The 121,896-nt window shown below is 36.9% G+C and overlaps 1 protein-coding gene across 1 annotated transcript; it reads right to left on the bottom strand.

The window, feature by feature from the left end:
• Positions 1 to 203: 203 nt before the first annotated feature.
• On the bottom strand, positions 204 to 113,766 carry TTC29 (tetratricopeptide repeat domain 29). The gene is made up of 12 exons (XM_066548953.1): positions 113,674 to 113,766; positions 110,432 to 110,528; positions 108,033 to 108,116; positions 94,485 to 94,708; positions 84,771 to 84,956; positions 68,721 to 68,933; positions 67,638 to 67,723; positions 52,406 to 52,497; positions 46,913 to 47,036; positions 43,694 to 43,928; positions 767 to 839; positions 204 to 386 (listed from the first exon to the last, which is right to left on the bottom strand). Exons 1-11 carry the CDS (start codon positions 113,681 to 113,683, stop codon positions 802 to 804), a joined length of 1,389 nt encoding a protein of 462 aa, XP_066405050.1. The 5' UTR covers positions 113,684 to 113,766; the 3' UTR covers positions 204 to 386; positions 767 to 801.
• Between the last annotated feature and the right edge of the window lie 8,130 nt (positions 113,767 to 121,896).

Raw genomic sequence — 121,896 nt, 5'->3', positions numbered from 1 at the left:
ATTACACACATGCTAAAATCACTGGTAGCTCTATGAGTAAGTTTTTCTGGGAGGGACCACAATCTGGGACTTACAGAAAACTCTCCAGACACATTTGGAGCCTGATCTTACAAGGCATCGAGCATCTTGGATTCCCACTCATGTTTAATACCTTAACAGGAGGATCTTGACACTTTGGAAGATATTAAGAAATGGGGGCACAAAGTACTTTCTATTCTACTACTCTTTGTCTTTTAAAACAATTTATTTAAATGACAGATGCTTTTTTTGATAATAGCATTTTAATGACAAAACCTTTGCTGAAATTCCTCCTTTGTTGCACCACTCTTCAAGGATTTTCTTGTACTCATTATACATCAGCTTCTCTGTCAATAAGTAGGCATCCTCTAGAACAAAAAACAGCAAATAGAAAAATACTAAAATGTCAGAAGTTTATGTATATACATCGATATCTACATGTTTTATATTTGGGGTTGGCATCTAATTAATCAGATTTGTTTCTGTCTCAAAGGCTTATTTCTGTAAATTAAAAGTAATTACACGATCAAAGGCAATTAAATTCTAAAACTGGGAATATGTGTAAAAAAACTGAGGGAAGCATGAATTCATTCATTTATGAGCAGGAAAAATATAATTATTTAGACATAGTAATACAGAGATTATGTGTAATTGCCTGTCAAAATCAGGTTAAGTATTGATAGCAATGACATTTTGTAAAAATCAGCAGATTGGTATAAAGTCTACGGATGAAGAGCAAATACTGTACCAGAAAGATCTTGAACTGGTGTCTTGGACAGAGGCTCACAGAGGCTTTGAGGCACTTCTTTCTTTATCAGGTTCTGTTATTAAAAAAAAAAAAAGTGCATGAATGTTTTAGACTTACAACACTTTTAATGGTTAAAAGGCCTAAATGGATCAATTGAAAAACATGACCTACGGAAAAAAGTCACAAGAAAAGGAAATCTAAAAAACACAGAGGTGAGTCACATAAGATATAATTCTAGAAACACAGAACTGACAGGGGTTTCTGGTCCCATTTCTTGCACTCCTGTGCAGCAGTTCTCCAACAGGACAGGTCTGGGTGGGAGCAGCTGGGGAGCCAACAAGGGAGATACATTTGGGAGAAGACGATGGCCAAGACAGCACTGAAAGATGGCAGGCAGGGGAGGAATTGAGCACCATTCAGGGGAGGAATTGAGCAGGGCAGGAAGCAAGAGAAGCAAGAGACCTCTCAGTGGGGTCTTCCTCATGGGATGTGATCAGGGAACAGGTGGCTGGGAGGCCATGGCTTGACTCTGCAGTTCTTGACAGCCACAGAGTTCATTTGCTCCAGTGATGCTGTCTCACTCTGTTCCCACACCCAACTTCCGCCTCCTGGCTGCACTTTCTGCTCTGTTCCTAGGGACTCTCCAGCAACACATTTCCCTCTGCCTCATTCCACCTACAACATCCCAGGGGCACTGTTCCTTATTTTGGGAACCACTGATCTGCTTCACCTCCTCAAATGAAGAAAGATCCAGTCCATCCCCGACATCTATTCTCCAAGGCTTCTGATGAAGGCTGTTTCCCAACATCCCTAATCTCTCTGTTTCAGTGCTTCACAGCCTTATTGCTCCATTTCTTCCCTAATACTTAAGATAAATATTTATTGCAAATTAAACTGATTTTTCTCTTGTTCTACCTTTTGCAGACACAAAGAACAATGGAACAGCCCTCTTTCAGAATAACTCCTTTTAGCTTGAGAGACTATTTTCCTTTCTGTAATCTTCTCTTTTGGAGGCTAAGCAAACACAGTCTCTTCAATATTTGAAAGGAACTTATGTTTCTTAACTGGATCCTCCTCAATTTGTCACTACCTCTTTGTACTATGATGCCTAAAACTGGACTTTAGCTTTCAGTAACAGCAATACCAACGGCGTTTGTTTGGCATCATAATTTAACTCATGGCCAAAATAAATAATCCAGTTCTGGTGGGGGTTAAAAATAATGTTTGAAGCAGTGTCTCTGCTGGTACAATGTCTGGAACAGATTGAAACTACTGCACTCCACATGACTCAATAAAATTTCTGTTTTGTCATTGCACAGGCTTTTATTAAGTATAGTTGCTAACTAGGACTTTATCCATAGTTGTATATAAGTAAGAACAGGATAGGTAAATCTATGAAAAATATCTGAGAATTGGCATTCCCCTATGGAGTCTCATTTTGTATGAGGGCAGTGTGTGTGTAAGTGGTTTACTCTGTATTTAACAATGTAGTTATTCCAGGTGACATGTTCTGAAACCAGGCCTAAAGTAAATGAATTCCTTTCCTAGCAGACCAAGTCTTAAATGAAAAGAATCTAATAAAAGCTGCATGGCTCAGTTTGGTTTAGAAACTCAGCCTGTGGCAAGCAGCCCAGAAGTGCTCACAGGGGTCAGAACTGCACTGTCCCACCCCAGCTTCACACCAGCGCAGTGTTGCTGCTCTTTCCAGTGGATGCATTTTGGTGGAAAGGTGGTGCAAAGTGTGGCTGGGTACAGCAACATCTGTATTTCCAGGCAAACACACAGAAAAGTGTGTCTCTGACAGCTACAGACACTGACACGTGCAAGAGACAGTGGGGATGTGCACATGACAGATGAGGAGTTACAGCAGAAATTGCTTTTGTCGTGCACCTTTCGGCCTTTTGCCTTCACACTTGGGCACCAAGCTATTATTGGCTGATTAACAGCTCTGCCCTCCCAGCACATATTAAGCATATCAAGGATAACTGATGGAATACTGAGCCATAAATGTTTTCTTGGCATTTGTTTGGCCTATGCTATTTGGAAACAATAAAAGCATCTCATATTCATAATGATAATACATATATACCACCACAGATCACACCATCAAGCATTCTCCTTCTATCTTATTGTGCAAAATGTGGAGATAACATTAATATGTATTAATAGAATGTAAATATAATTAATCATAATAGGATGTCCCTGACAGATTACCACTGCTGTTGATAAAATATAATTAAAATTGTCTGGTTGGATTTTCAGTGCAGCTAGAATTGGCATCTCTGTTCCTTCTGCTTCCATGTGTGTATCTACAGAACGCTACACTTCTAAAAATCTCATTATTTCATAATGTTTTTGGGAGAAAACAATGAAGGGCTGCAGCTCCTTTACATTATATGATTAATGAAAAGCCATACAAAAGAAAGAAGGCCACACCCACAAAGACTGAATCTACAACTAACTCCAGAGAGGACAGGAATTTTAGGCACCATTCTCTCAAAAGATTATAAAGAAAATGAAACAGACAACACCTGAGACTGCATGCCCGTGTGATGGGAATCCATTCAAATGCAAAGTTTGCATTATTCAAAGACTGCTGGACTTTATTAAACAAGAATTCCACTGAAAGCTCCATGAAGTGATGAAGTCATAAGAGGATTATTGTTTCAGGTATATAGCTTCAGCTGAAACTAGTTTGAAAAAAATTTTTTTTTTGAGAAGATGACAAAAGTAAGAGTGAGCATAGCAAGCACAAGGTGACCCAGAAACCATTTTTCACTGTGTTTTCCAAATAAAAAAAAAATGAGGTAGGGTCTACTGAAAGTGGGAGGTGGTGGGTTTGGATACAAAGCAAGGGCTTTTTTGTGCACTGCCAGCTCATCACTGGAATTCCCTGCTGCAGGATGCTGAGGATGCAGTTGTTTCCCGTGGGCTCAAGAAGTGCCATGGCAAACAAATAGAGGCAAAGCCCACAGGCTCTCCTACTCCTCCACTACAGCTCACCTGCTTAAGCAGAATCCTCCAACACATCACCTCAAACAAGACATGGTTATATGCTGTTATGTTCTCACATGGATTCAGGTGTCTGTACACAAACAAGGCCCTCCTTGCAACTCCTGCTGATGAGACTGAGCTCTGACTATGGTGTACATACAAAAGTTGTAATATAAAGCAACACAGCATTTTCATGACATCTACTTTCCTTTAACAGAATTACTTCCACATATTCAGATCCACCTCTAGCCAATACTGCATGTTTTGTTACAAAAGGGAGAGAAAGCAAGACTATCTCTATGTATTACCATGTTGGTGATACACAGCTGATGAGATAGAACCCATTATTGTATTTTAAAATTTACTTGCATTTCTAATGGTCACACAGCTGCTTTGAGTTATATAATCTGAAGAATGATGTAATGGTGTAGGAATAGAGATAGAGCAGAAAATAATATGACTGCAAACAATATGCTCATCCCATACTTGTAGATGATCTTCTGATGTATTTTTCTGTCTTGATAAATGAAAATTGATGCAATGCCTTCTAGAAGCATGTTGGGCCTACCTGTTTAACAATGTTTCCTGACTTGTTTCATGTGGAATGAAGGGAGTTGTACTTGGAGATTTCATTAATATAAAGATTAATGAATTTGTACAATTTGGGCATGCAAACCATTTCTATCAGGAACATTCCATTTAGAATAAGCAGTAAACCATATATAAGGGTTGTGTCAAAGTTTACTGAATAGGGCCCTTGGTAGCTAATGTAACATTTCTCCAACAAATCAAAGGTATTGTTCTATGCTCACATGAATATACAGTAGCCATTACCTTAAATTTAAAACTCACTGTGAGCAGCAAACACACTGTGGGGATATGAAGGCCATATTGTATCAGTGGAGTCTGCAGAGATTTTCTTCATATGGCTTTGCCTGGTTGAAATATATGTTGCAGTTGAAAGCTAAAGGGATTACTTTTGAATAGTCATCACAAAGGTTGATTATATTCGTATATCATTTAGCTGGACCCTGCAGGCTATTATTCCATTAGCTGTGCTGGCCCTGCACTGTCAAAAAGTTGATCGTATAATGTAAAAAGGGTCCATGCTATGTTAAGGTATGTGGAGCAACTTGAAGCAGCAATCTTTTAAGAGCAGCACAGCTCTGTACTTGAAGGTAGATTGCATTTAAAATAAATACCCACAAAATGGAATAAGTACAATAAACCTACCTCTGTTTCCCATTTTTCCTTCTTCAAATAAGCTGCATATAATTTGAGTAAGTTAATTGCACCAGGTAAGATATTGGCTATGGAGTATTTTTTCATGCTCACAGCTGAAGAACTACACCTCAAAATAGCTGCATCTTTACGTGAAACCCTCGCAGAAACGACGCTTCTGGTGAAATAGGTTTGCTGATTACACTTCCCTGGCACATGCAAACACACACACACACATTTTCTTCCAGTGCTTAATAAAATGGATCTTCAGACGGTTCCATTATGTGGATGCCTTAATGTTATTTTATGCTAAAACATGGTCAGCACATTAGATTGAAAGCATCTTACTGTTCCAGGAGGCAGAGCAATCATGGACTATCCCTAGATAGCAAATGCTCCCATTGGGGAAACATTGCCAACAACACAGGCTAATGAATCACAGCAGTTATTAATCATGGGCATTTGGAAAAGCCACACATAATAGAGATGGACTCTCAAGATGAGGAAGGTTAGAAGGTGGGACTGAGAAAAAGACAGAAGATCATCCAATTGCATTTTAGAATAAGTTTATGGATGAGTATTTGCTTCAGTACAGTTGTGCCCATGCTAGCCTCTGTCTTTCTAAGCAGGCAGAGAAAAGAAACAATGTAAGTGGCTCAGTTCTCTCAGCTTTCAGATCCTTGAAGGACAATTTGGCAAAAAGGAAATAAATAATAAACACACAAATACAAGACCCTTAGGGCTTATGGCCTAGTGGAAGTGAGACAGTGCTTCTTTTATTAGACAAAGTTGTTTAATTTAGCTTGTAAAAGCAAGAGTTGGTTCTCTTTCAGCGTGCCATATATATTATTCAGGGCAATGAATGAGTCTCTATGAGTATGAATGGGAGTCTTTAATGAACTACAGCAAGCACTTGAGCAGGTAGATTTCTCTGAATAAAGGCTTCAGAGATGGGCAAGTTTATGAATGAGAAGCAGAATTTATTTTATAAGCTTTTGAAGAGTCTACTCAGACTGTGGCACTAAAATGAAAGGGGAAGGTTTTTCCGGTTTGGGTGAGAAAACCTAACAGGAATATGAATTTTTCCCTGACTAATAACTTCCATTGTTTACTTACTCATATTCAACAGTTCTCATACAAAATAATCTTCCTCTCTTACATAGTTGGGGCATGTTCCAGACATTTGTACAACAATGGAAATCTCTCTTGATCTTACCTTTTTCAGTTCTGTGCATTGTTATACATTCATCTGTGACATCTTTTGCTCAAACCATTTGTTGAATATCAATTTTAAATAACAGTTCTATCAAGCCAAATTGTTGACTGTAGATAGAAACCAGGGATTTTTCTCAAGGCCAAAATATGACACCGTGTCTTTTGTGTATCTGGAACTTAGAGATCACAAAAATTCTACACAAATATTGGTGACACAGAAAAATCAGCTTTGGAAAACAATCATCAAGAAGATCACTTCAAACATGAAGAAACCTGAACAAAATTGCTGCCAGTTTTTAGCTCATAGTTTTACCTTTACTGTCAACAAATTCTACATTAAATCCAAACTATTAGCCTAAAATTTCAGTACAGCATCTTGTCTCTGGCTCAACTTTGTATTTGCCATTTAGGGTCTTGAATATTGTCAGTCAAAGGCAAAGTTTTCCAGCAGCACAAAGCAGGTGAGCATCTGCCCAGCTGGTTAATCAAAGTTTCCACAGTCAAAGCAGAATTCCCAAATGGCCTAGAGAAGGGTTTCTTTTCTTTCAGTCCCCATCCAGATGCAGAATGATCATGACTGCAACCTACTTGCTGTCTCCTAAAGGCAGGACAAGTCCTGGGGGAACCTGCTGAGCAAACTTCTGAGCAAAGGATGTCTTCTTACTCTTGTGGTAGAAGCCAAACCTGCTCTTGGTTACCCTGAGGAGCTGGTGAGAACACACAAGCAGTATAAAAACACTTCTATTAATTCTACCTTTGCCTATCACTAAAGACTGAGCCTGAAATCTACTCAGAAATCCATATGAAAGGAAACCCTTACCTTGCTCACAGAAGAGGCAGTTTATTGTCTCAAAGAACACCTACCAGTATTTTAGAGGCATTCCTATAGTCTTTTACAGAAATGTGTCTATCTCAATGATATTGCATCAAAGTTTTAACACACATCGTTAGAGTTATGAATGAAATCTACTCTCAAAGAAGCAGTAAATGGCTGATGTTTCTGACAACATATTGATCATAACAGAAACAGCATATTTGTTCCTAACTTGTGTGCAGAATTATCATGGCTACTTCACTTTAAAAAAAAAAAGCAAAGCCAGGTATATTGGGTGCTCAGTAAATAAATATAGTATAGTAGGTGTGAAAGCACAGATTTCAGGCACAGTGAAAATTCTGATGCCAATTCATAACAAAGTCACGACACTGAAAAATTCTTGCTGTCTTCCCCCAATTTACTACAGTCTTTGTACTGTAAATTTAAATACTCTGCTGGAGAATTTACTGTTTGCATTTACTGTGCAACTTTTGTGTATGACTACATATAAAACCTCATCCTTTTTCCTTTACTCAGACATAGTGCATTTTGTCTGTTAAATATTTTGTATAAAAACACAATGAAACCTACAAGACAGCATAGGAGGACAGTTAATGTGCCTGCCTTTTGTGAACACCATCTTCTACCCACTGAGCAAAACACTGAGCAGAAGAGCTGCTCATTGGCAGTGTGTAATATTTATTTCTGAATAGGCAGCTTGATGTGTCTTCAAAGGACCTGGCTGTCACAGAGTGGTTAGCACTCCTTTCTCTGAAATTCAGGTTCCTTAAAGGTGTCCCAGGGGAGGAAAGCTGGGAAACACAGATTACTTAAACACGTCCTCTTGCTTAACTGCATGCCGTCATCATACCGAGGCTCAAATACAGTATCAGACTGCTCTGACTTAAAATATCTCTGATTTTAGTTCTTTCTGCTTTACCTCTGCATTTTGACATGAGCATCCTGTGTAATTTTGTTGAGAGTTTCTTGTTCTACAGCTCTCATTCTTTATGTTTTGGTTTGGCTCTGCTGTTTTCTGGTCTCTAAAAGTTTACCTGCCCTTCGAGAATTACACTTTTAAGAGCACTTTTTCATGGCTGAGACTTTCAGCATCTCCAGTCATCTCCATCTCCATCTCTCTGCCTGGTGGCTTGCAAACTGTTTATCATCTAAGGTCTCTACAATGTAGGGTTTTTTGCCTGGGAAACTGTCTTCCATGAGCTTAGCCAAAGGTATCATCTGGGTACAGAACCAGAAGCCAGCCAAGCAGAGAAATCTCAGCAATGCATCTGCTACAAGAATAAAAAGGAATGCCATGGAGATTTTTTTTCTCCTTACCTGACTTTAGCTTTACATATTCTAAGGCACCCCAGGCATGAGTGCATCCTCCCCGCCTGAGGAGATGTAGGGAAGTGTCTGGAAGATCATGTTCTTTAAAAAGAAGGTATGGAATCCCTTATGGAAGTATCAATTTTCTTGTGACTGAGCTTGTCTGGGGAGAATATTGCTCTCCTCTAAGATTGAAGAAAAGTGCTCCTACTTATCTTTTAAAAATAACCAACAAAAATAGCTGCTGGAAACGAAGGTCCTGGTTTATGCAGGGTCCTTGTAGTGACCATGCTGACACTGGTGTGCTATAGGACATACCTCTCCCATGGGCACTTGGGAGGATCCTCTTTGTCTCAGCTTTTGTTGCTGATTTTACCAACAGATTGAGAATGTAGAATCAGAAATCAGACATAATTCTCTTCACCAGGCATTGGGAACTATACTTTTGCTGGCCACAGCAACACAGGGTGTTTAGTTTCTCCCTCCTAGTTTTTGAACTTATGGCCATGCTCTCCCAGACAACGTGTGACAACTTGAAAGACCAAGACTCGTCTTTACAGCTGAGTAGAGAGCTCCAGCTTTCACGCCAGTCACTCGCTTCTTTTGATGAGAAATAGATTCACATGAAAAAAAGATTACACTGAAAAATGGAAATGGATTTTCTGTTTTATTAGCAGTAGCACAAGACTTGTGAGCTACTTTAGAAAGTTAGAGAACTACAGAGACTTTTAAGAAAAAGCAGCAGAAGCTAGAATTTAAAAATAAATGCTCTGGCTAGTCTGGGTCCAATTCTCAACTGATGCAGCCAATGCAGGTTCACTGAAGTTAGCATGGTTATGTCAGCTTTGCCAAATTGCTTCAAAACAGATCTTTTTAGAAAACATTTGATTTCAGAAATTTTAAATTCACTTTGAATTATGCCATACCAGTCACACTGTTTTGCTCGAGTAACAGGAAAGATTAGAAGTATGCAGCAGGAAAGCAAAACGTCTTCATGAAGTAAAAAATGTCACCCTCTCATTCCACTCCTTGACCACAGTGATGAGAGTCACCAGCAGGTACTCCCAGTGGGGCAGACACTTAACAAAGCTGAGGGGACGCATGGGAAGGAGAGCAGCAATGGGTGACCTGGCTTCTTCTGGATCTTTTCCACAACCACAATGCAAAGGGAGAAAAAGGAACAGGATTATTTAGGTGTTGCTGCTCAATTCTGTCCCTCACAAAGCCACCAGTGGAAGTGCAGGCAGACACCAGCTGCTGCTGGTTTGAAGTGCTTTCCTAAGATGAGAGAAATCATAAAAAGCCACCAGCTGAGAAATAAGGAAGGAATTTTCCCCCAGGGCACAAGTCTGATAGGGATGCTGGCAGATTTTATTTTTTTTATAAACTGTTTCCACAATTGAGGAAATCCGTTATAAGATTATCTTAGGTTTGAAAAGATAATGATTTCCCCAAATTCACAAAGTGAAAAGTGAACTTGAGATGATTTCAGGTGTCTGAATCATTTACAGACTGGGGCACTTGACTGTGCCATCATGCCCCTTCATGGGAGGATGCGAGAGCACTAGGTAGAAGACTCTGAGTACCAGTAATTTGATAATTTAACATCAATCTGTACTCAGGTGAATGTTTGGTGCCTTGACACCAGGTCTTCCTTATAAAAACAGTCACTGGCTTAAAATCCATGCTAGGAGCTGTATGTTCTGATCAAAACACAATCCTAGCTCATAGCAAAGCTCACAAGGTATAATAGACAAAATCCATTGCTATAAATTGGAATAAGACAGCCCCACTTGCAGGTTTCAGAGTCTCCAGGTCACAGGTGAGCCTGCCAGGCATGGCAGTGGGGAATAGCCCTGGGAAGGTTTACTTGCCCCACTGCAAGTTTCCCTGGTGGAATGTTTGCTGTGGCTCTCTTTAATTCTTAATCTCTGCATCTCTGTTTAATTCCTAGCTGCTTTAGAGACCTGTTGTAACACAGCAGTTAAAAAAAAATATTCACATGTACTGCCAGGCCTCCCCAAAGAGTACTAACTTGACATGTAGGCCATGACAGCTGGGCTTGGACTACTAAGAAATCTAATCCAGGGTTTCCATCATCTCAGTTGTTGCCTTTCTTTCATTACAGTTTGACTCAGCCCCTAATGGATTCAGCTTTATAAAATCAGAAAAAGAGGAAAAGAAAGCAATTTATTCATGTTTCACTAGAGCTCGGAGAAGACATGAATTTTCTCTAAAAATGCAAATTATTTTGTGCCACACAAGTGAGACTGGGCAGCTAAAGCTCTTAGAGGAAGGGCCTTTCCCAGGGCTAATGTTTTTATACCCAGTGATTGAATAAATTGATCCCTTTTTTATCACATCTCTTCTGCTCTCCTTTTTCTTCAGAAGAATGTAACCAAAGGTACCAAAGCACCCTTTTTAATTCTGAGAAAACTGATTATGCGTGTTAATTTAGTTTTTAATCCCAGACATATCAAAATAAACACCATAGGCATGCGGAGCAGAAATCAATATCTCTTAAGCATCAAGTTAGTAAAAACAAGGATTTAGTAAGAATCCAAGATGTAAAAGACTAATGTACAAACTAAGCCCTTATTTATGTAATGTGTCATTATACAAGCTCAATACAAACCTGAAAGAAACTATTTCAGAAGAGCAGAAATGGTTTACTTGTACTGCATCAAAAATGACCCCATAAGACCTCCTTTACTGAGCTAGCCCAGATATTTAATGTGAACATATGTTTTTAAAGGATTTCTTGTCTTATGTCCAGTCATTCTTGTTAATTCATGGGACAGCATACTGCAGATGTGCTTTTTTCTATGTTACATAAAGCAAAAATTACATTTAACAAGTGCAAGGTTGGTCATAAAAAATAAATAAAAATAGACTCTTAAAAGCTGGGAAATCACAAAGTGAAGCTATCAGTCATTCTTATTGAGAAGGGTGAGGACAATGTGAAATAAAACTTGCACATCTATGAAGACACATCCCTAATATGCCAGCACATGCCTGTTATTTCCCATTCTCTATAGGTTGCTTTCATTGGCCCAATATTTCTTCCTTTAGGGTAAGTTGCAGTGCATGTTTGCTCTAGATTCTGTTTCTAATCATTGACTTCAATTTTAATAGTAATTCAATTAAACATTTTGAACCTATGTGCAAAGTTTGCTTACTTGAAAGAAGAGAGAAGTCAGTTTTTGTGCGTTCTACTTCTGGGAAAGAACTTCAAACTGCATGTTTGTTTACCTGTAGTGCTATTAGTTAATATAATTGATTAATATCCTAATGAAATAACTTTCAGATTAGTTTTCAAATACTAATCCAAATCTAAATGTTAATTTTTGCACTTTATCCATATGCAAACTAATCAGACCATTGTAATGAGCATTTAGTTGTATGGTGGTTTTACCCTTGTATGTATGGTTTTACCCTTCCTGAGTGCAGAGGCAAGAAGCGATACCATTTCAAAAAAATGAATATTATCCCACTTTATTGCTGATACTAAAGATCTCAATCTTGCATCCATTATTTGTACTTTTCTTTCAAGAGTTGGTATACTATGGCATTCAGAAAGAGGAATCACTCTGTCTTCTAGGACACTGTTAGTTTAGAGATCACTAAGTTCACCTACATCAAAAGTATAGACATCTCAAATACACATTTCCTTTATATATTTACATTCAAATTACTATTTGTAATGGCAAGGCAGCTTCACAATTAACAATTATGTGAAAAGGCAAGTTTACTATGACATTTGTTTTCCGAAACAACATGTAGAAACATAGAAATAGAAACATAGAAACAACATGTCACAGCTAGAAATAGTTACAACACAGCTCCCCATGAGCTTTTAAGTAATGCTTTAGCAAAACAAAATATTACTTATAACTTCATTTGAAGTTTAATCTCACACACAAATGATTTACAATTCAATACGAACAACAGCTACTGGTATCTTCAAAGTAGTTTTAGTAGAGAAGCTTAAATTATGAAACAAGAGATTTATTTTGAAGAGTTCTGGATTTGTTAATGGACAACTAAATTTAGTAAGACAATGCTAATCCATGTTTTTGTATATAATATATTTGCTAAGTATATACTTATTCACCAAAAATAAGTGTAAACAAACAACCTAATACAAGCCAAACTACTGGTTCAGGTCTGGACTAAATCCTGACTTTGTAAAGCTTCCCAAGTAATTTCATTAACCACAGGGGTATAATATCAATCAAAGTTTACACTTATACCTTTGTATTTTTATGTATTTTTTAAAAATAAATGTAGGTCATCACTACATACAGAAAGTAAATAGAAAAACCAGTAGTTTTAGGACACTGTGAAACAAAGGGTTAAAAGGTAAGCTGTTGAAAAAGGACATGATTTTTTTTTCAGACATTTAAATAAATCACGACATCTTAATTCAAGCATACATCATACACTTATGAGAAAATATGACTTGGCAAAAATGTAATATGCCAGCTTTGGAGTTAATTTTGAGAAGCTCACACAGAGCACACCACAGAGCACACATTGCATCTTCTGAAATTTCCAAAACAAGCCAGCAAGCCTAGAACCTTTCAGGACTCCTGTACAAACTGAAGACCAGGCAAAAATTACCCACAAAGGATCACAAACTGAATTTTTTTGTTTCTTTCAAATCCCAGCCCCTACTTTTTGGGCTACCAGGTAAAACTTTCAGAAGATACAACTCTTTTCTTCTGAGCACTGGAGCTTTCTACTGTCTCACCACATTTATGCATTCCAAACTATTTCTGTCTCTCCCTTTCTCTCAAGTACCCAAAGCCCTCCAGGACACTTTCAATGAACTATTCCCTCCATTTGCTTCCCCAAAGAGGTTTGAATGTTCTTCCAATACCTAATGCAGTGGTATTTGCCTGATTCTGCAGACAAGTTAAAGAAATATCCTTGAATAAACCTCTTTTTCCACTCCCATTTCAATTAGGGTGTTATCTCTAAATTCAAATAACAGCACTTCACTATCAAATCAAACTTCATCTCTCATCATTTAACCAGTATTGTTAGGAGAATAAATGAAGTCCCTATCAGGAAAGCATTGCAGGGAAAAGATGAAAGAAAACCCTGAAGACAGCAAAAATGTGAAAAAATGATGAAGGACAAGAGAGTGGAAATAGTCATTAACAATACAGATTTTTATTTTCCAAAAAAGTAACGAACAAGACAATACAGGGAAAACCAGTAAGTGACAAAAAGTTTAGTAACCACACGATGTTGTATTCTGACACTGATTGCTGGGGAAGTATCCCTTGCACTTGGAAAATACAAGAAGGAAGGTACAGGTGTCTCTAATAGATAGGTCTCAATTAAAAGCAGAATCAGGGCCTCTGTAGGTTGACACAGCTGTCAGAAATTGCCCTGGATAGCCCAGGAGGTTGCAGCTGTTTTGCAATCACCCTGTATCCTGCTCATTTGCCTCTGACACAGAAAGCTGCTCTCTGCTGTAGCACACGAAGAGCAACCCGACCCCCTCACTGCACCTAGGAGCAGCTGATGACTGCCTGGCTTTAAACTGAACTCCAGTGTGAACTTTCATGGTGCCAAGATATCAGAGAAAATTTTTTAAAATACAACAGCTGGAAGTTTTCAGGGTATGGGCATTAAAGTACAACTTAACCCAGTGGTTTACTTTATGATGACCACACAAAAATAACAGAGCATTGATATCAAGCATCACATCTCCACAGATTGCATTGTTCTCCTGTTTCTATTTGTGTCCCTAAGAACAAAATAGTGGGGAAAAGCACAATTACATTTTTCCCTCCCCAGAAAAACACACACACACACACACACACACAAGTTGAACGAGAACTCATGGAATAGAAGATAACAGCAGAAAGGTGAAATGTATTCTTGGGATGATGGTGACTAAGGAAGACCTCCAGCAGAGATCAGCATTTTTATTTTCTAGATAAGAGAGGAACAGTCTCAAACCAAAACACTGTTAGAGTAGGATTAGAACAAGCTGAGAAATCAATCAGGCAAGAAAGCAGTATTTGCTCAAGAGGTTTAAAGGACATGTACAAAGGTATTGCTTAAATCAGCCTCAGTACAAGAGTGACATGAAGTGCTAAACAAGACATTAATTAAAACCTAGAATGTGCCATGGGAGGAGAGACCAGGAAAAATCTGACTTTCATAGCAGGCAAATTAGCTACAACTCTAATAAAGGATATAATGATAGGTAAGTAAATTAAAATGTTATAATGAAGAAAAGAAATCAAGATCACTTCTGTAGAGGTCTCCTGAGGTTGTTTTCTTTTGAGGAATACAAGAGATCTGGATGACTATTACCTGGTTGATTAGATTCCCAGAATGCTTCAGATATCTTCCCTGGATTAACAACTAGTTAAAGGCAGAAAATAAAGATAAAAATAGATGGATTGATTTTCAGTATGGAGAAACATCAGTAGTGAATTCAACAGGGATATAAGGCAGAATTTGTTCTGTAAACATTTAAATAAACCAAAGAAATCAAAATGTTAGTGAACAGCAAAGTGACAAAATCTACAGCTGACAAAAAAATTGTACTGGATGATCAAAATCAAAACTTTAAAGAACTTAAGAAAGAGTTTATGACTAGGCAATAAAGCATCAGATAAAATTCAGGGTTGATAAATGCAAATTGATGCACGTATGTAAAATGTCTTTTATGCACAGGGAGATTGGAAGCTGCAGCTTGATAGAAAGATGACTGATAGCAGGATATAAAGAGATGTATCTATTTTCATGAGTGCCATGAAGAAAAAGAGTGAGAAATGATAACTTAATTTCTTACAGAGCAAAAGCTGAGGGGTAACAGATGAAGCTGCAAAAAATGGGCTAAGGGGAGATGCAAGGAAGCTGCATTTCAGCTGCCAAATTCAATGGGGTGCCTTGGCTGCCAGTTTTCTAACAGAAATGCACTGGATAAGTCCATGAACAAACACAGAAAAACCTATTAAATATAATGGGATCTAGATTCAACTCCTTCAAGAAGTCCCTGACTTCTTGCTGAAGATATGGAGAGAATACCACACAGAGGTCTTCCATCCAAATTTCCTGGTTTTATATTTTTCCCTAATCTATTAACCACTGCTGGACAGGCTAAACAGGGCTTTGATTCAGCTTACTACAGTCTTTTTTCCATATATCACGTTAGTATTAGAAAAGCATGATCTTTAATCATGGAGATTAGAGAAGGGTTAGCATAAAAAAACCTACAGAGAAACTCTTCCAATTGTTCCATGTAGGCAACAGGACTTAAATGACCTCTGCTAAACACTACCAGGGTTTTTCATCACTCTCTCAATTTCATCTTTTTGGTGACTAAAACTTATTCTATCAAACTTGACATTTTCTGAACATCAACACCTATTTGACTTTCATTCAAAAGCTACTAACAAATGATGGTTTGTGAGTGCTGATCCCTCCAAGGTACGATGACTTTTTTTTCTTGAGAGAATAACACCAAATCTGCCTGTGGTGCTAACATAAAGGCACTCAGACTGTTTTTCTATGGTTTTGGCAACAACAGAACATGTCAGCATTGCCATGGAAAGACTGGATGCTAAACTGTCACCTCCCCTCTTTACCCAAGAGCTGGATCTTGTGCTGTATAGACTGAAATTGGGAGCACACCAGTTGTTAAAAAACGCAAGGCAAGCACTGATATTCACAAATAGGAGCACCATTTCCTAGAGTGAGAGGAGTTTGCAGGCTGGTCTTCAGCTTGCAGATCATCTGCAGCCACCCTGTGGGAGGACAGTTTTTATAAATAAAATATTTGGGAACAGTGGTAGTTACAGCATTATTACAAAGTCCAAAAAAAGATATCAAAGGGCAGCATGGCATGTGTTGAACAACAAGTCTGAAGGTTTTTTCCTTTCCCTGAACAGCTGTATACTTCTGTACTGTGCCCAGAAAAACAAAATTTTTAAGGTACTTTAAAACAAAATGCAAGAAACATTTTTAAAAAACTGGTGATATTACTTTTGTGTACACATGGAATTAATTTTACCTACACAATTAGCTATGGTTGTTACCATTTTTACATACTTTGCTAACATATCTTAAGGCTTTTTCAAGGAACTCAGGAACTGCCTTGACTCCCCACTGATGTGGGAATAAGCCCAATTCCTATGTGCTTATTGCTGAGGTGGGAAGGCTTAGGTAAGTACAGGCTTCATGCTTTCTCTTCTTAGAAAAATAACTTTAGGATTTGGGTTGTAATATGGCAATGAAAAATCTTCTTCTTCTGCTATTTGTCATATTGAACAGACTCAATTTACTGTAACTTGTGTTTGAATGAAAATGCTAAACAGTTATTGGACAACAGGTTTATAATGCATTTATCATTTACATTGAAAAAAAGTGGGATAGACCAGAAACCTGCATAAATGTATGAAAAGAAGTTCATCAAAATACATCACTCAGCCTGAAGAAAATATCAGCAACACAGAGTATCTGGCAGACACAGAGGCAGGAATACAATGAGATACACAATCTCAGTTCTTTGTAAACAGAACATTGCACTGAGCTGATTGATGTGAAAGGCACAGGTGATCCCAGAGCACACTTTGGGATTAAATATTACTACCAGACCTGTAGATCATTTAGTAAAAGCTGGCAGGGGTTTTAATCCTTTAAAGTATTGTTACTGCATCACTGTCCAGATCTTCAGTGGGACAAATACAAGTATCTGGACTGATCTTGCTGTTTCTTCCTACACTATGTAATTTTCTTCAATCAGACACTCTAAAATACAGTTGAGCCTCGATTTTGCATGACTACCAAGCATAAGCATGGCAGAAAATGATGACAGAATTTTATGGCAATCCCTGAGCTTTTTTAGGATAAAAGACCATGCAAGTAGGAGTTATTGAAAGACAATAGTTTTGTAGGAAGGTTTGAACCAGACTTCTCAAACAATTTCTGGATTTCATGATACTACTAGTATTTTGAAAAAAAAAGGCTAATTCTATTCTGACATACTAATATGGAAGTGTTTGGTTCCTAACAGTTATTGTCCACAACTGACCACAATAGCATTGGTCACAGAAGACTTGGACGTTAATCTTTTAAAATGGTGTAGTTTTATTTATTCATAGGGAAATGCCTACAAAGCTCACAAAAAAAGTCTCCCACTGTTTTTGGGATGAATGTGTGTGGGACAAGGCTATTCCTGTGGTTTCAGTGGTGCATTTCTGTAAAACAGTCACTGCTCTCTCTGTCCTAGTAATTACAAATTCTTCAGAACTAACCTTTCCAAGCAAGCTTCCACTGCAAATTTTGTTTCCTGCATATATTTCAGAGCTAAAATAGGAACCATACAGAACATTCCTAGATGACACTATTTGAGCTGAGGGTCAAAGACATCTTGTATTGCTTCGGGTAGGGTGTAGGAGTTGGAGAAGACCTCAGGTAGGCACCCTCCCCACACACTGTTTTTGTTGTTGTTGTTTATTTTTTAGCAGACTTGTGTCTGTTTTTTGCCTTTTACTTATTCTATCTTTGGTGTAGTATAGTATACATAATTTAAATAACCAGGGAATCTCTCTGGGCTCAAAACCACCTGCTGGCTTATATTAGCTAATTAATGGTGATTTATCCAAGTTACTAATTTGAGTGGAGCTGATTGCCTTTAGGAATTTTGAGAACGTTGTAAGAATTTTGATTATAATTATGCTTATTTGATGGGGAGTCTACTTAAAATACTTAAAAAATTTGCCTGCCAGCTGATTTTTAACTGTGCCAAATGAATGACTGTGTTGCTTTCTGACTCAAGATCATGTATTCAGGTAGTTTGTTTACTCTGATACTCAATTTCGTCTTGGTCTGACTCCCTATGATTTTCTATTTTCTATCAGGGTTTATTTGCCTAGCTTTGAAACAATGACTGCTTGAAAAATAGTCCTGATCTTGATCCTGCAAAGCTTAATCATTTTCACAAAAACTAATATAGCAGATTCATTTTAGCCAAACTTCTTTGTCATGCTGACCTGATTCCCAGGGCCTGAAAGTGTGAATTTAATGGCGGTACAATGTCTGAGGTAAGAATATAATAGAAACCTCTCAGCAGTATATCTATTGGATCAGTGTAATTTCTTTTTTCTCTACTGGTCTCAATGTCTCTTAAGGCAATCTAGTCTGCAGACAGCAAAGGAGACCAGCCTTCTCTTTTATTGTGATCCCAATGCTACTTATACTAAACAAAGAATCAAGTCCCATGATAAGGCAGACAGTAGACATAAGCACATAATCCTAGAGGAAAATTTACTCTATTAAAAAACTTATTATTTTGCTGTGAATTCAAGAGGATGCTACTCAGAGGTCTATCCTGAAGAACAGAAGACAAAGTTATTACAGCTTAGCTGTATTACTATTGCTTTTTAACATTAGGGATAAGGATATTTTTATCTTAATCATTTTCAGGTACTAAAAATGAGAATTATACCCTACATTCTCTGGTGGTAGATACATTGCCTTCCAGTACACATTTGTAGATGGAAATTTAACAGAGCTAAAATACTTCCCAAATTGAAACAACTGTTTCCAACATAACTCCAGCATGATAAATTCTACTTCTGGTGGATTTACTGTCATGAAATTATTCTTATTGTGCAAATTCTTTCCAGACAAACTTCTATGATAAAGGAAACTTAGGATATGACCCAGCATAGCTGTGCTCTCACAGGTTCTTCTTTATACAAAGCTTTCTGTCAAAGTCTTGTCTGTTACTGAGGAGGTGCAGGAAATTGTAGACAAGTTTCCTAAAAGTCTCAATTAATTTTATATGAGAAAGTATGAAAAGCTATAATTTATGAAAAGTGTCTTTTAAACTGGATTGTTCCATTTAAGCATTTACTTCCACATCTTTGACTGAAATCCAAGAAGTTCAGGATAATAAAGAATGGTCCTGGTATAATACTGCTGTTCAGAATCAACTGTACCTGGAGCATTTTGGTCAGACAAGTTTTTAACACAGACTTTCAAAACTTTCAAAAATCACACACATTTCCTTCTCTCCCTAGGCTTCTTATAAATAAAGTGTATATTTCCATTGGGAGTTCTGGGTAATCAACATCTCAAACTGCTTTAAATATTTAGGGATGGTTTTCACTGCCTAATTATAAATAGCCAGTATTAAAGAGATATGACCTTAGGTTTCAGTGATCTCTTTCCTGAAAGATTAAGAGGAGATTTAATGAATAGCTGTGCTTTTCTGTGATTATTGAAGAAACAAAGGAAAAAGATGCATCAGAGAGAAAAGGTGAGTCAACATTTGCAAAGCAAATCAGTGGCATGGAGTGAAATAAATTTCTATCTCTTGGTGCATGCTCTCAGTGCCTTATCTTCTCCAGACATTATTCTTCATGTGCTTTTCTGGTAGTCTGAGACCTTCTTGTGGTGACAAATTTTGCCTACTATGAAAACCAGACTTTTGTCCAATTTACGCTGCTCTTTATTGTTATGCTTTTCCTCTCCAAATAGTGTTCAATGAAATAAAGCAGAGTAATTTTTTCTCTGTTCATTCATTAAAAATTACCTTACTGTTAGGTAAAATGGATACAAAGGACAGAGGTGTTACAGTTCACTTCTGCAATTGAACTTGTTCAGCCAGATCACAGTAAAAGCTACAAGGCTTTTGTTGTCTTCCACAGCAAAATAAATACAGCTACTATTAGTTTTTTCACACAAAAAACGCACCTTTTTTGGCAGAGAAGACAAAGCCAACTCTCCCTCCAGTTCCTCTACAGTCTTTGATCTCTTAATTCCCATTTCTCCTTTCCCTTGATGTTCTGGTCTCTCTGATCTCTGTTCATCACTACCATATATGTCTGTATAATCTCCCACTCGTAATAACTCTAGGACAACCAGAACCTCATCCTTCATTTCTGGCATCCTTCATTTCTCTGCAAATAAAAAACTAGGCAATCTTGCAGTTTCATTTGAGACCAGTTCATCAGTGAAGTTTTGATTACCACTGCCCAAATTCAGTGAGCAAGTCAGTGAATCATGTCTATCAACACCAGACTTCAAGATTTTATATTAATGGAAAATATGTAAAAGAAAATCCAAGGGACTCTTTGTAATGTCATATTATATTTAAAGTATTGTCTGATTTATCTCACGCAATTGCTGGTCATGAAGATTTGAGTTTTGCTTAATGTGTTGATAACACTATGCTCCATCTTAATTTTTGAGCAACTTTTTTATGTGTTTACCTAACATGTGTCCAAGAAAATAGACTAACATTTCAGTAACTAAATGAAGTAGCTAAACTTGAAAAGAACATGATATATATGAAGTGTTTGCCATAACCATGGACTAAAAAAAACAAATGCAAGTATAAATTACATACAATACCCTCAAAGTCTGCAGCATCCCACATTCTGAAAAGCAATTGATTGTAAGATACATGGCACTGTGATACCAAGCAAATGCATACCTACTATTATTCCCTATTTTTAAACAAGGAGTTCTCCCAATTCCTCCAGCACAAAAATGAATATGCTGACTAATCAAATTAAGTACTGTTTACCTAAAGAGACACTATTGAATTAAATGATCTTCATATTACTAATCCCCTTCTTCACAACTGGTGAAAACAAACAGAGCTTAAATTCAAATCTCTGAGCAAGGGATGAACCAAACTTCCCCTCTGTAGAATGTACCTTGTTCAGGCTCCATTCACACGTAAAACATCCAGGACTGCTTGGTACTTGGAACACCCTGTATTTTTCACAAAATAACTGTGCAGCTTCGGGCTTATTAATCATTATTTTAAAAAATACTTTCTTGTGAAAAAATGCCCTTTAATGCCCTTTACCTCATAGGTACTGTCTTGTGCAATGTACTTATTAAAAAGAGCACATCCCTGTAGCCCAGAGGGCTGACAGCTCCCTCCAAAGCTGTACTGCTGCTCTGAGCTAACCTCCAGGGGCTACTCGAGAGTGATGCAGCCTTCATCCCCTCCTACAGAGTCTGAACAGATCATGCCTACAACAGTCTCAACCTCAGCTATCCTGAGAAATGCTTTTCCTAAGGTGGTTACTGAGCTCCCCTTCTCATAGAGAGGCAGTTTGGCTGAGCAGAGAAGGAAAAAAATCACCTATCATTTTCAAAAAATTTCAAACAATTTAATGAAAGAATAAGAGCATGGATTCAGTGCAACTGAGGGCTTTTTTCTCCTGCTCAGACACAGGTAACATTTGTTTCCATTATATCACTCATCCGTGACTTTTTATCTCACATGATGAAAATATAACAAAGAAATAAAACTGCCAAACTCTGAGCCTTATGACTGAGACAGGGAATGCTTGCAGACAGCGCTGAAGAACAAAAAAGCACTGAACAAATCCAGTTCAAAAAGACTGATCATATCCTGAGGTACAGCTAGGGCTTTTTTGTTGTTGCCTGTTAGAAGTGGCATAAAATCTTTAGAGATTTTTTCCTCCAAAGATGGTATTTCTCTAGTTTACTAGATACACTGTTTTGCTTTGCATGAACACCCTCTTTGACATTAAGTTCAGCCTTCAGGCTACCGTCGCTTATCTCTCTTTCCAAAAATCCTCATATTTGATTGTCACATTTATTAAGTCAGACTCTGAAAAAACTTCCATCAATCTGCAGCCCTTTTCTCTTTCTCATCTTCCTCCAAAATGTAAGCAAATAATTTAAATGCTTGTAGGAAACTGCTGAAATTATAGATATAGTTTAACCATAAGGCATTTTGGTTAAAATGCCATAACACAATTCATTTTTCAAATAGTTGTCTGAATTTCAGATCTATAACTATTTGTAATTTCTAGACACCAAAAGACATGGAAAAATAATCAAATATTTAATATGTTACAATACACACCCTATGCCCCCATTTTCTATTTGCTTAGTTTCCCTTGAAAAGCCCTTTCTTGGGTTGTAGATTCCTTAATAATCAGTAGAGGAAGAAAACACTACAGACCCAATAGAATTTCTGTCAAATTCATCTTACTTGTTAGCTATCTATGGCTAACCTTGAGTTTACATGGAAACATACTTAAATTGAAAAAAAAAAAAATTAATGAACATCATGCTATATTGGAGGACTTGGCAGCAAAAGAAACAATCTTGGGAGTTTCATTTCACACCAAATGTTAAATGAGAAAATGGATCTCTTGGCTGACCCCAGGTAGGGGGAAACAGGCATTTCTCTTGCAGCATGTGCTCATCTTTGAATGCTAATTACCAGAGGTTCTAAGACTCCAACAATGGGAAGAGATGAAATGGTCCTGAGCTGGAAAGTGGAGGTGAAAAAGTTTGGTCTGTTATTTTAGCCAGAGAGAGAAGAAACAGGCAATGGAAGGAGGGAAGAGTTAAAACTGTGCAATGCTTTGCTCCAATAAGTGGATTTCACTCTCAGTCTTCATAGCCCTCCCTCACATTAAACCTGAACAGGAAACTGATTCCAGACTTCCAGATTTCCAACAACCAGCAAAAATAAATATTGTTGCCATCAGAATCAATGGGATGGAAAAATCTGATTGTTTGGTAGCCTTGGAACGATTTCTGCAGAGGAGAAGAGCATGGATAAGAATAGATTAAAGAGCTGGAAAACTTCCAGAAAGGAAAGGATGAGGGGATTAACTGAGTAGGTAAGGAATATCTTTTAATATCCTTAAGCCAAGGAGTATTTTGGAAAACTGTTTTACAAGACATATCAGCATCTTAAAGCTGACTTCACAGATGGGCAAAGTGAGACGCACAGAAATGAAATTTATTACCCATCTTTTTAGCAAATGAGTCTTTATTGCAAAATAAAATGCAGTTTTTTGTTAACAGAAAATCATTCCTTTTTATCTTTTCTAGGCCATGAGATCCTGTCATGGGCATTTCACAGGCTTATCTCCTGAATTACAGCATCTGCCTGTATTCTGATATGAATGTCAAATACATATATAAATCACTCTCATCATAATGACAACTCATAAACCACTGGAAAAAAGTTCCTACAATGTTGTCAAGGTTTTCCCAGTGGCTAATCAGAAGCATCCTGCAATTTTTCAGTCCACTACTTTTAGTTCAACCTATCATGGACAAAAAGAAAAATCATTAATTATTTTATGCTCCTCTTCAAATTCTACAAAGTTCGGACCTGCAATTTTGTTCCACCCTGAGTCTCTTCTATAGACACAGATGCTCAAATCTACCATTAAATCAATATTTTCTTTTGGTCATGATTCTTAGCTCCTTTTCATCCTTCCTGCACCATCTCCAGTTGTTCTGCATACTCCATAAAGCATTAAACCCAGCACTGCTATGATACTAAGCTGAGACCTTACTGGTGTTGAGTAGAGCGGAAGGATTACTTGAGGAGTCATCATTTTTTAATACCCCAGGAAGATGTCTGCACATTTCACAGCAGCTTAACACTGTTCATTCAGGTTCAGCTTGTGATTTGCTGCTAGTCTTGATTTTTTTCCCACCCTCTACAGAACTGGTACTTGCTCCTTGTCTGTAATTCTGCCTTTGATTACTCCTGATTATCTATACTCACACAAACACACACATAAGGTTGAAAACATTACACGTGTTTCTCAATTTGCCAAGATCCTTTAGAATTGCACCGCCATGAACAGGATGCTTATGTTCCTTCCCTAGTTTGTGTTCTCTTCCAAGGTAAAGCATACTTACTATTCCAGTCTCCAGATAAGGAATAGTACAGACTCAGATCCTTGTAAATAGCAAGCTAAACAGCTTTCCATTTCTAACAACAGGCACAGATAGTTTTTATTTGTCAGAGGTATTTTTAACAATCATTATTCACCCACTTGATAGTAGATTCATGAAATTTAGGCTTCCTTTCTTGCTTATAAATGTTGCATATAACACTGTATCAAAAGCTCCAGACAGATTATATCAGATACATTCTCCTCATTTTAACTTCTTTACCTGGCAGTCCTATTGCTTGGTAATTATTTTGGCTTGACACAATTACCATTAGCAAACCCATTTTGGCTGTTGCAGATGTCCTCTTTTTCTTCTAGATATCTATTAAACACCTGGTTGTAGATTCTGGTATTTTTCCAAGACTGGATCTTAATTTGATCTATCCGAAATTCCATGGTGGCTCCTCCTTTTCCCTTTCTAAAAACAGGCATCAGGTTTGCCTTTTTCCATTACTCTGGAACCTGACTTGAACTTCATCAGTTTTCCGAAATGGTTAATGACCTCGAGATTGTGCCAGTTCTTTAGGGTTGTAGGATCAAGTTTCTGCAGCCCATCTGATTTGAAGATCTATCTCCTCTAAGTACCCTCTAGCCTACTTTCTCCTGTTCTGGCCTAGGATCTTGCTGATTTTTTTTCTTGTTGCACACATAAATTCTGTTTGCCACATGATCCCAGCTGACCTTTTCAGTGAAGACTAAAGCCAAAAAAAGCATTAAAGCACACTGGCCTCCCCTAGGTCATCTACTAAGAGTTTCTCCGCTCTGTCATAGAGAAGACTAATACTGTCCTTGATTTTCCACTGGCTAATAACGTGCTAATAGTTTGTTATCATTGATAGTCCGTGTTAACTGTATCTCTAGCACAGCTACTCTTATTTTATATTTGATCAGGACACAAATCTTTTCTCCTCTGCCACATATTCTACTTTCTCCACCCATTCCTTCATTCTGTGTAATTAAAAACTCCCAAACATTGTTATTTTGGTATATAAAAGGAGATGTACTTCTTGAATGCACCAAAACACACATGTCTGCCTGAAAAATGTCCTGATGTTATGAATTTTTCAGTATTAGCAGGAATAGAGGTGCTATATAAACAATGCTTTAACCATTTATTGATTGGTGCTTTAACAACATCTGACTCTGCTAAAATCACAATCAGATGTCTAGAAACTCATTGTTTTATTTAAACTCGATGTTGCACCACTGCCAATATCAGAGACTTGAGCTTAGGGATAAAAATTGGTGCTGACAAACAAATTCACTGGAAAGGAAATAATATCAAAATTAAACATATCTCAGCACTGGACTTTTGGCGTGCTTCTTAGTACAGCTACTGAGAGGTGGGTATAACAGAAGCAGTTCCCCCAGGGTCTGGCAACAGTGAGGGCACCATCTGGGTTCTGTGGTCTCAGAAAGTGCAAGAGGAAGGGGAGGGAAAACTCAGGAAGGGGGATGAGAGGGAAATATTATGAAGGGAGATGACTGCCATGGCAAGTGAGAATAAGAGAGAGGGGGAGAACAAATGTTTTGCTTCCTTTGGGGGCCTAAGAACTCCTGGTATCTCTGTCTTTCAAATGTGAAATTTATTACTTAAATCCCATAAATTACTTTCTTTTCCAACTTGCACATGAAAGTAATCAACAAGCACTAATGAGCACTAATTAAAGTTAGCCTTTTAAATCTTATTTAAATCTTTTGACTGAGCTATTTCTAAAATAAGGGTCCACACCTGACCCTCACTGCAATGAAACTATATGGGCAGGGATTACTCACATGAGTAAGAATCACAAGTGTATTTCCTAATACACTTGCACAAAAAAAAAAAAAGACCATTTTTCTGCATATTTCATAGATGCAATCTGAAACAATGAAGAAAAGGCTTCAAAAGGGATCTTATTTCTGTTTATCTCAAGTTGGAAAGAAAACAAATTAATAATTTGCAAAGCAACAAGAATTCAACCTTGAAATGCCTCTGGTCATCAATTGTTGCAAGAAAGGAAAAACAAAATGCAAAAGGAACATGGGGATTACATTTAAAAACCAAGAAAAGAACAGCTTCTATACAGAAGAAATGTTTGCTTTATACTCTGCACAGATGCTGTACAAGCAAAATTCCCAGTATCTTAATAGAAACGGTCTGAAAAAATTCGACCCGATTCCATAAGACCAGCAAAAACAAAACAAAGGGAAGCATGACGTTTATGGGTTTTTCCTCCAGCACAACCATGCAAGCTGAGCTGTGAAACTGTGATGGAAATATTAGAGCTGTTGTGCCTGAAAAAACGCCGTGATCATTTCATTCTTCCTGTCTTTTAATGCTCCAGGGTTTTGGAGACGAATAGGAGCAATAAGTTCACTTTGCAGAATTAATGCTGTAATTCTTTATCATAAGAGCAGAGCATTACCTCAATCTGATTTTTCTACAAAATGGTTCAAAGTCTATTTTTAATGATGGCCCTAATTTGTTAACACCTTTTAAATTATTAATCCCCTTTATATTCAAGTAGTTATTGCATGTCATAACAATGTATCTATGCAGGGAAATTTAATAGTATTTTCTGCATGTCAAGAAAAGGCTTGTTCTGCAAAATGCTATTAAAACTGATAATGAGCTAAATATTTGCCATAGCAAACACTGAAATTACTATATCAATCAACTTTGGGTTCTCTTATTTAATAAACAAAATTTAACCTATTAACTTTGCCTAATTTTAGGCAGGAAAAAGCTTGTTTTCAGGCATATCTTGCCCTTGACTTCATATCTTTATCATCTGATAACTACATTTTCCTGGCCAATTAAGCCATTGTTTTGAATCAAATGTAGCAATATAAGCCTTTTATTCTGTCTTGAATCCAACTATATTACTGGATCCTGAATACTATTTTCTCCCAGCAAATTTAGACTACATTTTAAAGCTCACATATATCACAGGAAGATGATAAGCTACATTCCTGAAGACACCTTTCACATTAAAGAAAAAAAAAAAATTATGAGGAAGTCAAAGGGTAAAATAAAATACTGCAAATCTCTTAACTCTTCAGATCTCCCTAGATCTGTTTATGTGGCAGGATGCTTGTGTTAATATTTTCAGAAAAAACCTCCAAAATACAAAAACCCGCACACAAGCATCAATGCTGACAGGCACGCCAAGGAGAGCATCCTCTTTCATGAGCATCTGAAGCATAAATCTGAATGCTGATTGAGTATCTAACGCCCCGTTCAGTGACAAAAAAAGCGGCAGGTTCCATCTCTGCCGGGCACGCACGGGCTGCAATGGTTTATTGCATAAGCCGGGAGCTTCGCCTCGGCAGCGTGGGCTGCTGGGGGATGCTGCTGCTCATGCATAAGTGCCTGCGCTCAGCCGCTCGCTCGTCGCTTTTGTCACAGCAAATTGTTGTGTGATCAAGAGGGATCAAAGCGCACCCTCTAGAGGCTGAACACAAGCCCTGGCCCCGCACGGCCCCCACGCTCCCCTGCACCCGGGGGCTCTCTCGTCACCTCTTGCAAACAAAAACACCACAGTCAGTCATCAGGGGGTATTAAAAATATCAGCTTTGCCTTGGTGTCTCGGTGTAAAATGCTAGAAGGGAAGGAGTGCTCTTTTGGAGTGCACCCTGCATGGCATTGCTGTCCAGGACTGTAGAGGAGTGGAAATTCATTGAAGAGTGAGATTTTTTTTACTCCTGCCTAGAGTAAAAGGGTCATGCCTTGCTCAGGCTGGACTCCATCATGAAGCTCATCACAACTTCAAGGAAATGTAGAGGAAGTGAAGTGCAATCAAAAGACACATTCCTCCAATTTCATGGAAAAGGGTACTAAATTTAATAATCAGGGAGTCACACAATGGTTTGGGTTGGAGGGGACCTTTAAAGGTCATCCAGTCCAATGAGCAGGAACTTCTCCAACCAGATCAAGTTGCTCAGAGGCCCATCCAACCTGACCTTGGATGTTTCCAGGGATGGGGCATCCACCACCTCTCTGGGCAACCTGCCCCAGAGTTTCACCACTTTTATTATAACTATTAATAACTATTTCTGATTTATATCCAGTCTAAGCCTATTTTCATTTCCATTTAAAACCACTGCCACTCATTGTTGTCTTATATATCAAGAGTTCTATTATCATTATAGTGCAAGGATTCCATATTGCCAGAGTTTCGTACCTCCTCGATGTTTCTCACAGGCAGCTCCTCTAAGCACTGACTCTTCCTGGTCCTTGCAGCAGCCACCTGACTCCAGACCCCACCAATCCACTCTTTTGTAACACTGTTCTTATTGGCTACAGGTGTGGCCTGTTAACATCAGGCCTGCTCCTGATCTTTAGTAATTGGTGCAGCTGCAACTCTTTAAGGGATAAGATTACATTCTATACCACCTTCATTTACCCATACTGGATCCCCCTACAGCTCATCATAGCAGGTCCTGCTGAACAGTTTGTCCTCACCTTTCTTAGAGGTTCCCTTCAAGTGCTGAAAGACTGCAATGCGGTCTCCAGGAGCCTTCTCTTTTCCAGGCTGAACAAACCCAGTTCTCTCAGCCCTTCCTCATGAGAAGTGCTCCAGCCCTGTGGTCATGTTTGTGACCATCCTCTGGACTCCCTCTTATAGATCCATACCTTCCCTGTGCTGAGGACCCCAGACCTGAAAGCAATAATCTGTGGTCCTTACAGAAAGACAATTTCTTAATATAGAATATTTCCAATTAAATGATGGAGAGCCACTGCTGAATGGAAATTAACTGTTCTGTAAATGTCATTTAAGTAAGACAAAGCTACTTGTAAAGGCTTATGCTTGTGGACCTTTTTCTTCAGCTTACAATAAAATTATTGCTTCTTTTCTCATATTTCACATCCTCCTAAATCAAGCACCTGTGTGAAAGAATACCGATTTCATTTAATTGGGGGCAAGAACAGAATTAAGCTATTTTTCCTATATAAATTACTTCAAGAATTCACCTAAAAGCACCAAAATTCCCCTCTGAACAGTACTGTCATGTTAAATCTCTTACGCTTTGCTCTCCAACACAGAACTCTGTTCATTAAGAAACAATTTTCTATTAAAGATCTTACTTTTCACAATGATTAATAAAAATTGTGATTTCTTAAAATTATACCATTGGATGGTACATGTTAAATTGTTTCATGGTTTCCTCTGGTCATCAAAACCAACCAAATTTTTAGGTAAAAGTTTGCAATTCCACATGTGTATAACTGCATTGTTGTAAACAAGACTGAGCTTGTGTCAGGATTTTGTATGTAAATGCAGTTAAATGATAACAGCAATTATCCCCCTAGTGAGGATAATAAAGCCATGAAATTCTGAATTACCTTAAATTTAAATTGAAAAGAATCTCCCATTTACAGAGAGATTGCTGTTGAAGGTTCAGAAACACTCTCAGTTTCCTTGTAGTGACATGCAATACATAAAAAATTACCATTAGTGGCTGCAGTTTCAGTTAAAACTGATTTAAGGAAGGCGCTTTGTAGTATCAAGTATTTCTGCTTACAGTGCTGCTCATGTGACAGGAAAATGAGGATAAAGAGTGACTTTGCAACAGGGGAGTATTGCTCACTTCTGTCTCACACTGTGCCAATGCAGAGAAGCACACACTGGAGTTACACCATGCAGAGATGTGGTGTGTTATATGTATTTCCTGCAGTCAGGACGTACAGGGTAGAGCACTCCACCAAAATCAGCCAGTGGAGACAATTTTGGAATAAGGAAAGATCTAGGAAGACCTAGAATTATTAAAACAAAACAAAACAAAACAAATTGAATTTACTGGGGAGTGTGTCTGTGAATAATCCCTTTTGAAATCAAAACTATTATTTAAAATATTAAATCAAATATAAAGCAACCAAACTTAATCAGCTGCAGACACGTCAGAATCACAATTAAAACAACACTGATGGAGGAAAACTTTTTTCATCTGTTTCCAGGAAAAAAAGGTAAGAGGTGCTGCAAGAGCACAATCCTTCAGTCTTCTAAGTAATGATTACTTCAAAAGCTCTTAAGCCCTTGCTTTATCCATGGAAACTGAGATTCTCAGGCACATGGGGAACCTCCATCTAGTAAAATGAAATGCAACAGCCTCCTTAATATCTAGACCACAAACTTCTGTGTACACAGTGCTCACAAGGTCAGGGGAAAAAAAAGTTTTCCCCTTAACTGAAACTGCTTGTGTCAGACATGAGCAGGTCCCACACAAGCATCCTCAGAGACAAATACTTGAAACTGTTTACAGATAGAAAGGCATTGGAGGCGCAATGGTTATGAAAACTTGAACAAGTTTATGGAAATCAATGATGGAGAACATATATCATTTTAAGTCTGACAATTTTTTTCTTTTTTTCCATTAACACCACACGTCCCCAAACACAATATAACAACCAAACCAGTGTGTGCCTCTGCAGTGCACAGTGTACATGTAAGTAGGGGAGAGAAACATCTTTTTTCTCCAGAGAAGCTCCATTAATCAATCTGGAGATTTCAGAGCACAGTGAGACAACTGAAATTGGTAGAAGAAAATCAAACACACTTCTATTTCACACGGAGTGAAAGAACGTATGGAAGATCAGCTCAGTGCCTGGCCATAACTATTTCCACAGGATACACTTTCTGTTCAGCTATGATAAAGTCATTTTTCTGAAGCAGAGTCTCCTTGAGCAGAATGTTTGCTGGTTGCAATTTGAGTGGGTTTTATTGATCATTTGATCTAGTTGAAGATTGATGCTTTTTGTACTCTTTTCCCTTAGTTATAGCTTCTGCAAAAGACAAACACAGCCTCAGATTTTCTTTTCCATGAATGAATCCTTAGCAAACAAGAGCCTTGCCAGCTTCTAACTTAGGTTGAAGTGTCTCTGTAGGAAACTTTTACTAATGAAGGCAGCTATTGTTAGATCTTAGGACAAAAAAAGGAGCAACATTTAGAAATGAATGTGAGTTGAGAAACTGGAGCAAGGGAAGGACGGCAGATAGTTTAAAAATAGATTCCAAGATGAGAAAAAAACCCAAACTCTTAAGTTGCTATGGAATGGGAAAAAAAAGAATTAATGAAAAGGGAATAAAAGCATTTGACAAGGGCTGAGAAAGTGAGCTATCTGGCATGTAAATATTTTGATTTTTCATTGCAGAAGACTGGCAAACTGGACTTGGTATAGCTTTATGAAAATCCAAAGTTGTGAAGGCACACAGTAGTACCGTAATTTTATTTTTTGAGGCTATGGATTGAAATAGTGAACTCTGAAACTAGACAAAAATCAGCCTGAGTTTTTGAAGCATCAAAACATCCAATCTAGAATAGATAAAGAATCTGTTCAGTTCTCCTATTTGTGTTTATAGAAAAAAAAAATCCTCAATCATAAATGAAGATCTAAAGTATTTTTTTTTAAAGATCAGTTGCATCTCTAGGAGGAGTTGAAGTATGAGTGGATTAACTTGATAAAATGAATGGAGAAATCTTGCTGCTTTCCTGCTTCAGAAACTTGTGTAAGGAGAAGAGTCCTGAATTATGTAGGAGACTTTGAATAACAAAGCTTCACAGCACTTAGGGAGATCATTTAAGAATACGTAGCAACCCTTCCCCTTGCACTGGTTTACTTCTTCCTGCTCTTTTGGAGTGGATACCAACCTCCTATACTCAGCTGAGTGATATGGACTAGTCCTACTGGGCACTATAACTGGAAAATAAACAAAAAGGGAAACAGGACCCTTGCATCCGCTCTCTACCTCCTTCCATCAGTTGTGCTCATAAGGAAGAACTACATTCTGTCATATATAATTTATACTTAGACTAAGTAATCCTTATAACCATCCTCTTCAGAAATTGCTAGAAAATTTTATTGTAAAGACCAGTATGTGACAGATAATTCCTGTCTCTGATTTTACTGCAAATATGGAAGGGATGAATTTGAAGAACAGACAGAGAGTTTCAATTACAGACAGCTTTAGACAAGTGAAAAATTTCCTGGTTTATTCCTTTTTTCTGCATAATTTTATCCTTTAGAACAGATGCTTGTGGATGCTGTGGAAAATAAATTGCCAGATTTTTCTAAGAACAGACAAGACAAGCTTCTCTTGGAAATTACAAAAATACTTTGTATCATTGCTGCTGTATAGGGGCTGAAGAAGATGACTTCCTGAAGTCCTTTCCACTACTATTTTTCTATGATCTTATGCTTATTGTTCTGGCTCATTAAATTCCACAGTTTTGGAAAAGACTTGAGATGATGCTGCCAAGGTGATTTGGGCATCTTCAAATTAACCCCACAGGCTTTGGCACTGAGAAACACAAAGTTTGCCAACTGCTCTCCGCTTTTTCCCTAGCCTGCCTCTGATCCTTCTAACTGGCATCTGGTCAAAGTAAGACTGAACTTGTATACTTCTGTGTTAAAAGGAACCACAGTCCCAGAGTTTACAGAGACAAATGTTAGAACCAGGTTATTTTAAATAGCAGATTATACCTATATGGAAACTATATGTAGGTTTGATTGTTCTATCCAAGTATCTCTAAGCAAAGAAAATCTGTGTCTCCATGTTTTAACATATTCAACTTCTATCTCTGAGGCACTTGCATCTTCACAAGTGGTGAAGATCCCAAATCCCTCCATGAGAAGACTATTTCCCTTTTCCAGATTTATTAAGGACAAATCTCTTTTTAATGGTGCCATTAACATATATTAAAAGAAGCTCAGGGAGTATACCCAAATAACTGAGAGGTGCTTTACAATACTGGGAAGCAAATTAGATGAGTTAACATCGATGATTATTTAACTAATAAGCTTAAAATATTACAATACAACTGGAAAGAAACAACAAAGGAACAGTTTGTGGTTATTTGGCCTCCAATTTCAAAAGATGCAAAACATTTGTTATCGTGTCAGCCTTACTGACTTCTCTTGGCTTTCACTGTTCTTACTTGGGTATGGACAGGCTGTTAAATGGTGAGAGGCAGTAGGTTATTTCATGTACATAAAGTCTGACTTGAGGGTTCAAGGCTCAAGCCTGGCAAGATAACAGCACGTTCCATGATTTTGCAGGTAAGAAGCACTTGAGCCAACAGCATCTGAAGAAATGCCATGTTGAAAATGCCACAGTAGCACTATGACAATGAATAGCATCAATAGTGATGGCTACCTCTTTCTGCAAATATCAGATGTCACAGCATGCAATTTATCTGCATACAAAAAATGTTTTCAAACTTGCACTGTAAGGAATCTTAGTTCCTGAACTGATACTCAATTCTCTCTGGAATTTAAAGGGATCGAGAGATGTCATGTCTTGCATTGGAACCTCCTTCTAGCAGTTCCAGAAGACTGACACTGATGTCTTCAGTCCAGCCAAGGTGGGGAGTAAGTGTCCTGCTGTTTTGATTCTGTGGTAATATAACTGATATGAAGAAAGAGTTTTACAGCAGTTTGCACAGTTTACTTTATGCTGCAGATAGTGCATGGTATTACCAATTCCAGATGGCTCAGGGAACAAGGGATTTAATTTGAAAGAGACACTTTGCAAGGATCTAAATGCAGACCTTAAATACAAGGTTCTAACGATTGAAATGTAAGGCCTAGATCTACTGCACAAGGTACTATTGTGGACCAAATTGTAAAATTTAAGATGATGCCTAAAAATCATAGGGAGACCTAATTAAATGAAATTAAAAAGTAGCCTGAGAAAATGTAGCCTACAAAACTAAAAATAAATACAAATCCAGCAGCTGTAAATACAAGATGTATTGTTGCAGGCATATAATGATGTGTGTATCTACTATACATTTTGTAAGTATAACTGAAGAAGAGAGTTCAAAATGCCCTTAAAAAACTATACACCTGGGTGCAAACCCTCTAGATTTCTTATTCAAATGAGGAGAAAAATCCCACTTTGAAAATAAACTCTTATTGTCACTTCAATACAAAATTGATCTATTGCTGACTTCATCCGTTTTCCAATTGTTGACAGCTGTCAATACAGGGATTTGATTTCTTTATCCAAGCATCAAACATTACATTCATATCTTCAGAAAAAGATCTTGACTGTGAGCTGCAGTTTCACTGCCCCAACTCAATTACTGCATTCTTGAACTGCAATGTATTCATTTGTGGGCAGTGGGGCAGCCAGTGGGAGGGTATTGATTGGAGTATAATGTCATATGTAGCAGCGAGAGTAAGATGAAAAGTGTTTTCTGCTTAATGGGTTGGTATTAAGTAGGTGGGAATAGCTTCTAATTAGCCAACAATTGCTGTGTTTCTCAGTTTCCCTCCCTTCCCTCCTCCTGTCGGTCACCAGCTGCCAATCTCTCTCTCCTTTCCCTTTTTTGTTTGGAGTTCATTGCTCACTGCAGTGAAAGCCTTTGTTTAAAAAAGAGGGCTCCCAGGGTCTCATCTGCCAGGGTACAGCTTGCTGCCTGCGATGAGTAGCAACTGTCAGTTTATTTTATCTCAACCTTTTCATCATCCTGCTGAAACTGGTCGAGTGAAACCACCTGAGAGACCTGAGGATTCAGTACCTACAAGTCATTAGCCAGGACTGCTCAGTCTCTCTCCACACAGCAAGTCAACTGAACACTGCTTAAAATATAGTCCACTTTAACCCCATATTTTCCTACAACGTATTAGGACTCCTCCTGCATCTTCCACATTTTAGTTGCACGATCATTCCTTAAATGTACTACAACTATGATTAGTAATATATTTTTCAGCATTTCCCAGCAAAATTATTCTTTAGAAATACAAAATATAACGTACTAAAATCCAGCTATTAGAACAGCCTCAGTCAGAACCTCCTTCTTATTTAGGTTATGTTCTCCAGCATAAATATCATACCTAGCAACTCCCCCAATTATTTGAACCTCTGCTTGTCTTGAAGTTTTTGATAATGCAGTTCAAAGGGGCAAAATCAGTAAGTTTTAGTTACAGTTGTGCCACCCTCCTCAAAACAATAATATTTTATGAGCATAAAAAAGCAGTATTTGGTCCACAATTTTTAACAGATATGCAACACTCTCCTCTCTTTGCCACACAGTTTCTCTCTCCATAGGTACACATGTACATGTTAATGTGCTCCAAATGCACATCCATCTTCCAAATGGCAAATGGATTGTAGTACAATCATTAAAAACTTATCAAAGTATGTGAGAGAAAGAAATATTTTATTTTGAACTAAACCAAAATTAAATGTATCCACATAAATTCTGTGTCATTAGTCTGAGCTATCTGTTTTTGGTAACCACAGTTAACTTGTTGCAGTCATTACTGACAATTTAATTCAGCAACTGAAGTATTATTTTTCCTTGTATGAACAATGAGCCTTTTCAAGATCTCTAAGAGATTACAAGAACAGAAATCCAGTTATCCTTCAATATACAGTTGATTTCTTAATGCTTGAAATCGTCAATGCTTCATCTCAATTCTCTTCTTACTGCAGCATGTGTGCACTTGTATGAATATCAACAAAATGAAATTTAATTTGATTTAATACTATTCTTAGAACTGAGCTAAAGGTACCAGTGAGAACAAGCTCACTCTTGGAGAATTTCACGTTTCAAGGCACTGTTTGGCAATTTGAAAGGTTCTGAAGTCACAGAACTTGGCACTATAAAATCCTGAAGTGACATTTTCCAGCAGGAGCCTGAAGTGTGAGGTAAACAGAGGGCTGCAAGTGCTGCACCCAGGATAAGAAGTCAGTGGATTCTGTGCAGCACGTCCCTCTCCCTTCCTGGTTCCTAAGACTGGTTTTCCTTGACACCTGGGTATGGTCTGAGGTTCCTATTCATCAAATTCCTTGTGTGCCCAACATAAGCTGAGCAAGATTACTCTAGAGCACAGGCATCCTCCACTTTTCAGCTTCAGTTTCCTATCAGCAATGAGGAAAATGCATGGTGCTAGCAGATGCCCACTTGGGATGCACAGACCCAGTCAGGCAGCTCCAGTCTCTGTTCATGTGACCTATAAATACCAGAGAGTGAAACCCACCTCCACAAGAAAGACAGGGCTTGAGTATTGGCTTTCATGATATTTGCATTAGCAGATGAATAAACATAAGGTTTACTTATTGAGGGGTGTTGGGCACTTGCAGTTCCCGTTTCAAAATCTGCTGTGGAAGATTAATTCCCCACAGGACCTGACACCAGCTACATTATGTTTGACTAATATCCACAGCAGCTCAACATCCCCAAAATTAAAAATACGCCAGAATTTTAAGAAAAAGGAGCTATATTAATCCCCTGTAGCAAACATGGAAAAAGTATGAAAAAAAACTTTGAACAAGAACCATTTCAAATCATCCTCTCCATATCAATTACTCTATTGAATACTTATTAATGTTAATATTGTAGGATAGTAGCTCCATGTTCAAAATGATATTGCTGATTGACACACCATGAAAAATACTGAATAATTACTTGGCTCTATGGCAAGACCTGTATGAGGCCTTCCATGGGAATATTCTGTATTATAGATAATATTGAATGCTTAACTGACTGAGTAGGAACAAGTTGATGCGCCTGGAGGCATGGTCATCTACTTAAGCATGCATTTGGATCTTCAAGCTAATTAATCACCCAGTTGTATACTTAAACTTCATCAATCCATTCCCACAGGTGATTAAGATCTATTTAAAAGCCATTTTGATACTTCACAATCTTCTATTAACCAACTTGTCAAGATACTCAATAGGAAGTGTGATTCTTTCCACTCCATTCTCTGATCCCAATGTAATAAAAACACGGAGCATGAAGAATAGTGTGGAAACAGTAGGAAAACACTGAAAAAACTCCCAAAACCACAAATAAAAGCACAAAAGATATACCTAAGAAGATGTAAGTTGAGATGCCAGCTACTGGGTATAGAGGTAACTGACTTACACTTCTTAAACACTGGCATAAACATAGATAAAATTGGAATTCAGAATGAAGGTGTAAGGCCAAAAAAGGAGAAAGAATAATTTTCAGTATAAAGGTGAAGAACAGGAAAGACAACACAAGAGAACAGCCAAGGAATGAAGAGAAACAAAAACATAATAAATGTTTCAAAAACAGTTAAAAAAAATATCACAAAATATCTCTGGTGATTACCAGAAAAGAATAAAGAGATGTGGATTTTTGGGTGAAAGAAACACGGTTTCATAAATACATAAAACTGTGGAAGTACAACACTTCACTTTTCAAAATAGATTGGCTTATTATAAATGTAAGTCATTTAAATCTTGACTATCTTCAGACCACAGAGTCTTAATAAAACCAGCAGTTTGTTACTTATAATAGGGACATAAAAGAATGTACCTAGGCAGGGAAAAGGATCTCAGAAAAAAACCTCTCAAGGATGCAGAAAAGAAAGCTGGCTTGGGAAACCCAGGAGAAGGAAGCTGTTTGATACACTGCCTGTGACTCCTGAGATGACCTAAGGGCTCCGTTACAGAACATATGCACTGAACACAGTTTCTTTGTCTTGGCTTTGATTTTCTGTGTCCAAAGATTGTTGGGGAGCTTTGGGTAAGGATGAGTTTGCAGCAGAGAACTGTTTTCACGTTGGCCTGAGGTCTAGACTGGTTGGCATGCTTGCAGACAGCAACAATAAAAGATTCTTTATGAAGTCTAATGACAACAACCATCTCAATATTAAACAAACCCACAAAAATCTTATCTTTGGCTCTTTATGAGGATCCATTCTCCTTTTTGAGCATAATCTCACTAGATACACCTCTGCTGGTGTATGCAGCAAAGGAAAGGAAAGGATGGGCACATGGAAAGGCCCTAGGGCCACTTCAGAAGTTTTCCAACGGGCTGTTCCTACTTTGGCCCTGCCACCATCAGGGCACTGCCAGAGCACAACTCCTGCCAGTGGTTTGGTTTTGCGACTCTTCATCAATGCTGCAGTCAAAGCAAAAAATTCTAGGTGCCTCAAATCAAAGATTTCTCCAGAAGTGGCCTAACAAGGCTGGGCAAGAGATTCAATTTCTTTTGCACCATTCTATAAAATCAAGCAGTACTCAACTTCTACCCTGAGAATTTTTGCTTTTTAAACTGGAAAGGAACTCCACTTATGTAGAAGTACTGACAGTGCAGTGCACAAACTATGCTAGTTCAGTGCATAAAGCTACACTAAAGGGTCTGACAATATACTGCAGTTTGAACATCACTTCCAACTTTTTTTTTTCCACAAGAAAGAACAATTCACCTTATTTAGGAAACCATTTTCTGCTGATCTAGGGAGTTTGTCTGAGAAAACACAGCTGGATGCCAACAATATTTAGCACAGGATGTGTCTAAAGGAAACATGTGGCAAGATTTAGATGGTTCCAAATGAAACATCAGATGGCAAAAAGCCTAGATAAGATCCAAATTCTCCTCTGGGTAAAATGTTTTTATATAACTATTGATGACAAGAACACTCACAATCATAGTCAGGGTGATAGTGATTTTTTTTGAACCTATAACACCACTCAGTCATAAAATCTGCCAGCTCTTAGTAAAAACTAGGGAGAAACTTCTAACACAATAATCCCTGGTTAATCATGAAAATGTTCCATGACTTCCCTCTTAAATATGGTACAGGCAATCCACACACCTGACCTAGATCTGATCCTGTCTGGCAATTCCCAATTATTTACATTGGTATTTAAAAGAAATCACTGTAAAACCCACTGGAGACTGCATTTGTACAAAGCATGAGAACACTGAATATCACCACTCCCCTCTTTTCAGACTAACTTCAGCCATCAACAGAAAATAGAACAAGCTACTGCAACTCTGGCAAAACTGACACAGATGTTTATACCATGTTCTCAGGCTCTTCACCGAGAATCTGCTGCATCCAGCCACTGACCACAATGTGCTGAAAAACCTCCCTGTCACCCTCAGCTCTTCTCTTCACACTTGATTCTTTCTGTAGTCCAAGCAGTAATTAATCTCACTTGCTAAAAATTTCAGTGTATCTCTAGGCACATTTAACACATACTTAAAAAAACAAATCCCAACTAATAATAAATAATATAACATATATGAACCACTTAAGCTGATTTTCAGAAACACACCTGTTCTACGCCATAAACATCTATACACAAGCATGGTCTATTTCAACACTTAGTTAAGGCTGCATTAAGACTTAGTTAAGAATATTTTAAGAGTGTATCTAGCATTAATATGAAAAAAGACGGATGTTTTTAAAAGCTAAAGGTGAGACAAGTTAAAATTTAGAAAGCAATGAGTGCTAGGTGATGTGAATAAAGAAGAGGCAGCACAAGTTCACCACATTTTAAAGAAAAAAAGACAGAATCACCTCTCAACTTTTCATTTTCCTAATAATCTTCCTAAATGCATATATTTCAGATTTTTTAGCTACTGTATTTTTCCAGAAGGGAGAAAATGATTCTGTTTGAGAAACCCCATAAAAAGGTACAGAAGCTGTCCTACAGAAGCTGTGAATTTCAGTAGGGGACTGAAGCATTTGAACTACGTTTAAAATAGGCTTATTAAGAAGTGAGCCTTTGTGCCCCTGGCACAGGGACAGCCTTGGAGTCTGTACTTGGTCACACACCTCCTTTATATAATTCAAAGTCATATTTCTTATTTACCAGTGTGAGCAATAATATCTGTAATTATATACACACTATATATGATGAACAATAGTGTGCATAATTCCCTTACTTCATGTTCAGTTGCATTTTTTGAGAACCCCCAAAATCTGTCTCTAAAGTCCTTTCAGTTTCTCCCTATCTCCAGATGAGCACATAGTGCACCGACTGCTGAGAGGGAAGAGGTAACATTAGAAGTTTTCCTGGAATTAGTGTGCTTTAGGCAAAAGAGACAGTAAAAAATGCAGTTTATCACATTATGAAGCAGTCTGGTCTGCTGTTGGACACGATTACCAAAATGGCCCATAAATTACACAGCTCTGGTAGAAAAATGTTAACTGAATTTGTTTAGCATAATCCTTGATCTCACATCTCACTTCTGACTCTCTCATCCTTTATGGATAATCCTTTTATTAATGAATGACAAAGGTACACACACGTTCAATCTAAAATGCACCTGGTCAGATTGCTGTTTTCCAAAACATTAGAAATTTTGTGCTAGCCCCATCTTTTACAGAAAAATGACTATAAAACATCTTAAAGAGCTTTCAAAAATGTGAATCAGTAGAATGAAAATGTAATTTCTTACACAACACAAAAGGACACAGTCACACTATGGAATGTACCATTCCTTACATCCATGAAAGGAGGCTGGAGAAAGAATATTGAGGGACTACATATTTGGGAGTAAGAACAAAAATTCATTGGACTGTATTTTCCAAGCTATAGGCTTAGCTGGCGCATGCATTTTAAATTATATCGAAGGCTGCTTAGGTGTGGAATACTAGAAATAGTCCTGATTATGCTGAAGTTGATGGTACCAGATAATTCCATTGATCATAAGACTTCAGAATTGATGACAATATACAGTATTTAAAGGTATCATAAAAAAACTCCAACAAAATAAAGGCAGGAAATCTATGGTAAAATGCGTCAGTTTTGCCAAGTTCTCCAAAGTCAAGGAATGTAAATCTAAATTGTTGTCAAAAGCACATACTATTTCTCAAGAAAACAACTGAAGACTTTGCAGGATAGGAGAAATAATGCATTTTAAGTCTACTCTCAAAAGTGTTCAGATGATTTCAAGCATTCAAGGGCTCTTGCTGAGGCACAGCCCTGCCAGACGCAAAAACCTGGGCTGAGAGTTGCCAGTCTCACAGAAAACAATTTCTGGTCAGCATTTCATGTAATCAACATGCAAAATCTGATTCCAAAATTTCCTGCCTTCAGCACCTTTAATTATTCTTCTTTCCTCTAGAAGGCGGCAAGTCAGGTGATTATTTATTGAAAGACCTGTGAAATATTTTCTCATCAGAAAATGTTAGGCTGTAGGCTTCTTTTTAGGATTTTATGTGGAGTCACAATCCTTTTTGCTTACTGATTCTGCTGATAATGTTTTCTATCCATTTTACTAAACATAAAAAGAACAATAAAACCATATTGCTGCAGTGGCATCTCACAATGATATAAATAACTCTCCTGAAGTGAAGTCAGGTGACTGAGTCAAAGACAGCAGATAGAAACACATTCTCCTTTGCATTTTTAATCATTGTCTTCTAAAAATCCCATCCCTTTTGTCCATGAGAACTCTGGCAAAACATCTATTTTATTAATAAATGTTGAGGTAAAACAAGTAATTAATGGTTCTTCCTGCCTGGTTATTGAAATGATTGATTTATAAAATAAATTTTGGTTGAAAGACATAAGGTAATATGGCAGTACTTGAATTTAAATGTAATTGTTCCCCCACTAGCTTAAGCATTTCTTTTGCCTACGAATACAGAAACTACTCTTATTTTTTGACACAGAATTTTTTTTCAGTCAGAAGAGTTAGAAATAAAAACTTACTGCCTTTCTTCTCCCTTTCATAAAATTTCCCTGCGGATTAAGAGCTACCATTGTATCTTGTCTTTCTCTGTTCTATCCTCAAAAAGACTGAGAAAAATCTAGTAGATTATCAACACTGTGCTGTTTGAAAGACCTAGAAATACTGCTCTATTATCACAGCAGGAATTTTCTAAGTGATGAGTTCATCATAGGATGCAGAGACATTCTCCTGGAAGGTAGAATAAAGGCTGTACCTGAAACTCAAAGCCAGCAAATCCTAATCTTGAATTGGTGCCAGGTCATGTTTTGCCAGACAAAGATATTAAAAATGTAATGCCAGTACTAACGAGAGATTTGGCACACGAAACATGAGAAATGTTACAGATTGTGCTGACAGTGTGACACTATGTTTTCCTGGATGTAATCTGGGTATCATGAGAGTAAGCTTGGAGCACTAATGAGAAGAATGATATTGAACTGGAAGAGCTGCTAAATATGCAGTAGCCACAGGGTTCCTGGAGTGAACTGGAACTGAAATGAAAACTGCAATACTGAAAGTAACAGAGGGTAAACTAGGCAGAAATACAGAAGGAAGAGAATCTCAGCAGGCAAAACTTGTTTGTGGTACCATGCTTGCCAGGACATAAAGGGCTTTTCTAATCATACTCTGTTTATCCCTGAAGTACTGTTAAAGAGGAGCAGGATTCTTGAGCTTAAAGGGGCACATATAATTTCAGGATATAAATGAGTTTCACAATTGACTGGGAAAAGCCATGTATAAAAGTTGAACAGAAAACCCCTTTAGGTGCAAGAACTAAAATTCATATTGGAGATACAAAGTTTATTCTATGACTTTGAGGTTCCTGTGGGGGTTTTTTTGCTGTTGCCATTGTTGACTTTTGTATGCCTCCTATTTTTATCAGCTACAGTTAGCGATCCTTATATGAAATGTATATAAAATTCTTTTATGAATTATTTTTCCGACCATCTCTGTTGGAATTCTTGGCATTTGCACTGCATGTCTAGACAGGAGACATACACCCACATAACTCTGACAGTCAACAAAATCTGTCAGTGTGCTAGATGTTCACTTATTGAGACACAAATCACAAATATAGGTATGTACAGCCATTGAAGAAGTGTTACCATCACTAGAACTTTAAACAGAATACTATCTAATTTATCTCTTCAGCTTCCAAATGAATGCCCTTGTTCCATAATTCTCAGCAGCTCCCAGTGTTGCCTCTGGCATCCTGGCTCCTGTTAAACTGCTAATATCTTCAATTATAACTTATTTTATATACAAAATTCACCACAGAAGTTATACTTAATTTTCCACTTCTGTGAGAGGGTGAAATACACAAGAAAGCAGCAGCCAGGCAGTTCTTTGTCTTTAGGAGTAGGATAATTGAGGGAATAACAAAGTAACCCTGAAGCTCCATATTGTGACTGCCCCCCCCCCCAGTTGTCATTTATTTCCACTGCAGTCCAGATTCACACTCTTCACAGGAGTGCAGAGCAGGAAGTTTTAAGGTAGAGTAGACATATACCTCCCCCTTCCTTAGTACAATACAGTTTACTACTATCAGTACTTGGAGATAATGCATAATTCAGTTTGTCTTGTATTAATGTATTGTACGAGGGAAAAAGAGCAAAGAAAATTTAACCCATGAAGAAAGAGGGCTAATCCACACAAAGTCCTCCTCTGCTCTTTCTGAGATAGGGAAACATAGTAAAGTAAGCAGACTTGCTTTTATTTTTTCCCTTTCTCTCTAATGTGAAGTACAAGGATACCAAAAATAAAGCAGTGTGTTTTTCTGGATTCAGAACTATGTCAAGCAGAAATTACGTCTCACTTTTAGTAACAGGGATCTTATTTTTGGATGCACTTGAAAAGTGTACTGCAAATGGAGATTATTATTATTTTCTTTAAAGATTAAAACAATTATGTTTTGACTAAAACATGTAACTGTGGTGTTCTGGCAAACAGCACTGAAAAAATGCAACTTACCATCCAGAGCAACTACTACTGTCCATTTCTCCCAGTTATATTGTATTTTAACCTGTTTAATTCAGCCTCTAAAACAAGCGCACAAAGAGGTAAAGCCCAACCTCCGTTCCGTACAAGGATTAAACCTGGGAAATAATTTAATAAAACTCTACAAGAAAAATGACTTAAGTGTTGAGGACAATGCAGCACTAATGTGTTTCATAAGCACTGCCTTACCGGCTGGAAGAGGGTCATTGCACATGTCACTTCTGTTTTGCTTCCATGCCAGCAGGCACTGCAGGCTGAGCGGATCGGCTGCTGCTGCTACGTGGCTGTTGAACGGCACCATCAGCTGATGAGCCTTGGCAATGCCACAGTAGCTCTCTGTTTCAGCCACCAAGGGCAGATTGTTCAAAGCTCTCGCTGCCTCAGAGGCCTGACTGAAATATTCCAGAGCTTGGTTATAGTTCCCCTAGTAAAGAAGAGAGAAAAAAAAGAAAATAATGTTAAAAGCTACTTGTAGTCACCCATATTTTATTTTGACATCAGAGCCTTCTCCTCTGCCACCTCAGAGATGTGGCAGCCCACAGAGTGACTCATGGCAGGGCATTAAGGAAATCACTCTCCCTTGCTGCTTTCTAACCTCTAAAATCCAGATAACATGGTTCACATATTTGGATTGAATAGTTTTTTGGTTATTTCTGTAGAATTTTGAGCATACAAATTCAAGTATATCAACGCTAAGTATTAATACAGATTGCAGCCAGGCTGTTTAGAAATTATTGTTCCCCTGCATTCAACATATCTGTGGGAGAAAAGGTCCTAATTTCTGGTAGTATTAAATCTTAAAGAATAAATCCTAGAAATGGAAAAAAAGGGGATAATGAAGTGATAGACTTAAAGAACAGAAAAAAACAGAAATTTAAATTTGCTCATTTATGGGGGAAGAAAGGGGTATACAAACACTAGGGATATTCCTAATCACAAAAAAGAAAAAGTAGGAGAAATGTAGCCCAACTGTTGCTGAATTGAAAACTCAAATCATTTATCTCTCTATCCTACCATTGGCATGGCATTCTGCTGCTCTGATGGCAGAAACTTCCTGAATGAAAACCTTTTCAGAGGTGTTTTATCCTTTCACTCTCACCTTGATTTAATAAGATTGAAATTCTCTTCTGTATGGAGACTGGGAGGTGAGACTCCACCTGGTACCTGTTTCACTTGATATCACTTTTTGGGATGAAAACTCCTATAACTGCTAAAATGTGCTTATGATTAAAAAAGAAAAAAAAAAAGAGTAACAGCAATTCTGGTAGTCTTTCAGCTTTGTTTAATACAGCAGAAGAGCAGAATTAGGCCCATGAGGACACAACAATGAATAAAGAATGATAAGCTGTAATATAATAAAAAGCAGAAACACCTACTTACCATACTCATGAGAACTATAGCAGGTTAAGTGATGCAATTAGTGAGAGGAATGTAGCAAATCAGACTAAGAAACTCAGAAAAAATGAAATGAGAAATGACAGAATTATCATGCAAACTTCAGAGTGTACATATTAAGTAAGCATCCTGCTTATTGAACTGGGGGAAATGAGAGCTACTACTCCTGCATAACACAAACCCAGGCATGTTAGGAAACAAGAAACATCTGGGTAAAACAATTGTGACTAGAAAGCAAACTGTGTGTACAGCATTAAACAAAGACAGTGCTGGTGAGGGAATAGCGAAATGAGAGAACTGGGAAGATACAGCAACAGTATGGACAGAGCAAAGTGAATTTGGTCAAAGTGATTTGTGTTGGGAAGAACAGGAAGAGTTATATCCCAGGTTTACTAAAGGTCCCCATGATAAATCTGGATATAAACAGAAATATCTTTAATTTGATGGACAGTACTTCTGCAAATTTTATCACTGGGGGATGTACAGAGTTGAATAAGAAGACCCTAATAATGATTTAGAGAATACTGGCGATGACAGCTGACACCAGCAGGCAGTGATCCAAAAGAGGAAATGTTACTTCACACTCAGTTTTGATAAACACTGCTGACCTTGCAGAAAAAAATTATATAGAAAACAGGATATTGCAAACTTCAAGATTTTTAAATTTATGTTTAAACTAAATATTTTATATACATTGATATGATTAAGTTACTGCACTTGTGCCCTTCTACACCACCGCCTCAGCTCAAGGCAGAAAATTCTGAATTGAGAAAGAGAATTTGAAGAATAATAAAATAGAGATTAGTTATTAAAATACAAGTTCTATTGAATTGATTATTAGCAATGGTGGAAGAAGGAATGACATACAGAAGTAGTTAAACAGAATCTATTTAATTATTTTTCAGATTTGGAGGAGAATAATTCAGCACAGTATCATATGACCCTTCTAAGTTTCAGACCCATTTTACAGTTACTTCATCAAGTTGTCAAAGACCATAAAACTTAGTTTTCAATGGGAAATGCAGCATTTATATTAAGAACACATGTAAACAGAAAACTCTCAGGCCAATTTAGAGATTGTAGAGTAAAAAAATTTCTACTGCTTATGAAATAAAACCAGGACAAACAGGACAGCAATTTTGGTAGTGGGAGTTCTCTGTAAGAGGAACCCAAGAAACAAAAAAAGGGGTACTTAGGGATAGTGTAAGTGAAAAGGGGAAAGTACTCAGTTCAATATATTACACACAGAACTGATGACAAAAAATATGCAACAGAAGATAGAAAGGGTATTTCTAGTTCTATTTTATTTGTAGTGGAACTGTTTCCTAAGTTCCATATTAGACAGCATACAGAACAAATTCTTTTTATTACTTATTGTATCTAAATAATTTTGTGTAGCAATTCAGCTCTAAAATAGGTGTTAAAGCACGAATCTTTCACTTTTTCAGCAATGTCTTTAACCCTTTGATTTCAAAACCCAAGTGTCACTGCAGTGCAAGTGGAGACAAGAGGAAGTCCTTCCATTGCTAACAGACCTTTGACAAACTACTTGCTGCTAGAACCCATTTCATAAATTTGGCTGAGAGAATATAGAGAAGAAATGTAGCTAAGATTATAAACAGCCTATTAGTATGCAATGCAGTATACATTCACGTACAGTGCAATAAAATTTCATTTGCATTAACTGATGACTCTTTATAGGCATATATGGCTCCAATGGTGATCTGGATGTGGATTTTTCACAACATGTAAAGTTTGTCCTGATCTGAATTTGGAATTTTTTATTCATCTATTTTAGAACAAAACTCTCTGTGTTAAATATGATGTGAATTTTTCACCTTTCTCAGAAAATTAAGGCACATTTCATTTAGTCACACAGTGACTTCTCCCTGGGTAACTCCTGCAAGATGCAACACCTGGATTAAATCCTCATGTGTCATCTCCTAGGCAAAACCAGATTTTACCAAGAAGTAAATCAAGTTGTTTGAGATCATTACTACAAACAGTACTTACTCTTTCATTGTGAACTTTTCCAAGTAGGACATTTGCATCCACCAGGCTTTGGCTTAGATTAGCACTCTCAGCATCCTTCATAAACTCTCCCAAGTACTTCACAGCCTCACTTGATTTTCCCTGACTGAAGCAAAGGACAGGGACAAAATGAAATATTTACTCAGATGACTTCTTCAAATGCTGAAGATCTGCCCCCTTGTTCTGAAGAAACTTTACTTTGTGATGACTCATCCATGACTGGATTTTATTTCCAAATGGCCTCCAGCACTACCTGTGCTGAGCCCAGTGAGACTACTTCATACAGAATGTCTGAGGGCAAAACTGGATCCTTTCAGCAAAACAGAGCAAAACTTTCTTTCAGAATATTGTGCCATATTTTAAGGCCATGAATAAAAACATAGGTGGATGATTTAAGAGGGCTTTTGGACTTTCCATTATTTTATTTTTTCTTTCTACTGAGCTGCTGATAATATTTTCAATTCAGCTGGACTTCACATCCTGACAAAATAGGGGAAGGAGGTGTGAAGGTGTTTATTTCAGTCATTCAGAGCTGCTCTAGAACCTGGTGGTGCAGCAGTGGCTCCATAAAAGTGCTGTATCTCAGTTCTGGGCTGACAGCCTTTCCCTGAACACAACACTGCCCTTTGGCTGGCTGGATCAAAGGTGCCCAGGGTCACACAGGCAAACCTATAAACCATGGATTGCGGGTGCCACCCCCAAATCCCAGTGAGCTCAGAGCAACCTGAGGTCACAGCTGCATCTAACTTGAAAATTGGCTAACATACTTTGACAATAACATTTGCAGATTTCCTTTTTTTTGTTTTTTAATAAAGCCGGTCATATTAACAATATAAGACCTCAGCAGTGTGATTGCAAGACATAAGACAGACATCTGAGCTTGCTTGTGAATAAGGCTTGGTGCCCTTTTTCCCTTTAAGACTGGAGTGTTATTCCAGCTGACCTCAATATTAGCCATGAACTTGAGTCACTAATGTAGGAGTGTAGCATGCTAAATGTCAAGGCACCAAGACAGAAAATCCAGTCTTAATTAAGAGATTCACAAAAATAGGAGTTTCTGTAAGCAATAAAAAATTGTGATTTATTTTCTCACCATCTTAAACTACCTTCAAGTTATATTCCTGCAGTAAATGATGGCCTGGCATTTATTTACAGTACAGTTTTTATTATAAACTATATTAGGGATATGTGCTTTCAAAATCTGGCAGAACTCTGAACTCTCTTTTATGCTGTTGGAGTAATTATAACAGCCTACCATGAAACAGGAAACATAGCAAAGCTTAACTGCAAATTTAAAATATTGCAGTGATTATCTGTATGTGACTAAGAGGGTAAGATTACTACAAAAGGATGCTAAATCACTGCAAACTAACATTCTTGAAATGCTCAAGTATATGCTACTGTAAAGCTTAGAGGTCAATTAGCAGACTTAACTTAGGAAAGTTTAGTAAATCTAAGTATTTTATTACCATGAGAATACAAAACATACTGGACTGTAAACATTTACCAAATGTCAAAAGGCTTCTAAATTTTAGAATTAGAAACACATATTTTTTTAACCTTTTTTCTTTTTCCAAAGAAAAGAAAATCAAATGCTTCCCTAAAGAAATACAGCATATGATTTATATAAGTTAAAGGACAAGGTTAAAGTGTTAGACAAATATTAATTCCAGTTTTTCTAGTTTTCTATATGCAGTGCACAGGTGCAACTTGAAGAGCATATTATATGGTATAATCATTAAATCCATTCAACCAGACCTTTGAGAGTTAAAAACATATATTCTGAGGAAAAGGACTCCTTGGTCCAAGGAATGAGAATGAAACAGTGCAGAATATTTGTGTATCAAGGTGATTCCAGTTTCCAATTGGGAAAACAGGACTGTTAACACCCACATCCCCTGACAACTGTCCAATTATGTATATCACACTTGGCCTACTGTTTGCAGTAGAAGTAATCAATAAAGGATGTGGTTGAGTGAACATAGATTTTGGTTGAACCAATGCATGAAAACTTAATCATTTACTCAGAGTGGAGAAATCAAATAGAGCAGAGATGAAACAGCCACTAAGGGGTTTGTTGATTGTACCACCAAGTTTGTGGGCTAGAGGCTGAAAGTAATAAAGCAAATGGAATCAGTGACAGGAGAAAATGTAAAAAGGTTTTCTTAATTTCATGAATTAATAGAAATGTTTTCATGTATTTTTGGCCATTTTTTACTTTTCACATCAAAACTTCTGTTCCACATATAGAAAATATGAAAATTGCTAGGGCATATAACCTCTTTGAGGAAAACAGGAATCAATTTGATACATATCAGAAAGATATTTCTCACTGTTAGGACTTCACTTATACCAGCTAGAAATCAGTTGGAACAGTTCAACAATTTTTCAAAGGAAGTACTTTTAAAAGCACTACAGCTTGAGATATTTAAAGTATGCTAGAAGGATTACTGAAACACTTTATCCTGCACAAGACCTGATAACATGATAAACAGGTCTTTCCTACTCAAAGGGCTAATATTTTATAGTTCCTTCAAAAATCTACATGTTATTTTATACAGCCATACACTTTCTATCTCCTTAGACATCACCTTCCTAAATGCATAAAATGCAATTTCCTAAAGATATAGTCATTCATGATCCCACAGAACAGTTATGATGACTTCAGCAGAAGAGATTACACATCTACAGCAGCTCATTTTCCAGTTTCATGCTAAAATGCCCTATGAGATTTTTACCCCTATTAGACTTTTATGAAAATATGCACCTTTTATAGGATTGCTCATGTGATGGAATTGGATGTATAAATCATGTGTCCACAAGAAGTCATTACCATGGTGGACACTGGCAGAATAAGTCAAGAACATGATGCTATTATGTCAGATTCTTTCCCCTGGAAAATGACATGACTAAATGCACATGATAAAGATTTTCAGTTTCCCATAGTCTGCATCATCTGCAGCAAAGATTGCAAAAAATATTCCAAAGCCATAGACAGGTTCTGAGCCATTCAGGAGGGCTCAGACACTTTCTCCAATCTGTCACGAGGAAATAAGTGCAAATTCTCACAGACATTATGGTTGTAATGCATTATTTTTGGGAAACAGTCATCTTCCTGTGAAGATGTTATCCATCAAATTTAAAATTATTTACACAAATCTAGCCTAGATCAAGTAACAATACAAGTAAAGGAAAGTTGAACAAGCTGAATATGGGGATTCTGTTACCAGCAGTAATTATTGGTGCATTTATCCAAAGTGTTCTGTGTCCAGCTCTGGCATCCTCAACACAGGATGGATATGGACCTGTTGGAGTGGATACAGAGGAGGCCACCAAGATGCTCAGAGGGCTGGAGCACCTCTCCTATGAAGACAGGCTGAGAGAGCTGGGGTTGTACAGCCTGGGGAAGTCGCCAGGGAGACCTTACAGCTCTAATGTGAGCTTATAATAAAGACAGAGACAAATTGTTGAGCACAAGTTGGGCCTGCTGCAACGGGGCAAGGGGCAAGGGCTCTAAACTGAAGGAGGGTCGATTTAGATTAGATGTATGGAAGAAATGTTTTACAATGAGAGTGGCAAAACACTAGAACAGGTTCCCCAGAGAGGTGGTTGGTGCCCCATCCATGTAAATATTCAAGGCCAGCAAGGATGGGGCTTTGAGCAACTTGATCTAGTTGAAGATGTCCTTACTCACTGCAGGGGGTGGCCCAGCTGACCTGTAAAGATCCCTTCCAACCCAAACTATTTTATGGTTCTATCATTCTATGATTCATAGGTGCCCAGACTTTTCCACGTGTAAGTTTCTTGAACAACTGAAAGTTGCTGAGAACCATTGTGACATTTGACAGGGTTGAACAGTTAATGCCTATCACATACCCAAAGCTCTTCAGAGCAGATGTATATGGAAGGTGTTTAATTTAATTAAATGCTCTCATGGCATAACTACCAGATGGGTTTTATAAAAAGTAAAACAACAGCCATTTTTCAGAGAAAGGGTTTAGGGTTGGGTCTTCACCAAGAAGACTCAATCTATTCTCTAATCTATTCTTCAACAGATTAAATCCCTGATCCTACACATGAGATTGAACTACTCCTTCACCTAAATTAATCAGAATATTCCTCTTCCAGGAGAATGCCTTAAATACTAAACTGTGGAATCTTACTGCTCTTAGTATCTGCTCCCACTGCTCCTCATCTCCTCTTTTCCTTCTTTTTCAAATTGCAACAACTGGTAACAGTGGGACTGTCCATTTCTGGATAGTTAAAGAATGCTCCCAGAAGGAGTGGAATACAGATTTGATACGGGAGAAAATCACTAGCCACTCCGTCTTTAGGTCTGCTTTTAAGAAAAGAATTGCATTGGCATGATCTTTCAGATGAAGGGTTTAGCAAACTAATTTCATAAAGATCTTGAAATCTGAAACTTCTGAGTAAATAAATGCATGTGCCCTCATTCCAGAATGCCTAAATCACAGAAAGGAAATTAACATGGTTTTAAAACTGGGACCTGGTATTCTTAGTCTGTTCTGTGTCTTTTTGAATATCTTTTCCCATCTCCTTATTTAGGATGCTCAGAATACATGTAGACACGAATTATGCATCAGAGAGCTGAAGAAGACTGTGGTTGTGGCTGATCCCTACGTGCTTGGATAAGGCCAGGAGACAAGGGATCTGACTCCAAGAGGAGAATTTGCTCTGCACAGTGAAATGAACGAGGTGACAGGTCCCTCTCCATAAACAATTGCCAAGCTCTATCATGCATCATATGCACTGAGGTCTTCAAACATAGGATAAGTCAAGAATATGCTGCAACCTTCACTTTTATCTCTTTTTTCCCTATCTCATATGATCATTTCATTAGGCAACTTTATGTCAAAATTATTTGTACCTGAACTAATTCACCTGGAGGAAGATTTCAATGCCAGATGCTGAAATGAAAATATTGAACGCAAGCATCATAGCTGCAAAAAATTTGTACCTAGTTACACATGCACAAACCACAAACCAGAAATGCCTCCACAGAAGAAGTGAGTGCAATAAATGGAAACTTACAGTTCAGAAAATATTACACTGAGACACATACTGGAGCTTGCTACATTCTTCCAGATTTTCTTTCTTAACCTGGAAAATAGGTCTGCATCTCTATTTTCCAGTAAGGTAAGGTCCCCCACAAACCAAAAAAAAAAAAAAAAAAAAAAAACAAACCAAAAAAAGCCCCAACACTTAAAAAGCCCTCAAAACGTGGAAGAAAAAGGACATGTTATAGTTTACAGGCAAAGAGAAACTAGAACCATACACTTTAAAAAATGTGTAACAGTTTAAAATAACTTTCGATGAAAGGGTCACTTACTGCAAAAAGGGCACTGCTTAAAATTTAAGCAGTCAGTAATGAAAAGCGACAGACCTCTAACAATTTAAGTCTTTCACAGCTGAGTGAATCTGCACTGACAGTCAGACAAGGATGTGCTAACCTACCTTGCCAGGATCTTGGCTACAGCTGCATATGCTCTGCCCAGGCCAGCAGAATCACAAAGGCTTGTGAAGATTTCTACAGAGGTGTTCAAAACCTGTGAAACAGGAAGATAAAAACAGTAAATACCCCAATAGGAATTTCCACTTTTTCTTCCCCTCCTAATCTCTCTGCCCACACAGAACACAAAATTAAAGCTTTCCCACTTCTACAACTGTTCTCTAATTAGCCATGATGGGACTAGGGTTTTGATCATTATTTATAGTTGTTTGAAACTACTCAATAATTTCAAATCAAAAAAATGTAATTTGCAATTAAATCTCTGTATTTTGGCAATTTGCAGAAAACCAAAGAAGTACTCCCTGATTTGCAGTATAAACTTCCTTATCCATAATTTAAAAGATTTTAAGAGCCTGTGTTTTTATGAGTTTCTGATAATCAATAACTTAAGATGGTGTCCCCTGCATCCATGCTGTTTTAAAATGATATGCTGAAATACAACTCAGTATTATTTTTGTTTCTTTCATTTGTCACAACTTATCTTAGTACAATTCAGATGCCCCAAAACGGAATAAATTACATGTTATATGTTTAATCTATATTGGCTTAAAGTACTGTAGATAATGCTGCTATTTTTCTGATTAATTATTCACACATGAGAATTTTTTTAACATTAGCTTGGAATCTACTCTATTATTACGAACCCTGCCATAACTGAAGGCTTACAGCTGCTGCATAAAATCATATGATCTTAATTTAATTTAACACTGACATCACCTGTATTGCAGAATTCCTCTTTTCATCCATTTTTTTCCAATGGCGATGACAGGAGAGTGCATATAAAATTAAATCTTATTCTTTCATCCCTCCTCTTTGTTGCTTGACCCAATCTATTACACACATGAGAAAACAGGAAATCTCCAAAGACTCTCTATGGAAATCCTTTTTGCACATTTCCAAGAAAGGAATAGTGAATGTCATTTACCAGTTCTGAAGGAGGATGGGAGATGCCCAGGGACATATGACAGTATCCTGCATGCCCCAGGATGCCTATTTATATTGAGGTAAAAGACTGGGCATTTTCTACTCAGAGCACACCCCTGTCACTGGCAAAGTGCACGGTTCAAGAGAAGACAACCTGTCTTGTGCTAATGCTGTGGGTGACACCATTTCCATTGCTGTTTCCACCACTCAGATTTCCTAGTTCTTGAAAGAGTTTTACTACATGTAGCAGCATCCCTGGACATGGCTTTTATTCTTTAGCTACACAAACTCTGTGTGCACCAAAAGTAGCATTTATTTATGTGCACTGCCTTATTTATCATCCCTCAAGTACTTTCTTATCGTAGTGTTCTAATGTTGCATCCTATCCTTGCAGGTCACTGCCAATTGAGTTATCAATGCATTAGGTGTGACAGAAAGAGTACAAAGGCACCTCAGTTAGGAAGTTGTCACATCAGCTCAAAAGCCTCCCTAAAATGAATACATACATGATGTTGTCAGTTCCTGCAGTACATCCTTCTAATAATCCAGGATGGTAGCAGAAACACACAGGTGTCTGAGAAATAATTCCTGGTATTGCATTTAACTCTTACAGCACTTGTTGTAATAATTGTGCCCATATTAGAAAACCTGCTATTAGAGTGTCAGGAGGTGTCACCAATGTTATGTGCTGGGCTGAAACAGTTCCTACTTTAAACTGGCCTCTACAATATTAAACTTGGATACAGGGCCTGCAGTCATTACTATCTGGCACAGAAAGGTTACTTAGAAACCTAAGGCTTTGGCTACTGTACGTTTTTTTTTCTATTAAAGACATCAAAAAGCCTGAAAAGTACAGATAAACCCAAGCAAAAATTATACAAAGCATATAGCTGAAGTAAAAAGTTGGTTCATTGCATTGCTGCAACAGCTGCAAGAAAGAAGGAAGTAAATAAATAAAGCCCCTCATTCATATTGATGAAAAGTGCTCATTTTGGTCCCAGGTTACTACTACTCTACACAAATCAGATACTTCATTCTAAATAATGAGGAAATAATATTAATTAAATCACTTCCATGAAAGGCAGGAAATCTTGATAAATTAACATAAAAAATGTACTCTTTATGTCTATATTTCAAATTACTCCTCCAGCTTCAGGTAACAGATGGGGACATAGAAAGGGACACAGGAGCTTGATGGAAAGGAGCTGTGCATCCCTGGATGCCAAAACTGCCCAGTATCCATTTATGTGAAAGAAGTGAAGAGTGTTCTTCCCTTCTGTGATGTATGCCCAACCTTCAACACTCAGGATAGAAACATTTCAGGCCAGAAACATTTCAGGATAGAAAAAGAGGAACAGATTGAACAGGTTAAAATGATGGTTAAACATATAAGCATTACAGGATTTCACCCAGAGTCTCTTGAAATTACAGCACATTTTAAATTTTCATTTAGAACAAGAAAATTATAACGTTTACATGCCGGAAAATCAAGTGGAATCAACACAGTGATTCTGCCTGTTGATCAACACAGTGCCTGCCAGAATCTGTAAAAAACCAACAAATGAGCATGAAAACTTTCCTGATTATTTTTACAGGATAGGAACAACCAATCCATCTAACTGGCTTCCTGTGGACACCACATAGGAAAAGACAAACATGAGGCAGAGAGTATTGAGTGGGCAGGGCTCTGCCAGTCATCTATCAGTTCTTTGAGAAGTGGATAAATATTGGGAACATTGGTTACCATTTGGATCCAATGGAATTTATAGGTTCCCAATGAAAAGTTTCCCTTTAGAAAGAAGCATAGCCAGAAAATGGTATTTTATATATATATATATATATATATTGGCCATTTGTGCAGGGGAAAATGACATCCAAGGAAGAGGTGAAATAATTAATAATTAATGCTGAAAACTCCTACACAAACGTGAAGTTTTACTGGATGGGAAAAATTCAGACAACAAAAGAAAAACAATCTTATTAAGGTAAGATGCTTCTGCTGCGGTATTCTATAGCAATATTGTGTTTGAAAATGTCATCTTGGTAATTTCCTTTGTAATTATTCATTAATAAAAATATAAAACAATGTGTAAATAGATATTGAATGGGACTATGTAAGAATCTATACTGGTAATGTATAATTAAAACCACTTTGGGTATTACACTATTTAGCTAAATTTCCCTCTCTAAAGTTAGACAAAGTTTCTAGAGATTTAGAGTTACTGAAGGGGTAAAATGTCTGTTTTTTCCTTTATGTTTGTGTTTGCTTGTTTGTTTAGAATTAGCCATGTACAAAGAGTTCTGAGGAAGGAAGCAGTTACAATAGATTTATCTTGATCATGCTAGACTCCATTATAAAATTATAAAATTTCCATATTGTTCAAAGACAGTTTGATATTCCTAGCAACTAGAGGGAAAAGATTGTTGTACATGAGGTTGAACAGATTAGAATAATGTACAGTTCTTTCTACCTCTATATAAAAATGTAAGCTTAACAACATAACAATTACAAAAAACACACTGATTCTGGTCACAGATTATTTTTGGATCAAGAACTTTGATGATCCCAAAATTTTTACTTCTTTGGGTCTGTGAAAACACTAGCTTAAAAAACCAAAATAACATGAAAGTCAAAGTCTAATACAGAAATGAACAGTGTGTTTCAATCACTTTTCCTCCTTTTCCTTTGTGCAGGATGTGGGAAGCTAGAAGTGGAAGGTGGACTTCAACTTTGTCTTCCATATGACAGACCACAGGATAGCTCCTGTGGGAAAATCCATTCACAAAATCAACTCTTTTTCAGTGTCTTTTTAAGTCTGTTGTGCCTACAATTACAGTGTAAAAATAAAGACTTAATCTCGGCTTGAATCGGCAAAGTGGAGCCTGTTTGTGGTATGGCTCTCATGCTAATTCTCTAGCTAGAGGTGAGTGTCATATTTACCTCCTTTTCCAAGAAAAATATTAGTGAGCTCTCAGACCCAGATTTACTTCTCAGTTATCTTGGCATTATGCCAGGCTGACCCTCCAGGGTTTATTCTAGCAATATAAAACAGATACAGGAGCTCCTCCCCCATGCCAGGGTGACCCTCCAGGGTTTATTCTAGCAATATAAAACAGATACAGGAGCTCCTCCCCCAAGAACCCCCTCCATCTAAAATCCCACCTTTTATTTTTTATTTTTGTCACATCTGTATTTCTTTTATATGTGAACAAAAACATGCACACACACCTCATTAGCATACACAGGACTCAGATAAAAGCACAGAGGCTCTGCTGAACACTGGTACATCTGGGGATAATGGACAAAAGAGAAAATATTGAAAGTATGAATTTATGTTGAATAAAGAACATCTATCCAACTCAACACAAGATTAATGCTACTACCAGCATTTCACTGTTTTGGTAAAATACATTTCTCTGACAAGCACATCATGAGATAACATTGATTTATAATACTGTAACTTTAAAAAACACAAAAACATAGTTCTGCTTTCAGCTTTAGATTTGATATCGTTGCCAAACTTTATTGGAAATACATTTATTTTGATTTCTGCAAATCTAGCTGTGTTTAGCCATTTCACAGCTGGTGAGCAGGAAAGATGCTTCTGCCTCATTTACAGATCTTGAACATGAATCAGACAATCAACTGGACCATTAGTCAAAGAGATCAGTAGCTAATGATTCCTGACAGGCACTGCAGTGGCAGGCTAAGGCCCAGCCTGGCTAGCAGCATCTGACAGTATTTTTCTGAAGCCAACAATAGTTGTTGGTAGACAGACAACGCAGTCGAGTGAGAGTACAGGACTCATACCACTTCATACCATTATTTAGTGGTTACTAAATAATCACTTTGATATACTCCAGTGAAAATAAGAGACAGTAGAATTGTATACATGGGCACTCTGTAGTTCAATGAACTCTGACCAGTAGCTGCCCCAGAAATGCATATTTAAAAATTACAAAAAAGTGCAGTCTTTGTGGCCATAATTTGAGTGGTTACACACCTGTGGCCATGCTGAGTAAGAGTAAAGAAAAGTTTCACAATACAAACCCAGATGTATTCTTATTTTTTGCCAAAACACAGCGTGGAAGAGGTTGGACAGAAAAAGAAAAGGGTATTGTTCATGAAATGTATTGATCACAGTGTGCAGAGCTCATTAATCCCAGGAATATTACACAGCAGTACCTGAATGGCAGGCCACACCTCATGCAATGCTAAATGTGTTCAGGCATAGTGAGCATTCAGAAGCGGCACATATCCATCTGCATGCTCAGAGATACAGAAACTGGGTGCCACACCCAGGAAAGAGACAGCACTCCCTGATTTGACTGAACTGTTACTTCTCCCTCTTTACTCATGCTCTCCCTCATACTCATACTCCCTCTTTATTCATACTGAGTTTACTCAACTCAGTTCTGTGAATGTTAACTCCTTGCCCTCAGCCATACCCACTTACACAGGCTACAGTCTTAGATTAATTACTAGAAATCCACAAATGTTGTCAATCTTCTTACAGAGATAGGAAGAATTATGCTGGAATTGGTCAAACTGGTCTGTTCCAGAACTCCTATTCCAGAGACTTTATTTGGATAATGCATAAGGACACATCTTGAAGCAAGGGGTCAGGGACAGGGGAGGGAAGTAGAAGAAGCCAGCCAGAAGTCTGTCCAAGCCAAATGTCAATGGGGAATACCCTTGTTGAAGACTTTCCAGAGGAACACCCTTGTTGAAGACTTTCCAGAGCTAGGACATGGCTATCACTGAGGTGCTGCTTGGCTCCACTCTCCCTGTGGGTAACTAATCCAGTCCACACTCCTCCTCCCCTGATCTACTGGGCTATCAAGAGCAGTGTTTACCCTCATGCTCTACAAACACGCAGCAATACATGCTTCACGTTCCTTGTGTGTGCATCTGCTTGAAGGATTAAGGGAGGAAGACAAACATTTCACTCATTCCTTAACAGTCTATCAAGATCAGACCTAAGGCTCTTTGCCTGTATCAAGTCTTGTCTGCCTCATATAGTACTCAAGGCATGTACATTTTGCTTTGATTCTGAATGGATGATATGTAAATACAAGTAACTAATTGAAAAGGTTACTTTCCCTAGAGTAATTTCAAACTTCTATTGGCTTCCACAAGGTCAGGAGTTCACCCTGTATGCTTCATTTTGCTGCACAGAAAGCTTAAAGAGATGAAATGTACAGATGATTGAATAAAGGTTAATTTTTGTTTCTGCCTTGCTGTCCTTAATTCTGCACTTCTGTGCCACCAATAACTACATTAATCCTAATTCTATAAACAACAACTTTGCAGGAATGAAATAATAATTTTCTTATTTCCTATACCTAATAAAGGGTTTTATTATTAATTCATATTTGAAAAATTTCCAAAAAGTCATCCAGGTCCTTCAGAGCAAAAAACTATGCAAGCATCAAAACCAAGTATCTTCATTTACTATTATTGTACATTTTGAAATTTCCACTGCAAAAGACATTGCCCTAGTGAAGGTTACTGCAATCTATATTTAGGACAGAAATATAATGTTTTCCAAGCCAGCCATTGTTGACATATTTCTTCAAAATAAAGCATGGCTTAACAGTCTGGAGTGAAGAAGCTTCATCTGTTACTCTTTAACAGCAATATAAGAGGAAAAAACAGTTTATGTATCTTTTCCATCCTGACAGATGTGACAATAGCTGGAAACACTGTGCCTGCCAAGAGCTTTTATCAAGTATGTTATAACAACTAGTAATAAGTGTAAATAATAAATGGCTACGATCTTATGGGAAACGGTGGCAATACTAAACAATTTTTGGTGCTTGCTGATGGGAGTCTGCTAGTCCTGGAATTCCCTGGCTTCCCAGTAGAGTTTTGGCCTGACAATAAACAACAGTTTAATACTTTATCTAATCCCAGCCAGGAGGTAAGTTCAACAGCAAGCTTTTGCAGATGTTCACATCCAATAATCTATTCATAATTGATGAAACAGGGAGGTCAGATGTAATGGTTGCTACTATTCCAGCAACAAATAAATGGTTATTGACAAAACAAGGCAGTGTGGCGCTGAGTGCTGAGCAGTGACAAGCATGAAACAGTGCTGAGACAGAAGTAGTGATGTGAATACAGCCCTTCATCTTGAGAATTCCTCTATGTGATGTGTGGCACCAGGGCCACTCTGACACATCAGCAGATGGAGGTGACTTGTAAAGGAAAAGTGAGATTCTGCAAGCACATAAAAGACAAAGGCAGAGCCGGGGGAAGAAACAAGGAGAAAAGGGTGGACAGGACTGGAAATTGGGGTAAGTGCAATAATGTGAATTGTTAAGAAATGTTTTTGTATGCAGGACTGTGATCCAGATGTCTGGACTGCTTTTATCAGATTGTTGTGTCTACATGAATGTACCTGGCTGTCGGATCACTGTAGCCTGCTAAGCTAATAGTACCATAATATAAATACCTGCATGCTTAAATGCCCATTACTTCTTAGACAAAGCACCTATAAATATTCTGCTTCATACTTACTAATATCTTGAACAGATATTTTTAACTACACAGAGTTTTCCTAGCTAAAAGCAAGCAAGCAAGCAAACAAACAGTTAAATTTGCATAACAATTGTAAAAACTGCAGAGATAAACTAGTAAAGTATAAAACCAATTTAAATTAGATAATGTAGTAGGTACTTTTCTGTAAACAAATATAGAAGTTCAAGAAGGGATCTCATTCAGCTGAAAACCTTATATTCTTCAAGTTTTAACCCATGTAATGCAGTAAAAGGATTAATAGACTGTTCTTATTGACTGAATAAAACTTGACTCATTTAGATGCAAATAGACACTTGAGATCTTTTGCATCCATTTCAGTGCTAAAATATAGTATTTCTACAATGTTTACTGTGTAATATACTAGTATGAAAAACAGCTGAATTAAATGGGGATCTTTACTGTATATGCAGTCATAAAAAGAAATATTTTAAATATTAATATTACTAAAATCATTTAAAGCACCAAGGAATGTGAAATCGATTTCTTTAGAAGTACAATTTATTTCACATTTTGCTACCAATTCTTTTGATCAGTTCTAAAATAATACATAAACTGAAAGCAAAACAGCAAAACAAATTGCTTCTAGCGAGGAGGCACCAAGAATCCAGTTTTACACAGACATGCCTCAGTGTTTTAACTTCTCAGGGTATTTATCTATCAAATGATAAATTTTAAATTCCTCAAGATCTAATGCCTGAATCAAGACCTACTCTCCAATTTAGCCATGGATGATTCTGATCAAGCAAAGTTGTTAAGCATTTGTGAATACCTGAACATATGACTTGTCCCCCCAAAGTCATTGAGAATAACTGAATTGAAATTTAAACATATATTTAATAAGTGAATTACTGTAGCTTGAACTGTACCAATTTGAGTAACCAATCTAATTTTAAAAGCCTTACTTTACAGATTTTACTTTACAGATTTTTTTATAATCTGTTCATTAGAATTAACGATACAATGGAAAACAAAACCTCCCAAATTATTAATACATTTAAGTACTGAAATTCCTGAATTTGTACAGTGTGGGTAAAAATGTTTCCTTTCTCACAACACATTAAGAATCTGATTTCTGTAAGTAGATTATCTAACAAAATCAGAAAATTTCTCTTGCAGTTCCTCAGCCATTTGCTACAGCCCTGGGTATAGAATGTGCAGTTTCACTAATGGAAGTGCACTAATGGGCTGGCAGTTCCTAAGATCTTGTATGTTATTGTTATCAGATAACAAACTATGGACTTAGACATGCTGTAGCTACACCTTTCCCTCAATTATGTGCACCATTTAGGTTCTGAGGTATAGCACACCCAAGCTAGAAATCCAATGTGGGAATGAAATGAGGGGAAACTTGACATTGGCAGGTGCTTAAAAAAAAAAAGAAAAAGAGAGAACAAGAAAAAAAGGAGCATACTTTATTAACTACTTTAAAAAAGTTTCAATAGATTCCAGAGCAAATGCCTAAATCACACCCTATAACTGACAGAAGACAGTTACTGGAGTTTCAGAAATCTCAGGACAAGCTAACCATAACCTTCTTTCCCAGAAGCAGACCCTGTCTAGCTGTGTCCCCAGTGCCAACTTGCCTGGGAAAGCACAAGGAAGAGCCACCTGCACTGGGCACACCAGGGGAGAGCACGCAGAGGCTGCTCCACCCAGCAGCAACACCAAAAAGGTGAGACCTGAGCTGAGGCTCCATGACTGCCAAGTGCTCTGCCTGAGCTGCCTTGTGAAAACCAGATATAAAGATATTCTTATTCCCTAGCAGAGCAGTTCAAGGAATTTTTATGGCTTTGTCCTCAATTTTTCAAGATATTATAGCCGAGCAAACCCCCAGTAAGGGCAGTTTGCTTCTTCTGAGTTCAAACATAACAGTTAGGAACAATTTCTCAGAAATAATTCAGAGTTATGCAAACAATTCACTTGATCTTAGAATCTCTATGATGATGTAAATATACTTTAACTAGTGCTGCACTGCACTCCCCCCTCCAGTTCTTTTCCATACTCATATAGAAAGTGTGTCTAAGTGCCTGCATGTGTATATAAGGCAATAATAAAATAATAAATAATGATAAAATATTAGAATTTATAATTTTTAAGTAGAGTCAAAATATTACCAAAAATAAATTTTGAAGTTTGGGAAACCACATTTGATATGTTAAATAGCAGAACTTCTAAATGCAGGATGCTTAATATATATATTTTAAGTAAGGCTACATAATCTTATAAATATATATATATGAAGAAACTTTCATACATTTCAGAAGTAGAAACAAACAAAACAATGTCATGCATTGTCATCCAGGCATAGGTCTATTTAAAATTGAGGTTTTAAACTTTTTGTCACCAACTTGTATTCAGATCCTTGAGAACACCAGTGGTCAGATATTACTAACATTCTGAAAAGGTGTTTTAGATTTATCTAATGGATTGAGCACTCAAAGTTTCAACTCACTGCAGTAGTCCTACTCTTTTGGGGTGTATGAATGAATAAATTGAAAACTGTGATGGATGAGATGGAAATCCAGCCATTCATTGTGTTTTGGTTCCATTCTTATGGAACATGAGACTCCTGAAGAGTAAAGTCAATATCAACAAGTTGCTAGAGCATTCATTGTTGCTGTGGGAAAACATGGAATTGTGATTTTTTTTTTATCATCAGGTAATAGATTTTTTACGTATTTAATATTTTTTGTTTCTTCTGCTCTATAATTTTTGTGTAACTAGAGTACAGTAATTCTGCAGCGGGACTGCATTTAAGAGTGTTTTCTTATAGAGGATGTTCTTGTGGCAAATTTATCTTGACAAAAATCCACATAACTGAAGGGAGTTCTTATGCTGCCATTAACCAAGGAAAATTCAATCTGAACCATAGACTGAAAAGGAAAATGACACCATCTTTCAAGGCAAGCATAGTGGACACCATAACACCAAGGTGGAAAACTGTGTGGTGTACAGAAAAGTATTGAAGGAATGTAGCATTGCTGCTTCTCATAATTAGAACACTTTTCCCCACAGGTTTTCAAGAAACTGGTTAAGATAGGAAAAATCTTGTTTACCTTAAACCCACAAAAGAACTCCTTCCTTCACTAAGAGATTGTTAACTTTTATGTCCAAATAAAAAGTTAGAACTGTCCTTCACTTTAAGAATTAAGTGCTAAATTAACAACAAAAAAATTAGCTGAATGATCAGACATTCATCTCTTTCCTGAAGTTCTAGGTCTTCTTTAGTATTGTCAACACAAATAATTTTTAATTTCTTAATTCCCTCAGCATTTGAGTCAGTCTATTTTGTCAGGACGAAGTTCACTCCCAATATTAATCCTCTCACATAATTTTGTTTGTATTATCTTCACCAGTATCTAGCAGCAGTGGGATCCTTCAGGAACATGAAATTTAACCAGTTTCAAAACTGGGCCACTCAATTTCTCTGTACATAATCTATTGCCAGTGTCAAGATCAATCAGAAGTGCCTACCTTCTAAGAAGGCTCAAAGTTTTGGGGTTTCATTCCTCAGATATGAAAACCATGAATTTCCTATATCAATAGAGTTTTTAAAACAGTTTAAAAGTCACTTCAATGAAAGTGGAGCCTCTAGGAATGATGAGACTTCTTCTTAAACTGGTATGCTAACATGTTTTTCCAAGCATGTGATGCCATTTACTAAGCTGAAAATGTTACACTTAATTACTAATGGCTAAAGATCACTTAGACTTTTAAATCACATGTGTGATTTAAAAGAAGGAAGTTGGAAATAATTTCTATTGAAGAGTGTCTTTGGATGTGTATTGTGAGTCCCCATGTGAGAGGGGTTTTTTTTGGGGTAACAATAATGAAAGTTTAAACCCAAACTCAGTGGTCTATTCACCACTGACTTGAAGTTCAGCCCTCTAATTTCACATGCTCATTCTTCTCAACAACCTTACTCAATATTTGAGAGAAAAGAGAGTAACATTTACTCTACCTTTTGGAGTTCTTTTATTTGCTAATATCCTCCTTGAGTTACCAAATCTATCCATCCATCCATCCATATGGGCATAATCCATATAATGAGATATAATCAGATAAAATAGACTGTACATACCAAACTCAGAATATCTGCATCCCACTCATATTCTCCCCAGCTGCATGAGAGGAGACAAAATTCCCAGTTGTTTTGACACAGACTTTTTCAGAAATTAAGTTTATGGCCATTAATCACCTCTGATTGCTGTAACAGGGTCATTTTGAATGTGAAGATGTCTTTGCAAGTTCATAAATTTTCTTGATAATTTTATGCCTGTGGCTTGTGTTCATGCAGACAGCATTATGTCATAAATTACCACATTAGCTTGCATGAGTCTCAGTACACATGAACATTGCTTCTATTATTTAAATGTGTAACATATTTGAAGCACAGGATTCAATATCCAAAATAAAGGAACACTTAGAAAAAGCCCTAACACTTAGATGAGGAACAAGGACTGGATTTTTCATAATGATTTGGGACGCAACTCTAATTGAAAGAGAAAAAATCCATGATACCCTACACTTTGAAGAATTCTTGAAAGCCCAGTTTAAGAAAAAAAAAGTCACAAATCAAGCATTAGATTATAATACTTTATGTAAGATTTCTAATGACACAGAAATATTTCACTTAATATCCTGCTTGTATAATGAGTCTGAGGAAAAAACAAGTAAACAGTAACTTTTACTTTAAAATTAGCCCAGATGGAGAACTCTCCATGACAAAATCTTTAATGTTTAAGATGAAATCTATCTAATGTGAACTATTAATATTTTTTTGTAAAACCATTAGGCTTGATTATAAAATCAGAAACCAGATGATATGAAAAATATTATGAACATACCCCACTGTTATTGAACATAATAAGTTCTCAGGCTTTTAAACTTGCACACACTTATATTTTTACAACTAAGTAGCTCCACTGAAATCAATCATATATATCAAATAAAATTAAACTTATTTATAAAAATTATACATCAAATCAAATAATGTTAAACACCAAGTCCTTAGCAAATAAAAAACCTTCTCTAACAAAACCAGCCCATTTGATACAAAGTGACTGCATTTTTTTATAGAATAGGCTGCAGCTTAATCATTTCAGTCTTTAATTACTGCATCAGATAATGACTATTTTGAACATATGCTTCTCTGCCCTGCTAGAAGACATGAATGAGAGAGAAACAAGTTCATATGCATGATCCTGAGTGTGCATGTTGGGGGAGGGAGGCTAAAGAGCAAAAGGAACCAAGTGGCAACAATTGGAGGAAATGGTGCCTGTAACAGCTGCTCCTTTCAGATTCCCCTAGAAGGAGACTGCCTGAGGTGGACCACGGCACAAAGGGATAAAGAAGATGAAAACTGATGCAAAGCAGGGAAATAACTGCTGAGACCCCTGAGTCTACATCCGAATAGTCCCAAGCTGTGTGGCAAGACCTCTTTAGCATGCTACAGAAGCTGGTGATGAACTACATATTACCATGAGGCAAACTGGCTCCTAGCAGTATTGTCTGCATGTTATGTGTAATGATAACCAGTGGGCCCCTGGGAACAGGAGGCAATGATTTCATCTCCGTAAGCATCTGAGCTCCCCTTGGATACAGAGACCATTAAACTGAGAACAGAAGGGGAAATTTTAGGCAATGATTTCCAACTGAAGAGTGAAGACAAGTTCTGCTCCACAGTACCGTCAACCACGGATATTTTACTGCTGTCTATATTGATCACTGCAAAAGACAAAAGGAACTAAAACTGTACCCCTTTTTCTTCCTCCCAGAGAACACAGTGTATTTTTTTTAACAAAAGTACTTTAAAAGTTTTTCATGTAATATTATTGACAATGCCATTATATTAGAAAATGCCACTGTATTATTACCACTGAAAAGTATTGGTATTTCCATTACTGTTAAAATAACATTTTATACTTTTAACATAATGTAGAACTTGTTTTGGATACAGAGACCTTCTTGCCCTTGCACATTACTTTCCTTAACTGTCAGGTGTTTTTGTAGGACTGAAAACATTAGGTACTACCTATTGGTTACATATTTAAAATGAGTACAATAAAAAAATCAGGGTTTCAGAAGCTTCCTTAAAAAAATCTGCATGCAACAAAAAGAAATGCAATTTCATAATGATTGCTGTAACTTTTTGACAAGAGACATGGAGGAGCAATGAAGGGAAGGGAATAGCTACAAAATGTAGTCAAAACTGATTCTGAGGAAACAATGCCAGGACAACTAATATTTTTAACATTTTCAAGGGTAGTTTGATCCTTTGTATATTCTGGAGAGATTAAGAGGCAGGCTTCTTCATTTAGCACATTTGTTTATCTTGCTGCTCTTCAGAATTCACACAGTATATTATGTGAAATGAGAAGTTAAATTAAGTTTCTGAGAGTCTGAGAAAAGTTGCTAAGGTAATAATGCCAGCATACTTGTCAGGCAAAAAACAATTGCAGTTCAACTGAAGACAAAAAATTCTTGTCTAATCTATCACACTGCCTTCTTGTAAAAGATCAAATATCATATTCTTGTTGATGTTGCAACTATTAGATACAATTTTATAAAATTATTTGGAGCTTTTTAGTTTTGAAATATTTTTACATTCAGCTACATGTTTAACTGCAATTCACTGAGAACAGGCTCCCCCTTTCCATCATCCAATTGATTTATGCAGCAGATAGGACTTTCAGCATTGAAGAATAGTGTATAAAGGTGGTCAATAACTTCTAAAAAAATTGTAACAAAAAGGAAATCAGACAGAAATCTAGAACACATCCTACACTGAAAGAGCCAAGCAAGTAATATTGATACACATGCTGAATTCATTCTGGGACTTCTATTGGTCTGCTTCTGAGAAAAACAGACAAAACAAAAACCATCACAACAAAAAATACTCACAATGAATGACCTCTATAAAACAAGTTCATTAATAGAATACCGAGTCATTTTGCAGTTACAAGAACAAACAGAAAGAGAAATTATCTACCTGATTAATTGCAATAACAATAAACAAATTATTCAAATTTACTTTCCACAGAACATTTCTAAGAGGATCATGGAGGACTGTGACTGATGACAGGCACAAAAGAATCAAGTTGTTGCTTATCTTTCCTCTCACACTGACCTATGAGGAAGCAAGGAAACCCTCCTTCTAGACTAGAATTCCACATGCAGAGCTCTCATTTTCTTAGAATTATTAAGGCTCAAGGGAAACATCAGAAGAGGAGTTTGAAGTCAAGTATCCATAGCAGAAATTGCATCAGCATTACAGCTTTTCAAAAGCAATTCATATTTCTTCTAAATTACTGATGTTCTAACAATCTAAGTGTGTGAACTGATATATTTTTCATTGTTTCTCACAAATAGACTGTACCAAACTAATTTGCAAAACTGGTGTTTTAAAAACCTAATAAACATAGACCGATATTCACGTATATATAAGAAAAGGAAGGCTAGTCACATATAACCTGAATTGTCAATTTATATTATTTCTACAGATCCAAGCATGAAAACCTGGAGTCAGTTCTGGTATTTACTGGAACCACAAATGCTTGAGCCACGTGGATCCCTGCTACAGAACTAGATAAAGTTATGAAAGGTCCATGAGCCAAGTGTCTCCAAGTTTTTTCCCACTCTGCAAATGCCAAACAAGCTGAGGAGGCAAACGAAGATATTGAGAAAGCTAAAGCAAAGAATAAACTTACTGCGAGTGCTGTCTCGTTTTCTCCAGAAAAATGATATGCTAGACTTAAGCAATAGGCTGCTTCTCCATGCATCTTTATATCACCTCCTAAAGAAAGGGTAAAAGGTAGAGTTACCAGCATGATTTGAACAAAATTGCATTGGTATAGACAGCTCTTGCAGGTTCTTAAACAAGATACAGTGTAGTAAGTTTTTCCCTTTCCTTACCCCCCCGATGTATCTCTTTCTGAAAACATACAGTAGTAATTAAAAATAAAGGCTATAGAGTTCACCAAGGAAGTTTAGCAAAGTCAGAGAAAATCTCTTCCAGTAATAAAGTACAAACAAATTAACATGTGTGAGTTCTCTGTCATTAATTGTTTAATCATGGTCCTAAGTGACTTCACATTAGAAAATTATACTAGTCTCTCTATATATACTCAATATAAAATAAAAGTGGCTACAAATAAACCTTCATATATATAAACACAAAATGTATCTCGGCCCACACATTTTGCTAATGTGAATTTTGGTGAAACATCAAGACAGAACCACTGGTTCACCATTTTCATCTTATTCTCCTGTTTCTCTTCCTACCTCTGTTCTGCGATTCTGTAGTTTTTTTACTTTAGGTTTAAAAGTATTTATGCATATTAAGATAGAAAATTTTGTTTGCTTATGATAAAAACCTATTTTTTTCAAGTATAAAGTAAGTATGTAGAGTGAAAAGGTAACTTTTCCAGCAGATAGTATCAGTCAAAAACTGCCAAATCAACAGTGACTAGCCAATCAAAATAAGTGACCTCAGCTTCCATCAGTGACTTCACTTTCTGATTATGGGTTCACAGTTGTACATTATTGTTCCCACAAGGTTGTCAGTTTTGTTTTTGGAGATAAAGCTTTGAAGAACCTAAAAGTTTCTTTGTAGTCAGCAAGAAGGCATTTCTGCTTCAGTGAGATCTGCAAGAGTGTTTGATAGCATTTGTCTTTGAGTTTCATAGGAAATAATCACCCATTCAAAACCTTGACAATTTCTACTTTACTCTTGGGAAAATCATGGCCTACACATTAAATGAAGGAATAGGAAAGCATTGTTTTCCACCTACCTTCTTTGGCCATCTTTAAAGCTTTTATTAGCATTTTGATGGCCTCTTGGTGTTGTTTATTTTCCAGCATTTTGTCTGCTAGCAATGTATAAATTCTCCAGAGATGCTGACATGCCAGTGAAGTGTAAGTGCGGCCTGTCTCATCCTTCCAGGATGTGCCCTCTGTTAGCTCATAAAAGGTTTCAAGGTGCTCAGCAGCTTTCGTTATGTGACCTGAAAAATGTCATTCAGAATTAAAATCAGTGCAATCATCAAAAAATTGTTAAAGTTTGTTGTCTATAATAATTTTATTGTTATAAGTTGCAGCCAAACATTCCACAGATTTTTCAAGACTCTCCAATACATAACCCACAGATCACTGGAAAATAGAATCAAATTTCCCAGTACTCAGTAATGCTCTAATTTAAATTTGTTATATTTTTAATTAGCTTTCCTTTGTAAATTCCCAGTATTGAAGGGGTATGATTCCATGGATGCAAAGTCAGGATCTTCTAGAAAATAAATTTATTCTAGATTCATAAACCCTTTGTGGTTCTCATACATCAAATCACATTTATGCATAAATAATCACAACTGAAACCATTCCTCAAGTTTCTTTTTCCATAATGAAAACCTGTGGTGAAAGATTTGAAGTGTGGAGAAAAACTAAAAACCTTCATTCAAACAAATTAATCAATGAAAAAAGGAATTATCATGCAAAGTAATTCATTCAGCAGTTATTGCAAGGCCAACTCTGGTAAGTTTATCTAACAGATTTACTGCAAGAGCATTAACCATTGATAGATTAATTACTGAGCCTGAAGTAATATACTCCAAGGTCTTCAAATGTAAGTTACTCAAACACTTTTAAGGCAAAGGAAAGTTTGAAGATAGAATTCAATTCATTTTCACATTCAAGTAGTTTTTCCTCTACCTTTAGCTGGATTTACCTCTGTGCATAAAAATCAATCTAGGAGATTTCCATACCTGCTGGACAATGAAAATTCAAAGCTCTTGGAAAGAACAGAAAAGCTTTTTCTCATACATAATGGGTATTGCTGGGAAGCAGGTAAGATAAGACTATTTACACTAAAAATAATTTTAAGAAAGCATTCTAGTCACAATATCTTGTTTAGCAAAGACTCTTCTGTAGCAGGGAGAACTGTGAATGTGACCCTGCCTTCATAAGTGTGTATGTGATGGAGCAATCTTGTCCCATAGATCATCAATATATTAACTGTATTTCTATTAACAGCTGAAAAAAACCCATAAAATAGGTTCATTTATATGCTTGTAGTTTGCACCTCTTCTGAGATGGGATTCACAAGGAACTATTGCTGTTTGGCAGTCTTTTTTTACAGCGCTGAATTCAAACTGAAAAGGAACCAGGAAGAAAAGTTGTTTCCCAGTCATAAGAAAGGAAAGGAGAAAAGCTTGGAGATGTATGTTCTTTAAGCATTCCTTGAGAAAATGAGGTTATCTCCCCAGGCCTCCAGCCAACCTAGAGGCAGCAGAACAGCTATGACAGATTTCTCTTATTAACTCAATTTAGATTTGTCTTTTGCATATGTTACCCCTTTGTAACCATACTTTCAACTTTGCAATATAAAACATAACTCATCTTTATTAGAATTACATTTATTTTCATATTAAGTTTCTCTGATGATTAAAATGAGTTCAACTAAAACTGACAAGCACAAGAAGCTCCTCTTTCAAAGACGCAATGAATTAAATGAGTGTCATAGACAAATAATTTTATGGCTTTACAGCCTAAAATTCATGTAAGAATCCCAGAGGAGACAACAGGTGCTGAAAAGTGCAGTGCCAGGTGAAAAGGGAGTCAGCAGGCTTTATTCTGTTCCATTCTACCTAGGAACAGGTATTGGAGAGATGGCCCAACACACTGGGAAAACAGGAAAAATTCTATACATTCTTCCCAAAATATCACACGCTTGACATCAGACTGCACAATAGAAAGGCAAAGGGAAATTATCACAACCAGTACAAGCTGTTAACAGACTCCCTGACAGTAGATGCAACAGAGAATAGACACGTAGATTTGCTAAAGCCAGATGAAAACCCTTGTCCATTCTCAAGAGGCTTCCAATTTGAGTTTTTGTCTATCCAGTTCAGCTAACTCCTTAGGGCATAGTCAACACTGAAGTCAACAGAATTCCAGCTATTCAAGTTGCTAAAGGCAGATTTAAGATATTGAAGAAACTCATGTTGGGTTTGTGACAAATGATTGAAAGTTGAGTTAAAATGTAACATTAATAGGTAGAGCCAGACATACACTCTTCCTTGGAATTCTCCCCAAAGTTCATTAATAAATAGATTGTTCTTTTGAAAGGGTATTATCATACATTTGAGTCATTGGGAAAAACTACATGTGCAATGGATTCTTTACTAGAATTTGATTCATGTGTTACTCAAAAACTTTCAGTAAGAATGGGAAGCAGCAAACAAACAAATGGTATCACCATGAAGCTGAACAGTATCTGAGTTTCTCCTGACACTGTAACATGATCACTTAACAGGACACATTGTTTAGGTAAATAAAACTTGCAATCTTCAGGACTATTGATCAGGTTGTTGGAACTATCAGGTGTGGTGACTTCTACCAAGCTCCCTTCTTGCAGTATCCCCTTGAGAAAGTTTCTATCAGACTAGAAATGGAACTCATACATTCCATACTCCCCATATTTCTCAGGAGCTGACCTAACCCTAAGAGCTGTGACCCGACACTCCTTATGCCAGACCTCAGCGAAACCTCTTTGGAAACAACCCACCTACATCAAGCTTCAAAATGATAAAGTAATATGATTTTTTGGTAATATTCAAATGGATCTATATTACATTTGGCCTCACTGAATTACCAAGAAAGATTACATAGTAAAATGTAAAACAATCTGTTCATAGAAATACTAAAAAGAAAGTGATTCACAGAAAGCCAAAACACCTGCTCATTTCCTTAACAAGGAAGAGATGGAATTCCTGACATGAAAGCCCTTACAAGGGAATTTGCTTACTGAAGACTCTTTCAAATAAAAAGAGCTATTTGGAGACTTCTCAAATTCATGGAAGGTAAAACATTTAAGACTTTGGAATTTATTCTTCCATGAAAATAAACTGAAATTCTTTGTTGCCACTGGCAAATGACACATCAGCTTATTTATTTAATCCATAATGCTTCTGTGAAACTCAAATGTTGTGGGAAAATAATATTTTCAGGGGGCCAGTGAGTTTACTCCCTGTCATGAGTCAGTTCAGCTGGAACTGATCAGGCCAGTGCACTCTAATTTTTAAACACTGAACTGCTGCTAGTGTTGCCTGCAGACATTCATACAACACCATCTGAAAATCTAGAAAAAACATTAAAAGAAAGCAATTAGCCAATTGCAGAACATCGCTGAGAATAAGAGCATTTTTATCTTACTTAGGCAGTGAAAAGGCAGAGTTTTAAATTACTTTTCTTATGAACTGAAAAACAACGAAGACCAAAAAAAGCAAAATGAGAAGAAAAAACAATGGAGTAAGAAAATCACTTGAAACAGCTTGCAGAAATGTATTTTTATAGGTCTAGGAATTCAAAGAGAAAAGCAAGAAAGTGTTTCCAGGAAATCCATGTTTGAAAAATCTATTTGCAGAATGTTACACAAAGCAGTAAAGCTATTTTCAGTTGGCAACATTAATAGCAATTGCATATTTATTTTCACAGTGCCGTGTAGAATTTATCTTAGAGGATACCAAATGGACTTGGAGAATCTCTGATGTCTCTCTTCTCTTCTTATAAAAGGAATCAAAAACCAGAATGATAACTCTTACAACATATGTACTACCACTACCAAAATTTTACACTTGAATAATTTTTTATAGTTTAATATAACTCAGGGCATAACAAAGGAAATCCCATCAGCAACAGCTTAATCTTAAATATGGGAGGCTAACATTGTCACAATATAATTTTGGGAGAAGAAAATCAGTTTTAAATAATTATATATGAATATAAGAAATTCTGACAGATTTGTGCTACACTGTTTTCACTGAATTGCTTCAAATTAAAAAATTCATTCAAGCAAAATAATTCAATGCAATGTTTTTAGATCATCGAAAAGTTCATTTATAATTCTCCTTCTTAAAACTCAATCCAAAAATACAGGTTTCTTATATCAAAATAGATACCAAACCAAAAGGGGTATATATGGAGACTACTATTTTGCCTTTTTTTTAAGTAGAAAGATTGACTAGATATTAACACAAATGGGTTTAAATGTGAAGCTGCCATAAAAGCAGGCACATAAATGTAATTCTCCCAGCCGCTATTTTGATGCACATTTTTGATTCCATGAATATTTTATGAAATGGCCCAAACTAAAGCCATATAACATTCCTGCATTACTGATGCTTGCGCCCGTAAGCTACAAACATTAGAGGCATGATTGAGTGCATTAAAATGAACTCATTCAGCAGTGCATTGATTACTTGAAGGAGGAAAAAAAAAAGTTACTCCCACTTAAGAAAACAGCACACAAACCTGAAGTTTTCAATACTGAAATTAGAGACTCAATTTTGAATAATGTGGTATTTAACAAATAAAGGCAGTGCAAAACTATCTAGAATTCTCTACCTACATTCCTGACTTTAATTAGGTGAGATGTTAATTAGGTTCACAGATTGCTTCCAGTAGCGTACAGGTAATTTAAAATGTCACAATCTGCAAAATGCAGTGACTGACCTGCTCTAGCTCCATGCCTCAGCAATACTGAGAGCACCTAATGATTTCCTTTTCTATCAGCTCGCATATTTGCCAATGAAAATAATGCCACAGAAACAACTGCACAAGAAAAGTGACAGATCTGTTAGGTAACCTGCCCCAGCAGCACCACTAGAACCAGGAAGCACATTTAATTCTAAATTACAAACAGTTGTTGAGGGCTTCAGAAAATATTCTGCTGTAGATTAAAACAACTTAAAGGTAAAATAAACTCTGTGTATATTATAGTATATACAGCATCTTTGGCCATCAGTTATTTCACTACACTATGAGAACACAAAATCTGGTTGAAGCATCAGCTAATGGTAACAAAACCCAAAAATGCTATTGTCTTTGAAAAGATAAATGCTTACATTCCAGTCTAACGGCTTGAACTACTTGTATTAAGCTCAGTTTCTCTGTTCAATTATTGCAGCACTACTCATGCTGAAATACTTAAGTCTCTCACAGAGATTGTTACAAAACTGTTTAACAGAGATGGGTTCACAAGAAACATAAAACAAGGCTCTCATTCAGCAAACACCTCTCATTCAGTTGAACCACCTTGGACTCCTGAGGTAAAATGAATTGTAAAGAAGCCACTGGGACAGCTCTTACGTTCAATAACCTGAATTCATGTGCCAGCTGAAAAAACAAGAAAAAAATTGCAGAAAGGATTTAAGATAAAATTTTGTGGTTTCATAACTCTCCAAGATCCATCTCAAACAAAACCAATCATCAGCCAACAATCAAAGTGAGTATTTTTAAGATAATGGGTAAAAACCTTATATGAATTTACTTCAGAGAAGCTGATTTTTTTTTTTTTTTTCCAGAAAGACTCCACCACGAGCTTTAGCAAAATGATGTAGGCAGTTCATAAGAATATTGCAATGAACACACTGGCTCATCATGGGGTATTCTGACCATTCCTCCAGTCTGACAATACACCAGTAGATCTTACCTGGAGTCCAAGTTGCCTAAGGCCAGCTGAAGCCATACCTGAGAAGTAGAACACTTGAAGGCACAAAGGAGAGAGGAAGAGAGAAAAGGAAAGTTGAGCTTCACACAACCTGAGATGTAGCATTGGTGGACTGACTGCAGTGCAAAAGGACAGGATTTTATCTTCCCTTCTCTGGGTGAAGGACTGCCAGCCAAGTCTTAGGTACAGCACCTTAGAGTATGATACATTATTTCTGTTTACATTACTTAAACAAATGTGTGTTGCCTGAAAAGAAAATCATAACTGTAGTAATCCAGTGAGCATTAGAGCATATGTAGTCTTGTCCTCTGAGGACCTATATTACTTGCCTTAAAGCTCAAGCACTCAAAATACACCTACACAAACCTAGAGGGCAGTGCATACTGTAGAACCCGCAGCAGGACAGTTCAGTTTCTGTATCACACCACCAGCACACTGGGATATCAAACCTGTTCTAAAAAGGGCTTACTTAAAGGCTTCTCCCAGAGACACCTCACAAGGTAGGGATAATGCTGGCTTTTCTGGCTGCCTGGCTGCTCTCTAATCCCTTCCCCTTCTGCTGCCAGCACTCCTGAGCTGCCAACAGGAGGGTTTTCCCACAGGCAGCTGAAATGACAGCTGTTTTGGGAATGGTGTACTGTGGACCAGCAAGGGGAAAAGAAAAGACAAGCAAACGGGTCCCAGATGAAAATTCCACTAACTTGTCTGTCTTACATTCATATTCAAATGAACCAACATGCAAAATTTTGGTTTACAATTAAAATTCCTTTATCTTTTTAGGTTAACACATTTTATGAAAGCAGCATTTGTCACATGCCACCTTCTGATTTTTTTGATTATATATAAATAAGCGCTTTTTCATACACATCCATTTTAATCTGGAGGACAACATTTCAAACAATGTTGAACATTAGCTGAATGATCACACACCCATTTTAGAGAGAATGGAATTCTTGCTTCACAGTATTATTCAAGCCCTCTTTCATGCTTGCAGAGCATCAAAGTGCTCTGTTCAATATGCAAAGGCTACCTAAGATGCAAAATGCATTCAGGAAGCTCACACTGTAAAACTTCAGGCTCTGGATAAGAGCAGGCCCACACTCAGTGGGATGCTCCCATTTCAGGTTTCACAAATATTTGAATGTCTATGGGTGGATATCTAAATGCAGAAAGGGAAGGGAGCAGAAAACTCAGGGATGAATGGCACATACTTTGCAATTCTGTTTTTCAGAGCTTAGGAGTTTTTAAAGTTCAACAGAAATAATGAAAACAAGTTATATTAGTATTCAACCTCAAAGACTAATATGATCATTACCTTTTAAATAGAGAAAGTGACACTGAAGCAGATTAGTTTCACTAATTTTTTTTTTTTTTTTGCTAAGTCATGTCAAATGCTTGCTTTGGTTTAAATACTTTTTTTTTGGTCAGTGTTTACATTTTATTCAGATTCCACCCAGCTCTCGTTACTTTCCACAGCTTCCAATAATAAATTTATTATCAGATGCAGTGCTCCAGCACTGGAGCTGTTCTGTGGTGCAGATGATTCACTTCAGAAGTGCAGCTGGATTAATGACCTGCTAAGATCCCAGCCAACCGGAAGGATTCTCTGAAGAGCAAGATATATTTTTATTAACAGCTTTGTGTTTGCTTTATCTATGGCTTCTCCAGATTATTGGTAATGGCTGAGGACATGCAACCCTGGCAGCTCTCAGTGACACTGGAAAGGCACCTCTGGAAACAGCCTCCTTTATCAATTACTGAAAGGAAACACTGCCTCGAGGAAAGTTTATGATGACAACTGCTGGTCCAGCTACAGTATTCCAAGACCTCTCAAAGCTTTGAAGCAAAGAAAAAAAACTCAGAGAAAGGGCAGCTTCTTCTCAGTACCAGTCATTAAGCAGTAAATAATTAAAATACCCTGGAAAAGACAGGTAAAATACAAGCAGCAATGTCAGTAATAGACATGAAAGAGAAGAGGGGGAAAAAGAATTTAAAAAAGCAAAGAAATAATTCATTTGAAGTTTTAATAAAGTTTCATTTGCAGTCTTGTTTAAAGATATATCAGACTTTAGGGATGTAACCTAATTACATTTTTATTCTAAGTTCTATTCAAATATCTTGGACTTTGAATCTTTAACACAGATCAAACACAGTATAATTTACTCGTGGCTATCAATACTTTAAAAAGATCTCTTCATTAAATGCCATAGTCTTATGAACATGCATATAAAGCAAACAGAGCAATACTGGATACCAAAAACATTTAGAATATGATTTGTACAGAAGTACCTATATAAACAGTTCACCTGAGTTCAACATACTATATTCAAGTACACATCAAATGTTTTTTCTAAAATATTCCTGTTACATCTTTCATAGTTCATGTAAACAGCCACAGCTTTTTTACAGTAGTTTTATGACTTGAAAATGAACTTTACAATCACTGAACACATAGGAATGGAAACTAATTTAGGATCTTTTTTTCATATGTCAAAACTTTTAATGACAATGCAAATGACAGAGTTTAGAATCAGCACCTGTGCACTGCTGTGAATATTTCTTGAAGAGCTTATTAGAAAGCAAGAATACAGACTGGTCCCCAGGTGTATAGCAGAACTAAAAGATTCTTCATTTGAAGAGTTAGGCCAGGAAAGTGGGAGTGACCACGAAAGGACTAAGGAAACTTACTTTTTCTTAGTGTAAAGAATATTGTTACTTCCTTGTGTTTAAAAATAAACCTTGATTTAAAACAAGTGAAGTGAAATCATGTAGAAAGTATTACATTTTCACAGATTTCCTTTCAGAAGTAGAATCACTACAGAATTTTTCCTGAGTTCTCTTATTCAAAATACCTTCATTACCAACAAAAACCTTTTAAAAATAAGAATAAAAAAAAAATTTTGAAGAATATTTTTATGAACTTAACAGGCCCCTTTTTCTTTCATGTTGCATGTTCAGAAGCTTTTTTCAGACTTAAGACTGCTAATTTGAGCTGAAAATATTCCTAATTTCTATAACATCAATTCCAGACAGTACTTGTTAGTTCAATACAAGTAACAGCCCTGTAATAATAAGATGTAATTTGCTGGGGAACTACTTTGTGCACCTGCAGGAGGATGAGCTCAATTACTTAATAAACCTGTTCAATCTGTCCTGCCAAGAATTGAGAAGGATTTATGGCTGCTTCTGACTGACAGAGAAAAGCAGAATATCCAAAGAGTAAGTCCTAGCAATTTGCTGCATAAATTCTTTAAATTATGCTCTACAATTAAGTTTTTCCCAGCCAACTTATATATTCAATTCTTTAGCAATCAGAAAACAATATAACCATTTTGTGAGACAGAGTAAATGCAGAATAACAAAGGAGAATTAACTTCAATTGATATGGTGAAAATCATTGACTGGAAGTACCTGAAATGGTCAAACTGGGTATGCAGAATTTCATGTCCCATTAATGGAAAGCTTCTTTCTGTCTTTAAAGTTGCCTGATGTGGAGACTCTTTATAACTTAAAATTAAGCAACAGGTTTATGTAGTTAAAGACAAAGGATTTGGAAACAAGTGAGTATGTTCCTAGGTCTAAACTATTCCTACATGCCTTTTCCTGAATAAGCTGTTTGAGAAAAAAAAAATCACAACTAGGAATAAATCTGAGAAGTTTGTAGTTTGGGATATGCAACCTGGGGCAAGGAGGGGGAATATCATGATAAACCAATGATAGTTGGTTACTACTGGATTTGGTCTGTTATACAAATATGTATGTTCTCTCCAGACAATGAACAGTACAGACACTTTTAGGGTAGTCTCCACAGGGAACAAATCTATATGATCATCCTGTTCTTCAACCACATTTGGAGTGAGTTTCAACCAAATTTGGTAAGAAGTCCATAGGACAGTAAGTTCCAACCACATTTTTAGAAAATTAATATCTTGAGGACAGACATTGATCCAAACTCCAGACAGAGAGGCAGGCAGAACTTGCTGCATGTGTTGAGACAGCAGCACTCTGCTGGGCCAGGGAGCAGCACGTTCTGATCCAGCTTTAGTTTATCACAGCACACACCAAACCTCACCTGGTACAAGTGCTGTAGAAGCACAGAGGAAAGGGTACTGTACAAATGCAGAACAAACCTGTGGTTCCTGTCTGAGAGGATAGATAATCTCTAAATCTCTAGAAATATGGCTCTCCTTTAGGCCACTGTCATGTTTTAACTAGCACAAAGCTTCCTATAAAAAATTACATAGGAATATATATCTTTGAACACTTTTCCGGGTTTTGGTCCACACAATGACAAATGTCATTATAAAAAGGAGAAAGATAATGAGCTTCATGTTTTATCAAAAATCACAAAGGTAACTGGGTACCAAGACAAGTTGCTTACAGAACAGAATCTCCAACACAAACAAAAATATAGAAAAACCTATCTTTTAGCTGATAATTTGAGTTGCCTTTGTTTCTGAATGAAGAGATTGGATTAATTTTAGGTTGCCTTCTTCCAGTGTCTAACCTGGGCTTATGGATACAATGGTATGGAGACCTCAGATACTGGGCATAGCCTTATGGGGGAACCATAACACAGTTAAATAGACAGGCTGGATTGTTCACATGCAGCAATTCTGTTATCAGTGACAGCTCTGCACTCGACAGTTAGTGAGGAAGAAATGAATCTCTCCTCACAAATGCTGTCCCCCTGGTTTGTTTTATTTACCAGCTGTTTGCAATTATGCAATCAGATTGTAAAGCAGAATGTTTCTACACTATACTATGGAGGATTTGCTATTTAAGTGGGCTTGGCAGACTTGCAGCACAGATAACAACATAAAGCTCTATTAATGTAGAAGGTGCATGTGGGCCACCCATCCCACAGGTGAATTTTATTCTGGTTATACTTCGCAATCTCCTAAAAAGAAACAAGATTTTTATGTAATTAAAATAAACTTGCAAATTGTTCACACACAAAAGCATATGAAATTTCACAAGCAATTTTAACTTTTGCTTTTTTAAACTTTTTTAGTACTTCATTTTGCAATATTAACATTCTCTTTTTTATATCTGAATATAAATTATTTCTGCCTGAAGGCAAACCAATTGGGGAAATTCTGCTTAAACGTGCATATTTCCTCTGCATAGATACTCATGAATTTATGCTGAGTTTCTCTCAATTATTTATACATTACGGTTTTCAATTAAAAAGCACTTGCCATAAACAATTCCAAATACAAAATCAACAATTTCTTAGTAATACTGGATTCTTAGCAAGAATTTCTTGACTAAGAACAAGAAAATAAACAGTTTAGACTTTTTATGTTCCAAAACCAAAAGATGTTATGATCCATCTTTAAGTTGTTGTTCAGCAAATATATCCAATAATTAATAGTTAAGCTTCATAGCTCAAAGCTATCCTGTACAACTTGTTTCAGGTGCAACCTGCTTTAGCAGGACAATTGGACTAGGTGATCTTCAGAGGTTCCTTCCAATCCAGCCATTCTGTGAAATGCCCCTTAAACACAATCAGAACCTTTCCATCAATTTCTGCAATGCCTTAATAAAAACTTCAATTTCAATACAATGGCAAAGTAACAGGGAAAATTCCACACCTCAGTTTCAATCGAAATTGTTAAAATCTGCAAGAATCCCGTGATTTTTTGAAATCCTGCCATTCTGTGAAATGCCCCTTAAACACAATCAGAACCTTTCCATCAATTTCTGCAATGCCTTAATAAAAACTTCAATTTCAATACAATGGCAAAGTGACAGGGAAAATTCTACACCTCAGTTTCAATCGAAATTGTTAAAATCTGCAAGAATCCCGTGATTTTTTGAAATCCTGCCATTCTGTGAAATGCCCCTTAAACACAATCAGAACCTTTCCATCAATTTCTGCAATGCCTTAATAAAAACTTCAATTTCAATACAATGGCAAAGTGACAGGGAAAATTCTACACCTCAGTTTCAATCGAAATTGTTAAAATCTGCAAGAATCCTGTGATTTTTTTTTTCCCTAACAAATTAATTACACTTAGAAGTCCCTCCCATTCAGTAGGTCTTTCAACCAGAAAGGTTTCTATCAAATTCCAACATATGAAATAGACCATATTTTTATAGATAGACCATGTTTTTTATAGATAGACCATAGATAAATAGACCATGTTTTATCTGTGATCACAGATAAAACAATTAGACCTTTTCAAATAAATCAGGCGCAATCAATTCAAATTTTTGGGGTAGGTGCAAAGTGATCAACTCTGGCATATCATTGCTCTGTTGGAAAAGCAATAAGAATTTAAGCTTATAAACTCTGCTTATAATCAAGGCAGAGCTGGATTAGGACTGAACACTTATAAACCCTTCATTAATTTGCAGAATATGGCAGATTTTTGAAATGTCTAAGCTATTTTAGAAAGGACTAAAGGAATCCCTTATTGAGGTCTCGTAAGGCTTGCAGTCTAAAAAGCACACGCATGGACAAAACTGGGTTTGTGGATTAGCTGTATGTTGTGGCAATCAGCTCTGAGATTCCCAACATTGCTTTGTACTTGCTCCCTTTCTCTCACTAGTTCTGCCTGGCTTTAATCTTTTCAGCCTGTAAAGACTTCAGATAAAGTATCACCTCCACTTTTGTTGATCCTTATGTGCTAGCAGAATAGAAATCTGATGACTAATTCAAAGTCCCCACTGCCTAGAGAATAATGGCATCATTTCCACACATCTTACAGCTCTCATAGCAGGGGAGATCCAGGTTCTGGAGTGGCACTGATACACATTTGTAATTAATTTTATTCATTGGATGCTACTGTGATACTTACATGCTTTCTAAAACAGTTATTTAAATGTATCCAGAAATGTTCCCAAGCACTGTAACTGACAGGTACCCTAAGTTCAGATGCCTGGTTGAGCTATGCTTTTGAATAACATAGAAATTTACCTGGTTTTGTTGTAACATATTTGAAGCAAAGACCTCCTACAAGTACAAACTCCTTGTTTTCTCCCAGAGTGTTCTTTTTATTGATATAAGTTAATCTTAAACTTTGGGATACATATATTTAAGGTGCATATCACTTCATGCATGATAGGTAGCAAGCATTTAGCACAAAACAGAAAGCACTCAAATATTGCAATGACTTAAGAGCCTGTACAAAACAATACTTGACATTTTGTTTTTCAGTGCACTCCAACTGTCTCTTCTGCAAAATACAACAGTGTAAACCTCAAGTTCACAGTTAACTTCAGCAGAAAGCACAGGAATATAATCTATCATAAACTATTATTATAATCTTACTCTCTGATATTCTTATAATGACTTCTGAAATTCTGATATTACTTCTGAAAATGCATTGAAAGCACAGGAAAAAAAGTTTTTTTTTTTTTTAAACTCACATTTCTTAAGAGAACCTATCACAAAGCCGGTGCTTACTTGGTCAACAAGTAATTCTAGATTTAACATGAGAAAAATGTGTTATGTCATTGCATTTTCAGTGTCTGTAAAGTAACATCAGCACATTAAAGAGCTATGTGAAAAAAAATAAGTAATAAATGAGTAAATAAAGTAAAATAATGAGTAAAAAAAGTAATAAAATAACTTATTAGCAGCCCTCTGAGGAAAGACAAACTGGGGGGGATAGCACAGCTAATTGAACAGCATCAAAATCTGAAAACTTCTACAATAATCAGTGAATGCTTCGCACCTTATTTTATAGGCAGAGTATTTTAGGGAAGAGGTAAAAATCTCATTCTGTGAAGCAATGCCATTAAAATAATGTTTGCTCCAAGCAGAATATTCCATTTGTTTCTGCAGCAGGCTACTCACTTATTGTTCTCTTTCCCTTACTGGCAGCTACTAATGGCCTGCATCCAAATATCATGACTGAAGTCTACACCACCAACACCTCAAATATTTAGCTTTGAAGATTAATGAACATCAGGTTATATCCAGCCTTTAGGACAGGGACCAGGCTGAAAGTCAAAGAACTTTAAATTTGATTACACAAAAATTACCCAGCAAATTTATTGATTTTCTTCCAAGGCAAACAGCAATCTTTACAAGTCCATGTTTAATTTTATACTCCCAAGCAATCAGTCCTAAGCATATACAGACAGCTTCCTTTCCCAAGTAATGAAAAATACCCTATTGGATAAGAGAACTGAAAATAACTGGGACCAGATGTTTACATTTATTCCTGTAGATACACCCCCAGAGAAGAGTGAATCTGACTAATTTGTTTCACAAATTAATTATCAAATTATAAAGAACTGAACAAAAGAAAAAGCAGAATTAAAATTTTACTTATAACACCATTAAAACTGATGGAATATTATATAATGCCAACCTAATATGTCCTCTTACACTTTTTCTCCAATCAGAACTTGCCCTTGAATCAATTTTTCACCCTTGAAAATACAAAGTGCATGGAATACATCTGCTGTCTTTTTATCTCAGTGGTCCCTCAAAGCAAATTCTATGCTTACTCTCTCAGCTTCTTTATTTTTTTTACCTCTCTCTCTCTGGAAATAAAATACTTTCAACAGACAGAGACCACAGATTCAGTGGAGTTTTACCCTGGGCACTGAAAATCCACTTGGCTTTATTTCTTGTTAATAAGTTAATAAGAAGCTTCTCTTCTAAAAGTTTCTAATATTCTTCAGCAGGAAAATAAAATTTCTGCTTCTCTGATCATCTCAGGCTATTTCATAACTTTACTTATGTGCTTTTATAATGGGCCTCAAGATATTTAAGTATTCAACAACTTTTGCTTAAGACACCCTAAAGTAGAAAACCTTAATTTTTTTTTTTTAGGCAGTGCTTGGGTAACAGCAGTGAGTCACACTCAGTAAGAGCCTTTGAAGTTACAAGTAGATTTGAATGTTTGCTTGTCTGCACCTTAAAATTTTATTTTTTAGTAACTAAAGGACCAAGTAAAAAGGTTGCAAAAAAAAATTTAAATCCAGCAATTTTTCAATCATTTTATTCTACTGAGTAAGAGATAGATAACTGACCTAAGCATTTTTCATTCAAAATGAAAATGACTTGGTTGTGACTGGCTGGGCTTTAAGCAACTGCTATTTTATCAACTGGGAAACTGGATGATACTATGAGTAGGAAAAGTAATCCTTCCATTTTACTGATTATTGGTACATGCTCAAATTTTAAAACTGGATCCAAGTCTGAGTGTGGCAGGCAAGAAAGATAAGACAACAGTTCACAGGAAAACAGTGTGAATGACCATCAGTTTAGAAAGATGCGAGGAAATATAACAAAAGGTGCCATGTGTCAGCTGGAAGAGAGCAAGAGGAGAAAATAGGATAACACTCTTTTAATAAAAAAAAAAAAAATGGGCTGCAGACTTCTTGTTTTATGTTCAGGCTTTTGCTGGGAAATGGGGCCATCTCTCAAAACACACCCATTCCACCAAACATTTAATGGAATTAGACTATATCCACAAAATATTTCAATTTCTGTCTTTTTTTTTTTTTTAAGAGAAGCCACTTTATATGAGAAACCACTCACAAGTTGAGTTCAGAGTTGGAATTGTTTCAACCCACAGTCAAATTCAGAAACAAAACCATTGTGGCTACACAAATCACATATTTTAAGCAATAGTTAGGCATGCAGCACACTTACAAATTAGAACTGGAAGACAGGCTTTATTCACTTACTTGAGGCTTACTTATTGCTTGCCCTCCCACACCATGAAAGGATTTTAGGCAGACAGAGGAAAATGCCTTTTTTATACTCAGACTGCTATCCACACACAAACCCCTCTGCCATGAAAGGTAATATCTGCTCTTAAATACAGAAACAAGGTTCACCTTGATATAAGAAAGCAATATTGTTCACAGTGAGAACAACTGTTCACTGCAACAGGCTCCCCAGGGATGTGGTAGAGTCCCCATCACTGGAGGTTTTTAAGATGCAATTGACAGGGTGCTAAAATAACCTCATTTGGGCTCCCTTTTCCATGAAAGGTTGGATCAGATCATCTGCCAAGGTCCCTCAGAGCCTGGGCTGTTCTATGATTCTAGTTACTTCTATTAATATCTTCTGATTTCAGAGACTCCCATTTTAAGGATGTACATGGAGAGAAAGGGAGCTAGTGGTGAGGTCTAAGTCTGAAGCAAACACCAATGTGGCAGACAGGAACAAACAAAGAGGGTGTCACTTGTGGCCAAGAGAACCAAAAGGTCATTTTAAAAAGAACAAAAATACAGGATGTTTATCTAAGTGTAAATTAGAAGCAGGATTAAACATTACAGAACTACATGTCCCCAGCTCTTTTAATTCAGCCCAGTTTGTGTAACTAGAGATGCCATCCAAAGCAGCTTTGTGATGTCAGTGCCTTACCTTCTTCCTCTTCGATGAGGCCCATGTTTACATATGCTTGTGCCTTTCTCTTCCCACCATCAATTTCTACTAATTGAGCTGTGTTATAGCTTTGCTCATAGAAGTAGTTACTTAACCATTTGTCCTCAGGGTCATTGAAACAGCAGGCCAAGCTAAGCTGGTTATCATACACCTTCTCATAGTGCCCTTTAAAAACAAAAAAAAAAAACCAAAATAAAAATGTAATATTATCATCAGTGTTCAGAAATTCTGCATGTTATAGCAACAATACTATTTTTATTTCTACATTCAAATGCCATCAAGTTCTGCTATGTGTTCACGCAGAGAAGTTGAAGAGGAAAATTATAATCTTACAAATTAAGCACAATTGGAAACATTTTTGTTCTCATTTCTGTGTGCAAAACCAGAATTCAGTTCAATAAACACACAGAACCTGGATAAAACACTGGCTAGTCAAAAGAGAAGTCAGAGTGAGACTGGAGAAGCATTTGTCTGAGCCTCTGGGCCCTGAAAAGGCCTAAGAGCTTTCCGAACCTTGGACCTCTAAGGTAACAACTCTGTTGATGGAGATTAAGAATCAAAAAGAACATTCTGCAAACACAATCCATTAATTCATATAATTTTACATGGTCAAAGTATGACTTACAAGAGAGGCTTTGCATTTTCATGCATATTCCCATGTTTAATACCTTAGCACTCTTAGAAATTAAAGACAAACTGAAATTGCACCCATTTCCCTAGGAACCTCCCACCCAGTTCACCAAGGAATTGTTCTCAGAACAAATGTGGAAAGCAGTGTGTTTTAAGTCACAGATGATATGGCCTGAAGTTTTGCCAGATTCCACAGCCTGAAGTTCGGATTCTACTCTTTATAATCTCAAACAGCTGAATGAACACACATTATCCCTAAAATTTACAAAAAACCTGCAACTCCTAAATCTAAGTAGCATTACAAAATTATCCACAATTTAAAGTTACAGAATAACAACTTATTTCCCTTGAAAAAGTACCTTTTAAAAAACCCCACAAGATATCAGCCTTGAATTATTCCAAAACTTTACTAATTTGGAGTAGAAATCTAAAACTTTCCTGACAAGTCTCATCATATTGTTCCACACTAAAGTGAACTTGAAAGATCTATTTCTTATATGATACTGAAAAATCTATGAAATAATAAAGTAAAACACGAACCTCATGTGAAATTGAATAATTAGCTAAAATTCCATTGCAGTTTTGGTGGGCTACTTAGTGTGTTTGTGGCTGTTAAATGAATATGAGCCAAACAACCAGCACTAAAGGAATTTCCACATATTTGGGTAAAAAGGAGTTAAGCACAGGTCTGGCAGCAGTAAGAGACTTTTTGGTTAAGCTGGGTGTGTGAACAGAACTGCTTTGTTTTCGGGAGCTCTGCAATTTGTAAGCTTTGCTCAAAAAGAGAGAGAATGGAGAAAAGAAAAACCCCTCTTAATTCTGTGTATGGAGCACCACACAGAAATCAACTGGGAAAAAATAAAGCTTTTCAGCATAGGCAAGAAATTCAAGTCCAGATCTTTCCCAAATATTTTAAATCTATGACAACCCTATCGAAACACTGCAATCAAAAGATGCAGTTAAATTCTCTTCTTCTGCAATCTACAAGAAGAATTGGGGGAAATCCAGCTTCCAAAAGGATGAGTTTAATGACTAAATTCCACCACCTATGCAAGTCACTTGCACTGTTTGGAACACACAGCAGCAATTACCCAAACAAGTACTTTAAATTCATCACTAAACCAGACAAGAGGGATTTGTCAGCCTCATCTCTAGTATGTTCTGTCTTAAAATTACAAATTACATATGATCTACTTGAAGAAATGTAAGTCTCATTCTCTCTATTGTCATGACTGTTATTTGACTTCTATCTTGATAAAGTTCTTCAGTGTGTTGCACAACACAGTAAGGACTTTATTCTTTTGAGAAAAAGAGCTACCACCTAATCATGTCTGTACCATGAACATCTTCAAGATGTTCATCTACTACTTGTTTCTCCTCCTTTTTTCTCTATCTTGGTCATTTCAGAGAACATTATCTGAATTCTTCCTGCTTAAAGGTTTTTGAAATCAAGCTGAAACCTTTTCCCCATTCTTGAACACTCCTTTTATCTTTTGATTTAAAAATTCATTCCTCTAATTGTAAACAATACTTTTTTTTACTGCTTGTGTTATTTTATTAATTTTATTTATTATTTCACGTTCTTATTTATTTTCTCAGAATATTGCCTTCTCAGATTTCTAACTTTCTAATAATTCCCATGAAAATATATATAAAATTATGATTTAGAAATATATAATACATATTGCTTCAATTTCTAATATTTTAAAAGAGATAACATCCCTTCCAAGAAATGAGTGATTCACAATCTCTTTAAAATCACCAAAAAAGAAATAGCTCAGAAATTACATTTAAATTATCATCTCATAATTTGCATCTAAGGTACTAAGCTTAAGTTTTGAAATTCAGCTTTGAGAGGAATAATTATCAATATACAGGCCTCATGTATTCCTAATCTGAATATTCTTCATGGTTCTGAGTCTTCATGCCTTTTGTTTCTCCTCAGGACTGAAAAAGCACCTCCTGGGTGCCTCTTTTTCAGAATATCCTGGAGTCTACATTGTATAAAACATACTTATACATTAGAAATTAAGACTATTTTGGTACAATAGCCTCATCAAAATCTTTTCAAACGATTCTAGAACGGAAACAACAAAACTGGGTTGGGCTTAATATAGCTACATTTACCTGTGTGTATGCACACACACACGTATACATATATGCCTGAATTTGTATATGTTTATAACATATTTATACATCTATGCAATATCATGATCTATCACACATATCAACATTATACTAAATCCAAGACACTGCACTGTACCAGCTACTAAGAAGAAAATTAATTCTATCCTAGCCAAAACCAGGACAACACACAGAAATAAAGTTAACACCCAGTTGGGATTCATCCAAACTTACTAATTTAGATACAGATATGAGTTACCTAGGATTCCTTTCCTCTCAGTGAAGAAAAGCAGATACTTCTTGGATGAGGTTTATCTCACCCTGAATTGAACAATGCTTGCAGCACAAGGGAATGTTTTTAGAGATTATCTCCGAATTAGAGGCAGAGCTTCCCACGATTACAAGCACATGACCACACGAGCAGTGAAATACAAAACCTAATTATAACCACTAACATAAAGATAATAATACACATTAGATCACAGCTAAGTGAAAATGAACTCAAAGATACCAGAGGATGCATACAAATGCTTGCAATAAGCCAGAAAGGGAAGAGATAATTGGATCATCATTGGATACAGACACACTGGATACAGATTTGCTCCTCTGAAATTGTTGCTACAAACTATCAAGGCACTTATGTGACATAAAATTACGCAAATAACTTCAGGTAGTGCCCTACAAATCCCAAGGGATGGAAGTGACCCGAGGCAGACTCCAGCTACTGCCACGGCTTTGATTGAATGAACTTTAACGTGACCTCTGCTGAGGATCCTGCCAGTGCATAACAATGAGAAGTGCACAAAGACAACCTTGTCTCTGGCACTGTCTTGGGCAGGGCTGACCGGATACACAGGCCATGCACCAAACCCCCACACCCCAGACTTTTACAAGTCATTTAGATTTGGATCCAAAGTCTGAGTTACTGATCAAGGAGTTAACTGATGTTATTCTGACAGTGGCAAAGCTAGTGTGTCAGACTTAGTGAAAGTGAACTTTTACATCCCCAGGAGAGGAATATAGGAATAGGGAAATTCTTCTATAAAAACTCCAAGTAGTTCGGATATTAAAACTTTGAACTCTCTGGTTTTGTAGAGTACATTCTGTACAACTGATTATAAAACACATGTAGAAGTCATCTTTAGGCATCTGTTGATCCAAAAAATGTAAAAAACCTCCCTTATTGAGTGTTTATGTACAAAAGGAGAGTTGTCCTATCAAACCTTCCTGAGATCTTTCTGCTAAACAGAGATTTAAAAAAACCCCAAAACCTTCAACTTGAGCTTAAACATTAAACCCCATATATTAAACACACAGGGTATTCCCTGCTGTGTATCGGGATCTCTTTAGGTGCACCTCAGCTGCCAAGTAGCACCTCCTCTTGTGCTCAAGCCATAGGCCCTGATCAGTGCACTGAACAATACCTTTGTTCCTGGACTCTTCTCAAGAACTGCAAGGCTCTGCACACAACAGAGGATCACTCAAATCCATATCTGCGTTTGCTGTGCTCAGCTAGACAACTACTAAGTAGTGCAATGCAAGGGATAGCGAGGTGCAGTTTGAGAACCCCAACAGGGCTAACATGAGAGAAAAGAAACACACAGAAAGCCAGCAAGCCATCCTAGTCAGACTCAAGTACAACTTGCTGCCATATCTCTATGATCTCCCTTGTTACAGGATGCAGTGGAAGAAAGGGAAAGAAGTACAGGAATGGTCTTTAGAGAACAGATGAAAATATCAGGAAGAGATCCTGGCTTGATGTCTCCTTTGAAGAATAAAATAGGCAGGTGTTCCATTTTCCATTAACAAGAACTTGCACTGATTTTTAAACTACGGGTATCAGAAAGAAATCTTTCAACATCCAGCTATGAGTCCTTATTTCCCACTCAAAAAGCCACCAGTCAGTGCTTTGTTCCTGCCAAACAAAGGCCATATGGAAACTTTTCAACAGGTGTTAACATTCATCCTCCAGTCAGCTGTTTAAAGTGTGTATGACTGGATTATAACTGACCCTTCACTCTTGAAGGCACATAAAGGTGTGGCCTAAGGTCAATTAAAACACTATGAGTAATTTTTTATGTCAGAATGAGGCAGAGTGCTGGAAGGCTAATTTTTCTTTTGCCAGAAAGATCAAAATCAGTGACTTAGTAGCAAGACAGCTGATGCTCCGAAGAATTCACACAGAAAGATCTAGGATGGAAGATGTTGGACCAAAAAGAAGCACAAACTGCAGCTGAATATGGTGCTGCAATTGGTTATTTCCATCTGGATCTATACATGGAAAAGAATCAGTCCCTTTTGCTTGTTCAGAAAAAGGATGCCTCTACATCTATAGGTAAAAGACTCCTCAATCACTCCTTTTTCCAGAGAGTTTATTCTTAAATGGATAAACTTTTTTCCTGAATGTTTATCTCTAAGTCCACAAATGAAGAAAGTGAAAATGCGAGTTGTGAGCACAATGACACCAAGTTACAGGCAGAAACTGTTTCCTAGAGTGTGCACAGAGCACATCACTCCCAACACTGTCAGGTACATATGGGGAAAATGCTTGATCAATGAACAGTCTATTAAAAAAAATGCTAAGGAAATGGTCAGGGTATAATTTTACTGGGTAAAGGATAAAACCAGCTAATGATAATAATATGAGTCAATTAACTGGTAATCTGGAATGCTAAAAGGGAACTCCAAGCTATTGCAACAAAAACATACTACAGAAATTTTCTAAAAAGTGCTGCTTCTGTTGAAGTTAATGGTAGTTCTGCAAGTGGCTGTATTTTGAGATGGTTTGGTTTCTTTCCTGGACAGAATCACTTCAACTTTTTGTAAAATAACTACAAAAATAATAAAATTCTCCACTGGTCTCCAGCAACTGCTGTATTTTTTCCTGTGATAAAATATTAAGTAGGGAGTGACAAACCTGCTTAGAAAATAAAACAGCATTCCCTTGCCCAGCCCCTCAAAAGCAAACAAAACTATGTCTCATCCAAGCAAATCTTAAAAGAGGGTTTGATATACTTTCTTCTTTTAAGGCATAACCTATTTCCTTTTTTTTTTTTTTTTTTGAAAATAGCATGGGCAGTATGGTTACTGCAATGTTTCTAGCCCAAGCCTAAGGCATAACCTTACAGAAAAGCTTTCTACTGTAAAATGCTAAACTCTGTTTTCGACCTTGAGTATACTGGACAAAATCTTTCCAGTGCATGCAGATCAAATACTCATGCTTCTTTCATACACTTTATGAAAAGACATCTTTTACAACAAAAACTAATGTTAATTCATACTGTCAAAATTTTTCTCTACACTGAAGTGAGGGAAAGAAAGCCAAGTTGTCACTTCTTTCTAATTGTGTGTCTGGTACTGTCTAGAACAAGGGTCAGCAGCCTGCAGCACATGCACAGATTCAGCATTTAGCACACAGCATAGCACAAAGGTTGCATGGGGTCAGGAACCAGGAGCAGGTGGAATCTCAGAAGGGCAGCAGTTCCCAAGTTTTAACTTCTGGTTTCCAGCAGCTGCTGCAGTGATCAGCTAATAAGCAGTGTCTTGCCCTTCTGAAGGGGTGTTCATAGCCAAGGATTCCACCCTCTGGCTTTGGCACAGTGATCTGCCACTACAGTGCTGAGTGCCCAGCACAAGCTGCAGCCACTGAACTGTGGCACTTTCCCTGGTTTTGCATTCCTGCTCTGGCAAAACAGAGTTAACAGCTGGGACAGCTCTTCCTTTAATTGTTCTTGAGCTGGAACTTGCTTTGCACTCCTTTCAATGGCTACAAGCAAACCAGCTCACTCTATACTGATCGAGTACTATCAGTATTGATAAATACAAAACACAGCTTCCTTTTGAAGGAACCCCCAGTATTTCCATATATGTGCCAAGAAATCACTGTATACATCAAATGCTGAGCTGTGCAGATCCCATACTCTGGCATTTATCCTGATTCTTCTGTAAAAAGACATACAACTATATACATATTTAAACAGCTCAACTACCTCCTTTTTTTCCCTAAGCTCCTGAAACCAGAACTAGTAAAAAAAGAGGTTAGTCCAGTATAAAGGAACATCAAAGAATAATTAAAACTCCCTCAATTTTCAAGTCAGAAACATTTACTTTGCTTGTATAAAGAAGGCAAGACAAAAATATAGTCAAGCATTGGCAATATTTCTGCCACTGCTTTAGAATAATGCTGAACTCAGGGCAAAATAACTCCATCAGTCATTTTTCTGAAAAGCTTCAAGGATTAAAGTTCCCTCTCTATTTTTAAATACTTGGGAGACATTCAAATGCAACAAAAATGAGTTTAAGTTGGCCAGAAAAAGCTGTTTTCTTTGCACACAGCAAAGTACTAGTAATAGGCAATTAAAAAAAAAAGACAACTCCTGTGTAATTTGAAGTGAAAGCAAAATATTCTATTAAAAATGAAAACCGAGAGAACCTTGACTGGTATATGTAAAAGCAATCAGTGTAATGCTGGTAAACAAAATTCTACTATTTTCAAACACAGCAGTAAAGAAAGTAATTGCTCTTTGATATTAGCCTGCATGGCTCTGATTCAGTTCAAGCAAATTATTTATGTCCAGAATTGTAGTGTCCTAGAACTAAAAACTGTGGAAACCATTACAATATTAACACTTTCCACCAATAAATATGAAAACTGAATGTGTACATAGCTTGTTCTGTACACTATGGTAAGTACCATAAAACTCTAAAATTAGAAGTTTGAAGTTATCTTCAAAATTGGGACAGTAATACCCTATTATCCAAAAATAAGAGATGAGAAAAATTAAATAACAAATAAGAAAATTATTTACTGACAAAGTAAGTGTTTTGCTTTCCACATACCACTCCAAGTTCAAACCCCAACATTTTCTGAAGTTTTAATTAATAAAAATACTTACAAGTAATGAATTTTTAATGGTCATCATTTATAGCTGCTATCTCTTTTTCAGCATAATTGTTACCTCAGATAGGTAAAATTTCAGCCAACCTAATATTAGCAACATAACCATGCTATGAAACTCTCACCATTTGCTGACCCAAACATTACCTTCACCCTTTTAAGTGTGAACTGTGGCAGCTGAAGAGCAAATGCAGGTCAGCCACTGTTGTGGCTGCTACATCATGGTAAGTTCTAGCTGAGGTGAACTGCTGAATGATTCTTAAATGGTGTCAACTGGAGTTGTCAGGAGATCATAAGCCAGAGCCCCAAGCAATTTGATTAGAATCAGAGAGTAACCGGATTAGCAGAGCTACTGAATTAGTGTTTGATGAGCTGCACAATTCATGTGAATCTTCACAGCACTGCTGGCTCTCAGACCTGCAATAGGAATTACCATCCACTCCTTCATGTGCCAGGAAACTCAAACCACATTCTATACAAACGAGACATTTGTGCAAAGATTTGCATTGAAACCGGTGAAAAAAACCAAAACAAATTATGCCCTGCTCCAGCAATTCAATAACAACGCTTGCCAACTCTTAAGTCCTCATTATTTTTTTCTTCTTTCATTTTAATCAACAGGCAAAGTTGGGAGATACTCTCCTAGAGGCAAGGTGCAATTAGGCAGCTGGTGGTGGTACCTTGTCTCTGGGAGAGGTGACAGACTTACAGAGCCCAGCACACAAGAAATGCCAGGTTCAGTAGGAGAAGTGCAGGAACTGCACATTTGGGAATGCCTTGTCTCTCATGTTTGCCATCTCTGTTGTCACACATCAGCCTGTAACACTGAAAAATATCATGCACTGAAGGCAGGCAAACTGTTATCCTCAAGTGGCTGCAGGGAGCAGGCCCATTAAGATAAGCCAGTTAAGATAATGTCCAATATTTTTGACCATCAGATATTAGCAGAATGCTTCTGCCAGGCCAGTCCAAGCCCCAAACTTCTCTCTCATATTCTGCAAGATACACGGGTGGCTATTCAGGTTTTAGTCATATTCCAGGCAAAGCTAAAGATTCCTTCCAATTATGGTTGGCTGGGCTTCCTGTCAAGAATTACAGTGAAATAAAGAAACACAACTTTTGGCTTTCATGGCAAGCATCAAATAAACAGTTAAAATTAACATTTTTTGGAAGTGCCAAAAGGGTTTATTTTGCTGTTCCTTTTTTTTGAAATGAAGTTGCCTGTTTCTAAATTTCAGTTAAAAAGCTTAGATTCCAAATTCACAAGATTTACTGTAGGTTTTCATATTTGTAATGATCAAAATGCAACTTGAAACAAGACAACTATACTGGTATCAACTCAGCTATGAAACAAGATTGCAGTTAGAGTTTTGTCTGCCTCCATCCCTGCAATTATTCCAATGGAGAAAGATGGAGTAAGTTATGTTACTATTTATAGTAAAAGGAAATTATAAATATGAGTGCTTAGTAAATAGTAGGCAATAAAGAAAATACAGTAATTTTGAGTTATGTCTTCACTAATATCTAGTAATTCACAGGTGGCATGTTACATCTGTGTGCTGTATTTTATTTGACATGTTCACAATCCTTTTTAAGTCAGTCACAAATCCAAACACAGTTAGCAGGGTATTTAATAAAAATAGATTTATAAAAGTATTACTGTGTGAAACAGCATTTCACCTATTAAATTTTTCTAATACAAAACCAGCTTCTCAAATCAATAGAGGAAGAAAAACAATAAATAATGAAACTATGAGAAAATAATTGAGATGTTATCAAAGCTATAAATACATCAAACATTTCTGATGTTATCAAAATTCACTCTACATGTTTTTTCCTTTTTTTCCTTCCTTCACAAGACCTCTCCTGATATCTGCAGCTCCTAATCATTTATTCTATAAATACAGCTCAGTTGACTAAGGCTGCAATGTGCTAAGATGCAGTAGCGTTTCAAATTCATACATGAAACAATTTGGAATCTTCCCCCAGGCACTGGCGGCTGCGGCTCCCGCTGCTCCGCTACCCACAATCCCCCCATTTACCTGCTCGCCGGGCTGCCTCAGCCCCGGTCAGGAAGTGGGAAAGCTGATCCAGCTTATCAGGCTGCTCCTCCAGGGACTTCTCATGCCATATGGCTGACCCAGGCCCTGCAGCCTCCCTGAAGGCATTCCACTTCTGGATCAGAGTGAGGAGCTCAGAGAAGGACTTGTGATAACCCCGGCGCAGCATGTCTATGCAGATGTTCTTCTTGTATGAATTCCTGTAACTGGGAATAAGAAAGGGAGATTTTAAGCCTTTAAACTTGAATTCTGTTCTCCACCTTAGCAAATAAGTGCAGATAACTACAACAGCTTTCAGGAAGAGACCTCTGCAGTTCAGCAGCAGGGAGTGGGTATTATTTCCCCCGCTCAAAAAGAGATCTACTAAAATCTGCTTGCAAATACCATACCCTAGGGAAGCAAACATGGCAATAATCAATAAATACCAATATATCCATTGAAAACACAGTAAAAAATACACTTCTATTCTTAGCTGATATTTGGTAGAAAAGGCTGACTGATGGGAACCCCCCCATGTTTACATTAGTCCATGAAAACACAATGACCCCTCAGTTTGCTTTAAGACAGTGCACAGGGAAAACTGAGGCTCATGTCAAAACACCATATATGTTGTTATACGGAGCGTTATTATATGTTATATATACATATTGCTATATGTTTATATGTATATATATATATAAAATAGTTTTGCTGTAGGACAGGATGGCTTGGGTTAAAAAAGTCAAACAAATGCTCCGCCAGAAACATATGACATGCCAGAATAATTAGATATTATTTTCCTTCCATTTAGCATATAACTTCAGCTGGTTTAGTGATGCAAAATTTGATAATTTCTCCCAAATTTTACAAATATGTGATGCTATGATGAATTTTTATTGAATTTAGTGCCTTCTTAAACTCTGATGAGATACTTACATCAAAAAGTTGTAGAATCAAATATTCTCAATTGATAATACACCTTTGGAGGTATTATTTATGGAAATAATCAAAACAGTTCTTTTATATGAAACAATCATATTTTCTCCTATTCTGGAAAAATCTATGAGTCCAATGGGACTGCAACACAAGGTACATATGTAAAGGCTTGCAGGGATGATTGTCCAGTCTGGGAAAACCAACCTTTACCTCAGTAAAATGGCAAGAACACAGATGTGTTACTTTTATCTTGCATCTTCCATGAAGTTACCAACCTGTTTTCAAGACTGTCCTTTTAGATTAAAAACCATTCAAATTCAAAATATCTCAGCTTTAAAATAAATATGAAATTCTGAAAAATGAGATTTATAGTGTATGTAATAAATTCAGGTGTAATAATAATAGCCCAATGAGACTAATACCTTGATCTTAAAAACAGCTACTGCAATTATCTAACAATGTTGATAAGATGGAAGTGATGTGAAAACTTCTTAGCTAGATGTAAATAAAATAGATAGCAATGTAAGATGTAGGAAGCAAATAATCTGCATTATTTTATATTTGATATAATTAAAATAAAATCTCTTACTACACAGATGCACATTAATCCTTCACATGTACTTTTCACATTTCACTTGCAGAACTGAGCATAAAAATATTAAAGAATCCTGATACAATTTAGACCAGACAGTACTGAATTTGTGTTTAATATATAAATGGATGGTTTTTCAGACTGAAAATCATGCATTTCTCTCACAGATAAGGGAAAAGATATAACTATTCTGTACCATAAAAATCTGCAACATTTATCGTATACAAGTATATGAAAAATACATTTAAGCATTTAAGTTTTCATTTGCTAGAATATGCTATATTTGACATATACCAAATGTACAGTATATAGTTTCAAAATACTGTAAAGATACTATGCTAATACCATGCAACATATTCTCTATTTTTTATATGGAATACCTTTTTCTTTACTGTTTAAAAATTCTATGTAATCAATAAAAAAAAGCACTAAAGAGCATAGGTAAAAAATTGCTACCAACTTCCAAAGGCCTCGGACTGAATCCTACAGTAATCTAACTCAGAGAAGTGGAATAACTATCTGCACAGCAGGCACACACATGCCTGTTTATTTATACAATGGGATCTATATATGTTTGTGTGCATACATGCATTAGATCAGAAGATGTATTGGAAATAACAAGGAAGTAGTGCTAAAAGATCTCAGCAGTCTCTACCCCAAGTCATTCAGGTAACTTTTAACACTCACTGGGCACAGAACCAGTATTCACACAAATAGAAAAACTGTGTCCATGTTATTCTATTTCTGTAGACTGATGTATTTTACTTGAATTCAAAGCACATTTTCCACACAAGAAAGCATTATTAGCAAACCAGTACAGGAAAGCAAAGCATATAGTAAAACATGTAATTTTTAAAAACCAGTGTCAAGCGTGTTTAAATAAATCCCATCCCAATTAATGGAGAAATTGAAATAATGCTGAGATAATCCTACTGTGCAGAGCACATTTTTTTCTGAGGCAAAGAGGACTGATTTTAGCACGCAAGCAATGAAGCTATCTAATGTAAAACCCTCCAAATTTAGTGCCATAAAAATGAAAGTCATGTCAGCTATGCACAAAGCCCACAATAATAATACTATTGTATTATTTATTATATAATTACAATACTATTGTAATACTATATAATAATACTATTCATTAAGTTTCTGTAATATATAAGCTACAAGTGACTGATCACACACAAACAGTGAAATTGGGCAAGAGATTAATGGTACTATGAGGATAAATGGTATTTGTACCACCTAAAAGAGCCTGACACTGCAATGAAATCTAAAATAATCACAGTTATCAGTGTTTCCAGATGAAAATTCCAGGGTCCTCTTTTCCCCCCATCAAACACTCCTTTTGAACAGGGGCATGGTGTAGATGGGAGCAGCAAACTTTTTGTGATACCTTGAGATAAACTATAAGTCCTCAGTCCTCAAAACACTTTCCACCCTGCTTTTTATGATGTCATGCAGCATGTAAAATCCGAGTTTAAGCAGAAAAAAATCATGTTTTAGATAACTAAAGATTACTTGATTTCTAATATCAATATCAAAACATCATACCTAAGATTCCTTCCAACTCAGGATATTCTGTGATTCTGTGATTTATTTTATAAAATCCCACTGTTAGCATTAGTATAGTATGTTTCTACATTGATAAGCAACCTTACACTAAACACTTTCGAACCTTGCTACCTAATAAATTATGATTTATTGTTAAACAAGCGAGTTTGCTTTTCTGCATTCATCCGCGCCGACTTGAGGCTTCCTTTGAACAATTAAGTTACCTCCAGGAGCGAAATGAGAGAAGACTGCCTGCCCTTTGCGGTGCTCGGAGCGGAGCCGTTCTCGGGGTTTAATGGTCTCTGGGGGCATCTACTGGAGACATGGGAAAGTGCAGGCAGGATGCGCGGATCCCGGCGCGGAACTAAGGGCCCGGCCGTGCCCCGGCACAGGGCACAGGGCGAGGGGCCACCACGGCTGGCACGGCCGCTGCGAGCCACGGAATGTGTCGGACCAGAGTGAGCAGGCAGCTCTGTAAGGTCAGCCGGCTCTCGTTTTGAAACTGAATGTGATGTGACTGCGAACCCCAAGTCCTCCCTCCCCTAGGGTGATCATGAGGTCATGCCAGAGGAAAAGGTTTCAGATGGATTTTTTTAAAAAGCTAACTATTTTTAAATGAAATTTGGAGCATCTCTATGTATTTATGGTTAAAACAAAGATATCAACTAATCAGCTTTTAATTTAAAGGCTGAATTAGCTTGCTTTTCTCATCCCTGAAACTCAACAGATGAGAATCACAACACTTACCACAGAGCCAGCTGATTCTGAGAATCCCCCAATCCTCTGCCTGGGCACTCATTTCTGTCATTGCTGCTACCCCGTGCTGTTGCCAAATGTTTATTTACACAGGCAGGGCAGTGAGCTCCAGGTGGATCTGATCCTACACCAGCAGTTACTGTGATGCAGTGTTGCATCAAAAAGTGCTGAAAAATTCTGTGAGCTCCTGAGAGTCTCTGTGTCATGATGGGGGTTGTGTGCCATAAGAGTTTTCAGCACCAAATAAATAACCAAAAATTAAAGTTGCCATTTTAGTGGCACCTTAGTGGTACAGGTGACAGTTTTGTGTCACGTAATATCACACGGGTGGAAGGAGCTACTTATTGAATGTGGATCTGTGAGCTTGAAAAGACACTGCTGTAACACTGTGCTTAATTTAACTCAGATATTGCTACAGACATTTGAATTTTTCCTAAACTATACAGCTACTTCAGTAATTTTCTTATATGGATTTCTTTTTGCATTATCATTTTGCTATTACAAAACAATCTTGAGTCATGCTGAGAAATCACGGAAACCTGATTCTAATCTGTCTTTACCAGTGGAAGAATAATAAATAGCAATGTTCAGTGAGATTAATGAAATTACACTGTTGTTCCAGTCTCAAGGACTTTCCTATATTATGGTATTGCACTTTTACAAGACCCTTAAGCAATGATGGGAGATGAATACAGCACCTCACAACATTCCCTCCAACTCAAAATCCTCCACAATAAGGCTATTTGCATTCTACCCTTTAAACTGAAAGAGAGGACAGAAAAAGGAAATTAAGAGGCCAAGAGGCAGGAACCGGTGTTAGAAATAATCAAAACAGCCAGCATAGCACAACAGAATCATTTATCAGGAGCTTAATTCTCTATGCCTCCTGTCTGATGAAGTCAATTACAGACATGCAAAATAAGTCCAGAAGACTACTACTTTCAGATGGTAGATTTATGTATTTATAGCTATATATATTTAATATTAGGTTTCATATATTTTGATTTTGTAGGGCTTAATTAGTATTTCCAGTAAATTCCAGCTGCTGATTACAATACAAGTTGTTGTATTCTACTGTAGCAATCCCATTTTGTAAAGAACAAAATGGCATGGATTAAGCAACGATAGTATATAAAATATTAAAGTGTACTTCCAGTGTAAAATAATTACTCTAACAATTATTATAATGTTTAAAAACTGTATTCAAATAGGTTTCATCCACTTGGGATTTCCTTCTGCAGTTGGCAAGTCAATGACTAATACAAATGCCTTAGATAAGCATCACAAAATTATGAAAAAATAATAAAGATATTTTTGCTTATGTTTATTTAAACAAATTTATTTTAATTCCCCCCCATTTCCTGTCTATAAATCTAGAAGAAAATTAAAATTACATAAAGTATGTGAATACTTAGCTACTTATGTGAATACTTAGCTACTTTTTGCTTAACCTATATGCAAAAAAACCACATAATAAACATGGGAATATCAAAGTTTACTCCCTAAAATTTGAAAAATATATGCATTAAGTAAAAACAAATATAGTACATAAAATACAAAAAAAAAAAGCCAAATATGCTGTAGGAATTTATACATTCAGGCTGCTCTACCTAGGAATTGAAAGAGGAATTATTATTTAATTATAGCTGGACAGCCAAAAAAACCAAGAACAGCTTTGTCACACTGTTGGTGACCCATGCCCAAAATGAGCTAAATTTTGTGCAGGGAATTGTTGAACACAGAAAGGACTCATGCAAACAATTGGCAAATATGGAAGGTGAAGTGCCTTTAGCACCCAGGTTCCAATGGTATCAGCCCCTGTACTCACACTGCCACATCCCTGGGCTGCAACCCACCAAAGGTGAGCACACAGCTAACTCAAAAATACATCCAAGCCCTGTGCTATCCCAGTTCTCTGGGAGAATTTATCCACACAAGTATTTTGGTAAGGAAGCCCTTGTATGGTCCAGGCACAGCACATTTCAGTACCACATACTGCTACAGGTACAAAGCTATTTAACTGCATCAGGGCACAGCCTCTTTAATCCTGCTTTAAAGACTGTCCGTTTAAATACTCTTCTTTTAATGAAATATTTACTGCATGGAAATATGTTAAATTGTAGACTATAGTAATCTCATTAAAAAAAGATATGACAGTACAGTAAATGCCATTAAGCAGTAATAGACAGCTTACACTTCAGAATATTTTACTACTAAGGCTGAGTGTTAAATTACATTGGCATGGGTGCCTGCTTTTTAATTCCAAATTACAAAGCTGAAATAGCTAATATCGTATTACAAAAAATAATAAAATCCACAAACCCCCAAAATGTTATAAAAAGGATTCCCTATTCTAATTATAAATAAAAAATATTGCACAGTGATTTGTACACATCATGGGAGGGAAAAACAGCACTTGGAATTGACTTGTAACAATACAGATTTTTTTAAAAAGAAAAACTTTATGGAGCTATGTATCCAGAACTATAACAGAAAGATGAAAATAAAGCATATATTAAAAAAAGAGGTGTAGGTACTTTATACTATATATATATATTTTTTTTTTTTATGTACAACAACTTTTAGCTTTAGCAATGCAGTGTTTTCCATCTGCTGCCTCAGTCACTGGATTGTTGTCAAACTATACTTTAACCTAAATCATGCAATCAAAGGGAGATGCACACCCTGTCAGTAGGATCCCGCAAAGAACACATATATTGAACTCACTTCCTTTTGTTCAAAGCTACATAAAATGAAAAATTAATCTATTATAAACATCAAAGGATGACACATAAAAAGTGTTTTAAAATTAATGTAAGCACTGTAATAATTAAGAATCCTCATTAACCCAGAAAATGGAAATATAAATTTAGGAATGAACTTTTGAAACATTCTGTCCCTAAACATAAATGCAAAGAAAACACTAAAACTAAAGATAAAAATTTGACCCTTAGAAAAATGTTCATCTTACATAAGTAAACACACCTGTGATTATTTCCAGAACAATCAGAAAAAAACCTTTATCTTCATTAATCTTTCCACTTTTCTTTCCAAATTAATAACGTTCCTTAACCAAAAGTAATTCCAACCATATTTTATGGACTACTATTTATCAAAATGAAGTATTTCTCAACTTCCCTCTTTTATTTCAGAGCTGACCTGATGGTCTGAGAGCTAGAAACATGTGAGTTTGGAATCCTTTCCATTTGACTTGCATGATATCAAAGCAGTCACTAAATTTCTCTGCATGTTTATTTTACAGTGTGCAGGACAGATAAACATAATTATTTACTTTCTGTATCCTCTCAAGCTGCTGTCACAAAATTTCATAAAACCCTATAGAAGGCCCTGCATTTTTTGCAGTATTGACATGAACAATTCACACAGTACTTTTGCTTTTGTTTAGGAGATCTCTTATTCAAGTCCCCAGCTGAATTTACTCAGTAGGATAAGGACAAATAGACCACAAAGGGATTGATAAGAAAGGAAAGGCGAGGAATTTGCACAGTGCAGGATTCACTGTAAAAATTATTAGAAAGTCATGACCGTACCAAGGCAGATTAGACAATCTTTCCTCATCTCAGCCTCTTTTTGTGTGTTAGAGATGCTTCACCTTTAGGGAGTGTTTTAAAAATAGAAATCAGTTGTGTACTGCTTGTACATTATCTTCAGTAGTAAATATTGTTGAACTCCTGAGAAATGAAAGCACTAAAAAACCATAAGACCAAACTTAGTAAAAACAACAAGTTACATAAAAAAAGAAAAACTTCAGCTCACTGTGTTCTTCTTTATTAAAGTATGTCATGTATTTTATCTTTGCAAGAGTTTGATGAGTTTTTGCAAGTAAAATTCTGTTTCCTCTATACTTGCTAATAGTCATGAGAATCTGTAGTTTGCACCTTCCCATTAAAAATGTATTGTATTTTTTGAAATTATTCACCCCGCCTTTTATCCAGATCATGTCTTTGAAAGGAGGAAGTAGATAATAAATGGAATAATTCATGATTTCCCATTAAATATGAAACTTTCTTTTGCAGAGTTTAGAAAATGAAGTTCTACATAATGTACAGAAGTTGATTAGAACTTTTTTTAACCTTTTCAAGAAAAATCTTCCACATTACACAAATGCACAGAGAAGTTTCTTAAGGAAAGGGAAACCATTCACTTCCTACACAGCTCTGTTCCTCAGATCACTGCCTAATTACACTAAATAATATGCTTATCGGGCCCAAAATTCACAGAGATCATTCATTTGACCAAAAAGAATGTGTGCCTCTAAGTTCTAAAATCTCTTTTTGAAAGTTGTTTAATAAACATTGAATCCTGGTCATGGCGAGATTGTTAGGAATTATTCAGACTGAAAAAAATACATATTTAAATAATATTGTGAAAGAAATTTAAAATTTATCATCTAGCTCACTAAGTGACTTGTGCCATCTCCCTTTCCACAACCAGCAGGGAGTTTGGGACAGAGTGCCTTAATTTAAAATTTCTTTTACCATGAAAGGATAAACTTCTTTGGTTCTGATTTACCCTCTTCCACAGTTTTTAGTATCTAAAAGTGAAGAAATACCCTCATAAAATGTAAATGAGTTTACACAGCATTCCACCAGTTTTTCAACCAGAGTAATGTGAACAGAGGGCCATAAGGTGCTTACAGGTCCTGTCCAAAGACTGACATCAGGAAGAACAGCAAAGTCTTGCTAGGACTGAACACAAAAGGGAAAGAAGTTTACTTTCTCTGTTTGCTGCTATCTCCTTGAGCTTGCCTCCTTCCCTCTGTCTCCACAGCGCTGTACACAGAATAAATGGAAGCAGCTCACAGCAGTGCAGGACTGGAACCAAATACTGTCCAATCAAGGACTGAAATACAAGGGAAAAGCAGAATCTGCTCCTACACATCATTTGTCTGCATCCCAAATTGCCTTTTACAAGCTTGCTAGTAATTGCAGATGCACCTTGTGCTTCCTTGCCTAAATCCCATACCAACAAGAAATTTTCCTCACCGTTTTTCTGGTAGTGCTTCTCTTCTATTCCTCAAGAGCCTCATTTACTAACAGAGAAATGGTCAAACTACCCTACAACATAAAACCCCTGTGCCTAGACCAAGCCCCTTCAAATTGGGAAGCCCCAGTAAAAATTTCAGGTAGTGAAAAAGACAACACGGCAATATGATGTCAATGAAAAAAGGGCCCTATCTATTTTTTGAATAACCTAAGAAGTCACCGTATTAATTTATGTGGTAGAGGTGACAGCTACTAGAAGTATGGGTTAATCAAATCCCCAATCAGCTATTTCTGTTCAGCTTCCTTAAAGCACTGCTCCTTCAATGCATAGAATACAGACAGATAAAGAAGCAAATAAATCAAAAACTGAGTGCTGAAACAACTCTCACGATTGAAATAAATTACAAACAAAGGACAAGGTCAGAAAAATCCCAGTCTAAAACTAAGGCTTACTAGTCCATCATGGCTATGATGAAAATACAGAAGAAACCTTCATAGTAGGTCTCCTCTCCATCAGCCCACAAATCCCATTTTTCTCCCTCAGTGAACTCTCCAGATCATCCTGGCCTCTAGTCAGGTGAGGAAGTTTCTCCCTCTTTAGTCCTGGAGGACAGATAGGGCTGAGTATTCAGAAAGCACTGGTAGAAGACATATGGATGTAGGAAAGAAATAATTTATTTCCACAAACTCCTCTAACACTTAATCCCTCACAAATTTTCCCACATCTTTTTTGTTTAACTCTACTTAGCTGATGCTGACACTGAAAAGAGCAGAAACTTGGGGAGAGTAGTAAATAATTTGTCTCTGACTGAAGAATGGAAAAATAATTTTGTTTCAGACGCCACCAACAGAAGTTTTAAAATGGATGCCAGGTCACTTCTGTTCTGCAGTTGACAGCTTCCTGTAAAAATGTTGCCTCAGGAATCAATCTCTAAGACCTCTACCTCATCCTTTTTACAGCTTTCAAAATTCCATAGTTCTGCAGCATGGGATTGAGTGGTAAATGATGTATCTATGTCTGAGCTCATCACCCTATGTATGATCTCTCCATAAGCAACAGAGAGAAACAGGTGCTTCGAAAGTCTAATTCACCTTATTCTAAAGCACTTGTCTGGATCCTGAAAGATGGGGCTCAACTAATCACAAGGCTGGGGTTATTAATTTGGATCAGTCAAGCTTGGGTGAAAGTCCCTCTGCTCTTTTTGCAGGGAGTTTGCAGAAGCTATGCTTCACTATATTCATCACTCCTCACTGCTAGAGCAGAAATTTTAAGTTTCATTTTGCAGCCAACAATCTGAAAAATAGTTTAACGATCCACCTTCCTAGTATTGGCAGAGATGGCAAATAACTGCTCTGGAGGACACAGAACACCTGAGAATTAAAGCCTTTGCCTTTTTCTGTTTCAGCTAATCCTAAAGTGGGCCAGCCATTGGAGAATTCTAAGCAGAGCAGCCCACTGTATCTCAAAAACATCTGACAGAATGTGTATAAAAGAATGTTGTCTCCCGCCTGAAAAAATTCATCTCACAGCCTGTCTTTACTGACACAGATTTATCAAGCCACCTTTCCATAACACACTGATCCACCACTCATGAGACAGAAAACACAAATACAAATTTTCTGCATAGCTAGGTAAGCCTTCACCATCTCTGTATAACAATTTGGATTTCTTTTGACCACCAAAGCCTTGAGGACCGTAGAACTCCATCATCCAACTCAAATGTATTTAAAATACATGTAGTAACATCACTGAAGTAATTATTTTTTTAGTTACAGCTAAGCAAAGCTGCTCCTCTAATCAAATACATTTCAAAGTTTCTCTTTCTAGTCTTCAACTCTTTTTTGATGACGTGCTCCTCTTTCAACAATCTTAATTTGTATGAAGAGGAGAGAACTGTTACTTGATCTTTCTGGCCCTGACAAAAAGGTCAGGAAACAAGAATGACAATATCAAATTCTGGCCCATTTTAGGCTCTAAACTAATCCGAAGATTCAATCCTGAAATCTTGATGAAAAATGCTTCACAGTTCCATCATGAACTTCTTGACTCTTAGTTCAGTCATATGAACTATTTTTAATTTTTACTGCAATTTGATTTTGAGCTGTTAATGACTAGGTGAGTCAGGACTAAGAACAGAAGATATCAAGGAAAGCACGCTGAAGGCCACAGGAGTCAGCCAACCTCTGCATACAAAAACCTCTTCTGTGGCAAGAAAGCACTCGCATGTTGCACTAATAAACTTTTACTTTTTTTTCCATTTCCAGATCCTTGCACCACATTTACTCCTTATTTCAAGTTTAAGTCTTTGAGAAGGAAGCAAAACAAAATCAATGAAAAAACAAAGCAATGTCCTGTTTTAATATAATTAAAGTACTATCTTTCTTAAACACTATTTTTCCTCCCTCGACTATCATATCAACCGGGGACAAAAAATTATTACCAAGAAAAAGAATTAAAAACATCTCATTTTTCCACAGGAAAAAAAGAGATTATGTCATGAAGACGCTGAATGAAATTCTTCTCTTTTGCTGAAGTTTGGAACACAGGATATATTTTACAATACAAGAATAACTGCAACCTTTTTCCTTCAATAGTTCATCTCAGTTTTAAGGAATATTGTGAAGGATAGGATTTTAGGGGAAAATTTTAAAGAATATTGCTTTTTTCCATAAATGTGATACTACCTATATACTCCTTTATTTAGAAGATAATAAATTTGTTGTTTGCCCAATGTACACTTAAAAAAATGGTGTTTAATATTAAGCAGAATTGTGGCTACAAGAATTTGTCTTGGTGCAATAATCACTGGCATATAAAGTTAACCTCAATATTAAACAAAAGTACAGATATTTATATGTCAGAGGAAGGAAATTCAGTCCTTTTATAAAGAAGTATAATAATCTGCTTCTGGAATGGAAACAATATTGAAAAACTACACAGCATATTACAAGCCATCTCTCATATTTTTAAAATAATAATACCGTTGCCTGCTGAGACATACCAAGCATTACACAGATTTCAGTAAGACCATTTATACACATGGCATTGCCTTACTTTATAAATTTGTTTTAGATTACATTTGATGCATTTAGTTTTTTCTAACTAGATTAACATAATACTAATGTAACTGTGTAGTTAGTTTGCTACCTTTTGTTCGCTCTCAAGTGATTTTATCAAGGTTATGGAAGAGCATTAGTAAATTATACATAGAGAGAGAAATTTTGTAACTGCTGATTTATTATCAAAAGCTAAAATTCTAAGAGAATTAAATGCACAGAACATGAATGCAACCTTTTAAGGTAGGTACTTAAAAAATCTCCACAAAAATACACCAGAATACATATGATATTTCAGTTTAATCTACCAAGAGGCGTTGGTAACTTTGGAAAAACAGCCTCTTACAAAACTGTAAGGGAACTCCACTCTGTGTAGGTATTGCAGAACAGATGATAAAATTCTTACTTCATTGTGGATGTCCTCACTGGCTTCCTTTGCCACAATGTTCAGACTCAGGGTTTGGATATAAAAACATCACTTAGGAGGATTTTTTGCCTTTTTTTTTTGTTTGTAAAATGCACTTTGAAGCTTCAAGCCCTTCCTAAAATAGGAGTGACTTCCTGTGTAATCACCTTAGGGAGAAGACTTGTGATCCTGGCATGGGGTGGAAATCCACTGGGACTGAGAGCTGAAACAGCTCCCTGGGAAGTCACCTCAGCCTGTGACAATTGTTGGAGTGTAATGAGCAGAGCAGCCAGTTCCACAGCTGGTGTGGAACCAGGGGAACAGTAAGGGAAGGTGCTCACTTCTGTGTTTGCTCCCTGAGCTCTGATACTTGCAGTAATTTCCTAGATTTCAACGTGGAAGTTTTTAGGGAAGCTTTGCAGGCACATTCTTAGGCTAGGAAGGAGAAAAGAAGCATATTTTGCAAGAAACTAGCTGGTGGAATTCCTGCCTGACTGATAGAATGTTTTTATGCTGCAAGGGTGATCTTGCAATATTCATTGTTAAGGTGCCTAGAGCCCTTGTATATGCATCCTTTTATTATTTAAATATTGAAATAAATAAATCAGCTCACTTAAGCAACCAGCAATCCAGTTTGTTAGAATTCTTTCATTAATTTTGATGGTGCTGAACCCCAGATCTGTTAAAATACTCCAGAAGAATAAGTCAGTCATAGTCTCTTGTAACTTCTGAATGTAAATACCTCAGCTGTAAGAAATCAAAAGTTATCTAGATTTCTTTCATTCACTGGGTTTTTAAATAACTAATGGGGCATTAAATGCTTCACCACAGAAGTCAGCACTTGGGCTTGGCTAAATAGTAATTCAAAATTACAAGAATGCGTATGTCAGTACACTCAGCTCCCACCCCAAAGGAGATATTTCACAAAGGCTCAGGAAAAAAAAGGGACAAGAAAAAAAAAAGGCAGCACAATATAATTACTGACACAATCTTAACAAAAATGTTACAAATCTGATCTAATTGGTAAATATACAAATTAGTAAAACCAAGGAGATAAATGCTTTGATATATTTAACATCAGGAGAAATGAAACATCATTATTTAATATCAACTTCAATTTTTAAATGCCAAGTTCCACTAAAAAGGGTAGGGACTAGGGAACTTTAAATTTAAATTACTATGATGACTAGAAACAAAGGAAACAATAAACTTATGGATGTTAAAATGCCTTGAAAAAGCCAACTTACGCAGCAGCTTCTTGTGTTGACACCCCTTTGATATTCTTCGCCAAATAATCATCTATGGCATCTTTGTCTTTGATCAAATGAATCCTAAATTTAAATGAAAAAAATTAAAAGAAACACTGTAAGGTGCTAGCATAGACTTCTGCACCATGTATAATATATTATCATCACCAAGTAGAGCTAAACACTGAAATATTGACAAAGTAATATATCAGACGTTCTATAAGTGCATACAAATATCTTTTTAATTTTTTGGTCTGTAGTTAGTTCAAATCTTCATTTCTGAAAGAAAACAGAGGTGATATAAGCTTTCAGGGGATCTGGTTATCTGATATTTCTGTCTAAACTAAAAGAAATTGTGTATTAGCTAAATCAGTAATAATTGATTAAGCTATTTATATTTAAACTGTTTCCTAAATCAGAACTGTTACATTTTTGTATTATCAGTACAGACCAGAGTGGTACAATCTATTTCATATTTAGCTTCTTCAAAATTAAAAACAAAGGCAAATCAAGAAAAGATTTCCCAAATCCAACTCAAAATGTTTTCCTTGGTGCAATGCAATCTTTTAATATTGCTCCTGGCTTTCCACAGTTTGAGTAGCATAGTGCAAAAGGTGCTCCACTGAGAGGATAATTTGAAGGTCATCAAAATAAAGAGCAAATTTCAGGATGCATGGATGTAGGTTTAAAATTTGAACTGTGCATCATTTCACCTTTCACTTCAGCCACCGTATCTTTGCATCTCCACTCTGATACACACGAGATGCCTGGAAAGGGCAATATGCACTTACTGACCATAAGGTTTATATAAATAGAATCTGATATCCCAACTGTAGAGGATGTTATCTTTATAAAAGTAATGTGAATTTATTTTTATCCTTCTGAGAAAGAGCACAAAGATTGTCTGGTTAATCACTCAAAGATAAAAGAAATTCAGCATTAGTGTTCCACATAAATCCATTACTTTGCTCTTTCTCTGTCTGTATTACAGTGCTGTCTTTCATTACAGTGATGAGAGTAAACTCTTTTCATAATGTTAGCTATTATAAGCATCACACTCCTTATTGCTCCGAGAATACTGAAGACACTTCACAAAGTTCATTTAAATGAAAACAAAATAGCTAAGCAAAGCAGAGCTATTTTGACATATCTGTATTTAAAACAACGTAACAGTGAAAACTTCTCTCACAAATGGTGCCTTTAAATTTGTTCCAGAGTGGCACCAGCAGAGGCTTGTGCTTCAAGGCTGCACAGTCCACAGGAGTTGCTGCTGATGTACACCTTATTGATATTACCATGAAAATTCACTTATAATTAACACCAAAAGGTTTTCAATATCAGAATTTTCAGACCAGAATAATAAAAATTTAGGAAGTTCTTTGGAAGAAGGGAGAGAAAGTAAAAATCCCCAAACAGAAACAGTGAACTACAGCAGGCAAATTCCTATCAGCTTACTGCAATTAAAGAGCACTGCAGTTAAAAAGCATCTCAAAATGAAACAAAGGAAAGCCTGATGCCTTTCCATTGTCTTTACAAAGGTATCTTAATACATAAATTTTAAAAAATCAGAGGGAAAGCCCTTAGAATTTAAAATGCCACCTGTCTTATTGCCCAAAGTATGAATTTCTGACTTCTGATTGGTAACACCCTCAAACTTAAAGAAAACTACAGTCAAGGGAAAAAAAATAAGCAAAAATTTGCAAACAAATTGCTGTATAACAGAAGTTCTGTAATAATCTGTATTGGACCGATGCAACTACAAATGTATAAATAACAAATACTCATCTCACCCAGGCTGTTATTATGGATGATGCTAGTGTAGCAATAACACAGAAAACATGGGCAGGTGATACTTAGGAAAAAATACACTAGGAAATTCCATGAACTCAAGAAAATCATTATGGCTTCCTATACGCAATGAGGATTAAAAACATTAAAATTAATTAATTAAGCAATGTAAAGAAAAGAGACTGTGACTTGAAATGGACATTGTTTCTTTTTACAGAATTGAAATGAGGATGGCATTTGCTATAAGACACCATTTCTTTTCTTCCAGAGGTTGTCACTTGCCTTTTTCAAGCTACTTTATTCTTTTTTCTCTTGTGTTTTCATAATGACTCACAGTACTTCATAAAGTGTACAAAAAGAGTCTGCTCCAGCTGTAAGCTGGCTCCTATTTAATTTTAAATCACTCAGTTGTTAACAAGAAATCCATTTTAATCCAATGGACCCCTTTTTTTTTCTTTTAATTGTGGGACTTTCCTAAGAGAGTATTTCCTTGCCTACGATTTCTGAAGTTTTAAATATTGCAAAAGAGTAAACACGATTTGTCACCGTGGCACAGCTGATTGAAGCTGTTCACAGCAAAAATGATGCTTTGAAAGAGAAGTGGTACCTACCTTGCAAACTCTAATGGGGGGCAAAGAGGCTGCTCTATGAACTTGGGATGTTCCCCTGGGCTTTGGAGGACTGCTTGAGGCAACACCTTCATTTGCACTAAAACAAACAAAACAAACAAACAAAACCAACATTACTTGAAACAACCCCTTCACAGCAATGTGGTTTCTTTTCCTTCTTGTGCTGCTTCCCAGGCCACTCTCTGTTTTTTCCAGTGCATTAAAACCCAACTCCAGTTCCACACAAATTGCAGCACTACTTCAGTAGGACATAGCACAAAGGAATGTTCATTTAACTTTCCATGGATTTCTCACTTTCATTGAGGTGCTTGTGATTTCCATAGGGACAGCTGATTCAGGAACCTGTTGTCTTATATATCAAGAGTTCTATGCAAAGGCATTGTCTTATATGTCAAGAGTTCTATTATCATTATGGTGCAAGGATTCCATATCGCCAGAGTTTCGTACCTCCTTGACGTTTCTCATAGGCAGCTCCTCTAAGCACTGACTCTTCCTGGTCCTTGCAGCAGCCATCTGACTCCAGATCCCACCAATCCACTCTTTTATAACACTGTTCTTATTGGCTACAGGTGTGGCCTGTTAACATCAGGCCTGCTCCTGATCTTTAGTAATTGGTTCAGCTGCAACTCTTTAAGGGATAAGATTACATTCTATACCACCTTCATTTACCCATACTGGATCCCCTACAGGAACCAATACCTACATGGGATTCACCTGAGCTATCTCATTTACTTCCTCAAGTTATCTAGGTCCAAGTAGTGATAATAAGTTAATACACAACATGGACAGATGATGGAATACAAAGGGTGCAAAGCAACGACAGGCATTGTGTTAATGTTCAAAATCCTACATAATCATACTAGAAACAAGCTTTTGAAGGAAAAGAAAATGTAAGTAATGCTATACTTACAACACAGGGCTTCACTTACAACAAAAGCCAAAAGCCTCACAGTTATTTAGAATCGTCTGGCTTGTCATCTTGAAGTACATAAATGCTAATAGGACTTTTTTGTCATATAGAGCTACTGTGTTTTTTCCCCAAGTATTCAGTCTACACTTCCTACCATTAAAGTTTCAGCTGCCACTTCCTTCATTTTGCATGTCTGTGATCTGAGGACGTTAGCAGCAGGAGCACCCTTACTTTTAAATTTGGTTTAATGTAGGTATTGCATGCCCTGCTGGTAGGCCTGAAGGCATAAACTTTTAATAGGGATGGAAAAACAGAATATAATAAGAGGGGGAAGAGAATTTAACTATTTGCTACATTTAGTGAAAGGGAATTTATTTTTTAGGAAATAGGTATTAGATATGAATGAATTTGTTACTGAATGATCAGCATCAGATTAGCAGATAGTTTATATATTAGCCTTTCTGGGATCAAAAGCCATTTCATTGATGCAGTATTTTGCTGTGGTTATACTGAAGTATTTTTTTAAATTGTGTTACTGAGAACTGAATAATAAGGAGAATTATAGTTTGAAAGGATGACAGGATAGCATATTTCTCCTAAGTCATTCTTTTGGGGCCTTGTACTAATGACACCATTTTTTACAGAAAGAAAATAGATATTATTTATAGATAAACTGGTCTGCATTTAGAGGCAGCAAAATTTAACAGAAGTGTGTCCTAGAAAAGAAAAAAAAATCAATAGAACAAAAAACATATGGGTAATTCATAACTATAAAAGATTACACTTCTCACAGAGAATGACAGGTTTGTATACAAAAACTATATAGAAAGGAAAACCCCTTTTTAGGAAGATGCTATTCAGTGAGAAATAGTAATTGGACTTTGAAACAACAATATTGAAGCCCGGAGAAGATGAAAAGCTTTCTACAAGCTTCTTTGTTGTGAGGTATTAGGTGGGAAAATTAACACAACCATGCCCTAGTGGAGGCTGAGGAATTTGGCAAGCCAGAGGGGCTGACTGCAGCTATGGGGCAGAAAAGCGGGAGAAGCAGCTGCAAGAAGACCCCCACAGAGCCACTGCAGCAATGGAAAGCTATTGATAGGGAGCTCTCATTTGGGGACTGCCACAAAGCACCTGGCTGGAGCACACAACGAGTCCTTGCTGGCTCACATGCTCCATGTTCCCAACCCACAGAAAAGAGGCTATCAAGCACACAGGCGTCACATGAGGCACACATGCAGACATTTTCTTAGCATGTTTCTGCCTCACAAGGACTAAAATACTGCCCTGGCTCCTATTTGAAACTCAAAGCTTGGGAGAGGAAAAAACCCCCCAAGCTGCTTCATAATAACGAAGCAACTTTTATTTTAGATGTGGGAGATTGCTTTCAGAGTGAAATGGAAGGTGTATTTCTCTTATTTCTCTCATTTCCAAGGTAACTAATTCTTACAGGTAAATTACAACCACAGACACATGACAGAAGGCACCACATCCTTCTGTAACCCATGCTTTTTCAGTCTTGTAAATTTCATTGCTGGTCATTTAAAGACCACTTTACATCTTGCTCCTTTATGATAAAGTCTGAGCCACGAATCATTTACTTCATCAAACACCCACAGAATTCAGCAAAACACGAGGTGGTGCCGTTTGTTTCTAAAGAAGTGCTTCACTTAATCCCACAATGGAGGGAATCTCCCCATGGATGTAATTGCTCCAAGGTGCACTGAAGCCGAAGGTAAAACACCAGCTGATAGCAGTGGTGCCTTTCCCAGTACCTTTTGGGAAACCAGCTGGCTGCCCCTTTGCTCTTCCTACACATTTTCTGAGGTATTAACTGGAGGCTGAGGATTTCCCTCCCCGGTAAGGAGGAGAGGAAGCAGGGATGGATACACCACACGGCTGCCTTTGTGGGCATATCTGCTGCTATTGGCAGCTCGTAAGATAAAGGGACATCAGAAAGTGACAGGACAGACTTACTGGCACGCAGCTTTACTACACTGAAAGTAATATTGTAAATTGATAAAAAAAAAAAAACGAGCAATACATTTTTGGAATCTAAAGCCAGCGTGATAGACGCTATTTGTTCCAAGTGACCCGGACGCGGTCGCGGCCTCAGCCTGACCCGTATCCTCAATGCCCTCCGTCCCTGCGGCGCTGGGAATTCAGCCGCCATCCGCCGCTGCGTGGCTGTCACCAACCACCGCCCAGGGACACCTCAGCGTGTGCCTTCACCTGTCCCGCTACACACCCCGGCCCTTGGCTCCGGTACCGATAAAATGTACCCCCATCGGCCGGAGCTCCCCGGCGGACACACCTGGGCTCATGGCGCGGCCGCAGGACGAGCTCTCTCCGCCGGCCCGGCCCGGCCCTTCAGGGGACGACGCCGCGGCCTCGCCATGGCGACGGGGCCGGGCGGCGCTGAGGGCCGGGCTCCCGGAGCGCTCACGGACCGTCCCACCCCTTCCCAGCGGGCTCGGGGAGGTGCTGAAGCCGGGTTAGACCCTGGAAAGTGCAGGGGCTGTGAAGAATCGGCACGGCCTGAGGTGTTGGTGCGCTTTCCAGGAGCTCAGGTGGGCTCCGAACCAGCTGCCTCAAACGGGAGCGTCTCTCAAAGCTGAGCGAGTTCCTGAAGCTGGCAAGCAAAGAGCCAGGATCGTACGGACACCTAGGGAAGTGTGGGCAGTCTCTCAGATGCTGAAGGGTCACCTGCAGCGAGCAGGTTTTCTTCTTTCACAGAATCACAGAATGGTTAGGGTTGGAAGGGAACACAGTGGGTCATTCATCTGGTCCAACCTCCCTGCTTAAGCAGCGTTGTCCCAGGGGCACATGGGACTGGACTGTGCCTAGATGGTCCATGAATATCTCAGGGAGGGAGGCCACAATCTCTCTGGACTATCAGTTCCAGTGTGTGGTCACTGCACAGTAAAGAAATTCTTCCTCATATTCAGGTGGAACTTCCTGTGTATCAGTTTCTGCTGTTGCCTCTTGTCCTATTGCTCAGCAGAGCCTGGTCCATCCTCTTGGCATCCCTCCTACAGATACTGACAGTCCTTCATGAGGTCCCCTCCAGTCATCTCAAGCCTGGACACGCTCAGCTCCCTCAGCCTTTACTTATAAGACCAATGCTCCAGTCCCTGAATCATCTTTGTTGCACTCCATCCTTTCAGGACCTCTGAACCTTCCTGAAGTCCTTCAGGACTTCTGAGTAAGGGAAAGAGCAAGTAGAAAAAAACATTAGACTGAATCTCTTGAGTAAGTGACAACATGAAGGCATTTGGTTTGTGGAAAATGTCCTCACTTTCTGTTGATGAGGGTTTGCTGCTTAATTTAAATTTAATGTTAAAGATAGGCGTACTGTCACAAAGGAGCTGTTCTAAGGGGCTGGCCTGCTTGGCTGTCTGGGGGCTGGTCAGAAATGGAAATATTGAGAAGGAATCAATGAGCTTTTGCTACATGCAAATGAAAACTGTAAGAGAAACCCAATTGGGATGTTACAGAATATAAAGAGCAGAGATTTTTCGGTGACTTCTCTTTTCATGTTGGAAACTCGACACTGGCAGGAGATCATTTTTTTTAGTACAGATTTGACCTAGTTTTTATTGCTACAACTGTTTGGAAAACAGGAATGTCAGAATCAATTGCTATAATCTATTTTGGAAGGATCAAGTGGACAGAAAGCACTTAAAAAATGTCATTACCTGTTTCTGAGTTGATGGCAATCGAAAACAAAGGATCTTGCATGTTTATGGGTCAATGTTCTAGTGGATAAGTCAGAAGCTGACAGGGTACTTAGCTGATATCAAATCACACTAGAGAACAGCATGACCTATGCCTTACCCACCTACAACACATAGGGAAAGCACTGCTGGACTGAGTGAATTTCAGGCTGAGTGACATATGCTGAAAGCCTCGTGCTGCCAGTGTTAAAACATACTTGGAATTTCAAAATATTTAAAATGTCAATTTCCTAACTCAAAAAATGTTGCATCCAACACAGAGGAATTTTATATTAGATCTCATCTTGTCAGATGAAAAGGAATTGATCACAGAACTAAAAATTAGCCATAGCTTAGGTATAACTGATAATGATTTGATCACATTTGATATGTGCAAACAGAATTAAGTCCAAGCCAATAACACATATACTTAATCCTTTGGAAGTGCTAATTTTATAAAGGTGAATATTATTATAAGGTAGGTCTGTTGGGAGAAGAAATTTAATCTGAAGTGAGAGAATAATAATTGGAAGTGGTTTAAGGGTGGTAGTGCAGATACCCATTCAGCCAGAATGCCACAACTAAGGAAAAAGTTCACTGAGAAGCCAGGGTGCTTTACAAGGCAAACAGCTGCAAAACTGGAGAAAGAATATGGTGCCATTCATGTACACTGAAAGGTAGGAATTGTATAAAATTGCTGTGGCAGGTAAAAGGTTATGAGGGAAATATACATATGGTCAACTGAGTTAAATGAGGAAATTGGAGGGGTTTTGCAAGTATAGAACACAGAAAATTATCTGAAGAGCAAGAAGACCCTATTAAGACCAAAGATGAGAACTTAAACCTTAATCAGTGACAAACTTCAAATGTTAAAGATATACATACTTGTTCTGTCATTTGGGAAGATGGCAGCTGATGTAAACATGTTGTTAAATATGTTGAAGAGTTGTTTTCTATTCAAAGATGAGGGAGAATGGTTCAGTTACTGAAAGAAAACTGCCATTAAAGCTTTTGGAATGAACATGTCTATCAATGTTCGTATTCAGAAGTTCTTGAAATACTAAGACTTTTTTAAGGAGGGTGAAGCCTCCTTAAAAGTATTGTTCTAGTACCTTAAAAGAATAAATGGGATAATAATAGTTTACCAGTGTGACATTGATCAGGCAAAATAGAGAATAGACTATATTGTTAACTCAGTTAACGAATAATTTCAAAGAACAAAGACATTTCCAATCACTGTGGGCTCCTGCTAAAAAATCTTTATATCCTGGCAGAAAAATAGAGCCTGGCAATCAGACTTTGCTGTCTTAATGAGGCTGCAGGTTTTGCTTATTGATGTAATTTAATTTGATTTCAGGAAAGCATTTGACTTATTATCATTTGACTTTTTGGATTAAACACTTGAATGACACAATTATTTGTATCCTGTACATAAACTTATAAAGAAAACTTGTAAAAACAGAAAAGATAAACCAGCAGATTTAAAATTACTCTTAATATTCTGGAATGATATCTGGAGTACTTCACAAGCAGACATTTACGCCATGGCTACAGCTCCTGTGTTAAACATATATAATTCATTTTACTTGGAAGCAAAGTAAGAAGTTTTTTTATGGAGATGTGTTCAAAGGATCCTGCATGCCAAACAATATGTAAGATAGAGAGAACACTCTTTAGCAGAGAATCAAAGGCAGTCTACATCTCTATAGTAATATGAAGAGGCAGTAGCCTTTCTGTGGTTAAGGATGAAACCAACTCCTGTTACAATGCTGTGTTCTAGCACCAATTTAATTTGCCTAGAAATGTTTAGCCTGCAAGTCCTGAAGAGAAAGGATGTCAGTCCATAGAAAAAAAATACAGTTGCTAGCACTTTTTTTGTTCCAATCATTAGAGTGGGTTTTCTCCCAATTCTGTAAGCAATGATAGTGTCCAAGGAATGACAATATTTTATAGTAGATGCTCCTTGCAAAAACTGTGTGAAGAATTAATTTGTTTGACAAAAAATTGATTTCAGACAGAGGCATATTCAAAAATGTAACCTAGCGAGGCAAAAAGTGCAATGTATTGATCACTATGAGTAGTTGATACCCTTGGGAAATATGTTAGTGCACCTGTAATGGTTACATGGAAAACAAATTGCTGTGCTAAAATGTGGCAATGCCCAAAACTTACCAGGACATATCTGGATACTACTGAATACTGCTGATTAAAAAAAAAGTGTTTTGATTCCTGCCTACCTGTTCATCTTTGGCCCCTGGTTATTCTGATTTTCCTGTTACTTGTCCACCTGTCCACTACACAAAAATGCCTCAAACCTGAAGTGTCCCCAGTCCTTCACTTTAGAAGGGAGGGAAGAGGAAGAGGCTTGGTGAAAACTAAAGTATCATGGTGAAAAGCATGGAGAAAAAAAAGGAGGAAAGGCCAAACTGTTAAAAATACAAAACCAGGGAACAGGAGGGGGCCAACACTGAGTGTGCAATCAGTGTACATAGATTTTCTTGGCATTAGCCTGAGAGCACCTAATAAACTTAGTCACGAATGTTGGAATTGTAAATAATACATCTTTGCAAAAGTCACGCTCTTAAGTCTTTATATCATACCATTGTAAGCTCTACATTCTAAGTTGCCTTATACATCTAGAGTTCTATGCAAAGGTTCCATATCGCCAGAGTTTCATACCTCCTCGATGTTTCTCATAGGCAGCTCCTCTAAGCACTGACTCTTCCTGGTCCTTGCAGCAGCCACCTGACTCCAGTTCCCACCAATCCACTCTTTTATAACACTGTTCTTATTGGCTACAGGTGTGGCCTGTTAACATCAGGCCTGCTCCTAATCTTTAGTAATTGGTTCAGCTGCAACTCATTGAGGGATAAGATTACATTCTATACCACCTTCATTTACCCATACTGCATCCCCCTACAATTCTACGTGCATTACATACAAAAGTGGCCCAGCATGCACCTTATATGTTATGATAAAATGAAATTTATGCTATCGATATCTCCTCCTGGTTCTCTTTACTTATTTCAGGTATTTTTATAGGTCTGCATCAGATGGATTTTCACCTACTGAAAAATTTGTTACAATGTCAACTGACTTGTTTGACCTTCTTTTGAAAGCTGTCTAGAAAGATTTATATAAAAAGTTAATCAAACTACATCACTGACTCAGCTCATCAGAACAACTTTTTCATCACCATAACAATATCTTTGTGACATCTAGCTTATCATCATGAATTATGGGGGAAAGGATAAACAACCCATTAAGAAATTAAAGGCCCACAAAGGTGCAGTTTGATAAAGGATAAAAAAAACCCACGGGGTATGTATAATAAAATCTCTCTCCCCTGAAGAGTGATTGTTATCTTTCTTTCATGAGCGTCAAAGACCTGGAGCTTCTCAGTGCCTCAGGCAAGTGAGTTTGAAGGTCTCCTTCATGATTGAATGGGAAATTGTAATCAGAATTAGGTTATGGCTGTTTATCCTATAGAGCATTTAAAAAAATGTTTTATGTGTACAACTGATATTAGTAACTGAGAGAAAAAAGCCACTGTAATCACATTTAGAAAACTCCACTGTATTTTCAGTATTTAGTCTGTGATTATCTGTTTATTCTGGTGTATGTTGGGACAAGCTGTTCCATGAAAAACTGAGCTAAATGGTTCTAAAACATTAATTTGTATAGTCTTCATCCTGTAATAAATGGAAGCCTGGGTAAAAGAACAGTGATGTACAGATAAAGATGTCTTTACAACCCCAAGAGAAATAAGTTATTCTTAAATAAGTTTTCATTTCCTGAGACAAAATATGCAGCCAATATTCTTACTGTACAGCAATTAATTATGCCTTTCTTTATCCTAATGGAAGACAGCAGTATTTACAGCCTTTCACACTCCTCTGAGTGAATTTCATGATGCTGTACGTGGTATGGCTTGTGGCTGAATGAGAATCTAACTAAATCAAGGGAGGTGCAATCAAAATGAATGACTTAAGTGATGACAGTAGAATTATCCTGTACAGTTCTGTTCCTTGTATGATAAATTATGCTTAAATTGGTAAAAAAAAAATTATTTGAGATAATAAGAAAGACTGCCAGCAAGACATGCTCATATTCAGCTGGCAGATGAATTATTTTTTTCCCAATAAGCTGAAACTACTAAGTTTTGCTCTTGGTCCCTGAAGATTGTTTGCACTTAATTGCTATTAAACTCTTCTTTCATTATAATTTTCTATTTCTGGTCACACCCATTGATTGCATCTCATCTAAAACACTGATACAGACAACAGCAATTATCATTTCAGGCAACATCTAAAACACTGATACAGGCAACAGATCCCTTTTTGTGATGGAGCCCAGCCCTGAGACCTGTGTGCACTACTGCAGTGTAAATGATAACTATGATAACTAAGATGTCTTTTGAGGTTGGCATATCTAAAATTCTCTATCTAGATGACTTCTGAAGCACTGTCAGTGACAGCCAGCATTGCCTTTGGCCTGTTCTCTGTTAGCCCACAATTTATAGGAACGGTGTTCAGATGGGACAATACCAGTAGAGGCTCACCTACATTCTAAAGGCTTACATATAGAGGTTTATAGCTTAAAGTAGCACGAGTGAAAAGGCATGCAAGGGTCACGTCTAGGAAAATAATGTGTTGTTCTTACATAGTCTAAGGCAACATTTAGGTGTGTCATGCCAGAGATAGTTCACATCCTTTGGGTTCAGTAGGTCAGGTGATTAATGGATGTTTATGCTACACTGTGTAAACTCCTTTCTATCCATAAGGCTAAGAAATGTTTCTCCTTTTTTGCTGGAGTAGGTGTTTAAATTGAATTTTGGAAACTTTTGGGATGAAAAGCACTTTGTATGCATATACTTCCACATCCAGTACCACTGGGTACTTACCTCCAAACTTGAAGTCAGGCATTGTGATAAGCCTGTCCATTATACTACTGGAACTTTGTCATAGTGTCCCTACCAAATTATTTTGTGAAAGTTTCTCATACATTAGATTGTTGTTATCAACCAGACACAAAAGTGATACCAAAATTACAATGGAGGCCATTTTAACATTCCCTATCAGTGACATTAATATAGGATTCATTTATTAATTGTAGCTGATTAGCCACAAGGCAAACATTTAATTAAACCTTGGGAGACAATAACATTGCACATAAATTATCCATTTAAGAGCACATAGGTCTTTTTGTTTCATTAAAAATTGTTTAACCAATAACAACATATCTAAAGTTCAATCTGTATTTGCAGAGCATTTGAAGCCAGAGAATTCCCTAGTGCATTGCTGGGGGTTTTTTTCAGACATTTATTTCCTGATGTGTTTTGATTTGTATTTACTTACCATTTGTTCATGCTGTTTTCCTGATTAGTCAGACTGCCACTCAAATCATGGGTTAACAATTGATTTAAAAATTCCTACCAAATTATTTACTTTTAAAATTATTTCAAAATAGTCTAAAAGATATGTTATGTGCTCATGGGATTTAGAAAAGCAAAAATCCAAACAAATGTGATGTATTATTGCTATGAATTGAAGGCTTCTCTTTTGAATTATTTTTGTCCAATGCAGTTATTTTCTGTTCTTCTAGCACTGGGATTTTTTTCCTGCAAGAATATATGCTTATTGTTTTATATGTTTTCCTGAATACTGGCATATTATATTAAATGTATTTTTAGATTCAAGCAGAAAGATGACTGCTTAAGAAACTGTTATATTAGTCTAAAATTCAGTTTTCCACAAAAGCCTCCTACTTTTGGTGAGTTTGAGAAGATCATTATCTGCTCTGTGAAGTGACTTTAAGAACTGAGAACACCCTTAAAACATTTGTGGTCAGCCATAAGCTTTGTAGGCAGGTCATTTTTCTTTTTTCAGCATATGTTTTCTACCCAGAACATCTTCTAAATATTATAGACTGAGGCAAAGATATCTTACAAGTAGCCAAGGGAAAAAAAAAAAACCTCTTGATAAAAATAAAAACAGTTTATATAATGTAATGCACTGATTCTTATTTCATATCATTAATAGGACTTAGAGCCCAACCTCAAAGTTGTAAGAGCTTGATACTAAATTCTATTTCACTATCCTGTGGTAATTTTTAAGGAGCATAGGGAAGCATGATGTGAGGTACACTTCATTTTCCTTTGGTGTTTTATATTTACATAAAATTACAAAAGTATCATACAAATATTTGTGTCTCAGAGATTACAGATATTTTCTGGAAATAAGTCAAAGGATATTCCTGTAAATGTTAATGCCAGCTCACATGCCTGCCATCTTCTTTACCTGGCTTTTATCTCTGTAGGCAATACTAGAGCAGGGATTTTGCCTCTCTGTTTTCAAAGTGTCTTATTTATAGGAGTACAGTGAAAACAGATTCTGCTTAATTGTGAGATAAAAGCACTTCTGAAAATCAGTCTGGTGAGGTATTACCAATGTTTTGCAAATAATTATTTCTTCTGCCAAGACATTGAAACCAGACAAGCTACCTTGTCTTGTAATAGAAATTTTCTTTAAAAATTGCTTAAGGAAATGAGCACCACCAAGGGAGCCAATATGATTAAGCCTTAGAGATGAGCCCTCTAATATCCCAAGCTAGCCTCTTTCATTCAGATTTGGGAATTTGCTCTGTGACTTTCCTAAGCAGTTGTTTTTTTTCTCTTTTCCCATTTTATTTTTGATTTGGAAAGAGAGGATAAAAAACCCAAAACATCTAGAAATCAATTATCAAATAAAAGCAAGCAGACAAAATAACCACACCAAAACACAAAACGTGAAATGCAGTAGATTTGCACAACTGCCTATGAA

Source organism: Molothrus aeneus, chromosome 4, assembly GCF_037042795.1.
Source record: "Molothrus aeneus isolate 106 chromosome 4, BPBGC_Maene_1.0, whole genome shotgun sequence".
Taxonomy (NCBI): domain Eukaryota; kingdom Metazoa; phylum Chordata; class Aves; order Passeriformes; family Icteridae; genus Molothrus; species Molothrus aeneus.
The sequence above is the reverse complement of the archived record's forward strand: the minus strand, read 5'-3'. Positions and strand labels throughout refer to the sequence as shown.

Excerpts from the sequence above, each read along its gene's own strand:
- TTC29 (XM_066548953.1), bottom strand. Across the intron at positions 52,498-67,637 it reads AAAACGAGACAGCACTCGCA|GTTTTGAACACCTCTGTAGA; the intron begins GTAAGTTTATTC and ends CCTGTTTCACAG. Across the intron at positions 43,929-46,912 it reads GAAAAGTTCACAATGAAAGA|GGGAACTATAACCAAGCTCT; the intron begins GTAAGTACTGTT and ends CTTCTTTACTAG.